Genomic DNA, 144,179 nt, shown 5'->3' with positions numbered 1-144,179 from the left:
TCTCGGGCCGACTCTTTTCTCTGTATATATCAATGATGTTGCTCTTGCTGCGGGCGATTCCCTGATCCACCTCTACGCAGACGACACCATTCTGTATACTTCCGGCCCGTCCTTGGACACTGTGCTATCTAACCTCCAAACAAGCTTCAATGCCATACAACACTCCTTCCGTGGCCTCCAACTGCTCTTAAACGCTAGTAAAATCAAATGCATGCTTTTCAACCGTTCGCTGCCTGCACCCGCACACCCGACTAGCATCACCACCCTGGATTGTTCCGACCTAGAATATGTGGACATCTGTAAGTACCTAGGTGTCAGGCTAGACTGTAAACTCTCCTTCCAGACTCATATCAAACATCTCCAATCTAAAATCAAATCTAGAGTCGGCTTTCTATTCCGCAAAAAAAAAGCCTCCTTCACTCACGCCGCCAAACTTACCCTAGTACAACTGACTATCCTACCGATCCTCGACTTCGGCGATGTCATCTACAAAATGGCTTCCAATACTCTACTCAGCAAACTGGATGCAGTTTATCACAGTGCCATCCGTTTTGTCACTAAAGCACCTTATACCACCCACCACTGCGACCTGTATGCTCTCGTCGGCTGGCCCTCGCTACATATTCGTCGCCAGACCCACTGGCTCCAGGTCATCTACAAGTCCATGCTAGGTAAAGCTCCACCTTATCTCAGTTCACTGGTCACGATGGCAACACCCACCTGTAGCACGCGCTCCAGCAGGTGTATCTCACTGATCATTCCTAAAGCCAACACCTCATTTGGCCGCCTTTCGCTCCAGTTCTCTGCTGCCTGTGACTGGAACGAATTGCAAAAATCGCTGAAGTTGGAGACTTATCTCCCTCACCAACTTCAAACATCTGCTATCTGAGCAGCTAACCGATCGCTGCAGCTGTACATAGTCTATGGGTAAATAGCCCACCCAATTTTGCATCCATCCAATGTGCAAAATTGATAGAGACATACCCCAAGCGACTTACAGCTGTAATCGCAGCAAAAGGTGGCGCTACAAAGTATTAACTTAAGGGGGCTGAATAATTTTGCACGCCCAATTTTTCAGTTTTTGATTTGTTAAAAAAGTTTGAAATATCCAATAAATGTCGTTCCACTTCATGATTGTGTCCCACTTGTTGTTGATTCTTCACAAAAAAATACAGTTTTATATCTTTATGTTTGAAGCCTGAAATGTGGCAAAAGGTCGCAAAGTTCAAGGGGGCCGAATACTTTCGCAAGGCACTGTAAAATAAAAATAAATTAAAAAATTAACAAGCATTCCAACAGCGACCCTAAGCGCACAGCCAAGACAACCCAGGAGTGGCTTCGGGACAAGTCTCTAAAGGTCCTTGAGAGCCCAGCCAGAGTCCAGACTTGAACCCGAAGGAACATCTCTGGAGAGTCCTGATAATAGCTGAGCAGCAATGCTCCCCATCCAACCTGACAGCTTGAGAGGATCTGCAGAGAAGAGTGAGAGAAACTCCCTAAATACAAGTGTGCCAGGCTTATAGCGTCACACCCAATAAGATTTAAGACTGTAATCGCTGCCAAAGGTGCTTCAACAAAGTGCTGAGTAAAGGGTCTGAATACTTATGTAAATGTCATGTTTCGATTTTTTTACTTAATAATACATTTGAAAACATTTCTGAAAACCTGTTTTTGCGTTGTCATTATGGGGTATTGTGTGTAGATTGATGAGAAAAACAACAACTATTTAATAAATTTTACAGTAAGGTTGTAAAATAACAAAATGTGGAAATAGTCAAGGGGTTTGAATACTTTGAGAATGCACTGTATATTGTGATTCTCACGATTCTGTATCTATTGTGTTTTAATACTGTGATTTTATTGCGTTTTGATGATCCAAACATATTGCTCACTATATGTCTGCTGCAGGGAAAAGAGAGAGCATGAAAACATTTGTTTTGATCAGTCAAATATTCATATAATATATAATATCGACCAAAGATAATATTGCGATATGTAACTGAATCCATTTTCCCCCATCACATGTACATCATCGACATTGCTATACATTTAGCACAGAGACATTGATATACATTTAGCACAGAGACATTGATATACATTTAGCACAGAGACATTGATATACATTTAGCACAGAGACATTGATATACATTGATATACATTTAGCACAGAGACATTGATATACATTTAGCACAGAGACAATGCTATGCATTTAGCACAGAGACAATGCTATGCATTTAGCACAGAGACAATGCTATGCATTTAGCACAGAGACAATGCTATGCATTTAGCACAGAGACAATGCTATGCATTTAGCACAGAGACATTGTTATACATTTAGCACAGAGACAATGCTATGCATTTAGCACAGAGACATTGTTATACGTCTAGCACAGACACATGGATATACATTTAGCACAGAGACATGGCTATACATTTAGCACAGACACATGGATATACATTTAGCACAGACACATTGACATTTAGCACAGAGATGTTGCTATACATTTAGCACAGACACATGGATATACATTTATCACAGAGACATTGCTATACATTTAGCATTGCACATAGAAACGGCAGAGATACTGTATGAAATGAAAAACAGGAAAACACTAATCAACTCTAAAGACTACATAGCTGTAATAGGTCATATCCGTAGCCTCTCTTCCATGTGAGCCAGTGGGAAGCGTACCCCCTGTTTTCCCTGCTCTATCCTGGTCTGTTTCCCCTCTGGTGGTGGGGGAGTAAAGCTGGTTCATTCAGACAGGATTTGGCCCAGTTCTGTTTCCCTTCCTGCTGCAATACATAGGACTGAACTAAGTCCATGCTTCACCAGTCTTGGATCCTTCAAGCTTCAATATCAGTTTATCTTTCTCTCTGTCTACCTGTCTACGTTTTAATTGATTGTCAATGGGTCTTTATCTGGGTGGATGTATCACTCAGGCCTGTTCACATTAGCAGACACTGTCCATCTCTCTGCTATAGAGAAGAGCTTTTCATTTCCCCTCATCCAGTATGGATATGGCTTCCTGTGGACACCAGCCACAGCCTGCTGCACTCTGCTCAGTCACCCTCAGGACCTAGGATCAGTTAGAGACCTATAATGAAGGCATGTTGGACACAGGCTTAACTAAACACGGATCACCTAGTCAAATCAAATCACATTTATTTATAAAGCCCCTTTTACATCAGCCGACGTCACAAAGTCCTATACAGAAACCCAGCCTAAAACCCCAAACAGCAAGCAATGCAGATGTAGAAGCACTACAGACAAATGACTGCTGAGATCAGCCCTATTTCTCAGAGAGACAGAGAATGATGTCTAGGCGGAAGAAATTGAGGAGTTTCTCCAATGAGAGGAGAGGAGGGAATCTATGACTGGGTGGGTGATTCACAGAATTCCTTCTCTCCCAGAATCCTGTCCTACCCCACTCCCTCACTTACTGTGTCTAGATATATGAGATAAGATGCACACTCAGTGCTTCCTCTGAGCAGGGTAAAGTTCACTTTTGTGCTGAGTGTACATTCCCCGGCTGCTAGGCAAACTTCCTTTCCTTCCTCCCCTATATCCCTCCATCCCTATCTCTCACCCCTTGCCCCCATCCACTCCTGGGGGTCTATAGCCCTCCCTATCAGAAGTCCCAGTGCGGTGGATGGATGGGGACCTTTTTTCCATAGCTTGATACTGTAGTAGGCCAATTTTGCAGACACAGTGTTATTCAAATAACTCACACTTTCACAACATGAGATAACAACACCCTTTGGATAAGTGTAATTTACCCACTGTCCAAAGCAACAGAGCAGGACCGCATAGCATCAGACTGCATTGTGCCTCTTTTTCCTTCTCATGGTGTAGGGAGTCAACGGTACACCTAATCCGTCGACTGTTTGGACCAGGTTGATGACTGTGGTTTTGTTGGTGCTATTTTGTCATTATTTGTGTTTGTGTAACACTGACTGGATGTATTTTATGTCTGTCTGGGGTCTCATCTGGGACTAGTAGAGCTGGGGTGTAATCACTAATACAAACAATTTTGTGACAAAAACTAGCGTTTCTATTGGATAGGTTCAGCAAACAGAGGGACCTACCTACCAGAGGGACCTACCTGAGTCTGTCCAATAGAAATGCACATTTTTGTCGCAAAAGTAGCAAAACTCGTTTTGCAACTGTTTCTAGTAATGATTAAACCGCAGATACATCCTTTTTGCGTTGATAGTAATGTCTGTTTTTAGTACAGAGACACAAGCAAACTTACATGTGCGTGCACACTCACACACATTCATCCACGTTCAGCAGGCAAAGTTCTAAGTTGCAAATATTGTCATGACATTTTGGAAGTAGGGATCAACGTAGTATTACTGTAAAGTTGTTACCTAAACATGCCTCTATTCCTCAGAGGCCTTGGACCCATAGCCTATTGATCCTTACAGTTAAGTTTAAGATAAGGTATTGATCAATGAGTGTGGCCTCACTTAAAGTCCACAAAGAATGAGATAGGCCTACTACACACACACATGCACTCAGGCGTGCGCACACACAAACACGCACACACATACACGCAGTCTTACTCAACTAACCTTGTGGGGACACAAAATCCTATTTTCCCTAATCCCTAACTTTAACCCTTACGCTAACTCTAACTCTAACCCCCTAACCTAACCCTAACCTTAACCCTAACCCTTCTTTGTTGACTTCTGGTCCCCAGAGGCATAGATAAACACATCCACACAGTCACTCTTCAGTCTCAACCTTTCTGGATATTGAGCACATGGTTGCACACACATTATTCCATTTGTACAATCTCTTTAAGAAAAAAACAGGAAGCAGTATTCTGAGTCTTATTATCTACAATCTTTTTAAGAATTATCATTATAGCTGTACAGTGTAATATGTCTACCACCACATCTTTACTGTATTTAGAAGGAGCGGGCCCTGGAGCTGTTTACTGGCTGGGAACACACAAACCCAGTGGCCGGGAGCAGGGGGGGGGGGCACGGGGTGACGACATGGCATGGGGCCATGAGGAGATCATGTGACTGCCGGGGAAAGGTCAGTGTGGTGTGTTACCCACTGGTCACAGGGAAACAACATCACTGTGGGCCCCTAGTGGTCAAATACTGTAATGTTCTCAGTACAATGGAACCTCTTTGACTCACTGGACATTATGTTCTTGAAGTTGCATGTTCCATTCCAGAATCCACACTGTGTTGGATTGATGAACAGAGGCTGCAAACCAGAGGCTTTTGGCAGATCATGGCTTTTGATGGTTAGGCTACTCCTTGGTACCAATGCTGTCCAGAACCATGGCTTTAGATAAGTCTTGTCAGTTGTCATCATGTGGCATGTGTGTTAACAAAGTCCTGTTTTAGTGCATTTGGTCACTCCTGTTTGGTCACTCCTTTTTGGTCACCCGTGGGTCACCTCAGTATCACCCCTGTGCCATTGTGGCCTTCTGTGCCATTGTGGCCTTTTGTGTGTGACATCACCGGAGCGCTGGGATTTGTGTCAGCAGGCAGGGCAGGACCTGGGCTGATGGTTGGAGGTTGGGGCCGGTGCAGGGCAGTGTGGGACTGCTGATCAGGAGGGATGTGGAGGATTAGGGTCAGCTGGAGTAAGGAGCTCACAAAACATTCTACAGAAGTACTATAAGTACATTCATATGTTCGATTCACACACTCACAAAACCACATAACACCAACCCATGCTATTCCCAGTGACCCATGACTTTACTCACAAAACTCCCACAGAGAATCAGGATGAGGTTACTCCAAACCCAACACTCCCTCTCCCCTCTCCCCTCCCACCTTGACCCCCTCTCATCTCTCATCTCTCCCCTCCTAACCCTCTCCCCTCTCCTCCCTACTCTCCCACACATCTCCCCTCTCCTCTTCCCCTCTACTCCTCCTCTTCAGTCTTAGCTCTGTCGTTCCAGCTGCGTTACTGTCACAGTGTCATGGTGAGGTTACACCAAACCCAACACTCCTTCTCCTCTCTTCCCTCTCTCTCACCACTCTCCGCTCTCCTCCTCCTCCTCAGTCTTAGCTCTGTCGTTCCAGCTGTGTTACTGTCCCGTGAACACAGAGCATTATTCATACTAGCTAGGAGGGGGGAAGATGCTAATTGAAATTCCTGCCTTTTCCTCGGGGGTGGAGTTACAGCCTGCTGACAGTGTATTATGCCGGGCCTGTCACCTCGAAAGACCCAGTTGGAGCTGAGAAAAAAAAAAAACACGAGTAAAAATAAAAATATGAGGAGATATAAAGTGATGAGTGGAAGACAAAAGACTGAGAAAGACAAGGGAAGGAAAGGGAACAGTTGTTGCAGTACAGTACCACTCACCAGCTTCATAAGATTGATATAGCCTATTTTATGCTATACTATGCTACCGCAGTGTCTAGCTTGCTAAGGGACTGAGTTCTGTGTGTTTCTGCCGGCTAGCGTGGTGGTGGCATGCATGCTAATGTCTGTATAAATGAATTAAAGACTTTCTGAAAGTGACTGGGAAGAAATTTGTAGGAGACCCTCATTACTTCACTGCAATAGGTTTGGTTCAGTCGGATCAGGACAGGGACTGTGTTGTGTCCTAGCCATGGAAGAGTCAGTGCTCTTCAGCTAAAATAGACTAATAGACCCATATTCTCTGCATGAGAATGCAGGTTTATGCAGTAGCATCAGTCATACATTTAGAATCAGTTCTAGACAAGGTAATTCTGCCCCTGAACAGGCAGTTAACCCACTGTTCCTACGCCGCCATTGAAAATAAGAATTTGTTCTTAACTGACTTGCCTAGTTAAATAAAGGTACATTTAAAAATAAAATGTGACAATGATGTTCACAATACTGGAGTGGCATCGGTATCAGGATAACTCGTCTCCTTCCCAGGGATGGAGCTATGTATTGGAACTGTAGTGTCGACCCCTCTCCCTTCTGTCCACTCTCTCTGTCAAGTCGTATGTGTGGGAGTGTCATTGTTGACCTTGTGTTCCCTCTGCACCCTCTCTATCATAGATGGAACTGTGTCTGTGGTCAGAGTATGTGTGTCTATTTGTATTGTGGGTCCATGTAAGCTAACCTCTCTCTCCTCTCTCTCTACCAGGGATTGAGCTGTGCCTACCAGCCTGGCGTTTCTCCATGACCATGGTTGCCAGCTTCGTGGTGCTGGGCGGGCAGCTCCTGATGCCAGGGATGGCATACGTCTGTCGAGACTGGCAGGTTCTGCAGGCTGTCATCATCTGCCCGCTTCTCCTCATGCTGGCTTATATCTGGTGAGGACAACAGCTACTTTACTCCCATCTCTGGCAAAGTGCAAAACTGTTCTAGGACCAGGCTATACTTCAACACCTGCTACAATTTAGCAGCTCAGTGTTGATATATTTAGCTATTTATTATATGCATACAGGTGATCCCATTTAGATAGAAAATACTGATTTAATTCACTTGATTAGGTGCTACTCCCAATTATCTTACACTACAGTTCATGATTGGTTTCTGCTTTATGTTAATGTAGGTTCTATTTATCCAATGCTCATATTATGTTTGTTTTCTTCCTCTTTATTTCACCTTTATTTAACCAGGTAGGCAAGTTGAGAACAAGTTGTCATTTACAACTGCGACCTGGCCAAGATAAAGCAAAGCAGTTCGACACATACAACGACACAGAGTTACACATGGAGTAAAACAAACATACAGTCAATAATACAGTAGAAAAATAAGTCTATATACAATGTGAGCAAATGAGGTGTGATAAGGGAGGTAAAGGCAAAAAAGGCCATGGTGGCGAAATAAATACAATATAGCAAGTAAAACACTGTATGTATGAAATTAGTATGGGGCCAGCGGGACATGGGAGCACACGGAAGTGAAATATTATCTGTGTAGTTCCCCAGACACTGGAGGTTAATCAGATATGCATAGAATCAGAGGGAAGCTTCTTGGGTTTTTCCAGCTGTGTTTCCCTCTTATTTAGGGATACCTAATCTCCTATCATCTTTATAGCTTAAGAGCCTTCAAAGGACCTCTACTGTACATGTTAATACAGCTGGTCTTTTTAAAGCCTGGGTAATAAATAATAATGAATGAACCATCATTTACCCTGTATTCACACTGTATACCTGACTGCTGGGAAAGCTGCCAACAGATCAAGGGGAAGAAACCTATGGGTTTTTACTTCATCCTTGAGAATCACAGCTCTTGTCATTTTCATTCCTTTCAAATTGCACACGTTAACAAAGGACTTGATATCCACAAGTTATGAAAGCATTTTAAAGGCAGATTCAATCCGAGTTTCAATCCGCTAGAAAGCAATCATGGATATACACATACACACACATATGCACATGGCCACACACACTTTTCAGACTCAGGGATTCCCACAGAGCCTGAGGAGGAGAATGATGTATTGAGATTCCTATCAGCCTCTCGTTAAATCCCAGTGAAAAAAATAGGTACTAATTTCATTTTGATTCAGCGGTTCATATTTTATTGAGGAGAGAGTGTTCTGTCTTGTCTCCATGCAGGATCTTTCCCGAGTCTCTGCGGTGGCTGCTGGCCACTCAACAGTACGGCCGCTCCAAGTGGATCATGGGACACATCATCAAGAAGAACCAGGTCAACCCCGAGCTGGACACTGACCACATCCTTACAGGTAGAGATCACTATTGTAATTATTACTGTAATTAACACTATCTAATTAGCCCAAGTGTTTTGTCTTTGGTTTGGATTCATTTCTTTCCTCTGCTATGGGTTTAATGTTGTTATTTGGAAGTGAAATGTTTGTTGATCCCTGAAGTGAAAGGTTCTTCTTAGACAATATCTCTAGCAAGGACAGTTAGGATAGTCTCTAGTTCCTTTTCATTATTTTCACTATCTATTAACTTTGAATACTTTGAACAAAACTCTGGCTGTGTTTACACAGGCAGCCCAATTCAGATCTATTTTTTCACTAATTGGTCATTTAACCAATCAGATCAGCTCTGAAAAAGATATTGTGTGAAAACATCTGATGTAATTGGTCAAAGACAAATTAGTGGAAAAAATATCACAATTGGCCAGCCTGTGTAAACGCAGCCATAAGCATACAGTATAATAATGCCAATGTTAGATTCTCTCTGAGACAGAAAGGTCTGGTCAGGCTCAGTAGAGTGTAGGTCCCTGTTGTTCAGTCAACAGTCTATATGGATTATCTTGACTGACGAGGGAGATCCCCTTCCTTCCTCTCTGCCTGGTTACCATAGTAACAGCCCTCTCTCCTGGGGGTGGAGGTATATCTTCGGCAGGGTAGTAAACCTACACCGTGACATCATGGACCCGACCCTCCAGACCCTAATTCATTTTATTACCTGTGTTGGGGAGTAGTGAACTAGAAGTAGTTCAACTAGTAATGTAACTACATTTTGCAGTAGCTTGGTGGAACAAATTCTAATCCAGTAGTGTTTTCAGTAGTTACTTATAATCAGTTCTGCCTAATTCTCACTTCAAACATTGTGTTTAATAGGATAAATATACATTCAGTTAACATCTGACTCCAGAGTGATCTGTTCTTGCAATGTGTATTCTATGACATTTCAGATTTAGATAGGATAATTTATCACAAAGTAGTTTGGATGTTGTGAACTACTTTTTCTAAGTAACTTTAGTTAAGTAAACTATATTTTTCTTAAGGGTAGCTTTCTTCCAGTGTGAAGTATTGGTAGCTTGGTAAACTATATTTTCAGAGTCGTTTCCCCAACACGGTTTATTAGGGCCTTTAGAGGGAGCGGGGCAGAAGGAGAAAGGGAGAGGCATCGCTCATAGACAACAGATGGGACCAGGTCAATCCCTTTGACCTCTACCTTAGTGTCTGGATAATGGATAAGTATAGCCAGGCCAGATTCCTGCAGTTTGGACAAGAGATGACTGGATGCTTCTCATGAAATCAGTTTTAAAATGTCTGTAGCAAATTGAGTTACAAAAGCATGATGCATCATTCTGAGGACTAAGATGTCTAGTTTTTGGGAACGTGTCTTATTTTAAATACATTTTACATTTCCGCTTGAATTTTCTCCATTTTCACTGTAATCCTCGTTACCAAAATGTGTCCAGATACAATTATCGGGTCATAAAAATTTTTTGAGAAAAAAGTTTGTCCATAAATCATAAGAATGGTATACTAATTAAAATTTACATTAAACTATAATATATATTACGTACATACAGTGTCTGTGGACATCTCATTACCGTGACACTTTTTCAAGTTCCTGTAAAAGCTCAAAAAAAAGCTTCAGTTTTTAAATAAAGTTTTATTCACCAATGATGCATCATCTAGAGGATAAGTCCTGAGATGAGCACAAGTCAAGTTAATGTATTTGCTTATATGCCTTCAGAATGAGGTTCTTATTCTCAAACACCCCCTTTACTGCACTTGGCCTTCTCATTACCAAAAATGCTAAAGAGCTCAAATTGGGAAAAGTCTGATTTAATTTGATAATAGTTCTATAATTTCGGACCGTATCCCTACCACTCCACGAGATACTGAAGGCCCCTCGCCCGACGCATCGAATCCAGTATGGTGCAAATGGTGTATACCAGGGCCCCCTCGATGTCCAGAGGGGGCGGAGGAACCTCCCGCACCAGACTCCTGGAGCGGGCCAGCCATCACCGGCCTGAGGAGAGACACATGGAACAAGGGGTTAATACGGTAATCGGGGTGAAGCTGTAACCTATAACAAACCTTGTTCACTCTCCTCAGGACTTTAAATGGCCCCACAAACCACGGACCCAGCTTCCGGCAGGGCAGGCGGAGGGGCAGGTTTCAGGTCGAGAGCCAGTGTGAACACCGGGGCCTCACTGCGGTGACGGTCTGCGTTCTTTTTTTGGCGCAGTACAGCCCGCTGAAGGTGAACCACCGCAGGAGCCTCGGTCTCACTCTGATGCCAAGGCGCCAGAACCAGCTGGTACCGCAGTACGCACTGGAAGGGAGAGGGGTTAGTGGAGGAGTGGCGAAGCAAGTTCTGTGCCATCTCGGCCCAGGGCACGAACTCTGCCCACTCCCCTGGCTAGTCCTGGCAATAAGACCGCAGAAACCTGCCCACATCCTGGTTTACTCTCTCCACCTGCCCATTACTCTCTGGGTGAAACCCCGAAGTAAGGCTGATCGAGACCCCCAGACGTTCCATGAACGCCTTCCAGACCCTAGACGTGAACTGGGGACCTCGATCAGACACTATATCCTCAGGCACCCCGTAGTGCCGGAAGACGTGCGTAAACAAGGCCTCCGCAGTCTGTAGGGCCGTAGGGAGACTGGGCAGAGGGAGGAGACGATAGAACTTAGAGAACCGATCCACAACGACCGGGATTGCGGTGTTACCCCGTGAGGGGGGAGATCGGTAAGAAAACCCACCGACAGGTGCGACCAAGGCCGCTGTGGAATGGGTAAGGGGTGTAGCTTCCCTCTGGGCAGGTGCCTAGGAGCCTTACACTGGGCGCACACCAAGCAGGAGGAAACATAAACCATCACGTCCTTAGCTAAGGTAGGCCACCAGTACCTCCCGCTCAAACAGCGCTGTCTGACCGATCCCAGGATGACCAGAGGGTGACGTGTTGGCCCAATAGATCAACTGGTCACTGACAGCAGACGGGACGTACAGACACCCAGCAGGACACTGGACGGGAGCGGGCTCTGCACGTAACGCCTGCTCAATGTCTGCGTCCAGCTCCCACACTACCGGCGCCACCAAGCAGGAGGCTGGGAGTATGGGAGTGGGATCCATGGGCCGATCCTCTGTGTCATACAGCCGGGACAATGTGTCTGCCTTCACTCTGGGAGCCTGGTCTGTAGGAAAGGGTGAACACAAAATGGGTGAAAAACATGGCCCACCTTTCCTGGCGAGGGTTCAGTCTCCTCGCTGCCCGGATGTACTCCAGATTGCGGTGGTCAGTCCAAATGAGAAAAGGGTGTTTAACCCCCTCAAGCCAATGTCTCCACGCCCTCAGAGCCCTTACGACAGCCAACGGCTGAGCTTCTTCTAGAAGAAGGCACAGGGGCGGAGCTTCGGTGGCGTACCCGAGCACTGAGAGAGCACAGCTCCTATCCCAGCCTTGGACGCATCCACCTCCACTATGAACGCCAATGAGGGATCCGGATGGGCCAGCACAGGAGCCGAGGTAAACAGAGCCCTCAGGTGACCAAAAGCCCTGTCTGCCTCAGCCGACCACTGCAAACTCACCAGGCCCCCCTTCAGCAGTGACGTAATGGGAGCCGCTACCTGACCAAAACCCCAGATAAACCTCCGATAGTAATTGGCAAACCCAATAAACCGCTGCACCTCCTTTACCGTGGTGGGAGTCGGCCAAATACGCACAGCTACAATGCGGTCACTCTTCATCTCCACCCCTGAGTTGGAAATGCGGTACCCTAGGAAGGAGACGGACTGCTGGAAAACAGGCACTTCTCAGCCTTGACGTACAGGTCATGTTCCAACAATCGTCCAAGCACCCTGCGCACCAGGGACACATGCTCGGCGCGTGTAGCGGAGTATATCAGAATGTCATCAATATACACCTCTACACCCTGCCCGTGCACGTCCCTGGAAATCTCGTCTACAAAGGCTTGGAAGACTAATGGAGCATTCATCAACCCGTACGGCATGACGAGGTACTCATTATGCCCTGAGGTGGTACGGAATGCCATCTTCCACTCGTTTCCCTCCCGGATACGCACCAGGTTGTAAGCGCTCCTGAGATCTAGTTTGGTGAATAAGCGCACACCGTGCATTGACTCAATCGCTGTGGCGATGAGAGGTAGCGGGTAACTATACCTCACCATGATCTGATTTAGACCTCGATAGTCAATACACGGGTGCAGACCTCCATCCTTCTTCTTCACAAAAATGAAACTCGAGGAGGCGGGTGACGTGGAGGACCGAATGTACCCCTGACGCAGGGATTCGGAGACATATGTTTCCATAGCCACTGTCTCCGCTTGTGACAGAAGATACACGTGACTCCTGGGAAGTGCAGAGTCTACCAGGAGATTTATCACACAATCCCCTTGTCGATGGGGTGGTAATTGAGTCGCCTTCTTCTTAGAGAAGGCGAGAGCCAAATCGGCATATTCAGGGGGAATGCACACGGTGGTGGCGTGGTCTGGACTTTCCACCGTGGTAACACCAACAGAAACCCCTAAACACCTCCCTGTGCACTCTCACGACCACCCCGTGAGAGCCCTCTGTGGCCAAGAAACAGTGGGGTCATGACAAGCTAACCAGGGTAGGCACAGCACCACGGGAAACGCAGGAGAGTCTATGAGGAAGAGACTAATTCTCTCCTTGTGACCCCCCGGCGTCACCATACCCAGAGGAGCGGTGGCCTCCCTAATCAACCCTGACCCTCCCTAATCAACCCTGAAGGGCACAGCCACGGAAAGAATGGGGATTCCTAAACTATGGGCGAACGATCTATCAATAAAATTCCCAGACGCGCCTGAATTGACGAGCGTCTTATGCTGGGAATGCGGGGAAAACTCAGGAAGAGTGACATACAAAAACATATGTACAACAGAGGGCTCTGGGTGAGAATGGTGCCGTCTCATCTGGGGTGACGCCAGAGCGCCCCGCCTGCTGCCCTGGTACCCAGAGGAACCAACCCGGCACCAACCGTGCCCTCAGATGGTGCATGGAACCCCCTCCGGTCTCCCTGCACACCGCTCCTCCCAGCTCCATTGGTATTGGAGAGGGGGTGCGGGTGATGGAACCAACAGACCAGCTAGTCGAATGTGAGGGTGGTGTCTCTGCAGGCCAACTCCCGACTGACATCCTTGCACAGACTGCAGCGATAATGGTCAATCAGGGCCCTGTCGTTCCATCCCTCGCCGGCAGCCAGGGTCCGAAACTCCAGGGCGAACTCCTCGGCGCTCCTCGTCCCCTGCCTCAGATGGAAGAGGCATACACCCGCCTCTCAACCCTCGGGCGGGTGGTCGAAGTCTGTCTGGAAGCGGCGGGTGAACTCCTGAAACTGTTACAACGCCGCATCTCCCTCTCTCCACACGGCGTTGGCCCACTCCAGGGCTTTCCCGGTGAGGCACGAGACGAGGACGGACACCCTCTCACGGCCCCGAAGGAGCCGGGTGGACGGTTGCCAGGTATAAGTCTAGCTGCAACAGGAACCCCTGGCAGTTCGCAGCTGTCCCATCATATTCCTGGGGAAGGGAGAGACAAATCCCACTGGGACCAGGAGAACGGGGGACGAATATTGGAGACCCCGGTTGTGCTGATGGAGGTGCTGGTAGAACTCCTTGTTTCTCCCAGCGGTCCATTGTCTGAACAATGTGGTCCATGGCGGTGCCAAGACGGTGGAGCATTGCTGCGTGCTCCCGGACGCGCTCCTCCACCCCTATACCCGGGGTACCTGCTCCTGCTGACTCCATAAGTTGGTCCGGAATTCTGTAAGGGGTGCGTGCTGGCGACAGAGAAGTCAGGCGCAGGAGAGCAAAAACTGTGTTTACAACGGAGCAGCTTAATAACAAAAAAACACCGGAAATCAGAACAAACAATCAATGGGTACAAAACCCGTGGCACACCAGAATAAATGTGCACATGCACTTACAGTAAACAATTCCATCGCCCGAACGTCGCCCGAACAAGGAGCGGAACCAACTTCGGGAGAAGTCGTGACAATTTGTTTATTACATTTTTGTACTTTGACGGTAACGATACTTTTGAAAAAATGTTGGTCAAATGTACAATAAAAAACAATAATAAATACAAAATAGATAAGTACAGATCCTAATATCAGTGATTCAAGAGAACATTTTGTGAAAAATGACACTTGAGAATTGTTTGTTTCTTTGGACAGTTTCGTGAGAATGACTTAACTATGTTAACTAAATGTGTATAGTATAACCTCTGTCAACAACATTGTTGGGTCATTCTCACGAAACTGTCCAAAGAAACAAACCATTCTCAAGTGTCTAATAATACTGAATTTGTAATGTTTGAGTATCTCAGATAACATAAGAACAAGGCATAAGCCATGGCAAAATATGTATAATTTAAGGAAATTAGCTTCAAAACTGAAATGTCTCTCAGCTCCATGGCAGAATGTTTAGAATTGCAGAAAATTTGCTTTGAAGCTTCCATATTTCTCTCAGCCCCATTACAAAATGTGTAGATTTGCAGGAAACTAACTGTAAAACTGTAAAATGTTCTCTCTGTCCCATGTAATAAAAATAAAGAAACACCAACATAAAGTGTCTTAATTAGGTCATTGGGCCACCACGAGCCGTCAGAACAGCTTCAATGCGCCTTGTCATAGATTCTACAAGTGTCTGGAACCTATTGGCGGGATCTTCCATTAGAAATTCCATCATTTGGTGTTTTGATGGTGGTGGGAAACGCTGTCTCATTCAGTGAGCACTCGTGTCTAGTGGATGGAGGCATTGTCGACCTGGAAGAGACCACTCCCACAGGGAACGAAACGATTGGTGATCACTCAGAAGGTGATCACTCAGAATGGCTGTGTATTTATTGCCGTTTCCCTTGCCCTCTAAGGGTTGTGTGGATCTAAACCATGCCAGGAAAAGGCACCCGACACCATAGCAGAGCCGCCAGAAACCTCATTTACTCAAGTGTTTCCTTTATTTTGGCAGTTAACTGTAGCTGTGCCCTTTTACCTAGGAGGTCTTCTTGTCAGGTATGATATGGCAGAGGAAAATCATAACCATTTACAAATTCTTCTGTTACTGTGCTACTCAGAGTAACAGTGCGAATACATCGTAAAACAGAGTTGCTTAATGTGAAATCAACAATTTTCTTAGCCTCCAGAGATCCTTTAGAGCAGTGTGTGCTGATGAGAGAGTGTGTCTGTCAGCCGGGTCGTCCCATTCGTCCTCTCCTCTCCTGCACACACAGCTCTCTGTCCTCCTGTTGTCATCTGCATCTATGGGTGTAGCTAGCTAGAGCGTTCTTTGTCTCTGTAGTGGTAGAGCTATGCTCGTGTCATCTTTCCATGGTGCCCCTGGCTCTCTTAGCTGTAAACACTTCACAATAAAACCAGAAGCAGCCTCCGGGTGTTTGTCAAATCAAATTAAAGTTTATTCGTCACTTACCCAGTTTACTGCTGGTATAAACGGTGCAGCGAAATGCTTACTTGCGAGCTCCCTCGACAATGCAGTACAAATATGATGTATTGGGCCGTCCGCACCACCCTCTGTAGATGACCTGCGGTTGAGGGCAGTGCAGTTGTGTGTGTGTGTGTGTGTGTGTATGCGTGTGTGCGTTATGTAGCCTTGTAACATAACTAGCCCCTGAAAAGGGCCTCTCGTTTAAGAGCCAATCATAGATGAGGGATTATGGCTATGCTGCTAGGCCAGAGGATGACTTCAAAGCTCCATTATTTTATAGAGCGATAAACTTGGAATGTGCACGTGCATATGTGTGTGTACATGCAGAAAGTAGAGATTTGTTTCCATAGCAACCCATTATATTTCAAAACATCCGTGCTCCATGTCGTGATCCGTGCTTCGCTGGGGCGTTGTCCTCTTTCATTTATCCATTCATTCACTCGTCTTCTTTTCCCCTAGTCACCCACTCCTTCCCCCGTCATACCTGTCTCCTAACAGGAAGAGATAAGTCACATGATGAAATGTGTTGGTATGAATCACATAGTGTGCAGCTGAAATTGTCCTTCCCTCACCTACCCCCATCATGTGGAATTAGATGAAGCCCTGTGGTTGACTGTACAACCTAGTATAAAGCCCTTTGTTACTTATTTTCATTGTTTCAGAGCTGCAGAACTCTCTTCACAAGAAACCCAAAAAGACCTGTATCGTAAAGATGGTGGGGACAAGGAACCTGTGGAAAAACATTGTGGTCCTCTGTGTGAACTCGTAAGTATGTTCTTTGTGTCTCTGGCGGTGTGTGTCTGTGTGTGCGCGTGCATGTGTCCATGATGCAGCTGCCAGTAAGACGCCTCTGGGTGTTAAATGCAGTGGCCGGTGTTCCGTGATGATGGGACTATGGACCTGTCTGCTCGATGCAGCATCGACCTGCAGTGGCCCTCTGTGCTGTTGGCAGGCCTGTCCGTCCGTCCATCCGTGTCTCTGTCTGTCTGTGCTGTTAGCAGGCATGTATGTTTGTCCATCCAGCCATTCATCTGTCTATCTATCTGCCTTCAGAATAAAGATTCACCACTTCCCTCACTCACCAGTCATTATAGACAGGCTATTAGCTATTTCAGTGCCCTGACCAGTCTGTTGGTCTGCCTGTATGTCTGTGCTGTTAGCAGGTCTGTCTCGCTCTGTCCGTTCGTCCATCTGTTTGTCTGTCCATCTGTCTGTATGTCTGCCAGATGGCCTAAAGAATAAAGCTTCACCTTCTCACTCACCTATCCCAGTAATTTATAGACATGCAGACAGACACAGCCCTGGCTATTTCAGTGCACGGTGCCCCTGAATCTAGTCTGACCATGAATTTTACATGAGCTGTGTTCTTATGAGAGAACTGGAGATGAGCAGGAGAGGGTGTATGTGCGTGCTTTTGGCTTTGTTTCGGAGGAGACGAGAGGGGAGATTAATTTTCCTCCTCTTTCTTCTCCCTCACTCTGTCTGGACTCATGTCGTTTTTCTTTACCCTCTCTTCCCATATCCCTCTCTATCTTTCTGTCCTCTCTGTACACTCTTTCATCTCCTCACTCCTTTTTCCCTCTCTTGCACCATCTCCCCCCTTTCTCTCTTATCTTCATTCTCTCTCCTCCCTCTCTCTCACTCTATCCAGACTGACTGGCTATGGCATCCACCACTGCTTTGCCCGCAGTATGATGGACCACCACGAGACCCACGAGTCCACCATGTTCCACAACTTCTACGCTGACTACTACACCATGGCGGGCATCGCCGTGGCTTCATGCATGGCACTGTGCCCGGCGGTGGGCCTGATGGGGAGGAGGGGAGGCCTGCTCATGTTCATGATCATCACTGCGCTGGCATCATTGCTGCAGCTTGGCCTGCTCAACTGTGGGTAGCCTACAATGTTATACACATACTGTATAGTACACACGCTGTCACAAACTTGCTTGCACACACACACACACACAAATATACAAACACACAGGCATGCACATGCACAAACGCACACACACTCACACATACACTGCAAGCACTCACACACAAATTATCATACAGTCTGTGCATTCTAGCTGCTCACCTTAACCTCTACGGCACAAAGCCATACCAAGACCTCTACGGCACAAAGCCATACCAAGACCTCTACGGCACAAAGCCATACCAAGACCTCTACGGCACAAAGCCATACCTTGACCTCTACGGCACAAAGCCATACCTTGACCTCTACGGCACAAAGCCATACCTTGACCTCTACGGCACAAAGCCATACCTTGAACTCTACGGCACAAAGCCATACCTTGACCTCTACGGCACAAAGCCATACCTTGACCTCTACGGCACAAAGCCATACCAAGACCTCTACGGCACAAAGCCATACCTTGACCTCTACGGCACAAAGCCATACCAAGACCTCTACGGCACAAAGCCATACCTTGACCTCTACGGCACAAAGCCATACCAAGACCTCTACGGCACAAAGCCATACCTTGACCTCTACGGCACAAAGCCATACCTTGACCTCTACGGCACAAAGCCATACCTTGACCTCTACGGCACAAAGCCATACCTTGACCTCTACGGCACAAAGCCATACCTTGACCTCTACGGCACAAAGCCATACCTTGACCTCTACGGCACAGTTTCATTATATCTCGTTGTGAGAGTAGCACGAGCTATCTGAACTTAGATTACATGTTACACATTACATATCATGCCATGTCTCCCCGCTAAAATGTCTCACCGTCACTAGCCAGCTGGTATATGTGGATCGTATCTAGTTTTATTATGAATGTGAATAGGCAGAGGTGAAACAGCCTTTTTAGTTAGCTATAGTTGTCTTGGAGTGGGGTTTAAATGTAGGTCTATGTGATGTGGTGTTACTGTGTGACAAGGACAAATGATTGTCTGAAATCTGTCAGAGTATTTTTTTTTTAAAGAGTCACTTATACGTTGCGTGAACAAATGTTTAACCTACAACTACAGGTACACATCAAGGTCAAACACATACACACGGCGCGCGCACACAGCACACATCTTGTGTTGTTATTGCTGTGGTGTAACTAGTGTGTGTTTTGTGACTGGAAAATTCACTTGTGGTACTGCATGGCTGTGTCTTGTTTTTGTGTCGACTATGCTCTGTGTGATGTGTTAGATGATCATTTGATTCCATATTAACCTGTGTATGTTTCCCTGTCTCTCCCTTGGCTCCTGTAGTGCTGGGGAAATACAGTGTCCATCTGAATATAGGTACAGTACAACCATCGGTTTGTCTCCTATTCATTCTAGTGGGAACTCAGCCAATGTTTCCCTTGTTGCTGTTGCTCTGCCCTAGAATCTGAACTAATCAATACCCCATCATTCTGGCTCATAACTGTTTATCATGTTTACCGAATTATATTCAGCTTACTGGAAATACTTTAACTGCTTAATAAAGAACCAAGAAGGTCCTGGGCAGATGGGAGAATTCTGCAGTAAATTGATAACCAATTTACCATCCTAAATGTGGTTCAAGCTGTTAGAAACACATTATGATAGAAGCAATTGTCCTCAGCATGATTTGTTTGATATGATTAGACAAAGATTGGAGGAACTGACATCTATATGAGATTGAAGAACACTAAGAAAATGTCAGCATTATAAACCAACAGTACTAAAATCAGGGCTTTAAATGTTGCAATGAGTTTGTTGCACAATGCTGGTGGTTCCAGGCAAAGGTTGATTTTTCACCTCAACCTAAATACTGCGACTTTTCCTCACTCTCCCTTCCTCCCAATCACTCCCACTCTCTTTCTCACCCACTCTCTAAAAACACAAACTCATTGCAGAGTTCAGTCAGGTGGCGATAGCCCAAACCGTGACGTGCGTTTTCTGTTTGACAACTACGACCAGTGACAGTTCAGAGGCACCATGTGACTGGCTCAGTACGTCTGTAGGCATCAGTGAATAAGTAAAGATCTCAAGGACTAGCTAGCTGCGTTCTGTTTACTGCATAAATACACATTCAGATCCAGCTTGCTTGTCCTTCACAGTGAAACGCCACAACAGACACATGAAACCAGCAGTTGTACAACCTTAGAGGCTAGTACACATTATACCTGGTATGAAATACATTATGCCGTATCACCATCATTCATCTGAGCTGCTTTTCATCTTGCTTGGTCTTCCTGTATTCAAAAAAGAGTAACTTCTTCTTAATGATATTTTTCATTAGAGGTGGAATTACCAGTCTTCCTGCCTGTGTTCTACTCCCTGATCCTCCTTTGTCTCATTGACCCTAACGAACCTCTAGCCCTCTTCTTCCCCTGTGTATTTATCTCTCTTATGGTCTCTCCATTCTCTCTATCCCTAATCTTCCACCTGGAAGCAAACTGGGCCTGGCCTGTTGTCAGACAGCCAGAGGATTAGAGAGGAGCAGCAAACTGACCAGCCTCGGATGATCCTCTTTGGGCAACTTAAACATCTTAAATTTAGACACCAAACCGATCCGAGACCAGCCAGAGATGATGCAATTTAAACATGCCTCATATACTGTATACACGTCATGGGAATGATGTAACCATCTACATATGTTATTTATAAACCCATAGTTTTATGTCAAGATGGCAGGAAATGTGTTGTTGAAGTATTAGGATCATCCTTCAACAACACCCTGCTCTTAGGAGAAAGCATAGGTACTTTTCTAGCTCAGTGCAATGAGCATTCTCTTAAGAGAGTCATTCATCTATCAAGGTTAGATATAGAATTTTCCTTTGAGCTTATCTCACCTTTCTACATTAGAATGTATTCTCTCTGTATATTGGCTGGATAATGGTTATGTTTGTTTGCTTTCTAAGCAGAGTGCTCATATACACTAATCTCACTTTAATAATTTAGGCTGATTTTAATAATTTAGGCTGAATCGTGTTTAATGGCTGACTTGTGTTTTGTCTTCTTTCTGTGCAGAGAGCTCGGATACACTTAATAAGAACTTCTCCATCGCCTTTTCCATCATCGGCATGTTCTCCTCCCACGCTGTCAGCAACCTGAGCATCTTCTTCTGCGCTGAGATCACCCCCACCGTCATCAGGTGAGCCCACCCACACACTGGGACAGGACCACTGGAGCGTACCACTGAGGGGGGTTGAGGGATAGAATTCAGAGGGGCTGTGAGGATATGTTCAGGCCAGGGTTGAGGAGAAACATTGTTTTAGGCCTCATGGGAATTGAAAACAGGGTTTCATTTTATTCCCCTTTTATTCAGAGATGGCTTGAGTAAAATGTCTGGTTCAGTTTATAACATTTTACAGAACATTCACTCTGTCAAGCAATGTAAATATACTGTCTATAAATCTGGAATTGAAGAAAGATTGAAGAAGAAAATACCCTGTGTTTTATGATGCTCATTATCCAAATATAACATAGTCTTAGTCTTTTGATCGCAATAGAGAGGTTAATGACTTAAGGTTGCTCTGACCTGCTAGGATATCACCAGGATATTACAACCCTGCTGTTAGCACAGCACTCCCACCATTTCAAAATATTGTGTGATCATGGACCTCTACTTACATGCCCCCATCTATAACATAGTAAGGGTGTAGTTCTACATATTGTTTTGAATTAGCCTTTCCCTCTCTGTACAAACTACGACACAGCTTTGGATCTCATGATGCTGTGTTGTATTATGTAAGGTATGGTGCACTGTACTGCCTCGAGTGACTGCGGAGCACCACCTGGTGGCCAGTCACAGACCAGAAAGAATTGGCAGGATTCTCTTACAAATCAAATCAAATTTTATTTGTCACATGCACCGATTACAACGGGTGTAGTCTATACCGTGAAATGCTTGGTTACGAGCCCTTCCCAACAATGCAGAGTGAAAAACTAAACAAATACAAGTAATAGTAACACATGAATGAAGCTATATCCAGGGAGTATCGGTACCAGATCAATGTGCAGGGATATGAGGTAATTGAGGTAGATATTTACATGAATGCAGTGTAAAGTGACTAATAATTGTAATAATAAGAGTAAAATAAAGAACAGAGTAGCAGCAGAAAGTATTCACACCCTGTGAGTTGTTCCACATTTTGTTGTGTTACAGCCTTAATTCAACATTTATTAGATTGAGATTTTGTGTCACTGGCCTACGCAAAATAATACCCCATAATGTCAAAGTGGAATAATGATTTTAGACATTTTTACAAATAAATTACAAATGAAAAGCTGAAATGTCTTGAGTCAATAAATGTTCAACCCGTTTGTTATGGCAAGCCTACATAAGAGTGAAAATGTGCTTAAAACTTCTTAAGGCTAGGGGGCAGTATTTTGACGTCCGGATGAAAAGCGTGCCCAAAGTAAACTGCCTGCTACTCAGGCCCAGAAGCTAGGATTTGCATATTGTTGGTATTGGATTTGGATAGGAAGCACTCTGAAGTTTCTAAAACTGTTTGAATAATGTCTGTGAGTATAACAGAACTGTTTTGGCAGGCGAAACTCTGAGCACAATCCATCCAGGGAAAAAATGTTTTGAGGTCAATGTGTTTTCTATTAGTTTTCTATGGGAAGCTATTTTTAATAGGAATTTGCTTGCAGTTCCTATGGCTTCCACAAGATGTCAACAGTCTTTAGAAATTCGTTGATGTTTTTCTTTTGAGAAATTAAGAAGTAGCCCTGTTATTTCCATGTGTCACTCAGAGGGACTCAAGTCTTTTGGCGCGCACGACCTGGAATGTGCTTCACTTTGTTTTTGTCCGGTATTGAACACAGTTTATCCCGTCTTAAATTTGATTGATTATTTACGTTTTAGGATACCTAAAGTTGGATTAGGAAAGTTGTTTTAAATGTTTGGACCAAGTTTACAGGTAACTTATTAGATACTTCGTAGGCATGTTGGGCAAGTTGAAACCAGTGTATTTCTGAATGGACATTTTGGGGATATAAATCAAAATCAAATCAAATCAAATTTATTTATATAGCCCTTCGTACATCAGCTGATATCTCAAAGTGCTGTACAGAAACCCAGCCTAAAACCCCAAACAGCAAGCAATGCAGGTGTAAAGAAGACATTTATCAAACAAAAGGACCATTTGTGATGTTTCTGGAACATTTTGGCGTGCCAACATAAGAAGATCTTCAAAGGTAAGGCATGAATTATGTCGTTATTTCTGATTTTTGTGTCGCACCTGGCTGGTTGAAATAGGATTTTCTTGTGTTTGTATGCGGGGTGCTGTCCTCAGATAATCGCATGGTCTGCTTTCGCCGTAAAGCCTTTTTGAAATCTGACACTGTGGCTGGATTAACAAGAAGTTAAGCTGTATTTTGATGTATAACACTTGTATGTTTAATGAATTCTTATTATGAGTATTTCTGTTTTTGAATTTTGCGCTGCAATTTCACTGGATGTTGTCAAATCAATCCCGTTAATGGTATCCGAGCTGGAATGGGGGTGAAGGGATCCCTAGGAGGTTTTTTAACAAGTCGCATAATATGTTTCATGGACTCTGTGTGCAATAATAGTGTTTAACATGATTTTTGAATGACTACCTTGTATTTTTACCACACACATACAATTATCTGTAAGGTCTCTTAATCGAGCAGTGAATTCCAAACACAGATTCAACCACAAAGACCAGGAAGGTTTTCCAATGCCTCGCAAAGAAGGGTACCTATTGGTAGATGAGTAAAAACATCCGACATTGAATATCCCACATCAAAGATAGACGTCCTTCCTAACTCAGTTGCCGGAGAGGAAGGAAACCGCTCAGGGATTTCATCACGAGGCCAATGGTGACTTTAAAAAAGTTGAACACTAGAACCGCGATAGGCCAATGGCCACTGAAGTTTGATTTTGTAAATAAATCAAATCTGCCCCAAAACATTGCTATGTCCTGCCCATTTCCTTAACTTTTCCTAAATGTTTGTATTATATCAGAATTTTAAAAACACAAAAGTATTTAGAGCCCTTTTACTTTTTTCCCACACTTTTTCCTAACTTAACCCACCAAGACAATGTGCTGTAGGGTGTTGGTACCCAGCCAGGCACTAATGCGTCTCTCTCTCTCCTCATGGAATGAATGACAAATGGATGGGCAATACGTGTGTACCATACTTCACAATTGATTTGAAATTAGGCCTAACTGAATGATAAGGAGGGTGAAGAGGTTGATTTCATTTAGAAAGACACTAGTGTAATGATGAGTTTGTGTTATGCCGCGCGCCTTGATACCATTCTCTTTTAAGTTGTACTTTAAAAAAAATAAGCTGTAAAGGAAAACTAAAACATGCTACATGTTACAGTAGGCCTTTCAAATAATGCAAAACATTTCATTGACTCTATACAGCAAGCAAATCATGCCATCCCCCACTGAATGAATGACCATTGGATGGATGGAATTACTTCACAATCAAATTTAAATTAGGCCTAACTGAATGATGAGGGTGAAGATGTTGATTTTATTTAGAACAACAATAGTGTAATGATGAGTTTGTGTAATAAGAATTAGTCTATAGACAAGATTAAATTGACAAGTGACAATATTAGGCCTATCAATTGTCAAATTGTACAAGCAGAGAGGGGTGTAACTTGTAATTTACAAATGCATGGAAAGGAGCATCACTTTTTCAAATCCTCCTTCAGAATCACATGCAGGTAAAACATATTCATTTCTATATAATATCAGGAAGAGCATATTCTGCAGTTTCTATTACACTTACCTTTGTCAAATAACTATCATAATTCAAGAGGTGCAGCTCTATTTCCAAATGTTACTTTTTCCAAGAATATCCGTACATGACCACTAGTGCAGCAGCAATGCTCTGTCTACTAAGTAAAAACTAGTAACCTAATCATCTTCAAATTAAAATATGAAATTTATCCTTTACAATTGTTCATGTACTGGTGCTTTTGTTTAGGAATACAGCAAATGATTTCACCTGTGCAATCATTGGTTATAGTATTATCTTTTTTGTTCTACTTTGTCAAAATAAGCTTTAACTGGACTTTATTAATTACTCCTGTATAACTGTATTACTAATTGAATCTACAGATAAAGTTGATCAAATGGATTAAACTGTAATGATTTTATTGTAAGGGAAATGAAAATAGGCTGGGGGTCTTGTGTTTTTTCTGGACTTTGAAGAATTATACAAACAATTTCTAGCTTTTCCACAAATATGTCTTAATGCAATTAATCCTTTACAATAGTTGATGTACTATTTATCAAGGGTTGGTGCTTATGTTTTTGCACCTTGTGGGTTGATATGGATTTGATGCGTAGATGAGAGAGATGTTGTGCAAGGTTCATAGTCCAGAGCTTCCGGCGACGGTTCATAGTCCGGAGCTTCCGGCGACGGTTCATAGTCCGGAGCTTCCGGCGACGGTTCATAGTCCGGAGCTTCCGGCGACGGTTCATAGTCCGGAGCTTCCGGCGACGGTTCATAGTCCGGAGCTTCCGGCGACGGTCCCCAGTCCGGAGCTTCCGGCGACGGTCCCCAGTCCACCTGGGAGACACACCAAACATGTGGAAGAAGGTGCTCTGGTCAGATGAAACCAAAATTGAACTTTTTGGCAACAATGCAAAACGTTATGTTTGGCGTAAAAGCAACACAGCTCATCACCCTGAACACACCATCCCCACTGTCAAACATGGTGGTGGCAGCATCATGGTTTAGGCCTGCTTTTCTTCAGCAGGGACAGGGAAGATGGTTAAAATTGATGGGAAGATGGATGGAGGCAAATACAGGACCATTCTGGAAGAAAACCTGATGGAGTCTGCAAAAGACCTGAGACTGGGACGGAGATTTGTCTTCCAACAAGACAATGATCCAAAACATAAAGCAAAATCTACATATCCAGGTGTTAGAATGGCCAAGTCAAAGTCCAGACCTGAATCCAATCAAGAATCTGTGGAAAGAACTGAAAACTGCTGTTCACAAATGCTCTCCATCCAACCTCACTGAGCTCGAGCTGTTTTGCAAGGAGGAATGGGAAAAAATTTCGGTCTCTCGATGTGCAAAACTGATAGAGACATACCCCAAGCGACTTACAGCTGTAATCGCAGCAAAAGGTGGCGCTACAAAGTATTAACTTAAGGGGGCTGAATAATTTTGCACGCCCAATTTTTCAGTTTTTGATTTGTTAAAAAAGTTTGAAATATCCAATAAATGTCGTTCCACTTCATGATTGTGTCCCACTTGTTGTTGATTCTTCACAAAAAAATACAGTTTTATATCTTTATGTTTGAAGCCTGAAATGTGGCAAAAGGTCGCAAAGTTCAAGGGGGCCGAATACTTTCGCAAGGCACTGTAAATATGTGGAACTCAACATCCACTGCGCCATGGTCTGTCTCTCCACAAGTACGTGACAGCACAGAAAAAATCTAAGGAAAACCTGGTTCAGTCTGCTTTCCAACAGACACTGGAAGACAAATTCACCTTTCCGCAGGACAATAACCTAAAACACAAGGCCAAATATACACTAGAGTTGTTTACTAGGGCAACATTGAATGTTCCTGAGTGGCGTAGTTACAGTTTTGACTTAAATCGAATTGAAAATCTATGGCAAGACTTGAATCTGCCACTCTATCAATGATCAACAACTAATTTGACAGACTTAAAAAAATTTAAATAATAATAATAATGTGCAAATATCGTACAATCCAGGTGTGCATAGCTCTTAGGGACTTACCCAGAAAGACTCACAGCTGTATTCGCTGCCAAAGGTGATTGTAACATATTGACTCTGGGGGGGTGAATTCTTATGTAAATTAGATCTTAGTATTTCATTTAATACATTTGCGAAAATTTATAAAAACATGTTTTCACATTGTCATTATGGGATATTGTATGTAGATGTGTGAGACAAAAAAATACATTTGATCCATTTTGAATTCAGGCTGTAACAACAAAATGTAGAATAAGACATATAGGTATGAATACTTTCTGAAGGCACTGCATAATGAGTGCAAAAGTGTGTGTGTGTGTGTGTGTGTGGTGTCGGTGTGTGTGTGTGTGTTGTGTCGGTATGTGCGTTTGTGTGTGTGTGTGTGTTATACACTGTATGTGTGTTTGTATGTAATGTATGTGAACGTGTGTGGGTTTTGTGTCAGTGTAGTGTGAGTTTGTATATAGTGTGTATGTATAGTCTTGTGAGTGTGCATAGAGTAAGTGCAAGATAGGGTCAGCGTAGGTAGACCAGGTAACCATTTCAGTAATTATTTTATTAAATGCGGCAATAATGCCATGCAAACCTGGGAAGCTTTGTGTTCACATTGCCCTAAAAAAGGGAACCGAAACCATTGCCCTAAAAAAGGGAACCGAAACCGTGTATTTCAAACTAACCGAATTCAGACTACTTCTCAAGATGGTCTCATTTCGGTTCGCTTTGGGGGCTCTTTTGATAGGTCTCAGTTCCTTTTGGAGTGTTCACACTGCACAGAAAAATTAAGTGAACTGCACTGAGTTCACAAAAATGGTCTGAAAGGTGCCAAGTGTGAAAACACCCATACTCACATCGACCATGTAGAGCGAGATCACACAGTCATCCGTAACAGGGGCTTTCAAGCAAGACTCAGTGTTGTATTTCTCGAAGTGAGCATAAAAGGCATTTAGCTCGTTTGATAGTTCTGCATCACTGGGCATCTCATGGCTGGGTTTCCCTTCATAATCTGTTATCGTCTGCAAAACCTGCCACATAAGACGAGCGTCGGAGTTGGTGTCCTTTTGCATGTTTGATATTGCGTCGGAGGTCGCAGCAGGCTTTGTTGTATGTGTCCATGTCCGTGTCCCGCTCCTTGTAAGGAGTAGCTCTAGCCTTTAGCCCAGCGCAGATATTGCCTGTAATCAATGTTTTTGTTTTGGTTACGTTCGTATTGCTACTGTGGGGACGACGTCGTCTATGCTGCACTTATTGATGAAGCCTGTGACTGATGTGGTAAACTCCTCAATGGTATCGGATTAATCATGGTATTGCAGCACTCTCTGCGGTTGTGACCTTAAAATGGCTGATAGGATATGTCAATAACACAATACTCACCAAGTGTGTCTTCGTAAGGAAATTAGTCTAGTAAGGGCTTGAATGTGCCATTGAATGTGAACATAGAGAACCTTGAAATTGAATAAATTCAGACAGTAACTAAGCACTGGAAATAGCAGAGGTTGCAGGGCACACCCTTTCTAAAGAATGGATCAGGTTTAAAGACAGTGGGGCGGTTTTGGAATCGGAAGTAGTCACGTGCTTCAGATATGGTGACTTCCTAGCTGACGTTCCATGTCTCACTTTGTAGGGGTGGTGGTCTGTATCGCCTCAAATGTATATGAGAGCTGCCTAGGAGAGTAGGGGGCAAGGGTGGGTGTGAGATTTGGTGTAGATGTGTAGATTTCAGAAGTGATGGCTGACATGATGTTCCTTGTCTCTCTCTCCGTAGGGGTGGTGGTTTAGGCCTGGTACTAGCCAGCGCTGGCTTCGGCATGCTGACCGCCCCCATCATGGAGCTGCACAATCAGAAGGGCTACTTCCTCCACCACATCATCTTCGCCTGCTGCACCCTCATCTGCATCATCTGCATTCTCCTCCTCCCCGAGACGCGCTACCAGCCCCTGCCCGAGACCCTGGCCGACGGGGAGTGTTACACCCGCCAACCCCTGATGCCCCTCAAGAAGCCTGGCGAACAGCGCCTCCTCCTGGCCCAGTCAGAGAGCAGCAGGGACTACACCCGGGTCCACGACACACCACTGCACGAGGCGGCCGCCACCACCGTCTTCACCATGGACTCCACGGCATCCTCCGCTGTTGACCTCACGGCACCGTCGTTTATAGTTATTTTGCCGCCCCCCGCTACAGAGTTGACGTCATTCCAGCCTGAGCCTGATCCTGATACTGTGCCCCTGGTTAAGCAAGACCTCAATGGGAAGTCCGTTACGCCCCCATCTGGTACTCCCATGGCGGCCCTAGATAAGGCAGGCGTTTTACTGCCTAGTAAAGAGCACCTGTTATCTTCCAAACCTAGAAATAGTGCTCTCACTCCCTCCAATTCCCTTCTGAAGTCCACTGAAGATTCTACTGATATACCCCTAATTGAGATTCTACTGATATACCCCTCAGCCCCCTCCCCTACTAAGGACGTTACCACTGCCACTGATACAGAAGACCTTCCTACCTCCATCTTGGTCAACACCATTTCCCCTGTTATTGAAACACATCCTATCTCTTCATTGGACTCAACCACTCCACCAGTACTTGATTCATCCTCTACCTCCACCCCTCCCCCTGTCATAAAAAACACCCCTACATTGGACTCTACCATTCCCCCTGTCATAGAAACTCCTTGTACCTTGGGCTCTACCACTCATCCTGTAATTGTCCCTATCCCCCCTTCAACACCCTCCCCTACTGTCATCAATGACATTGTTCCCCTTCCCCCCATGGTCGACCGTACCACTCCTATTGATTCTACTGACCCCATCACCACAGATTCGATCATTCCCATTCTAATAGACTCTGTAGATGACAAACTCCCCCCTCCTCCTACCCATAATTCAGACTGTACCATTCCCCCTGTCACAGACTCTGTCCATACTCCAGAGTTGGACTCTTCATGTGTTAAGGATGTTGTTGTCTCTCCCTCTTCCCTTGTCGTAGCTCATTCCCCTGTTCATTACCCCACCCCCCTATCACCACCACTGCCACCCATTGACTCAGTTCATATCCCAACAACAGTGGACTCTTCCACTCCCCCTGTCATAGACACTGTTCACCCCCTCACTGTGGACTCTACCACTCTCCCCATCACAGACATTGTTCAACCCCTTACATTGGACTCTACAACTCTGTTTTTCATAGACTCACTTCTCCCCAACATAACAGACTCTGAGACCACAGAGGCGGCCCCTGCTTCCACAATATTGGACTGCACCATCTCCTCCCCAATAGACTCCGGTATCCTCCCCGTAATGGATTGTGCCATCTCAGAAAACAGCGCTGTCAACGGGGTGGTGTCTTCATGATCCAAGGCTCCACCTGTGGAACAAGGAGGTGGGCCCCTCCCTCATGGAGGAAGAAGCCCTAGACACCCATGTCACATGACGGGGGTCACTAACTGGTCTGTCAGGCCTCAGACATTTCAGCTGCTCTGTCGGGAGACTGCCAGTGATAGACAGGAGGGTAACAGCTTGAGCTTGGGCCAAGTTTTTTTGTGTCATACATCTTTCTAGGAACAGCCAGAGAACAGGACAGGGTTGTGGTGACAGTGATGGGTGGTTAGGGACAGTTCGAAATTTACTGGGAGGGTAATGTGTTTTTTACCCCTGGGTTTACATTCACCCTATTTGCAGGTTTTACTATATGATTTATTCCATCATCTGCTTGCATGCACCTCCCCTACATCAAGATGTTTTGGAGGTTCCATTATGCACTGCACTTCTCCACATACTAACTATACCACAGGCCAATATAGTCTACCAGTCTAACTGTCTATCCTGCCCTCTATCCACCTTTCAAAGTGACAATAGTGGTAGGTGGACAGTTTGTCCAGATCTGCAATAACTAGCGATCATACCACACATAATATCATTCAAAGCTGCACCAATAAGTGTAGAGACCAGGTGCATCATTGCGCATGAAAGAACAGTGAAGACATGAGACAAAAAATCTCCCCTATACTGTAAATCTTGTTTTAGGGACTATACAATTATTCTACCTAGACTAGCCTAGAACACATCATTGCTTTCAAGTCAATACATTTTACTCTAGGCTGTGAACTGCAGTGAAAATGTCATTTGAATAATATTTCATTCCATTCATTCCATTTGGCTCAATTGTTGGTCTGCTCTTGAACAAGGGTCTCCAACAGGTCCAGTAGATCGCAGCCCACCTATGAGTAGCTCGCAACCCACCTATGAGTAGCTCGCAACCCACCTATGAGTAGCTCGCAACCCACCTATGAGTAGCTCGCAACCCACCTATGAGTAGCTCGCAGCCCACCTATGAGTAGCTCGCAGCCCACCTATGAGTAGCTCGCAACCCACCTATGAGTAGCTCGCAGCCCACCTATGAGTAGCTCGCAGCCCACCTATGAGTAGCTCGCAGCCCACCTACGAGTAGCTCGCCAAATAATTCTGAAAGTACATGCAATATTCACATGGCCCACTGCAAACTGTCATAAACTAATCTCTCAAGTATCAGACACCGCAGCTTCCCAGCTACTATCTAATAAATGCAACGTTGGCATTATCCCACCCCTGGTTAGCCACTAAAGGCCTAAAAAGCCAAACGTAAAACAATATCTGCCAATTAATTTTCCAGCAATATTGCCCCGGTCTGTCTGTGTGATGCAGGCGTTTGTCTATCACTTCATGTGGAGCCAGTTGATGTGATAATTGTCTTGTGGGTTTCCCCAAAGCCTTCTCAATCAAATGTTGACTGCAAAGTCATGAGTAAGTATATCATTTGTGTCTAAACTGAACAAAAATATAAATGCAACATGCAACCATTTCAAAGATTTGACTGAGTTTACAGTTCATATAAGAAAATCAGTCAATTTAAACAAATTCATTAGGCCCTAATCTATGGATTTCACATGAATGGGAATACAGATATGCATCTGTTGGTCACAGATTTTTTTTAAATAAAATAAATTAAAGTAGGGGCGTGTATCAGAGAACTAGTCAATAGCTGGTGTGACCACCATTTACCTCACACATCTCCTTCACATAGAGTTGATCAGGGTGTTGATTGTGGCCTGTGGAATATTGTGCAAGGTTACTGGATATTGCCGGGAACTGTAACACGCTGTCGTACGCTTCAATCCAGAGAATCCCAAACATGCTCAGTGAGTGACATGTCTGGTGAGTAGGCAGGCCATGGAAGAACTGGGACATTATCAGCTTCCAGGAATTGTGCACAGATCCTTGCGACATGGGCCATACATTATCATGCTGAAACATGATGTGATGGCGGCGGATGAATGGCACCACAATGGGCCTCAGGATCTCGTCACGGTATCTCTGTGCATTCAAATTGCCATTGATAAAATGCAATTGTATTTGTTATCCGTAGCTTATGCCTGCCCATACCATAACCCACCTCCACCATGGGGCACTCAGTTGTAAGGCCTCTTGGACGTACAGCCAAATTCTCTGAAATGATGTTGGAAGTGGCTTATGGTAGAGAAATTAACATTCAATTGTCTGGTAACAGGTCTGGTGGAAATTCCTGCGGTCGGTATGCCAATTGCTCGTTCCCTCAAAACTTGAGACATCTGTAGCATTGTGTTGTGTGACAAAGCTGCACATTTTAGAGTGGCCTTTTATTATCCCCAGCACAAGGTGCACCTGTGTAATGATCTTGCTGTTTAATCAGCTCCTTGATATGCCACACCTGTCAGGTCGATAGATTATCTTTGCAAATGAGAAATGCTCACTTACAGGGAAGTAAACAAATTTGTGCATTAGAGAAATAAGCTTTTTTTGTATGGAAAATGTCTTGGATCTTTTATTTTAGCTCATGAAACATGGAAACAACATTTTTTTGCGTTCATAAACTTCATAAACTTTGTCATGAAATAAGTAGCAGCAGTACAGAACCATCGCTAGACCGGCACATTAGACGGCACATTCCTCACTTGTGGAATTAAGGGCCAGATGTGGAACTAAAGGGGAATTACACTCAAAGATCAATTTATTCGTTTTTTCCAGACCTAAAAATATATATATATATTCTGATGTGATTTTAAGCATTGACATGGAGTCAGAACATCCAATTTTGTTGTTTCTTAATGAACTATCATTGTAATTTTGAGTTTTAAATTGTTTTAATCTAAACCCACAATTTATTTTTTACTGAGAACTTAATTTGGCAAAATATTCAATATATTTTAAAAATGTATTATTAATTTTTTTTAATTAAAATGATTTTATGAGGGCCCCCTTTTTAGAGTTGTTCATTAACCATTGTTTTTACCAGGTATATTCACAGAAAAAAAATATATTGTACACTAAGGACCTGGCGATGAATTGCAGGGGAGAGGAGAAAAGGAAGAATGTGCGTATTTGAAAGCTTGAAAAAATGTGTAACTCTAGACGCATTACATTTTCAAGCTTTTCATGCTAGAAAAGGTTGGAGACCCCTGGTCTAGAAATACACAGTAGCAGGCCATTCTGGCATTATTTTAAGTTCTGATACTGAGATGCGCTGTCTGTTACGGATCCTCATTCTCCTAAGTCGTGCTATAATAATGTGGCCACATATGCTCCCAACAGGCCCAGTTGTTCAGGAAAGCGTCATGCGTGCTCTGCCTCCGAGCAGCTATTCCTTGCGCACCTAGAACCTAACACTTCAATATTCAATATAGCCAAAATATTTGTAATTTAACTTTTGGATGACCTTTTATGTGTGGCATAAACACAACCAGTCACAATATTTGAATTAGATTAAGCTACTTCAAAAGTCTCCTGTAGGCTACATGCGTACATTTGTCCAACATTTTATTCAGGCATTCAAGCTGTCCAGATTATGGTGTTGAAAACGCAAACCATGATGTTGAAGCAGCCAAAGTCCATATAATTTGCTTATTGGTTGTTGTCCATTGGCACAGAGACCTGTTGTTTGAAAATTTGTTGCATATATTTGATATAATTATAAACTGGGTGGTTGGAGCCCTGAATGCTGATTGGCTGAAAGTCGTGGTATATCAGACTGTATACCATGGGTATGACAAGGAAAAATATTTATCTAATTACGCTGGTAACCAGTTTATAATAGCAATAAGGCAGCTCAGGGTTTGTGTTATATGGCCAATATATCGTGGCTAATGGCTGTATTGAGGCATTCCGCATTGCGTTGTGCATAAGAATAGCCCTTAGCCGTGGTATTTTGGCCATATACCACACCCCCTCGAGCATTATTGCTTAAATATGGCATCAACATTTTGAAAATCTGATTTCCACCTAGCTGATCATTGTCTGTAGCTTGCTCTGATTGTGGTGTAGGTCTAATGAAACAGGCCGGGAACGTTAGCTCTGTCCATGGTGGTCGGCGAACTCTCAACCTTCTGGCCCGTAGCCCTACGTTGCATCGACTGTGCCACAAAAGCATGATGAAGTGGAAAAGTCACATTTATAGACACAGGGTCACTATAGTTATTGTTATTTGTGGTCACAAACATTATTTAGAGTTAATTCTATGAGGGGGGACGGTGTGCAATTATTTTTTACAATACAAGGGGAGTGTTGTGTGAAAATATTTTTTACTTTGAGGATGGGGGGGTGCCATTTTTTTAGTACACCTCAAATGTTGAACTGTCCCTTACTCAGCCACAGTCTGAAACTGTCCGTAATTATGACGTCGTCAGCGTGTGACGTTGTTGGGGAAATCCTGAATGTCATTTTAGACTGAGAGACTACCAGCCAAAACTCCATTTAGAATCCTTTATCCCAAAGGTTAGTTGGAGATTCCATAAATACCACAAAAAAACATTTGACTGTACATTTGCCTCAACTGCAGACTTAGATGTATGTCCAATGTGTTTGATGATGTACATTTGCCTTATCATGTAGAAAAATACTTCAAGAATACAAAGCAGAATTTTGAATGTCAACAGTGTCAGATTTCTCCTAATTGTTCTTGTTGTCGCTGAAATTAGTACTCAGAAACCAATTGGAATCTGTGTAGGGAAAAGAGCAATTTGCCAAACATGAAAAACCAAAAGTAAATTTTGCTGCCCGAATGAACTGCCAATCGAAGGGCAATAAAGACAAGTATTGGAGGTATTTTGATGTATTAGACAATGAGTTAAAATCAAAAGTGAAACATGTCAAGACTCCAGTCCTTGTAATACAGGCATGTGTGTATGAAAGGTTAGAGAGAAGGAGAGAATGACTTGAACTGAAGAGGCATGCTCCAAAGTTAAAAAAGACAATAGACTGTTTATGTCTGAAATGACAGTAGAAAAGGAGAGCTTTTACCGGTGATGTGATTTAAGTGAGTGGTCAGTTGTTCCTGTAGGGCTATGTTGTGATTATTGACGGTGTGGTCCTGAAAGTGAAACATTATTTTTTTTTTTAACTATTTCCCTGTTTCATGGGACTGAAGCGTCATCTTTTTATTTTTCCACTCTTTTCATAAATGAAATGAATTGTACTGTATGCAATGGATCTTGTAAACGTGATATTGTAGATAAAATTGCATACTTAATGTTGTTGTGCTACTGATGTTGAGCTTGATTACAAACAGAAAAAAGATTTCCACTATAATCTCAAGGGGCGTGTCCTTAGTGTATACAGCTAGCCGGCACTGTCACCATTATTTGTGTGAATGTAAGTGGCACTTTATCCTTTGCTATGGGGACAGAGCATGTAAACAAAAATGTGAACTTTTCCACGAAACAAAGAAGTGGTGTTCAAATGTTACCTAAAAAGGAACAAGAGCCATCGCTCTGAAATGGAAACATGAATGACAAAAGTATTTTGTCAAATATATCTGTCATTGCCACCATCTTGTGTGTATTGTGTATGTGTCATTTGCATATTTGTTGTAGTAAAAATATTTTTGGTGTATTCCCTAGAAAAATATACTTGAAAATATTTTCATTTCACCAAAGTATGCAAAATTTTTATTTTTGTGATATTGACTAAAATTCTGCTACATTTTGAAATGTAGGCTTACCCCTCTCTGTTTTTGTTGGATTTTTACTTCAAAATATTAACAATCATTAACATTAAGTACTTATTTCATTGTAATCAATACAGACATGATAGAGAAATGCTGTGATCTCTTGACTGTAAAAAACAACAAACATCTTTGATTATTTTTATTAAAATTGTGATGAGGAGCTTTCTTCTTCTTTTTAAAACCCAAATGGCTAGTGTCAACATCATGCTTTACCAACATCTGTTATTGACTGACTGTTGACAATAGTACATACCCGACAAACAAAATGGTGGCTATCAGTTCACTAATAAGGCTACTACATCCAATGGTGCAGAGATCTGTGTCAATTGGCCACTGTTTACAAATACAACATCACTAATTTATTGTAAAGCTTCTTTTCAAATCTCATTGATTGATGTCAAATGCCATGGAGTCCACATTCTTATATAGTGTGTTTATTACTATGTATTTAACCAGGAAAATACAATGGCTTTGGAGGTGTCCAAAGTGTTGTGTATGATGCAATAGCAGCCAAAATTATCACTCTACTGTACACTAATCATACAGTAGTCATCGCAACACATACTGTCATGTATTTCTATGGATGTAAAAAATAACTATGATAATACTAAACGTGTAACAACAAACTTTATGTTAATTCTCTGGTTATTTCCTGGTAAGTAAGCATGCTGTTAAAGAAGATAATTTTCTTGTGAGATTAATTCCTAATACTACACCCTGTTCACAAGACTCAAGCATGATGCAGAAAGGATATGTGAAACAAGTTAAACTTCAGTACACCCCTATATGGGCCTATTCACTTCTTTAATCTCCAATACACCCTAGGCCTCAAAGCACAATGTATCCTGGTGTCCTGCCAACTCAGAGTAGTTAACTCAGGAGTAAAGTCTCCCCTAGTTACAGATCTAGGATCAGCTTCCCCTCCCCTGATCCTAAACTTAACCATTGATTGGGAAAATGCTAAACTGACCCAAGATCAGTGTCTAGGAGCAACTTCACCCCAGTCCGATTAGCTTGTTTGGCTTGCAGTGATGTGAGGAGGCTGCTGTTGTGAACAGTCTGTCTGAGCACTCTTATCACTTCAATAACAGACTCAACATGTTGTATATGTACAATACAATACACTTACTTTACTGTACATTCTGTCACTGTACTGTCTATTCACACTGGAACAACAAAATAGCTCAATCTTACAGATGTTAAAGAGGATATTGTCTGCAGCTGTACAGTAGTTCTCATCCCCCATTTCCTGAAATGCAACCTCACCATATCATTGGTTAGCTGAGACACACATGCACTGACACACACAGGAACAAATGGTGTAACCTCACATGTAAAATTTGATTTTTAATTTGCATTCTGGTCATTTAGCAGATTCTCTTATCTTCAAATGTCACAATACAACACATTGCAACCTTACATTACAGTCTCAGATTTCATATGTAATAGCAAAGTCAGCACAAGGCGCTAGTGTATGGTAAGAGTTGGGTGATGGCTTGGAGAGTGGCTATAGTTAAACAGAGAAAGTAAATAGACCATATAAGACATTCAGGTAAAGATGATTTTCTCTAGGTTCATAGGTTGTTCATAGGTTGTGCCATCATACAGTGGTTTGGAAAGGGTTTTCAACTGAACAAATCAGGTTTTCAACTGATCTTCACTCATCCTACATGCAACCAAACATCTATATTGGTGAAATGAAAAAGAACCCTAATATGGCACAGAGTTTCTGTTGGTGCAAGATTTGAATGAATGTAAAAATGACAGACTACCAGTTTAATTTTTATTTGGGGATTTTGAATAATGCACTTGTATATAAGCCAAGTGACGTTGTAATAAACTTCACTATTTATTGATGAATGTTGTATTCCTGGGTCTTTGTTGAGTGAATTGTTCTTCAGACTATTTTCAAGCCACCTCTTGATACTGAATCTTGAGGTGTTTGAGTTGTCCCTTGTTTTACCAGTTGATGTCCTCTCTATCCCAAGATCATGCCATGGGCATAAAGTGTGTTGATGCTATATGTTGAGGATCAGTTTTCAATATGTCACTTGCTTATTGAATTGAGGCTGTGCTAGACAGTCATTCCATAAATGTGGTTTAGTATTTCGTATTTTTATTGATCTTTAAATTATAAGACCATTCTACTCAACCAACTATTAACCCACTGATGCTGCCAATATATTTCTCTGCTTGGAAAACTCTGATTTTAACCACTTCCTGTTGTATGATGTCATACAATACCTCAATACCCTGTACACATGCTCCTAGGGGTAAACTACTCCCCTCTCTACTAAACAAGTGATCAATAAAAACGAGTATGTCTGTCTTGAGAATGGCATTGACAACATTGTGGATGATGTAGTTGCAGAGCTCCAAACGGACCTCTATTGGACATAATGTACACTGAAACGGATGCAGGAAGGCAAGCTAGAAGGTGGGCACGATGCCTAGCTTACATTAAACAAGGGGATATTTATGAACTATCAAGTTGCATTTCCTTAACTTGGCAAATAATAACAATGCGCCATGTTTTAGATGAAAAGTGATGCAGCAGCATCCTCAACCAGTCCACTGGCCCACTGCATCAAACGTTGACCGCTGATAGGCTGGTGCGCGAGATTGGGATGCAGCGCCGGTGTGACGTCAGCATCAACATGATGACTCTCCCTGAGCTCACTGCTCGCCCCAGTAATGTAAAAACTGCTGAGAGGCGACACATGCAGGGGTAGCAAAGAGGTTGAGGACATCGGTGTTAGCTGAGACAAAAGGCTGCTGTTTGCTTGCACCCACAAGGAATCATCATGAGGGAGATTGTTCATATCCAGGCCGGGCAATGTGGAAACCAGATTGGTGCCAAAGTAGGTGGCATGTTTATATTTGTATACTGACGCTGTGGTTGTTATAGAGCAATAACTATTTTGTTAGGTGTTTGAAATGTTGAGACCTGCATGCTTTTTTCGCCCATGTAACTTTATTTAAAATAGGGCTATGTCGCACTGCATTTTCCAAGACATCAAATTCCCAAATACCCATCCAGTATTTTGGTATAATATTTTTGGCCTAATGTGTTATGGAAAGTAGTATTTAATTTATTTATAAATATTACATGCTATTCGATTGATATGGGTGTGGTCCTATGGACTTGGACTAGGAGGCAAAGTGTCTGCAGTGGTGTCGCGCATCTGGGCCGATGAGTCATGCTATCACCATAGGGATAGGGCTACGCACGAATACCGTTCGGTATTTTTCAATGCGTCTTGAACAGGTCATAGCCAGAGCACAGAAAATATTTATCTCTTAGTTCAAACCTTTAAACATCAGTTGCAGTACCTACATCTCTGTCCCATTCACAGTTCTGGGAGGTCATAAGTGACGAACACGGCATCGACCCCACCGGAAGTTACCAAGGTGACAGTGACCTGCAGCTGGAGAGGATAAACGTGTACTACAATGAAGCATCGGGTATATATACACATCTATTTGTCTAGACTGTGCATGAAGTAATCTCTGCGTGCATCTGAACATGTGTTTAAAGAAAATAATAAACCATAAGCACACTGTAATATCACTTGGCTTTCCCCCAAATTAAAACAAAAGTAAATCAATAGTCCCTGGTGATAAAAACTGCAGACCTCATTGGATTTGCAAAGCCATGCTTTGTAGAGCTAATCCAAACTGAGTATGTGACATTGTAACCATAATATCTGTCTGGGTGCAGTGGGCCCTGTGGCAGGGCAGGGGAAATGAGGACAGCAGCAGGTACCTGCCAATCTCTCTCCCTCCCTCCATCCCTCTCTGGCAGGGCAGGGGAAATGAGGACAGCAGAAGGTACCTGCCAATCTCCCTCCCTCCCTCCCTTCCTCCCTCGTTATTTCTCTCCCTGTATCACATCTTTCTCTCTATCTCTCTCCTGCATCATTTATCCCTCTCTTTCTATCTTTCCCTCTATCCTCTCTCCCTCTATCTCACTATATTACATTCAATGGAATTTATTGGCATGGGAAACGTATGTTAACATTGCCAAAGCAAGTGACAAACCAACCAGGCTGCAGAACCTAGGCCCTATGAGGCCAACATGTCCTGTGGTTAGCTCTGGTCATATTCCCAGTGTGTGCAAATGCTAAGCAGTATTGATCCCTCTTATTTCACAGTTGTCAGGCGTAAATTGAGCTTGCATGTGTGTGAGCAACTCTGCCATCCATTATTGTATATGCATTGTGCATTCATCGATAAAAAGTTTCCTAAAATAACAAGGCACTAATTCATAGAGAGATGTGTGTAGCAGCACGTTAACCCTCATACTACCAACATATTTCATATACATGGATTACCAACTAGGGTCATTGTCCCCAAGAGTAATCTATTGGAAAAATCAACCTTCATAGAAAATGTCAAATGAATTCTTATCAAAATATAATTAGACATGTAAATAATGTTATCTGAAATTAAATTAAAATAACTAAACAGATGGTTATATTTGCAAAATTACAGTTAATTTACATATTCTGGAAAACAAAAATATAACATTTTCCCATAAATAATGTGCAGCTTTTTTCCAAACTACAAAGTACTAAAAAGCAGATTGACCATCATTTGATTGTAGTATCTTTTAGTTTTTAGACTTTTGGTACTAAATACTAATTTTGTCAAATTTATGTGGCAAAAAACGACTGCCATTTAAAGGGCAGTACAACAACATTTAAATATACTTAATTGTATTCACAAAAAGTTATTAATCCATTGATCCTGAGTGACAATGACCAAAAACATGGCTTAGTTTTCTTTATGTACTTACCCCACAGCCAGAATTAGCATTGCTGCTAGTGAAACAATGGGAGTGGCAGAGCCTATTTTTTTTTTTACCTTTATGGCAGGATGCTTACAAATCCTCAATGTCACTTCAAAACCAATGTTATAGCAACCCAAATACCACATAAAGATGCACATACAGTACCAGTCAAAGTTTAGACATACCTACTCATTCAAGGGTTTTTCTTTATTTCGAATATTTTCTACATAGTCGAATAATAGTGAAGACATCAAAACTATGAAATAACACATATGGAATCATGTAGTAACCAAAAAAGTGTTAAGCAAATCTAAATATATTTTATATTTGAGATTCTTCAAAGTAGCCACCATTTGCCTTGATGACAGCTTTGCACACTCTTGGCATTCTCTCAAAGAGCTTTATGAGGAATGATTTCTAATTGTCTTGAAGGAGAACTTGTCTCATGCACGTCGTCTTGAAAATGACCGGACCAAGGTGCAGCGTGGTGAGTGTGCATTTTCCTTTATTTTTAAATGTTGCCAACAAAACAATAAACAACAAAAACAAATGTGAAGCTCCGTAAGGCTATACATGCACAAACGGAGACAACTACCCACAAATACAAAAGGAAAAAAGGCTGCCTAAGTATGATTCCCAATCAGAGGCAACGATAGACAACTGTCTCTGATTGAGAACCATGCCCAGCCAAAACATAGAAACAGAAAACATAGAAATAAATAAACTAGACTGCCCACCCTACTCATACCCTGGCCTACCCAAAATAGAGAATAAAAGCCTCTCTATGGCCAGGGCGTGACATGTTGGCTGCTTTTTCTTCACTCTGCGGTCCAACTCATCCCAAACCATCTAAATTGGGTTGAGGTCGGGTGATTGTGAAGGCCAGGTCATATCATGCAGCGTCTCACAAAGGCACGATGGTTGAAACCAAACAACTCAAATTCACATTCATCAGACCAAAGGACACATTTCCACCGGTCTTATGTCCATTGCTCATGATTCTTGCCCCAAGCAAGTTTTTTCTTCTTATTGGTGTCATTTAGTAGTGGTTTCTTTGCAGCAATTCGACCATGAAGGCCTGATTCACGCAGTCTCCTCTGAACAGTTGATGTTGAGATGTGTCTGTTACTTGAAATCTGTGAAGCATTTATTTGGGCTACAACCTGAGGTGCAGTTAACTCTAATGAACTTATCCTCTGCAGCAGAGGTAACTCTGGGTCTTCCTTTCCTGTGGCAGTCCGCATGAGAGCCAGTTTCATCATAGCGCTTGATGGTTTTTGTGACTGCACTTGAAGAAACTTCTTAAAATTTTTCAGATTGTCTTAAAGTAACGATGGACTGTAATTTCTCTTTGCTTATTTGAGCTGTTCTTGCCATAATATGGACTTGGTCTTTTACCAAATAGGGCTATCTTCTGTATACCAACCCTACCTTGTCACAACACTACTAATTGGCTCAAACACGTGAAGAAGGAAAGAAATTCCACAAATTGACTTTAAACAAGCCACACCTGTTAATTGAAAGCCATTGAAATCAACCTCATGAAGCTGGTTGAGAGAATGCCAAGAGTGTGCAAAGCTGTCATCAAAGGCAAAGGGTTGCTACTTTGAAAAATCTCAAATATAAAATATATATATATATATTTTTTGGTTACTACAGTTAAAGTCGGGAGTTTACATACACTTAGTTTGGAGTCATTAAAACTAGTTTTTCAACAACTCCACAAATGTCTTGTTAACAAACTATAATTTTTGCAAGTCGATTAGGACATCTACTTTGTGCATGACACAAGTCATTTTTCCAACAATTGTTTACAGATTATTTCACTTATAATTCACTGTATCACAATTCCAGTGTGTCAGAAGTTTACATAAACAGCTTGGAAAATCCCTGAAAATGATGTCATGTCTTTAGAAACTTCCGATAGGGTAATTGTCGTAATTTGAGTCAATTGAAGGTGTACCTTTGGATGTATTTCAAGGCCTACCTTCAAACTCTTGTTACGGCAAATGAGTGAAGAGGTGTGGAGTCAGGCGCAGAGAGCAAAAGATGTGGGAAAAACACGCTTTAATGTCCAGGAAAAATAACATGAACAAAAGTAGGAAAACAAATGATCAGAAATAATAACGGACAGCGTGAAACCCGGAAATGCAAACAAAATACACTCAAACACAGAACAGACGAAACAAGCCCGCACGAAACAGAAGCGGGCTGAACAAACTTATATAACCCCACCCTAACAACCAAACAAGAAACAGGTGATACCAATCAGACAAAACCAAAGGAACACAGAACAACGGATCGGTGATAGCTAGTAGACCGGCGACGATGACCGCCGAGCGCCACCCGAACAAGAAGGGGAGTCACCTTCGGTAATATTTGTGACAACTCTTTGCTTAACATCATGGAAAAATCAAAAGAAATCAGCCAAGACCTCAGAAAAATAATTGTAGACTTCCACAAGTCTGGTTCATCATTGGGAGCAGATTACAAATGCCTGAAGGTATCTTGTTCATCTGTACAAACAATAGTATGCACGTTTAAACACTATGGGACTATGCAGTCGTCATACTACTCAGGAAGGAGAATTGTTCTGTCTCATAGAGATGAACGTACTGCAAAAAAGTATTGCAAAAAGTGCAATTCAATCCCACAACTACAGCAAAGGACCTTGTGAAGATGTTAGAGGAAACAGGTCCAAAAGTATCTATATCCACAGTAAAATGAGTCCTATATTGACATAACCTGAAAGGCCGCTCAGCAAGGAAGAAAGCACTGCTCAAAAACCGCCATAAAAAGCCAGACTACAGTTTGCAACTGCACATGAGGACAAAGATTGTACTTTTTGGAGAAATGTCCTCTGGTCTGATGAAACAAAAATAGAACTGTTTGGCTATAATGACCATTGTTATGTTTGGAGGAAAAAGGGGGAGGATTGCAAGCTGAGAACACCATCCCAACCGTGAAGAACAGGGGTGGCAGCATTATGTTGTGTGGGGGGGGCTTTGCTGCAGGAGAGACTGGTGCACTTCACAAAATAAATGGCATCATGAGGGAGGAAAATTATGTAGATATATTGAAGCAACATCTCAAGACATCAGTCAGGAAGTTAAAGCTTGGTCTCAAATAGGTCTTTCAAATGGACAATAACCCCAAGCATACTTCCAAAGTTGTGGAAAAATGGCTTAAGGACAACAAAGTCAAGGTATTGGAGTGGCCATCACAAAGCCCTGACCTCAATCCCATAGAACATTTGTGGGCAGAACTGAAAAAGCATGTGCGAGCAAGGAGGCCTACCAACCTGACTCAGTTACACCAGCTCTGTCAGGAGGAATGGGCCAAAATTCACCCAACTTATTCTTGGAAGCTTTTTGAAGGCTACCCAAAACGTTTGACCCAAGTTAATCAATTTAAAGGCAATGCTACCAAATACTAATTGAGTGTATGTAAACTTCTGATCCACAAACCCGCAAATCACTAGCCTCAACGTCAACAGTGAAGAGGCGACTCCGGGATGCTGGCCTTCTAGGCAGAGTAGAAAAGAAAAAAGCCATATCTCAGACTGGCCAGTAAAAAGAAAAGATTAAGATAGGCAAAAGAACAAAGACACTGGACAGAGGAACTCTGTCTAGAAGGCCAGCATCCCGGAGTTGCCTCTTCACTGTTGATGTTGAGACTGGTGTTTTGTGAGTACTATTTAATGAAGCTTCCAGCTGAGGACTGGTGAGGCATCTGTTTCTCAAACTAGACACTCTAATGTACATGTTCTCTTGCTCCCTTGTGCACCGGGGCCTCCCACTCCTCTTTCTATTCTGGTCTGGGAGATTTCATCTTGGTCTGAATCAATTCTGCACAGCACATTTTATTCCCCCTCCCTACTCTGGACTGGAGCTAGGAAGTTCTCTGTGCTGCAAGGTGCTGTAGTCTGCAAATGAGGCTAAGTGAGAGAGCGAGACAGAGAGTGAGAGAGAGAAAGAGAATCAGAGGCAGTCTGTGCTTTGCTCTGTTTAATAAGCTGTGCGGGAGAGCATGGTCAGGGGATGCCTAGTATTTGCCCTCTGTTTCCTTTGTAGAAAAAGGCAAACCGTTTGTATAAACACACAGTCTCTATTTCCATAGTCCCAAATGCAAGTGGGGAGCAAGATATTTCCTTTGAACAGTTTGGGTAAATTATCTCAGAATCAATGTTTACTGTGTAGGTTGTGCCCTCTGATGTGGCTTCACCATGCTATCTCACCCAGGGTAGTAAACGGTTTGGAGTAAACTGTTTCCGTTGTGCAACGAAATCTGACTAATGAATACACCCCTGATGTCCCTGCCTCTCCTCCCCCCACAGGTAACAAGTTTGTCCCCCGGGCCATCCTGGTGGATCTGGAGCCAGGCACCATGGACTCTGTACGCTCCGGGCCCTTCGGCCAGCTCTTCAGACCAGACAACTTTGTCTTTGGTGAGTAGTGGTTATCATCTAGCCGTATTCCATATCTAATTCCATGTCTTTTTGTGTTATCTCGCCTAGCCTGGTCCCAGATCTGTCTGTGCTGTCTTGTCCAATTGGTCATCATCATGTCTTCATCAGCTCTTCCATCTTTGACCCAAAGCATGTAATGTCTGTGACAGCATTCACTGTCATGTCCTTTGAAGCAAAGCTTAGTTTACCTTTCACATAGATGTACAGTGTGTTCTCTGTGCAACGTTTGCAGTTGTGTCAGGCAGAGACAGCCAGAATGGCGACTCAGCAGAATGCAGTCCATACAGCTACTGCTGCAGTGCTAATCAGGATGGGGATATTGAGCTAAAAAAAAATCCACCCCAGAACACCTTACCTATTATACTGAAAATATTATAGTAGGCTTACACTCACATCAGTACAATTAGATTAAAACAATACTTTTATTTTGGAATGGAATTTTCTCTTTCACTGGAAATGAATAAATAATGTACACAATGCATATGCCTGTTACTGGTGACTTGCTTTTCATTCTCCTAGATGTATGGCTAGATGTTTAGTAGCACAAAGATGTTATGTCTCTAACCCAGGTTTTTCATGGGTCTTTCAGGTCAGAGTGGAGCTGGTAACAACTGGGCTAAAGGCCACTACACAGAGGGAGCAGAGCTGGTAGACTCTGTCCTGGACGTAGTCAGGAAGGAGTCTGAGAACTGTGACTGCCTCCAGGGCTTCCAGCTCACCCACTCCCTGGGAGGGGGCACTGGCTCTGGCATGGGCACCCTGCTCATCAGCAAGATCCGCGAGGAGTACCCTGACCGCATCATGAACACCTTCAGCGTCATGCCCTCACCCAAGGTGTCCGACACGGTGGTGGAGCCCTACAATGCCACCCTGTCAGTCCACCAGCTGGTGGAGAACACTGATGAGACCTTCAGCATAGACAACGAGGCTCTCTATGACATCTGCTTTCGTACCCTCAAACTCACCACACCCACCTACGGAGACCTCAACCACTTGGTGTCGGCCACCATGAGCGGGGTCACCACCTGCTTGCGCTTCCCCGGTCAGCTCAATGCCGACCTCCGCAAACTAGCCGTCAACATGGTGCCCTTCCCCCGCCTCCACTTCTTCATGCCCGGCTTTGCCCCTCTGACCAGCAGGGGGAGCCAGCAGTACCGTGCCCTCTCCGTGCCCGAGCTGACCCAGCAGATGTTTGACGCCAAAAACATGATGGCCGCCTGCGACCCTCGCCACGGCCGCTACCTCACTGTTGCTGCCATCTTCCGCGGGCGCATGTCCATGAAGGAAGTGGACGAGCAGATGTTGAGCGTGCAGAACAAGAACAGCAGCTACTTCGTAGAGTGGATCCCCAACAACGTGAAGACGGCCGTCTGCGACATCCCGCCCCGCGGCCTCAAGATGTCCGCCACCTTCATCGGCAACAGCACGGCCATCCAGGAGCTGTTTAGAAGGATCTCTGAGCAGTTCACTGCCATGTTCCGCCGTAAGGCCTTCCTTCACTGGTACACCGGAGAGGGTATGGACGAGATGGAGTTCACTGAGGCTGAGAGCAACATGAATGATCTGGTGTCTGAGTACCAGCAGTACCAGGACGCCACTGCTGACGAAGTGGGCGAGTACGAGGAAGACGAGTTGGAGGATGCGGATCAGGATGTCCAGCAGCACCATGATGTCCGCCACTGAGGGATGCCGTAGAAGCAGCACAGCAGTCTATGTTATATCCACCAGTCACTTTAAATGATCAATAGGTATGGAAGGATAGAGGGGCAGAATGAGTTATTGTCGCGTCAAGATACTGTATATTGTAGCTGTTTAGCCTAAAGACTACTATTATTGCATTTCATTGTTCTTCAAATATGTCTCGAAGACCATAAGTGAAACACAACAATTATGTGAGTATTATAAATGTCATTGGTTTTCCAATTGATGCTGTGTCAATGTCAGTAAAAACAACATCGTTACACTATCGAAACCGAGTTTTGTAACATTTACCTCAGAATGCATTTTCTGTCGCAAAATAAAATGGTCCTGTCCTATGAATATCACTCTCGTTAGCCTTCTTTTCATGGGAATGCTCATTGTATTCAGCAGATGAGATACAATGAACAATACAGACTTTTCATGAGGTAATGAAGATAAATAGATACAATAAGAAAAATATATGTTTTCTGGTTTTAATGCAAGGTAAGCATGAAATGTGAGTCATCTTGACTATTGGTTTGTTTTCTCTGTCTGTCTGGGACAGGAGGCACTTTTTTTGATTGAAAGACCTAGATTATTTTTTATTCCTCCTCATCATGATCTGTCAGATAGCAAATCTGATTTAGGGCTGGCCAGACATGGTGACTATCCGTTCATCGGGTTTAATGTGTGGGGACGTAGGATACTCTCTTCCAATGGCAGAATTTTTTGCTAATAATGCAAATCTTTGAACATGCAAACCTAATAGGATCTTTACATATTGGTTCATCACAATATTACACACCTTTATTCCACCTGCTCAATTTGCTTGATATCATTTACATAAAGGTCCTCTGGCACGGCTCAAGAGTTTCCGCTTTGTTAGAGGTACAGTAAATCGGTTGTCTTTTTCATTGCTCTGTGGTCCATAAATACTTGAAGACTCTGAAGTTGTTCTATTTTGGCAGCAGCCATCTAAAAAGGCAGACCAGGCAGAATGTTGTTAGTATAATGTTATCCACCTCTTGGCAAATTCAGACACAACTGGGGGAAAGATGCTCTTGTCAATTGAAAGATCGTGTGGTTACCTAGGAGGACGTAGCAGAGACAGATACATTAGAAACCTGTTCCAGGTACATCAAAAGTGACATTGTTATATATGCAGGTGTGTCCCCAGAGTAACTATAATCTGTCTGAATTTACTCAGACTATAAATGCCGCAACCCCAGTGTTGATTATGCACATTACAACCTTTTGCCTCTTACCATCAGTCTCCTGTCTTTTACATCAGACCATAGGAGTAATACTGTATGCGTCACTTGTCTGTCATATTAGCTTAGAATAGAACATCTGAGATCAGGTCACCTATCTGGCACATTATGTGAGGTCTTGTCATGCCCTGACCATAGAAAGTCCTTATTTTCTATGGTAGAGTAGGTCAGGGTGTGACTAAGGGTTTAGTCTAGATTATATTTTCTATGTTGGTGTTTTGGTATGATTCCCAATTAGAGGCAGCTGGCTATCGTTGTCTCTTTGGGGATCATACTTAAGTAGCATTTCTTTACACCTGTGTGTTATGGGATATGGTTTTGAGTTAGTGCACGTAGCATTCTCTGTAGTCACGGTTCGTTATTAGTTTATTGTTTATTTGTTTTAGTCTTTACTAAGTTTCACTTTCTTTAATAAATTATGTGGAACTCAACATACGCTGCACCATGGTCCGTCTATACAAATGAACGTGACAGAATATTCCATCAACAAAGGAACAAGCAGCATGCCCAGGAGGAGGAAGTATCCTGGACTTGGGAAGAGATTCTTGATGGGAAGGGATCCTGGACTTGGGAAGAAATCCTGGCAGGACAGGATCGCCTACCATGGCAGGAGACGCAAGGAGAGAAGGGAGAACAGCGACGACTCCAGGGTTCGCGGCCACGACGCAAGCCCAAGAAGCAGCCTCAAAAAAAAAAATTGGGGGTACACACTTGGTGTTCGGCGAAGTTGAGGGGTGAGTCAGAGACCGTTGAGGAGTTATTGGATAAATTGGAGGAGAGTGAACGGAGGGGAGAGTTAGAGACCTTCGAGGAGTTGTTGGATAAATTGGAGGAGAGTGAAGTGAGAGAGCTGTTGGTTTGGCGTAGTATGCACGGCATTCGCCCTAAGGAGCGTGTTAGCCGCCCGATGCCACCTGAGTCAACTCCCCGTACTCGTCCTGAGAAGTGTGTTAAAGTACCGGTACAATTGATGCCGGCTATACGCACCAGGTCTCCAGTGCGCTTTCACAGCCCAGTACGTCCTGTGCCAGCTCCTCGCACTTACCGGGCGAGGTGTGTCATCGAACCGGTACCATTGATGCCAGCTATATGCACCAGGTCTCCAGTACGTCTCCACAGCCCGGTTCGTCCTGTGCCTGCTCCTCGCACTCTCCCTCAAGTGCATGTCCCCAGTCCAGTACATCCTGTGCCTGCTCCTCGCACTCTCCCTCAAGTGTGCCTTCCCAGTCCGGTACAACCTGTGCCTGCTCCTCGCACTCTCCCTGAAGTGCGTGTTCCCAGTCCGGTACGTCCTGTGCCTGCTCCTCGCACTCTCCCTCAAGTGCGCCTTCCCAGTCCGGTACGTCCTGTGCCTGCTCCTCGCACTCGCACTAAAGTGCGTGTCACCAGTCTGGCGCCACCTGTCCCGGCTCCATGCACTAGGCCTCCAGTGCGACTTCCCAGTCCAGTACGTCCTGTGCCTGCTCCTCGCGCTCGCCCTGAGGTGCTTGTCACCAGCCCTGTACCACCAGTGCTGGCCCCACGCACAAGGCTTCCTGCAACGATCCCCAGTCCAGAGCTTCCGGCGACAGTTCCCAGTCCAGAGCTCCTCGTGACAATTCCCAGTCCAGAGCTTACGGCGACAGTTCCCATTCCAGAGCTTCCGGCGACAGTTCCCAGTCCAGAGCTTCCGGCGACAGTTCCCAGTCCAGAGCTTCCGGCGACAGTTCCCAGTCCAGAGCTTACGGTGACAGTTCCCAGTCCAGAGCTTACGGCGACAGTTCCCAGTCCAGAGCTTCCGGCGTAACCTCTGGCGACGGTCCGGGAACCTCCGGCGACGGTCCACGGTCCGGAACCACCTGAGACGGTCCACGGTCCGGAACCACCTGAGACGGTCCACGGTCCGGAACCTCCTGAGATGGTCCACGGTCTGGAACCTCCTGCGACAGTCAACAGTCCGGAACCTCCAGCTCCATGGCCGGAACCTTCCCCTGCGCCGATGTCCGGTCTGAGCACGGCGTCCAGTTTAGCTACAAGGCCAGAGTCTTCTTCTGCGTTGGTGCCCAGTCCCGGCACAGCGTCCAGGCCCGCTCCATGGCGGGAGCCTACCCCTGCGCCGATGTCCAGTCCAATCACGGAGTCCAGTCCAGCTCCATGGCAGGAGCCTTCCTCTGCGCCGATGCCCAGTCCAGACACGGCGTCCAGTCCAGCTCCATGGCAGGAGTCTTCCCCTGCACCGATGTCCAGTCCAAACACGGCGTCCAGTCCTGCTCCATGGCAGGAGTCTTCCTCTAAGCCGATGCCCAGTCCAGACATGGCGTCCAGTCAGGCTCCATGGCAGGAGTCTTCCCCTGCGCCGATACCCAGTCCAAACACGGCATCCAGTGCAGCTCCATGGCAGGAGCCTTTCTCTGCACCGATGCCCAGTCCGGACACGGCATCCAGTCCCGCTCCATGGCAGGAGTCTTCTGCACCTAGGTCCAGTCCAGGCACAGTATTCAGCCTGGGTCCATGGCTGGATCTGCGGGATGAGCGGGTTCTACGCCCCGCACCAGAGCCACCACTGACACTAGACACCCTCCCCCCTAACCCTCCCTTCTTGTTTCAGGTTTTGCGGTCGGAGTCTGCACCTTTTGGGGGGGAGGCACGTCCTGACCATAGAAAGCCTTTATTTTCTATGGTAGAGTAGCATTCTACGTAGCATTCCCTGTAGTCACGGTTCGTTATTCGTTTATTGTTTATTTGTTTTTGTCTTTGCTGAGTTTCACTTTCTTTAATAAATTATGTGGAACTCAACATACGCTGCAGCTTGGTCCGTCAATACAAACGAACATGACAGGTCTCCTGCCTATATCACCAATTTTCATATAACACTGTACTGCATTATTCACATGTATGTTAGCATATGCCATGGTATTATACAGTTTATTAGGTACACCCATCTAGTACCGGGTCGGACCCCCTTTGTCTCCAGAACAGCCTGAATTCTTCAGGGTATTCTACAAGGTGTCGGAAACATACCACAGGGATGTTGGTCCATGCTAACGGGATGGCATCGCACAGTTGCTGCAGACTGGACAGCGGTAGATTCATGCAGCGAACAGCCCGTTCCATCTCATCCCAAACCTGCTCTACTGGGTTGAGATCTGCAGACTGCGCAGGCCACTCTCCTTCAAATTCTCTTATCAACAAGCTATTTTTGTCCACAGGACTGCCACTGACTGGATATGTTTTGTTTGTCGCACCCTTATTGATAAACTCTAGACACTGTCGTGCGTGAAAAACTGGATCCGGTGTGCCTGGACTCGATGATCATACCACGCTCAAAGTTGTTTAGGTGACTTGTTTTTACCCATTCTAATGTTCAATCAAACAGCAACTGAATGCCCCAGTGCCTGTCAGCCTGATTTTTCTATTTTAATCGCCTTAAACATTGAGTTAGGAATAACTCATTTCAAAATAAGCCATTGTCACCATCAATCGTGAATGATAATTCTTCACATTTTAACTAGTGAAATATCCAAACTGTGTCCGCATGCCAATAGTTTGATCTGAAGCAGTTTCTTGAGAATATGCATTTAGATATTCTTCAATTACTGTTTCGTGAGCGAATTAGAGCAGATGGTTTTAATAAACCTTTAACCTGTCTCGTTTTTTTTACATATAAACATGTATCCTGCCTAGTGACGCACACTGTAGCGTTCTGGCCACATGAGAAAATAAATGCTACTATTCAGTTTCAACTCCTAAAATCTCACTAGAAAAGAGGTGTTTTTGGTGTAACAGTAACGTTATAAGCCTAATATGCTGTGGTAGTATAGTCAGTTCTGTTGTGTAAAATACTCATTCATCATTATGTGATCTTGTGGGACAATGATTCAGCTTCAGAAATCATTTTCCAGATTTTTTTGTTACCAGATCTGTGTATTCTCAAATTGAAAGCGCGCTCCAGCAGCACTACACCCCTGCCCATTGCAAACAGCAGCAGTTTAGACAGAAGCCCCCTCCCCCAACTTCTCATTACATTGTTGTGAATTAAGAGTCCAGCACCATATCACAGTAGCAATCCAGCTTGTTTTAACATCCTTATGGAATCAAATACTCCTTTAACATTTCTCTGGTACTTCATCTGTGATAATATTGTTCCTGACAGACATCAGTGATCAACTCTGAAAATCAATAGATTTCCCAATTAATTCTGTGAGTGGGTGGTGGGAGGTGAGTCAGTGTGTCGTTTGAAAACTGGTTAACACTTGTAAAGTCCTCTTTGGTAGAGCCATCTTTATTATTTTATTGGTTGAGCAGTGATAACATCTGAACTACAGTATGTAAAGATGTCAAGGTGTGATAAGAGTGATACTATAAAACAGGATTTTCCAGTCTCAATCTCCAGAAGAACCACTGAAACACTACAGGAGTGAGATTCTAAGAAAGAAATTGCATGAATGTCACGCCCTGACCTTAGTATTCTGTGTATTCGTTAGTATTTTGGTGATGCCAGGGTTTGACATGTGGATTTATGTGGTTTGTTTTTTCTGGGGTTGTTTGTAGGTATGGGATTGTGGTTAGAGTAGTACTCTAGGTAAGTCTATGGTTGCCTAGAGTGGTTCTCAATCAGAGGCAGGTGTTTATCGTTGTCTCTGATTGGGAACCATATTTAGGCAGCCATATTCTTTGAGTGTTTTGTAGGTGATTGTTCCTGTCTCTGTGTTTGTTCCACCAGATAGGGCTGTTTCGGTTTTTTCACATTTCTTGTTTTGTAGATTGTTCATCTTTATTAAAGATGTTTACAAGTAACCATGCTGTGTTTTGGTCCGCCTCTCTTTCCCCAGAAGAAAACCGTTACAATGAAACCATAACACATGACTAACTGAATGTGTATGGTATATGTTCAAGTTTATTATTCTCTCAAAATCAGAAAACATTAAATCAAACTTTTTAGCTCACAATGAAGGACAGGCATACTGCAGGCAGATGCCATATCTCATGACGCATACAGTATAATATATTAGACATGAAAGCTTGCAGCCAGGTCAACATCAATCTCAAACTTTAATGCAGGGGTGTCTAACATAACGCCTGCGAGTTCTTTGAGTAAAAAAAACAACAATAAATATATATATATAATTTGTGGGGGGATACAAACTATTGATAACACAGTATGTTATCAATATACATTAAAATGACTAAAACCAAATTGAAACTGTGTAGAATTGATAATGGACCTACATTCATACAGAAACGTGACTGTGTCCAGCTCGCTAATAATCACTGAAATGAAAGACAGTCAGGGAGTATTGAAAATTCCCCAAACTATGGATAGAGAAAAAAAATAAACATTTTCACGGCGAGAAATATAATACATTTTAAATGCAGCCACCTGAACCTCGTTGAATAGTGAATGTGGCCCCAGGGGCAAAACACATTTGACACCCCTGCTTTAATGCATATCAGTGCATAATAAGCCAAGCCCATGGTAAAAATCTTACATAATCTCTATTTTTAGCTCGAATGTTGAGATGAACAAAAATATAGGCATCATTTAATGTACATTTTCCCAAAATTATATTACCTATGCATCAATAACTTGAATATCATGGGATAAATTAATGCATATGAGACCCAACAGAAAAACAATACACTCTTTGGCTTAAAATGTAAAATATAAGAGAAAAATAGGGTCTTTTTGACGGGTCCCACACTTCTCTGGTACAATATTTTTGTATGTCCCGCTTGGAAACCTTGACCTACTGAACTATGAATTACATCAAGAATTGACAATCCCAGTAAAAAAAGCTTTATCAAAGATAGACACATTTCCTAACCTGAACAATTAATATATCACCCACCACAACATTTGAATGTTTAGAAAAATATTTCACTCCTTTCAAATACTGATTCGATTCCATGATTTCATTATTTTTATTCAATTTCTTCCTCTGTAATCAAGTATCTTCAACTCAATCATTAATTCACAATGTATCAATGAATCATATTTAGGATTATATACCATATGGTAATCGTGATAATAAAAACTAAAAGTGTTATAAAAGAGTTGTTAGCAAACAATGGGTAGAATTCCTGTATTTCAGACCAGCAGAGAGCACCAGTACCTCTATCTCTCTATCTCTTTCTCTCTCCCTAGAAATCACCTTTAAACCCACAGTGTACAGTATGTTATCAAGCTGATGTGAAGTTGTTTTTCTACGCTATAGTACTGGTCTCAACGTATTTCTCAGTGACAGATATTTTCTTCTCTTGCACCACAGCTGTGTGGCTGCTGCTACAGGGTGCAGCTGTGGGCGTGGTGGTGACTTTGACAGCAGTAGCAGAGGCCTCGTTTGACCCTGCCGTGCCACACAGGGAGCTGGAGCTCAACGAGGAAGCATCACCCTGACCTCTCACTTCTACACTATGACATTTGACCTCTAACCCCTGGCCTCTCTGCAGCATGATGACCTGGGCAGCCCCTAAGCCTGCGCTGCACCCTGCTGCCGAGGCTGACCCAGACCCGCTCTCAACAACCAGCACTTTCCTGGACCCGGACAGGCTTCCCTGTGAGAAGTTTCCTCCTGGCGATAGATGACCTTTTCCGATCATGGTCTGGTCTGCCCCCTGTAGAAACTGGCCTCCCCGTGTAATGGTTTGGCTCGTCTCTGTAATAATGTGACCTCCCCCCAAAATAGTGTGGCCCGCTCCCTGTAAGACCTGGCTTGCCCCCATTACAACATGACCTTGTCCTTCCCCACTACCACCTGCTCCTACCTGCCTCTCCAGTAAAATCATGCCCTGAGAACCATGGAGCCCTCCTACCTGCACCACCCCCTGACCCATCACTACCCCCACCTGGCTTACCGCCTGCTGGGCACGGACATAACCACCTCCCCCTCTCTGCTCCACCAGCACCAACTGGGGCTGGGGCTCCACCATGTACATGGTGGGGGCAGCAGCGTCGTACATAGGGGGCTGCTGGATGAAGAGGGTCTTATTGGGCATCACCTTGTTCTCCTGAACCTTGTGGATGGTGGCTGATCCTTGGGCCCGAGTAACCAGGTTCTCCTGTAGGGGTGTGGAGGAGGTGGAGGTGGTGGATGAGGTGTTCAGGGTATTGACATTGAGAGCTGTGTCTCTATTGACCTCTGTGTGGGTGGATGTGGTAGGCCTAGGTCTAGGGGATGACACAGACATGTTGACAGTCTCCGCCTCCATAGCTATTGACCCCTGGCAGATCTTGGCCAGGGTCTTGAACTTGGGCCCCAGGTCGTTGAGGAAGTCCAGGTCGTCATCGGCCCCCAGGAGGCTGCAGCAGCCAACAGAGCCTACCGGTGACCCCTGACCTTCGTAGTCGTAGATCAGTAGGTCATCTCTCTGTTGGTCATTCTGCGCAGCATGATTGGCCTTCTGCAAAGGTCATATGATAGGAACAGATACAGTATATTGACAAATTTATCAAAATGGCTACAATAACGCTGCCCTCAACTCCTATGTTAAAGGAGTAATCCAAGAAATGTACTTTCACCAACTCTGTATAATCTCAATACTAATGCATACACACTTTTACTAGTCTTCAAACAATCATGATCTAAGATACTCACTGCAGAGTAGTACTCCTCTAGGTCTCCCTCGGAGAGAGCGACCCCGTCATAAGCTCCAGCTCCATATCTGGAGAAGTGTTCATGTCCAGTCATGGTTCCTCCACCCACGCCGTAGCTCACCTTCACTCTGCCGCTGGGCTGGTGGGAGCCATGGGAATGGTTGTGCTCCCATGTGCTTATTGCGGACGGGGTGAAGCCGTCCCCGAACACTCCTCCTGCTGATCCTCCTGCAGCCCCTGCATTTCTCATTAATCCCATTCCCCCCCCGTTGTTTGCCAAGTCAACAACTTTGATGGAGCCATCTATCGCCACAGGAATTTGCAGGAGTGGAATTTCCTGTGAGGGGGAATGAGTGGGCCAAATTTCAACTTGGAAATGGATCATAATAAATGTACAGTACCAGTCAAAAGTTTGGACACACCTACTCATTCAAGGGTTTTTCTTTATTTTTACTATTTTCTACATTGTAGAATAATAGTGAAGACATCAAAACTATGAAATAACGCATATGGAATAATTTACTAACCCAAAAGTGTTAAACAAATAAAAACATATTTTATACTTGAGATTCTTCAAAGGAGCCACCCTTTGCCTTGATGACAGCTTTGCACACTCTTGGCATTCTCGCAACCAACTACACCTGGAATGCTTTTTCAACTGTCTAGAAGGCGTTCCTACATATGCTGAGCACTTGTTGCCTGCTTTTCCTTCACTCTGTGGTCCAACTCATCCCAAACCATCTCAATTGGGTTTCAGGTCGGATGATTGTGGAGGCCAGGTCATCTGATGCAGCACTCCATCACTATCCTTCTTGGTCAAATAGCCCTTACGCAGCCTGGAGGTGTGTTGGGTCATTGGCCTGTTGAAAAATGATGCGTATCGCTGCAGAATGTTGTGGTAGCCATGCTGGTTAAGTGTGCCTTGAATTCTAAATAAATCACAGACAGTGTCACCAGCACCACACCCCCACACCATCACACCTCCTCCTCCATGCTTGCAATCTGAGGTGCAGTAAACTCTAATGAACTTATCCTCTGCAGCAGAGGTAACTCTGGGTCTTCCTTTCCTGTGGACAGTTCCATCATAGCGCTTGATGTTTTTTGCGACTGCACTTGCAGGAACTTTCAAAGTTCTTAACATTTTCTGGATTTTCTCAAAGTAATGATGGACTGTCGTTTCTCATTGCTTATTTGAGCAGTTCTTGCCATAATATGGACTTGGTCTTTTACCAAATAGGGCTATCTTCTGTATACCAATCCTACCTTGTCACAACCCAAATGATTGGCTCAAATGCATTAAGAAGGAAATAAATTCCACAAGTTAACTTTTAACAAGGCACCCCTGTTAATTGAAATGCATTCCATGTGACTACCTCATGAAGCTGGTTGAGAGAATGCCAAGAGTGTGCAAAGCTGTCAAGGCAAAGGGTTGCTAAATTGAAGAAACTCAAATATAAAATATTATTGATTTATTTCACACTTTTTCTGATTGAATACCCGAAACATACAATACACTTGCAGTGAAGCCGCTCAACAACTACACCATACCGGTCATCCAACAGACTCCCATTCAGAGTGACACACAGAAGCATCCAGGGTCAATGCCCTCCTCAAGGACACGTTGACAGATCTCCCACCAAGCCAAAAACGTGAACCCGCACCTGCACAGCATCAGCCTCAGGCAAACCGGCATTAGTTGTAAAAACACTGCCCCTCAGTGTCATTCAAACATACTTTTAATTATGCTTTATTTAGACTTTTTTTTCTTTGACTATTATTCTATCTCCTGCACAGCAACTCGACTCCCACTTGTCTCCAATTCCACATCCCAACCCTCAGCTTCCTCAGCCCATCCCATCTATCTCTGCTGGCCACCCTCTTCGGGTTTCTACGCAACACATAACTTTCAACTATGCTGTTATGTTTAACGTTAATCTATATAATCGAATAGAATCCACAGATTGTGGAGGTGAAGATAAATGCCTTTACTAAGAGTATTAGTATAATAGTAATTGACTAACCCGGTCTCTCCAGATCTCCTAAAAGTACTATTTCTAGGGTAAATTTTAGATCAATGCTATGCATTTTCAACCATTCCTGAACCTAAGACCAGAAACAGGCTACCTGAGATCAATACAAAAATAAATGGTCTATTGATTCTGTATCCTCACAACAAAATTTGCAGAGCTTCGATGATTGTATGCCCCAAATATTCAACATTTTGTTGGTGGCAAGAATTCTATATAATAATTTTAGCTGAAAAGCACAGTCTTGAATCTCAGACACCATGGAATCGGTACATCAAAAATCTCTTCCCAACTATTTTGCAATCTGTATGGCACTGGTGTCAACATCCTGGTCCTAAAATGAAACTGGTATACTTTCCTATTTATGCTATTTTTAGTCCTCTGACAGTTTTGATCCTTTATATTGGACAGACAGACCGATTCCCTACCTCCTCCTACTGCCACCTGCCATTTTTGGGGTAATGATGTAATCAATTGGTTGTACTCTTGGATTGAGCAGACCTTCCCGTACAATTCTGAACTTTATGAATGACATAACTCTACCATTCCAATGTACAATATCATTAACCTTTTATAACTAGGGGGCGCTATTTTAATTTTTTGGATGAAAAACGTTCCTGTTTTAAACAAGAAATTTTGTCACGAAAAGATGCTCGACTATGCATATAATTGACAGCTTTGGAAAGAAAACACTCTGACGTTTCCAAAACTGCAAAGATATTGTCTGTGAGTGCCACAGAACTGATGTTACAGAAAAAACCCAGATAAAAATCCAATCAGGAAGTGCCGCATTTTTTGAAACCACCTCATGGCAATGACTCCTTATATGGCTGTGGAGGTGCAAGGAGTCAGCTTACGTTTTCCATGTTTTCCCCAAGGTGTATGCAGCATTGTGACGTATTTGTAGGCATATCATTGGAAGATTGACCATAAGAGACTACATCTACCAGTTGGTCGCTTGGTGTCCTCCGTCGCAATTATTGCGTAATCTCCAGCTGCAGTATTTTTCCGTTTGCCTCTGATGAGAAACCCACTGCCACGAATGATTTATCATCGAATAGATATGTGAAAAACACCTTGACGATTGATTCTAAACAACGTTTGCCATGTTTCTGTCGATATTATGGAGCTAATTTGGAAAAAAGTTTGGCGTTGTAAGTGACTGCATTTTCCGGTCTTTTTCTTAGCCAAACGTCATGAACAAAACGGAGCTATTTCGTCTACACAAATAATATTTTTGGAAAAAATGAACATTTGCTATCTAACTAAGAGTCTCGTCATTGAAAACATCCGAAGTTCTTCAAAGGTAAATGATTTTATTTGAATGCTTTTCTTGTTTTTGTGAAAATGTTGCCTGCTGAATGCTAGGCTTAATGCTATGCTAGGCTATCAATACTCTTACACAAATGCTTGTGTAGCTTTGGTTGAAAAGCATATTTTGAACATCTGAGATGACAGTGTTGTTAACAAAAGGCTAAGCTTGTGTTTCAATATATTTATTTCATTTCATTTGTGATTTTCATGAATAGGAAACGTTGCGTTATGGTAATGAGCTTGAGGCTATGATTACGCTCCCGGATACGGGTTTGGAGTCGCAAGAAGTTAAAAGAACAAAATACCCATTTCAAACATCTTTCCCATAAATACAGGTATTTTTATCAACCAGCACATTTGAGTTCAGTCATAATATTTGTTGTAATATTTGTTCTATCTTTTCTTGCTTCAATGCTTGTTTGAAAAAGAGAGATACTTTGAAAAAAGTACAATTTTCAATTAATTGAAAATGAGACTTGGCAATTTGCACAAAGGCAAAAAAAAGGCATTTTTTTAACAATGGGTGAGCTTTTCTTAGTAATCTACTTGAGAACCATTTAGGGTTCAAGTAAAACATTTGAATAAGTGAAGCTTTTAGAGAGAAGTTTAGTGCTTTTATATTTAATATTCTCAACCCACCCAATTCATATTCATTATATAGATAGGCACGTTTTTATTTTGTCTGGTTTAGCATCCCAGATAAAGCAAAGTATTTTTTGCTCATATGATTTGAAAAACGAATCATCGGGAGTAGGCAGCGCCATAAGTAAGTGAGTAAACTGAGATATGACTAAGGAGTTAATCAGGCCATTTTTTCCATAAATAGACAGGTATTTACCTCTCCATGGTTGCAGGTTCTTGTCTATTTGTACAAGGTTTCTATTGAAATTCATTGTGGAGAGCTTATTTACATCTTTTGTGATATGAATACCAAGTATGTCTACTTCACCATCAGCCCATTTTATAGGTAAACTGCAGGGTAAATGTAAAAGTGGTATTTTTTAAAGCTCCAATAGGTAATATTGTACACTTATCATAATTAGGTTTTAGTACAGAAAAGTTATCTAGATCTTCAATAAGACAATGCAGGGATCTAGCTTGCAGACTTAATATAAAACTTGAGTCATCGGCATACATGGACACCTTTGTTTTTAAGCCTTGGATTTCTAATCCTCTCATGTTGTTATTGGATCTGATTTTAATAGCTAGCATTTCGATGGCCATAACGAATAGATATGGTTACAGTGGACCCTTGGTGACAGTGGACCCAAGGGTCACATATGGTGACCCTTGTTAACTCTGCTTGACAATTCAAAACTCTCTGAGAAGTAGAAGATCTGATCGCATTCTGTCTCCTATTAAAACTTTTTAACCTTTGATGCAAGAGAGAAAGAAAGTAGTCAAGACAACCAGCTTGATTAAGTCTCCTCCATTTTTATTATTCTTTTAATTTAACCTTTATTTAACTAGGCAAATCACTTAGAAACAAATTATTATTGACAATGACGGCCTACACCGGCCAAACCCGGACAATGCTGGGCCAATTGTGCGCCACCCTATGGGACTCCCAATCACGGCCGGATAGGTTGCAGCATGTACAGTTGAAGTCGGAAGTTTACATACACCTTAGCCAAATACATTTAACTTCTTATGGCTGGGGGGCAGTATTGAGTAGCTTGGATGAATAAGGTGCCCAGAGTAAACTGCCTGCTACTCAGGCCCAGAAGCTAGGATATGCATGGTATTAGTAGATTTGGATGGAAAACACTCTGAAGTTTTTAAAACTGTTTGAATGATGTCTGTGAGTATAACATAATTCATATGGCAGGCAAAAACCTGAGAAAAAATCCAACCAGGAAGTGGGAAATCTGAGGTTTGTAGTTGTTCAACTCTTTGCCTATCCAAGATACAGTGTAAATTTGGCCTGACTGCACTTCCTATGGCTTCCACTAGATGTCAACTTTCTTTAGAACCTTGTTTGAGGCTTCTACTGTAAAGTGGGGTGAATGAGAGCTGTTTCAACCAGAGGTCTGGTAGAAGGCCATGAGCTCAGTCAGGCGAACGCCCGTGAGAGGTAGCTGCGTTCCATTGCATTTCTAAAGAAAAAGGAATTCTCCCGTTGATAAAACCATCCTAAAGATGGATTCTATACATCGTTTGACATGTTTCTATGAACTGTAATGGAACTTTTTGACTTTTCGTCTGGCCTGCGTGTCGTGAATATTGATTTGTGAACTAAACGTGCAAACAAAAAGGAGGTATTTGGACATAAATGATGGACTTTATCGAACAAAACAAACATTTATTGTGGAACTGGGATTCCTGGGAGTGCATTCTGATGAAGATCATCAAAGGTAAGTGAGTATTTATAATGCTGTTTCTGACTTCTGTTGACTCCACAACATGGCGGGTATCTGTATGACAGTTTTAGAAACACTCTGAAGTTTCTAAAACTGTTTGAATGATGTCTGTGAGTATAACAGAACTCATATGGCAGGCAAAAACCTGTGAAAAAATCCATCCAATACTAATAATATGCATATCTTAGCTTCTGGGCCTGAGTAGCAGGTAGTTTACTCTGGGCACCTTTTTCATCCAAGCTACTCAATACTGCCCCCCAGCCATAAGAAGTTTAACAAGAAATGTGTGGAGTGGTTGAAAAATGAATTTTAATGACTCCAACCTAAGTGTATGTAAACTTCTGACTTCAACTGTATATCTCACTAGGTCGGGTTTTTTAGTCTCCGAATATCTACTATTTCTAATGTGTCCATAATATTTGTGATTTCCTTAAGGGCACTTGTTGTAACTCCCATCCCGTGAATGGGATCGTTGTCATCATCTGACACTAATTAGCATGACGTGTAACAGGTTAAAGGAAATATTCATAGCCTGTTATACATTAAAAAGTATTAGTAAGTTCATAGTATGTGAGGATCTTAAAACATCTAAGGTTAAGAAGATGCATTCAGTATTAGTTGATAGAGATTGATAACATTCATATAATTTTGTTAAAGTTAAAATCTGTCAAAGGGTACGAATTGTGAGAGTAATGTGTAAACGTTATATTGATTACTTTATTTTGTGGTGCCTAAAAGTGTTCATCTGTCATCTACGAAATGCTCTTAATCTATGAGCCGGAGATCGATTGCTCTGGTCTCCACCCATATTCCTGGGGAAAATCGCGGTCTTTTCTCATTGAACTAAACGTTGAATTGAGAATACAACACCGTATCACTCTCGTGATTATTTCTCCCCTGTTTTCAGGTACTTTATTGATGATAAAAATAGTAATTTAAATGTTATAACTCACTAACATGTCAAGAGTGTTTAAGGTGTGTCTTAGTAACGTCTTGAGGAAGTTAGAGTTAAGTTTGAAGAGAGTAATATTAGCCCTGCTCGGTTGAAGTGAAGAATAGCATCGTACTGAGAGTAGCTGCCATTTTATGTCGATTGTGAATGAACATGTACGTTGTTAATAAGATATTTTGCTGTGTTATTTGTATAATGGGTTTTCTGTTGTTTTGTAATGTGTTACTTTTGTGAAATGATTGAACTAAACGTTGAATTGAGAATACAACACCGTATCACTCTCGTGATTATTTCTCCCCTGTTTTCAGGGGCGTAACAGACGCAACAGACATAAATATTACTAGAAAATATTCCTATTCATGAAAATCACAAGTGAAATATATTGAAACATCGCCTTTTGTTAATCACCCTGTCATCTCAGATTTTCAAAATATGCTTTACAGCCAAAGCAAGACAAGCATTTGTGTAAGTTTATCGATAGCATAGCATTATGTCCAGCTAGCAGCAGGTAACTTGGTCACGAAAATCAGAAAAGCAATCAAATTAAATCGTTTACCTTAGATGAGCTTCGGATGTTTTCACTCACGAGACTCCCAGTTTGTTAGCAAATGTTCCTTTTTTCCAAAAATATTATTATTGTAGGCGAAATAACTCCATTTGGTCTTCACATTTGGCTGAGAAATCGACCGGAAATTGCGGTCACGACAATGCCGACATATTTGTCACAACAAATATTCCAAATTAGCTCCATAATATCGACAGAAACATGGCAAACATTGTTTATAATCAATCCTCAAGGTGTTTTTCAAATATCTATTCGATAATATATCCACCGGGACAATTGGTTTTTCAGTAGGAGCGAGAGGGAAAATGGCTACCTCTGTATTTTACGCAAGAATCATTCTGAGAGCCATCAGGTGACCACTTGCGCAATGTAGCCGCTTATGCTTATTCTTCAACATAAAGGCATGAAACTATGTCACAATGCTGTAGAAAAAGTAATCTGGCTGATAGCCCATTCACTGCTCAATAGGGACGTATCGGAACGCAGAGCATTCAAAACATTAGTCACTTCCGGATTGGATTTTTCTCAGGCTTTCGCCTGCAATATCAGTTCTGTTATACTCACAGACAATATTTTTACAGTTTTGGAAACATTAGAGTGTTTTCTATCCTAAGCTGTCAATTATATGCATATTCTAGCATCTTGTCCTGACAAAATATCCCGTTTACTTTGGGAACGTTATTTTTCCAAAAATGAAAATACTGCCCCCTAATCACAACAGAGAGTGAATACCTTTACGGTCCATTGAGGTACTTAACACTGTGTTATAGTCTCCTACCATTATAATTTGATCATTTGTTGCCTGTAAGTTCAATAAATTTGTATAAATGTTTTCGATGAGGTATGGATCATCCTGATTTGGACCATATAGAATAATGAGCCAAATCTCTTTTTCGTCCACATTCATATTCAAAAAGATCCACCTTCCTTGCGAATCATTCCTGACTATTTGCACATTCAGATCGAAGTTGTTGTTAATTAATATCATCACACCTTTTGAGTTCATTTGTCCATGACAGAAACATTTTTCACCACCCCATTCCTTTTTCCACGCAACTTCATCTAAGGATGTAGAGCGAGTTTCCTGTCTACAGTATATGTTATATTCCTTTTCTTTTAGCCGCATAAAGACTGACCTTTTTAAAATCTGCTAAACAATTACAATTATAACTGGCTATACTTATTTCACCCCTTACCTTAACTAGATACTATTCTCAGTCTAAATTGACCATAATTAGTGCTTGTAAATTTACTGCCATCAGAGGTATTATGACGGTCAAAATTAGCTTTCAAATGACTGATATTTAGAGTTCAAGAAATAGGTTCTAGCAATATTTGTTTTATTCCCTTGCCTGTTTGCCTGTGAGCCAATACCACAGATGTTAGAAAATTGAGACAAGATATTACGTGTGTAGTAAATCTGAGTAGGATGATGTGTATATTGGATGGATTGTGATTTAGTGAGAGTGTGTACGATGTCTGTATAAGAGTAAAACTATAATATGTAATGTCCAGATAAATAATATGCCAATTTGCATGGTTGAGTGTCTATGTGTGTAACATGTAGTGCGTATAGCCTTAATGTTCATGATGATAATTGTTATCCATATCGTATCACCGTCATAGTTACCTTTAACACCATTGAAAAACACATCACAGCATTTCCATAGCAATTTACATTTCACATGATCATGAAAGAGACCTTGCGTTACTCTAGAGACGACTTCACTACAGTACAAATGTATTCCGTACAATATGTTATTATTCCCCAATGTCCCTATTCTAATATCTTCCCCTTGTTTGTTGTAAACATATATAAACGTGTAGACAAATACATAAAAAAGATAGACAAACAATAAACATATTACATTTTAAAACAGTTCTCGACAATAGAGAAGAGAAAAGAGATAAAAAGAGTGAGAGAAGAGAGCGAGAGCAGATGTGTGTGTATGTATAAGTCTGTATGTGTAAGCGAGCATGTAATTGAGTACGTGTGTGTTCATATCCACTTCATATCCACTTCATTTTTACAGTTCCCATACTTTCTTTTTTTCGTAACCTGAAGTCCCTGTAGAATTTAGTACAGCCATTGTGTTATGAAGCTGTCTCAGAATAGCTGTCCATCTATAAAGAGTTTGTCCACAATGAGAAAGGCACGCATACCCTTCTCCCTATGTTGCCTTTGTACCCGGATACAGTCTCTTACGACATTCGTTTATCTCCCTTGGTCACTGAGACTGAATTTGGTCCCTTTAAGCTCCCTGCCTCTGCTTTTGATCAGCTCCTTTTGTTGGTATTGTTCAAATTTTGCGATGATCGGTCGGGGACCCTTGGTCTTGTCTCTCCGAGCTCCAAGTCTGTGCACTCGGTGGAAAGCCACCTTGTTTACAGTTTCTATAGGAAGTTTCAATGGGAATTGCCTGAATTCTCTGATCGCGCCCTCTGGATTATTGGATGTGTCCTCAGGAATCCCATAAAAAAATAGATTTTCACGCATGCTACGACTTTGTATGTCTAGTAGCGACTCCTTCATCACCCTGTTTTCCCTGAGTAGACAATCCATGTTGGAATCGTGGATTTTTACCTTGGCTGTGAGTGCCTTGTTTTCTCCTTGGAGCGTGAGAATTTCACTCTGGCTAAACTCCCCCTCAGCCCTGCTACCTCCTCACACAACTTTTCCAGTGTAGCATGGATTCCAGCCAGAGCACTTGCCTTGACTTCAACGGTAAGTAAATCGTCCGTGTCTGTAGATTAATCTGTTTTACATTTTTTTGTCGGGTTAAAGTTATTTTGTGAGGGAGTATGTTGTTCCTCCATAGTGTAAAGCTTTTGGCACTTTACTGCAACCAGTTGATTTACGAAAAGAGTCTTTCCCACGATGACGACAGGTGTCTGTAGTACAGCCACCTAGCACTCGCGGAATCCACACAAAAAATGGAACACAAACTTGCAGTCCCAGTCGTAAAGGCTAACCGCGTCATGGAATCCTTAGCAACAAAACTTTAGTTCTGATTAAAATCGATTTAATGAAAATGTTTTAATATAAACAACAAACCGAGTGTAGACAGTACAATGTTCTGTTGCGCTCTCTGATGCCGTATCTGATGACATATCTGTATACCAATACAGCCAACTGATTGGCTGAAATGCATTAAGAAGGAAAGAAATTCCACAAATTAGCTTTTAACAAGGCACACCTGTTAATTTAAATGCATTCCAGGTGATTACCTCATGAAGCTGGTTGAGAGAATGCCAAGAGTGTGCAAAGCTGTCATCAAAGCAAAGGGATGCTACTTTGAAGAATCTCAAATATAAAATATATTTTGATTTGTTTAAAACTTTTTTGGTTACTACATGATTCCATGTGTTATTTAATCATTTTGATGTCTTCACTGTTATTCTACAATGTAGAAATGAGTAAAAAAGAAGGAAAAACCCTTGAATGAGTAGGTGTGTCCAAACCTTTGACTGATACTGTATGTCCAAAGATCATTCTTATTTACAACCTCTACTACAGACACCAGTTTGATGTCATCCACTGGCAGTGCCATCATGTATAAAATACCTTGTCTTCTCCTTGTCCCTCGGTGTGATATGGAATCAGGTGTTCTTTAGTGTCAAATGGCATGGCCTTAAAGTCACCTATAGAGGCCACTCCTCCACACAGACAGAACAGCAGCAGGAGGGGCACCACTGTAAACACACATTCCAAATTTCAACTAATGTTCACAAAACACAAAGCCCAAGACATGCTGTTAGGTGAGAGGTCTGAATGCCTTGGGACAAAGGGTTGTAGACATAACCCATCAATAGCTATGTTTACATTACCGTGTCCAGTGATTTGTTGTCAACATTTCGAAAGTTTGAATAGAAAATTGACGCGACAATTGCATGCTATTGTGTGTTTCCATTTAACTATCTTGAGTCAATAAAAACAGCTAAACGTAATGACGTCACACCTAAAATTTATACTCTTAGAAAAAAAGGTGCTATCTAGAACCTCAAAGGGTTCTTCAGCTGCCATAGGATATCCCTTTGACGAACCCTTTTTGGTTCCAGGTAAAAACCCTATATGTAGAACCCTTTACAAAGATGGTTCTACAATTCTACAAGGAACCCAAAAGAGTTCTACCTGGAACCAAAAGGGTTATCGTATGGGGACAGCTGAAGAACCTATTTTGAACCCTTTTTTGTAAGAGTGTACAGTGTAGAATAAAAAAAACTGGTGTTTCCATTTTCCATTTAGGCAAATTGCACATTAGGCCTAATAAATTGGTGAAGGTAGCTTATGCCCTCTATCTGTTTCATGTCTCAGGTAGCCCGCGAAAGCCAGAATGAACAGAATACAATCATTGACAAAAATGTGCTATATTCAAACAACGATCCTGTGCATGGTCCGTGCCATGGTGAAACTTGCACTCCTGTAAATCTGAAATAATTGGATGGTGAAACTTTCTAGCCAATCATAAAAGCAAGGTGAAGCAATTCATACATTCTTGAAAGTCAGGACAATCCTTGTCCTGCAAAGAAAACATAATTTTCATAGTTGAAAAAAATGGCTGAAGCAAGAACTATGCTTTCAGAAAGAAATGTGGAGTGGAGTTTTATAGAAGCGTGATGACATCACGTGCCTTCAAAATGATTCAACAATCATAATTTACTCAAAAAACACTGTTTCCATCATCATTTGTTGCAGTAAAGAAAGCAGGACAAAATAAAAAACCACCCCTGTAGAAAAGATACAAATGTTGTTGATCTTTAGAAAATGTCTCCTACATGTACAGTATATCTGCCATTTCCATTACACACGTCAACATATATTATTTTGTGACATTGCTTTTGTCGAATAAACCTGGGTCAATGTAAACCTGCCTAGTGACTTGTCTTGCCCAACTTACTAATCACTCAAAACATGTTGAAATACGTTAGTCAGCAGCATTATGAAGCAGTCTCTCCTCCCTAGATCTTTATCAAGTAGGCAGTTTGAGGAAGCCAACAGAGGATGAAGTTAACAGAGGGCCTACTCACGCAGTAACAGCAGGAGGCCCAGAAGGAGCAGCAGGATGGCAGATGCTCCTAATGTGACGTCCTTACCCATCTCCCAGGCGAAGCAGACCTTATTGACCTGATCACAGGTGCACACATCCACGTTCAGAACCTGGATGTCAGCACAGGCCTTCCCCTGCTGGTCACTGATCTCCATAGCAACCTTGTACTGACCTGGCCACATGTGGGCATTGTCTCGTAAAATGGCAGTGGTAGCTAAAATAAATATGAGAGAGACAAAACAAATATGAATTATACAAATCTAGACATCAAATCTATCAACCAATTCCATTCAAACACACCACAATATGTAATTTAAGTTCAGTTTAAAACACCTTCTATCAGGATCAACAAAATAAAAGCAAAACACCCCTTGATTAAGCTTGTCATACTGTCTATCTGATTACTAAACCCCAAAGTCCCAGATTAGTTATGTTACCATTGAGGTGCTCCACTGTCCACTTCTGTTTGCTGTCCCCCTGAATCACTCTGAACTTGAAGGGAGCTCCGTTGGGGAAGGTGTCCCCATCCACAGCCTTGACATACACAGTGGTGTCCCCCAGACACATGGTCGTAGTCGTAGCTGTCAGTATGGGACAGTGGTCGTTAAAGTCCTCCACCTGGATAGCTATTGTCCCTGTGGCCGTTTTGGATGGCAGATCTGTACACCAAAAGAAAATACAGAATTACGTACAGACTTGACTTATTCTCTTTTAGCTCCAAGTGGAGCAAAGGTCCTAGAGTGCATCTTCAGTCGCCAATGTTCTGGACAGATTTCTTGACTTCTTGATATCTTACAGAATGGCATGAGGACAAATTGATTATAGTATGGGTACTTGCCGGTTGTGATGGCTATTATCTTGGCGTAGTATGTTCCATTGACCAGGTATTTGGACTCCCGATCAGGCACTTTGTTCAGCTTGATCTCTGCTGTCTTTTCATCAATGATCAGCCAGTTGTCTACATCGGATTTTTTGGCATACCTGAGTAAATGATAATGACAAGAGCACACAATTAGGATCAACTCAATGATCCTTTAGTAAGACGGAGATTAACATAACATAAAATCACATTACATAATATTCACTCTGATAAAACAATATGAAAACATCTGGGACCTCACCTAACATTGGTAGCAGTCAGTAGTGTGTCACTGTCGATGGCTGCGTAGGTAGTGATGACCTTGTTAATGGTGACTGTGGTGGAGTCCTCAGAGATGGTCACCACTTTAACCATTGGCTGGAATTTGGGGCCCTCTTTCTGGTTGATCACATTTATCTTGATGGGGTAGGGCTTACCACCGCCCGTCATACCCCCGCCTGCAACCCCTCCTCCTCCTATCCCTCCACTCGTAGAAGAGGAGCCAAAGTAGTACACTGCTTTGTTGGAAACACTTATGACAAGGTTGAGCACTTTCAGCTCCTCATAGTCCAGTGCCTTTAGATTCAAACAGCAGGGATAAACAGTAGAATGAGTCCAGTGATACAAACAATGTTGTAATATTATGAGAATTGGGAAGACTAGTAGTTACAAGACACTGAGGCTGGAATTACATTTAAAAGAAAATGTTTCGAAATGCTTTCGATTAAATTCAAGCCTGAGTCAATCTTCAATCATAGCCCATACCTTGGTTATCATAATAATGCCTTCGTTGGTCTTGGAGTCGGTAGTGATAGTGAAGTAGCCGGCTTCGTTGCCTGTGATGATGGTGAACACAGCCAGCCAGTTCTCAGTGTACATCAGGTCCAGATCAGTGGCTTTGATCCTCAGCACCTCCACATTGACCGTGTTCTCCAACACACTCCCCTCGTACTGAAAACACACATTCATACATCAAAAGTTCATACATCCCCAGCAACATATTGCTTATTTGCCAGCAGCATACCACCCTGCATACCACTACTGGCTTGCTTCTGAAGCTAAGCAGGGTTGGTACTGAGACCAGATGCTGCTGGAAGTGGTGTTGGAGGGCCAGTAGGAGGCACTATTTTCTCTGGTCTAAAAAAATATCCCAATGCCCCAGGGCAGTGATTGGGGACACTGCCCTGTGTAGGGTGCCGCCGTCTTTCGGGTGAGATGTTAAACGGGTGTCCTGACTCTGAGGTCATTAAAGATCTCATGGCACTTATCGTAAGAGTAGGGGTGTTAACCCCGGTGTCATGGCTAAATTCCCAATCTGGCCCTCAAACCATCACGGTCACCTAATAATCGCCAGTTTAAAATTGGCTCATTCATCCCCCTCCTCTCCCCTGTAACTATTCCCCAGGTGGTTGCTGCAAATGAGAATGTGTTCTCAGTCAACTTACCTGGTAAAATAACAAATAAATAAAAAATTAAATATTGCAGTGAATTTCGGGTGTCCAGCAACTGTCAAGCCAACACATTAACCATTGCGCCAAGAGATCTGAACTTCTCAACGAGGCTGCTAGGTGTTGGGTTATGGTTGCTACAACATAATAAATATAAAAACACTATTATACTGATTGGGTTATTGTCGCTTCAATATAAATATAATATAACCTATAACAAGGTTGAGAGGTTGAGATCTTACATATTCTTTCTCCAGGGTGGGGATGTTGTCGTTGATGTCCAGGATTTTAATCACCACCTGTCCTGTTCCTGAGTTTCCACCCATTGCTCCGTTCATGTCTGAGCCTTTTACAGTCAGGGTGTAGGTGTCTTGGGTCTAGACAACCAAGAAATATAATAGAGCTTATAGTTAGTTACTTATTGTTGTAGATATCAACATTACTGGCTGTGAAAGTGTCAATGCATACAATGCATACAGTGCTGTGGTCACTTTTGTGAGCAGGCCTTTCTAATCCACCTGGCCTGGGTATCCTGGAATGATATTGAACTCATCCCGTCGATGATGCCTGGTCGATCTTTAAAAGTAACTTCCTCACCATCTTAAATAAGCATGCTCCTTTCAAAAAATGTAGAACTAAACAGATATAGCCCTTGGTTCACTCCAGACCTGACGGCCATTGACCAGCACAAAAACATCCTGTGGCGGACTGCAATAAGCATCGAATAGTCCACTCGATATGCAACTGTTCAGGGAAGTCAGGAACCAATACACGCAGTCAGTCAGCAAAGCAAAGGCTAGCTTTTTCAAACAGAAATTTGCATCCTGTATCTCTATCTCCAAAAAGTTTTGGGACACTGTCAAGTCCATGAAGAACAAGAGCACCTCATCCCAGCTGCCCACTGCACTGAGGCTAGGTAACACGGTCACCACCGATAAATCCATGATAATCGAAAATTTCAAGAAGCATTTCTCTACGGCTGGCCATGCTTTCCTCCTGGCTACGAGCCTCCCCAGCTTCTCCTTCACCCAAATCCAGATAGCTGATGTTCTGAAAGAGCTGCAAAACCTGGACCCGTACAAATCAGTTGGGCTAGACAATCTGGACCCTCTCTTTCTAAAACTATCTGCCGCCATTGTTGCAACCCCTATTACCAGTCTGCTCAACCTCTCTTTCGTGTTGTCCGAGATCCCTAAAGATTGGAAAGCTGCCGCGGTCATCCCCCTCTTCAAAGGGGGTGACACTCCAGACCTAAATGCCTATAGACCTATATCCATCCTGCCCTGCCTCTCTAAAGTCTCCGAAAGCCTAGTTAATAAACAGATCAATGACCATTTAAAATCCCACCGTACCGTCTCCGCTGTGCAATCCGGTTTCCAAGCAGGTCACAGGTGCACCTCAGCCACGCTCAAGGTACTAAACGATATCATAACCGCCATCGATAAAAGACAGGACTGTGCAGCCGTGTTCAAATACCTGGCCAAGGCTTTCGACTCTGTCAATCACTTATTGGCAGACTCAATAGCTTTGGTTTCTCAAATGACTGCCTCGTCTGGTTCACCAACTACTTTGCAGACAGAGTTCAGTGTGTTAAATCGGAGGGCCTGTTGACCGGACCTCTGACAGTCTCTATGGGGGTAGCACAGGATTCAATTCTCAGACCGACTCTTTTCTCTGTATATATCAATGATGTCGCTCTTGCTGCGGGTGATTCCCTGATCCACCTCTATGCAGACGACACCATTATGTATACTTCTGGCCCTTCTTTGGACACTGTGTTAACTAACCACCAAACGAGCTTCAATGCCATACAACACTCCTTCCGTGGCATCCAAATGCTCTTAAACGCTAGTAAAACCAAATGCATGCTTTTCAACCGTTCGCTGCCTGCTCCCGCGCGCCTGACTAGCATCACTACCCTGGACGGTTCTGACCTAGAATATGTGGACAACTACAAATACCTAGGTGTCTGGCTAGACTGTAAACTCTCCTTCCAGATTCATATTAAACATCTCCAATACAAAATCAAATCTAGAATCCTTCACTCACGCTGCCAAACTTACCCTAGTAAAACTGACTATCCTACCGATCCTTGATTTTGGCGATGTCATCTACAAAATAGCTTCCAATACTCTACTCAGAAAACTGGATGCAGTCTATCACAGTGTCATCCGTTTTGTTACCAAAGCCCCTTATACCACCCACCACTGCGACCTGTATGCTCTAGTCGGCTGGCCCTCGCTACATATTCGTCGCCAGACCCACTGGCTCCAGGTCATCTATAAGTCCATGCTAGGTAAAGCTCCGCCTTAGCTCACTGGTCATGATAACAACACCCACCCGCAGCATGCGCTCCAGCAGGTATATCTCACTGGTCATCCCCAAAGCCAACACCTCCTTTGGCCTCCTTTCCTTCCAGTTCTCTGCTGCCAATGACTGGAACGAATTGAAAAAATCACTGAAGCTGGAGACTTATGTCTCCCTCACTAACTTTAAACATCAGCTATCTGAGCAGCTAACCGATCGCTGCAGCTGTACATAGTCCATCTGTAAATAACCCACCCAATCTACCTACCTCATCCCACACTGTTTTTATTTACTTTCTGCTCTTTTGCACACCAGTATCTCTACTTGCACATCATCATCTGCTCATTTATCACTCCAGTGTTAATCTGCTAAATTGTAATTACTTCGCTACCATGGCCTATTTATTGTCTACCTCCTCACGCCATTTGCACACACTGTATATAGACTTTCTTTTTTCTATTGTGTTATTGAATGTACACTTGTTTATTCCATGTGCAACTGTGTGTTGTTGTTTGTGTCGCACTGCTTTGCCTTATCTTGGCCAGGTCGCAGTTGTGAATGAGAACTTGTTCTCAACTAGCTTACCTGGTTAAATAAAGGTGAAATAAGAATAAATAAAAACATGCACAGTACACTGTATAATAGTATACCAAGGTATCTCTCTCACCTCTCTGTCCAGCGTAGTCTGGCGAACCATGATCTCTCCAGTCTGGTAGTTGATGGCGAACATGCTATCTGAAGAACTCTTCTGCACTATGCTATAGTAAATCTGAGAGTGTAGCGTGTTCACTTCATCTGCATCTGTGGCTAAAACTTTCATGACAACGGTTTCTGGAATTGACGAAGGGAAGAGTTACTTGTGCAGTACACCAGTACTACTACTGTACTATTACTATTACCACTACTACTATTACCACTACCACCACTACCACCACTACCACTACTACTACATATGTAGGATCTTAATATGAGCCTGTTTGCTACAGCAGGAAAATAATCCTGCAGCAAAAGGAAATGTGAATTATTATGTGGATTTGATGCACATTTTTTCATTAGGTCATTAGGTCAAATAGAGTCTGACATTTCAAAGTGGAAATTACAAACTTTAGAAGCCTATTTAAAACACAAATACACTAAACATTTGAATTTGCTGTGAAGATAAAAATCTCAGCAACCAAAGTGATCAAATTAAGATCCCACATCTGTACTACTACGACGCCGATGACTACTACTACTATTACTGTATCACTACTGTGACTATTTCACTGATAACACTGGTAATAACACTACTACTACAACAGCTACAGCTTGAACCATTACCACTACTCTGGCTACTAATTCTCATCAAGTTTGATAGAAACATTTAAAATAATTGGAACATGCCTGCAGCACTGGACTCATTAACGGATCCAGATTGGCCAAAGACGAACACTGGTTGGCAGTCATTCTGGTCCTCAACGGAAATACGCAGGTCAATGTCCTTCTCTGCTCTGCTTCCATTGCTGTATGTCGCTACTCCAAGTAACTAAAAGAGAGACCATGTTAGAACATCAGACATTCATTAATATCTTACATCTTGAGCACAAGCATTCCATTCCTTGGATTAGGTTTTACTGGGTAGCTTACGTGGTAGGAAGGTATCTTCTCTCTGTCCAGAATTCCATTGATTCTGACCAGGCCTGTATTTGGGTTGACAGTGAATAGGTTCCTGGGGTTTTGGTCTGCACCGATCCCAGTCAGTGAGTAAGTCACCTTTGACATGTAGTGCTCATCAGAGCGAATCTGTCAAAAACACACATACCAATCAGTCTTGAGAGTAAAATACTATTATTATTGTAATAGTGTTGATATAATAATAAGCATCGGTGAATAGCTAGGATAATACCACAAAAGCCTTTCTTTTTTTTTACGGAACCTATTTTTGGAGTATAGCCGAAATGTCAAATGTACATCTGGAGATGTAGCTGAACACATGCTTTCATATCAAGGTATACTGTAGGTATGAAACTATTGATAGATGAATGGCATGTTTGTGTTGTAGAAGAGAGATACAGGCAGAATGTGTTGTTGAAAGACTTGTTATTTTACGCTGCTACTCTCTGTTTATTATCTATGAATAGTGACTTTAATAACTCTACCTACATGTACATATTACCTCAATTACCTCGACCAACCGGTGCCCCCGCACATTAACTCTGTACAGGTACCCCCTGTATATAGCCTCACTATTGTAATTTTACTGCTGCTCTTTAATTATTTGTTACTTTTATTTCTTATTGTTTACTTATCTATTTTTTGTATTTTTTATGTTTACTTAGCAGGTATTTTTCTTAAAACAGCATTGTTGGTTAAGCATTTCACTACACCTGTTGATTTCAGCGCATGTGACAAATAACATTTCATTTTATTTTGATTTGTTTTGTTTTTAGACTAAACCATTGCTCAGTGACTGTAAGTATGACCGCACATTGGGCTGTATCTCTGAGCAGCTTGTTCCTAACACAGAAATCACAAACATAACGATTACACAGGTATTCCTTCACTTTAGAGTCCAACATCTAGCTGACACAGATATACTGTATGCAACCAACCTGATCAGTAGAAAGTAAGACAACATTCAGCAGTTCTTTGGTTCAAAGTACGGACATCGACAAACTTTCAAAGTGCTAATGTTGACTAAACGCTAAAGCCCTCTATCTTCATGGATCTTATTATGCATGATTCATTCTAGACAGACAACTGACTTATCCGATGTGTGGCCTAAAGAGCTATGCCATGCTCAGACTTTTTCATGTCTCATGGTTGTCAGAAACATCTGAATCACTCCATGAGTTAGAGTAAGATGTATAGGAGCAGATCATACCTTTGAGATGTACTCTTGGCTGGTGTAATCTACATTCTCCTTCAACCTCTTAGGAGGAATGATCCATTCTCTCTTCTGTCTTCTCAGCTTCAGCCCACCGCCTTCTGCTGCCACCACACATAAAAACTGCAGAAAATACAAAAGAAAAAAACCCAGCATTATAATATTGACTCACTACGAAGGCCTATGGGTTTTATGCTAACGTGATAATAACACTGTAATAACACTGCATTGCTCCTAAATAACTCACAACTGCAGACTACAAGTTGCTCAATAACCTATACATTGAGTGTACTAAACATTAGTATGTGTAAGGTCCCTCATTCGAGCAGTGGATTTCAAACACAGATTCAACCACAAAGTCCAGGGAGGTTTTCCAATGCCTTGCAAAAAAGCAGACGTTGAATATCCCTTTGAGTATGGTGAAGCTATTAATGAACTGTTAGATGGTGTACCAATACGCCCAGTCACTTCAAAGATACAGGCATCCGTTCTAACTCAGTTGCCAGCCAGGAAGGAAACCACTCAGGGATTTCAATGAGGCCAATGGTGACTTTAAAACATTTCGAGTTTAATGGCTGTGATAGGAGAAAACTGAGGATGGATCAACAACACTGTAGTTACTCCACAATACTAACCTAAATGACAGGGTGAAAAGAAGGAAGCCTGTACAGATAAAAATATTCCAAAACATGCATCCTGTTTGCAATGAGGCACTAAGGTGAAACAAAACAAAATATGGCAAAACAATTAACTTTATGTCCTGAATACAAAACGTTATGTTTGGGGATAATCCAACACAACACATCACTTAGTACCACTCTTCACTCTTCGTACCACTCTTTCAGGCATGCTGGTGGCTGCATCATGTTATGGGTATGCCATCGGCAAGGACTAGGAAGCTTTTTTAGGATAAAAATAAATGGAATAGAGCTAACCACAGGCAAAGTCCTATAGGAAAACCAAGTACAGTCGGCTTTCCAACAGACACTGGGAGACAAATTCACCTTTCAGCAGGACAATAACCAAAAACACAAGGCCAAATATGCACTAGAGTTGCTTATGAAGACGACATTGAATGTTCCTGAGTGGCCCAGTTACAGTTTCGACTTAAATCAGCTTGAAAATATATGGCAAGACTTGAAAATTGCTATCTAGCAATAATCAACAAACAACTTGACAGAGCTTGAAGAATTTTATAAAGAATAATGTGAAAATATTGTACAATATTACCCAGAAAGACTCACAGCTGTAATCACAGCCAAAGGTGATTTTAACATGTATTGACTCAGGGTGTAAATACCTGTGTAAATGACAGTTCAATAAAATTGCAAAAATGTCTAAAAACATGTTTTCACTTTGTCATTATGCGTTATTGTGTGTTGATGGGTGAGATTTAATAAATAGATTTAATCCATTTTGAATTCACAACAAAATTTGGAATTAGTATGAATACTTTCTGAAGGCCTAACGTGTAGTTTCTTGCCAAGGCAAATTATAATTGCATGTTTATGCCAATTCATAATCAAAGACATATGACAGGCATACTTATAACTGAAAAGTATATAGCTTTAAGCTATGCATAGTTTTCGTTCACTGTAACAACGACAGGAAGCTGTATTCAGTTTATGATAAAATCGTTATCGTCTGTATGCAGAAGACCCAATGAAAATGTTGAACAAATCAATTTCACAACATTTAAACTAAGAGAAAGTTGTGATAGTGATATCAGTGTCGATTGTTGCTGTTGATAGATATCATATTCAGTGACATTCTAAAATCGGAGCGAAGTTTTTCACCAGCTGTTCTTTCACTGACATTGACCAGATGTGTTCAGACTTTCTCTAGGCAAATGACCACTGGGCACCATTACGCAGCTAAACTGTTTTTGTTCTCAATCTCATGTTGTCCGTAGTCGGTGTTGCACGCGAAATATGAACGGGAGAGTAATAAAATAGCGACAATATGAAGTAAATGTTCTCTTCAAATAAGTGAAGGTTACAATCCTAAAAAGAAAACTGTTTTTTTCCGACATTGTCATTGAGATGCTCACATCTAGGCTGCCTGAGAAGTGTCGCACCTAAAAAAAAACAGTGCCGTTATTGCTCGTGTAGCCTATACCTAATTACCAGCATTACCACGCTGCAATATGAAAAATAAGAAGTTTTACTCACCGTTAGTATGAACGGCAATAATAAAACAGTGGCTGTGGCTACACGGGCCATTGGAATGATTGTTGACTTAGCTAAAATGCTCCCCTGTTGAAGTGTAGCCTAATCCTTAAATCTGCTGCTCAGTATTTTCTGTTGTAGCCTACATCAACTTCGGCCTTTTCGAAATGGTAAACTCTTTATTCTTTGATTATACAGACTGCAATAGGCGGCGTCTCTCAACTAGTTTCACAATAGCATCGCTCATAGGCTGATTACAGAAAGGGCGAGGCAAAAGTTGAAGCTTGGTTCATCACACATAGATGGAATATTTGTGCACAGCTCACATACAGTAGATTGAGTATTTGTGCACAGCTCTGACCGGGAAAGCTATTATTATTGTGTGACAATATAGAATGGATATCACCTATGAAAACAAATTGGTTTATTTATCACAATTGGTCACCAATATATGTTGCCTTCCAAAATGGTCCAAGAAGTGAATGTATTGCATTTAATCATTCAAACTCTCTAAAATATGTGGACTTGATCTTGAATCCAGTGCTCTCTCACTCATGTGTTAAACTTCACCTCAGGACTGTCACATTCCCAAACTGCCTTCAGCTGGGAAGGACAAGGACAACACTCACAGAATAAGGAAGGTGTGTTGGGTCATTGTCCTGTTGAAAAACAAATGATAGTCCCACTAAGCGCAAACCAGATGATGGCAAATCGATGCAGAATGCTGTGGTAGCCATGCTGGTTAAGTGTGCCTTGAATTCTAAATAAATCACCAACAGTGTCACCAGCAAAGCACCCCCACTCCATCCCTCCTCCTCCTCAATGCTTCATGTTGAGAACCACACATGCAGAGATCATACACTCAGCTACTCTGCGTCTTACAAAGACATGGAGGTTGGAACCAAAAATCTCACATTTGGACTCATCAGACCAAAGGACAGATTTCCACTGGTCTAAATTCCATTGCTCGTGTTCCTTGGCCCAAGCAAGTCTCTTCTTATTATTGGTGTCCTTTAGTAGTGGTTTCTTCTCAACAATTCAACCATGAAGGCCTGATTCATGAAGGCTCCTCTGAACAGATGGTTGCGATGTGTCTGTTACTTGAACTCTGTGAAGCATTAATTTGGGCTGCAATCTGAGGTGCAGTTAACTCTAATGAACTTATCCTCTACAGCAGAGGTAACTCTGGGTCTTCCTTTCCTGTGGCGATCCTCATGAGAGCCAGTTTCATCACAGCGCTTGATGGTTTTTGTGACTGCACTTGAAGAAACTTTAAAAGTTCTTTACATTTCCTAGATTGACTGACCTTCATGTCCTAAAGTAATTATACGCTATCGTTTCTCTTTTCTTTTACTTTTCTTAGGGGGTGATCAGCTTTACTACTGCGGGTAGATTGCTTCCATCAATGTAATTGTCTGCATCATTTCCATTCCCCCACATATTGTTTGTTAAATACAGTGGGGCAAAAAAGTATTTAGTCAGCCACCAATTGTGCAAGTTCTCCCACTTAAAAAGATGAGAGAGGCCTGTAATTTTCATCATGGGTACACTTCAACTATGACAGACAAAATTAGGGGAGAAAATACAGAAAATCACATTGTAGGATTTTAAATGAATTTATTTGCAAATTATGGTGGAAAATAAGTATTTGGTCACCTACAAACAAGCAAGATTTCTGGCTCTCACAGGCCTGTAACTTCTTTTTTAAGAGGCTCCTCTGTCCTCCACTCGTTACCTGTATTAATGGCACCTGTTTGAACTTGTTATCAGTATAAAAGACACCTGTCCACAACCTCAAACAGTCACACTCCAAACTCCACTATGGCCAAGACCAAAGAGCTGTCAAAGGACACCAGAAACAAAATTGTAGACCCAGCTTGGTTTGAAGAAATCAACTGTGGGAGCAATTCTTAGGAAATGGAAGACATACAAGACCAATGATAATCTCCCTCGATCTGGGGCTCCACGCAAGATCTCACAAAATGATCACGAGAACGGTGAGCAAAAATCCCAGAACCACACGGGGGGACCTAGTGAATGACCTGCAGAGAGCTGGGACCAAAGTAACAAAGCCTACCATCAGTAACACACTACGCCGCCAGGGACTCAAATCCTGCAGTGCCAGACGTGTCCCCCTGCTTAAGCCAGTACAGGTCCAGGCCTGTCTGAAGTTTGCTAGAGAGCATTTGAATGATCCAGAAGAAGATTGGGAGAATGTCATATGGTCAGATGAAACCAAAATATAACTTTTTGGTAAAAACTCAACTCGTCGTGTTTGGAGGACAAAGAATGCCGAGTTGCATCCAAAGAACACCATACCTACTGTGAAGCATGGGGGTGGAAACATCATGCTTTGGGGCTGTTTTTCTGCAAAGGGACCAGGACAACTGATCCGTGTAAAGGAAAGAATGAATGGAGCCATGTATCATGAAATTTTGAGTGAAAACCTCCTTCCATCAGCAAGGGCATTGAAGATGAAACGTGGCTGGGTCCTTCAACATGACAATGATCCCAAACACACCGCCCGGGCAACGAAGGAGTGGCTTCGCAAGAAGCATTTCAAGGTCCTGGAGTGGCCTAGCCAGTCTTCAGATCTCAACCCCATAGAAAATCTTTGGAGGGAGTTGAAAGTCTGTGTTGCCCAGCAACAGCCCCAAAACATCACTGCTCTAGAGGAGATCTGCATGGAGGAATGGGCCAAAATACCAGCAACAGTGTGTGAAAACCTTGTGAAGACTTACAGAAAATGTTTGACCTTTGTCATTGCCAACAAAGGGTATATAACAAAGTATTGAGATACACTTTTGTTATTGACCAAATACTTATTTTCCACCATAATTTGCAAATAAATTAATAAAAATTCCTACAATGTGATTTTCTGGATTTTTTTTCTCATTTTGTCTGTCATAGTTGAAGTGTACCCATGATGAAAATTACAGGCCTCTCATCTTTTTAAGTGGGAGAACTTGCACAATTGGTGGCTGACTAAATACTTTTTTGCCCCACTATATATATACATCTACAGTTGGAGTCAGAAGTTTGCATACACTTAGGTTGGAGTCATTAAAACTCGTTTTTCAACCACTCCACAAATTTCTTGTGAACAAACTATAGTTTTGGCAAGTCAGTTAGGACATCTACTTTGTGCATGACACAATTCATTTTTCCAAAAATTGTTTACAGACAGATTATTTCACTTATAATTCACTGTATCACAATTCCAGTGGGTCAGAAGTTTACATACAATAAGTTGACTGTGCCTTTAAGCAGCTTGGAAAATTCCAGAAAATTATGTCATGGCTTTTGAAGCTTCTGATAGACAAATTGACATAATTTGAGTCAATTGGAGGAGTACCTGTGGATGTATTTTAAGGCCTACCTTCAAACTCAGTGCCTCTTTCCTTGACATAAAGGGAAAATCAAAAGAAATCAGCCAAGACCTCAGAAAAAGAACTGTAGACCTCCACAAGTCTGGTTCATCCTTGGGAGCAATTTCCAAGTGCCTGAAGGAAGAAGCCACTGCTCCAAAACCACCAAAAAAAAGCCATACTATGATTTGAAACTGCACAAGGGGACAAAGATCGTACTTTTTTGAGAAATGTCCTCTGGTCTGATGAAACAAAAATAGAACTGTTTGGCCATAATGACCATCGTTATGTTTGGAAGAAAAAGGGAAAAAGGGGGAGGCTTGCAAGCTGAAGAACACCATCCCAACTGTGAAGCACGGGGATGTCAGCATCATGTTGAGGGGGTGCTTTGCTGCAGGAGGGTCTGGTGCACTTTACAAAATAGATGGCATCATGAGGGAGGAAGATTATCTGGATATATGGAAGCAACATCTCAAGACATCAGTCAGGAAGTTAAAACTTGGTCACAAATGAGTCTTCCAAATGGACAATGACCCCAAGCATACTTCCAAAGTTGTTGCAAAATGGCTTAAGAACAACAAAGTTAAGGTATTGGAGTGGCCATCACAAAGCCCTGACCTCAATCCTATAGAACATTTGTGGGCAGAACTGAAAAAGCATGTGCGAGCATGGAGGCCTACAAACCTGATTCAGTTACACCAGCTCTGTCAGGCGGAATGGGCCAACATTCACCCAACTTATTGTGGGAAGCTTGTGGAAGGTTACCCAAAACGTTTGAACCAAGTTAAACAATTTAAAGGCAATGCTACCAAATACTAATATTGTGTATGTAAACTTCTGACCCACTGGGAATATGATGAAAGAAATAAAAGCTGAAATAAATCATTCTCTCTACTGTTATTCTGACATTTCACATTCTTAAAATAAAGTGTTGATCCTAACTGACTTAAGACAGGGAATTTTTACTAGGATTAAATGTCAGGAATTGTGAACAACTGAGTTTAAATTTATTTGGCTAAGGTGTATGTAAACTTCTGACTTCAACTGTACATACATACATCCATACACACACACACATATATATACTGTATGCATGTATATATATACACTGCTCAAAATAATTAAGGAAACAATTAAACAACACAATGTAACTCCAAGTCAATTACACTTCTGTGAAATCAAACTGTCCACTTAGGAAGCAACACTGATTGACAATAAATTTCACATGCTGTTGTGCAAATGGAATAGACAACAGGTGGAAATTATAGGCAAATAGTGAGACACACCCAATAAAGGAGTGGTTCTGCAGGTGGTGACCAGACCACTTCTCAGTTCCTATGCTTCCTGGCTGATGTTTTGGTCACTTTTGAATGCTGGCGGTGCTTTCACTCTAGTGGTAGCATGAGACGGAGTCTACAACCCACACAAGTGGCTCAGGTAGTGCAGCTCATCCAGGATGGCACATCAATGAGAGCTGTGGCAAGAAGGTTTGCTGTGTCTGTCAGCGTAGTGTCCAGAGCATGGAGGTGCTACCAGGAGACAGGCCAGTACATCAGGAGATGTGGAGGAGGCCGTAGGAGGGCAACAACCCAGCAGCAGGACCGCTACCCCCACCTTTGTGCAAGCAGGAGGAGCACTGCCAGAGCCCTGCAAAATGACCTCCAGCAGGCCACAAATGTGCATGTGTCTGCTCTAACGGTCAGAAACAGACTCCACGAGGGTGGTATGAGGGCCCGACGTCCACAGGTGGGGGTTGGGCTTACAGCCCAACACCGTGCAGTACGTTTGGCATTTGCCAGAAAACACCAAGATTGGCAAATTCGCCACTGGCGCCCTGTGCCCTTCACAGATGAAAGCAGGTTCACACTGAGCACATGTGACAGACGTGACAGTCTGGAGACGCCGTGGAGAACGTTCTGCTGCCTGCAACATCCTCCAGCATGACCGGTTTGGCGGTGGGTCAGTCATGGTGTGGGGTAGCATCCGCCAACTCCTGGACAGTCTGTGGTGCAACGTGGCGTTGGTGGATGGAGCGAGACATGATGTCCCAGATGTGCTCAATTGGATTCAGGTCTGGGGAACGGGCGGGCCAGTCCATAGCATCAATGCCTTCCTCTTACAGGAACTGCTGATACACTCCAGCCACATGAGGTCTAGCATTGTCTTGCATTAGGATGAACCCAGGGCCAACCGCACCAGCATATGGTCTCACAAGGGGTCTGAGGATCTCATCTCGGTACCTGATGAAAGTCAGGCTACCTCTGGCGAGCACATATGCTGGTGCGGTTGGCCCTGGGTTCGGAGAATGAGAGATGAGGGGCGGCATTGGGCGCACATCGATATATAGCCTAATATGCAACTAATTCTGAAAGACTGAGAAATAAAGACATTGTATGACCCTCCCCTGGACTAGATTTAAAAATACTAAACCCTCCCCTTGACTGAAATTGAAAAAGCATGACCCTTCCCCATTTCCTCCAGGTAACCATTCTGTACATTTTGATCCATCTCTAATAATGAAAGTATCAATAAATTATATACATATTAACACTGTAACAATGGTAAAAGTCCATTTGGGTGAGGGCAGGGTAAATGGGTCGGGGAGGACAGGGGCAGCAGGTAGCTAACTAGTGGTGGCTATTCAGCAGCTTGAAGAAGCTCTCGGCCAGTCTTCCAGTTTTTGCCATGACGCTCCTGTACTGCACGTGTCGGAAAAGGGGAGAACAGGCTATGGCTCAGGTGGCTGGAGTCCCTGATTGTCTTCTTGACGTTCCTGCAACACCTGGTGTTGTAGGTGTTCCGGAGGGCAGGCAGTGTGCACCAAATGGTGTGTTCTGCTGAGCGTACCTGGAGGCGAAAGAAACATACACCTGTTTAGGCGAGGTTCTGGCCAACGGAGTAGAACACTTGAAAAAGAACAGGAGAGCCGCATACTCCAGGAGCTCAGATGCAAAAATGTAATAACCTAATAATCAATGGCTGAGCATACCACCATCTGTAACACCTAGTGGTCATCAACGGTGGAGTTGCCTTACCAGGCTGTGATGCAGACAGAATGCTCTCGATGGTGCTCCTCTAGAACACTGTGAAGGCCCTCGGTGATAAACCAAATTTCTTCAGCATCCTGATGTTGAAGAGTCGCTGTCGTAACTTGTTCACTATGGTGTCCGTGTGGTTTGGCCATTTCAGATCCTCTGAGATATGTACTCCAAGTAACTTGAAGTTTTTGACCATCTCCACGTCGGCTCCATTGATGAGGATGGGGGCGTTCCCAGGCTGGTTCCTCCTGAAATCCACAATTAGCTCCTTTGTTTTGCTGATGTTGAGGGAGAGGTTGTTTACCTAGCACAACGCCGTCAGAGTGCCTACCTCCTCCCTGTAGGCTGTCGCATTGTTGTTGGTAATCAGGTCCACTACTGTCATGTTGCCAGCGAATTTGATGATGAAGTTGGAACTGTGTGAGGCCTCGCAGTCATGGGTATACAGGGAGTACAGGAGGTGACTGAGGACGCACCCTTGTGGGGCCCCAGTGTAGAAAATCAGTGTTTAGGAGGTACTGTTGCATACCTGCGGCCCGTCTGGATGTCCAGGCCCCAATTGAATGAGCTTTGTGGTGAGCTCAGAGGGCACAATGGTATTGAAGGCTGAGCTGTAGTCGATGAACAGTATCCTCACATACGCATTTCATTTGTCCAGATGGGTGAGGGCAGTGTGCAGTGCAATGGCGATTGTGACGTCAGTGGATCTGTCAGGGCGGTAGGCGATTTGGAGAGGGTCGAGTGTGTCTGGGAGGGAGGAGGTGATATGGAACATTGAAAGGTAAATTGAAATGTTGTGGCTTGATGTTGGAAGAAATATAAATCATAAATCTAGGTGATAACCACAACTAAATATTTGAAATATTCAGGGCAAATAAAACTAAGACTTGTAAATCATTAGAAGAAAAAATATGATAAGGCCTGTTCTTCTATTGGGTCATGTTTGTAAAATTGACTGTGTAATTAAAGGAACAGTTTTATGTGAATGAGAGAGTTAGGGAGGTAACATCAAAGCATCTCATCAAATTCTTCTGGAAAGTCTCCAAAATTGTCCAGTATGAAGAATAATCCTACCTGAACCTTTTCACACTATGTTCATGCACATGTTTGTCTTCCAGATCTGGTTAAGGATGGTTGTTTTCTACTTAAAAGAACACTCCCACAGGAAATTGTGTGTGTGTGTGTGTGTGTGTGTGTGTGTGTGTGTGTGTGTGTGATCCCACCTGAGGCCAGGACACCAGGTGTGTCCAGTGACATGGTTCTCTCTCGCTCTCTAACTTAATAAACGCCCTGGACTGCCTCACCACACCTTGTTTGGCACAGAACAGGTTTTAGCAGCATTTCTCTCTGGATAGAGAAGAGCAGATAACATCACTATGGAAACGGCCATAAGTGAGACGTGTAATGACTGCATTAGCCAATCAGATAGCACTGGGGGGGTTTGTGTTTTGTTTGTTGATGTGTCTAAGGACTAGAATTAACGTCTTTATGTGACAAAGTCAACTATGTAGTGATATTGCACATAACCTGGGGGTTTGTCAAAATGAAAGTGTTATTGACTGTACAACAATCAATTGGCCTCAGACCAAATCCCAATACTGACAGTGCAGTAGTTTGTTAGCTCTCCTGTCAAAGACGTAATCATCATTATGAATAGTGTCTACGTTGACAATGACTGACATCACTGTAACCCCTTATGAACTTTAAAGTAAAATGATTCACCATAGCTACAGGCCTGTGCAGTGCTAGAGGGTGGTGTATTGTGGTTGTGTTAAAACTCATGCAGGTGTCAACAAGCATGTATTGGACACACCTATGTACAGTAAGCTCTAAATTACTTGATCAGTAAATGGATGACTAGTGTGGGAGAAAGAAGAGATAGTGTTTGTGTAGCAACACAGAAATTCAACAACAGACTTAATTGTTCATCACTGGGGCCGGGCTCCCTGCCATCCAGGACCTCTATATCAGGCTTTCATTTATTGTACAACATTAAAGACTGAAATGAATTGTAGAAAGGCCACAGACCAAAGTTCTTTGACTTAAAAATCCTGATACTGACAGTGCAGCAGTTTGTTAGCTCTTCTGTCTAAGACGTAATCATAATTATGAATAGTGTCTACGTTTTCTAGGCTTCTAATGCAACTTCTCTCACCCAGACAATGAATCATCCTCACACTTAATGGCAGTGCCCCTCCCTCTCACTCACTGGCTTCAACCCAGCTTGAGCTGGGAAGGGGAGAGGGTGTTTGGGTGGGTGGGGTGAGGGACAATGGTAGCTTAGGAAAGGAGTGTGAGAGTTGGGGAGGCGGGGGTAGAAGGAGGGGGAGATGTGGGTGGCTGAGGGAGGCAACGGGTGAAGGGTGCAGTGTGTGTGTGAGTGAGAAAATATTATTTCTCTTGGATTGACAGAGCCACACCCTCATCTGTCAACAACAATTCTACTGAAGTTGCAAAGACCTGAGGTATTGTTTTGTGTTTACATTGAACTCAGAGCATCAACAGACGGTAGAAAGAATTCCCAACAGTTGATAAGATATACAGGTACATAAAAAGTATGTGGCTTGATGTTGGAAGAACACATAAATCATACATCTAGGCGATAACCACGACTAAATATTTGAAATATTCAGGGCAAATAAAACTAAGACTTGTAAATCATTAGCAGAAAAAATATGAACCCAATTTGTGATTTGGCTATGCCCATAAATGTAATTGCTTTAAATGATAAGACCTGTTCTTCTATTGGGTCATGTTTGTAAAAATTGACTGTGTAATTAAAAGGACTGTTTTATGTGAATGAGAGAGTTAGGGAGGTAACATCAGAGCATCTCATCAAATTCTTCTGGAATGTCTCCAAAATTGTCCCGTATGAAGGATAACCCTACCTTAACTTTCTCACGTTATGTTCTTCATGCACATGTTCGTCTTCCAGATCTGGTTAAGGATGGGTGTTTTCTACATAAAAAGAACACTCCCACAGGAAATTACTATCACAGGTAAGATATATTAATATATATTGTGATATATTGTGTTAACAATAACTGACATCACTATAACCCCTTGTGAATTTCAAAGTAAAATGATTCACCATCACTACAGGCCTGTGCAGTGCCAGAGGGCGGTGTATTGATGCTGTGTTAACTCTTGCAGGTGTCAACTAGCATGTACAGTACCAGTCAAAAGTATAGACACAGCTACTCATTCAAGTTTTTCTTAATTTATTACAACTATGTTCTACACTGTAGAATAATAGTGAAGACATCAAAACTATGAAATAACACATATAGAATCATGTAGTAACCAATAAAAATGTTAAACAAATCAAAATATATTTTATATTTGAGATTCTTCAAAGTAGCCACCCTTTTCCTTGATGACAACTTTGCACACTCTTGGCATTCTCTCAGTCAGCTTCAGCTGGAATACTTTTCCAACAGTCTTGAAGGAGTTCCTGTGATGTGGTGTGGTTGGACCCAGGTGCAGAGAAGAGACCAGACGAGGAATCAATGCTTTAAGGATAAACATAATACTTTACTAAGAAACAGTGGCCACAGGATCACAGTACACTTGAAAAAAACAGTAAGCTCTAAATGACTTCATCAGTAAATAGTTGACTAGTGTGGGTGAAAGAAGAGATTGCTATTGTTAATCACTGAGGCCGAGCTCCCTGCCATCCAGGACCTCTATATAAGGCGGTATCAGAGGAAGGCCTGAAAAACGGCCAAAGACTCCAGCCACCCAAGTCATAGACTGTTCACTCTGCTACCGTCCGGCAAACGGTAACCGGAGCATCGGCTCTTGGACAAACAGACTCTGAGAAAGCTTCTACCCCCAAGCGATAGGACTGCTAAATAGTCAATTCAGACGCGTTTCTTTTTATGCTCTTTACTTGTCAGTGTTCCAAACATAACATTATTTGTCTTTTTACCTAATCATGCAAACGCCATCCGATATAGTTCATAGCAAGCAGTGCTTTGGGTTAGTCAGATGTTATTAAATATAACAGAATAGATGAACTGGAATGACATTCCATCTCACAAGATGGTGGGCCAATAAGAACTAACTGAAAGTCACACCCTCAATAAGCCAACGATATGACTGCATTGAAGCATAATGTCACTTTGCTTCTATGGCTATATGCACCATGCCAGTGCCTATTTTATTTGTTCATTTAGCGAAAAAGACAGCTCATAATCCAGTGCCCTTATTACAGTCAACACACCTATATTTTGCTAAATTGTGTGTCAGCCTCATGGCAAAATGTGTATAATAGCATGAGATTTGCTACAAAACTGCACATTTTTCTCTTTGCCCCATGGCACATTTCTGCAGGCCCACCCACCAACAAATTTCTGGCTATGCCACTGAGCTAATTATTGGTTACCTGGACTATATATAGTACATGTATATATATCCACTGTGTATTTCTGTTTTCGGAATATTTAGATAAAGCTTGGAATAAAAGACTACTTATAATTAAATTGTAAAAATATTTAGCTTCTATGTGGTAAATGGCACGTGTGTATATAGATTGTGTATAGGCTTGTCTCCCATACGAATCTTCTCTTCGTGACAGACAGGGTTCAAATGCCTTCGGTTTCTTTTTCTCTGTATTTATTTATCTGTATATGTTATGTTATGTTATATTATGTACGTATGTATACCGTCTGTACGTTTGTTTGTATGTATATATTTTTTTACTGCTCTAGGGATAGAATTATTGTTTGGATAACCTTAATTACTATTATGTATTGATTTTTACCTTATATTTTCTCACCCTTTATGCAATGTGCAATGCAGAGAACACCGGAAGAAGAATTAGCATTTAATTACCAAAGTGAATTATTGTAATGTTTGTTTATGTGTCAATTAATCCCATAAGTGATGGGTTGCCAATTGGCAATTTGACACAATCTTTAAAAATTCCTTCTATATATATATATATATATATATATATATATATATATATATATATATATATATATATATATACACACACACACACACACACACACACACACACACACACACACACACACACACACACACACACACACACACACACACACACACTATACTGTATGCACACACATTCTACACTGACACTGTAACGGCATTCATTAGAAGAAGGTGAAGACCAAGGTGCAGCGTGGTACATGTTCATATTATTTATTCTGACTGAACACTGAATACAAAATAACAAAAAGAATAGCCGAAACAGTTCTGACAGGTGCAACAAACACTCAACAGAAAATTACCACCCACAACTAACAGTGGGAAAACAGGCTACCTAAGTATGGTTCTCAATCAGAGACAACGAAAGAAAGCTGTCCCTGATTGAGAACCATACCAGGCCAAACACATAGAAATACACAACCTAGACATACAAACATAGAATGCCAACCCACATCACACCCTGACTAAACTAAAAATAGAAACATACAAAGCAATCTACGGTCAGGGCGTGACAGACACTCTCACACAAACCCCCACACATTCACATACACTACCTACACATACCGACAACACAAACACACATACACTCATCACATGCTGTTGCTATTCTGTTCTTTATTTTACTCTTATTATTATCTATCCTGATGCCTAGTCACTTTACCCTGCCTTCATGTACATATCTACGTCAAATACCTCGTACCCCTGCACATTGATCTGGTACTGGTACTCCCTGTATATAGCTCCCCATTGATCTGGTACTGGTACTCCCTGTATATAGCTCCACATTGATCTGGTACTGGTACTCCCTGTATATAGCTCCACATTGATCTGGTACTGGTATGCCCTGTATATAGCTCCACATTGATCTGGTACTGGTATGCCCTGTATATAGCTCCACATTGATCTGGTACTGGTATGCCCTGTATATAGCTCCACATTGATCTGGTACTGGTACTCACTGTATATAGCTCCACATTGATCTGGTACTGGTACTCACTGTATATAGCTCCACATTGATCTGGTACTGGTATGCCCTGTATATAGCTCCACATTGATCTGGTACTGGTATGCCCTGTATATAGCTCCACATTGATCTGGTACTGGTACTCACTGTATATAGCTCCACATTGATCTGGTACTGGTATGCCCTGTATATAGCTCCACATTGATCTGGTACTGGTACTCACTGTATATAGCTCCACATTGATCTGGTACTGGTACTCACTGTATATAGCTCCACATTGATCTGGTACTGGTATGCCCTGTATATAGCTCCACATTGATCTGGTACTGGTACTCCCTGTATATAGCTCCACATTGATCTGGTACTGGTACTCACTGTATATAGCTCCACATTGATCTGGTACTGGTACTCACTGTATATAGCTCCACATTGATCTGGTACTGGTATGCCCTGTATATAGCTCCACATTGATCTGGTACTGGTACTCCCTGTATATAGCTCCACATTGATCTGGTACTGGTACTCCCTGTATAGCTCCATTCTTATGTACTTTATTCTTCTTGTGTTACTATTTTTATTCCATTTTTTTAACCACATCGTTGGGAAGGGCTCATAAGCAAGCATTTCACGGTTAAGTGTACACCAGTTGTGTTCGACGCATGTGACAAATACAATTTGATTTGATTTGTGAGTATGAGGTTGATTTGTTTTTGTCTTTACTGATATTAACGTTTGCACACAGTGAATAATCCTTTATGCTTTGCACAAACAGCATTGCTGGACTAGCCCCTATAAAAGTGCATCACTTTCACTTGGAGACTGACAGAAGAGAGAGAGTGGAGAGGACATTGTTTTAGGGGCATTTCCAGTGTGTGTGTATCTGGTTTGCATTATGGTGTTATATTCTCCCCGAAGGCCTCTCATTATGTCTACACCCATGTCCCAGACCCACAGAGAAAACAAATATTTCACTGCAAGTGTGCTTGTTGTCTGCTCTTCTCCTGTTCGGATTCTGTGTGTGGATTCTGAATGCAGTCTAATATTAAACAAACCAAGAACAGCAATGCTCAATGGAGTGTGATACTCTAATGTTGGCCCATCACTGGGAAATTCAAACATCTGATGTATGCTCTAAAATGTTAGTGAAAATGTAATAGAGGCAATTAGGTTTGCCATAATCTCTCTCGCTCTCTGAACTCACTCCTGACTCAGAATGCTCAGTCTTATCAGCAGTTTATAGTGATAGCATGAGCTCAACTGTCTGGTACACAGAACCCAGCCTCCCCCACTTCAGGCCCTATCCAAACCACATTCCTGTGGGGTTAGGGAGGAGCCCATAATGCTCTCTTAATCACCATGCTTGAATAAACTGCATGCAGAAAGAGGGGCAGAGAGAGTTGATGTACCTTCTGGTACATGATCAGGAAAGGTTTTAAATGGGCCTAACAGAATATTTGAAAGGCCTTGCCGGTCCGTCCGAGTGCACTCAAATGTCCTACTATTCATAATAATGACACAGAATACAGTGCATTCGGAAAGTATTCAGACTCCTTGACTTTTTCCACATTTTGTTACGTTACAGACTTATTCTATATTGATCAAATCCCCCCCCCCCATCAATCTACACACACAATACCCCATAGCGACAAACGCAAAAACTTTTTTAGAAAATGTTTCAAATTTATTTAAAAGAATGCTTCACTATAAGGATGGTGCCAGGTTTCCTCCAGATGTGACGCTTGGCATTCAGGCCAAAGAGTTCAATCTTGGTTTCATCAGACCAGATAATCTTGTTTCTCATGGTCTGAGAGTCTTTAGGTGCCTTTTGGCAAACTCCAAGCGGGCTGTTATGTGCCTTTTACTGAGGAGTGGCTTCCATCTGGCAACTCTACCATAAAGGCCTGCAGAAATGTTTTGGTACCCTTCCCCAGATCTGTGACTTGACACAATCCTGTTTCGGAGCTCTATGGACAATTCCTTAGACCTCATGGCTTGGTTTTTGCTCTGACGTGCACTGTAAACTGTGGGACCTTATAGAGATTGTGTGTGTGTCACGTATACTCCCTCTCCGGCCTCTAGGTCATCAGGATGCTGATTATCCTGCACATCTGTCACCATCGTCAAGCGCACGAGCACCTCATGACACTCACCTGGACTCCATCACTTCCTTGATTATCTTCCAGATATATGTCACCTTTCCTCAGGTGTTATTGACTCTGTTTTCATGTCAGTGTGTTGTTTGTTTGTTGTTTTGTTTATTTATTAATTAATTAAAATACTCACTCCCTGTACTTGCTTCCCGACTCTTAGCGCACTCATTACACTGTGCCTTTCCAAATCATGTCCAATCAATTGAATTTACCACAGGTGGACTCCAAGTTGCAGAAGCATCTCAAGGATGATCAATGGAAACAGGATGCACCTGAGCTCAATTTCGAGTCTCATAGCAAAGGGTCTGAATAATTACGTAAATAAAATATTTCTGTTTTATATTTTTAAATGTGTCATTATTGGGTATTGTGTGTAGATTGCTGAGAATTATTTTATTTAATACATTTTAGAACAATGTGGATAAAGTCAAAGGGCCTGAATATTTTCTGAAGGCACTGTATTCCCTGAACACGGATCAAGTTTATTTATTGTGGCTTTCAGCAGTTCAATCCATCATCATTGAGATTATGCAATGATAGAAATAGAGAGAGTTTACTCTTGAAATACATGACACGTTCCTATCTTAATTTCCCTGGAACAGAATGGAGTTATAAAGTACTTTGCATGATAACTGCACTAAGGATTAAATTAACATTACAAAATAGCTGTATGTGTCTACTTGCTTTAATTTTTTTAGATATAGAAAAAACAGAAACAATTATTTCAATTTTAAATCCATTGCATGGGACAGTTGATAGTTGAGAAAAAAAGCCAAGAGGACATTCCATTGTTTTCAGACAACAACCCATTACCGATACAATGCTTCCCCCTATTGGTAACATTTGTTCTCTGTGATTTCTTTCGAAATAACCAATTTGCTTAGCGTGCATGGCTCACACCAAACCACAAGCTTTGAGCAGCTGATCACATGTTAAATCACACATCTGTACTGTTATTTTCACAGACTGAAAGAGGGTGGAGTACTAGACGAGGAATGCGTCCCGTCGTCGAGGTAGCCAATTGAGTAATCGCGGGCGGGGTACTTTTTCATAAATGAAACCGTCATTCCGATCCCTGCAATGGAAGACGCATACGGACACAATTCGGTTACTGTTGATTGGTGTAAGGATATTCCACCCTCTAATCCTCGCCCTTGACAGAAACACTTATACTTCTTGTTCCTGCGTGTGGTTTCGTCACTATAGTCTTGATGTTTCGAATGGTAGTAACAAAAATGGAACGGAACTTAAATGTCAATTTATGCATCTTTTTGGTAAGTACATATGAAATGAAAGTTTTTCTGTAATTTTGACATTTGATTTGGATTTGTCAACTTCCTTCGAGTCTATGAATGTAATTGAATTGGCAAACGTAACATTTATTTTGTGCAGTTGTGTAATATTAGACTGTATATCACTGGCAAGGTGCGGCTTGTTGATACATCTACCTATGCAGACTATGTTCTTGAAAATGTAAATGTCTCATTCTTTTGGTTCCAATAATAGACAATACAAATAATTGCAGTACGATATTTGTAACACAACTATCGTATCATATGCACGTTGTTAGAATGAACAATATCACTCTCATGTGTTAACTCCAGATCATCTCATGTGTGGACTCCTGCTTTATCCCCGGCTCCATACAAGCAGCAGTACCTCAGACAGTACCAGTTGGGCATGTTATTTCAAAAGGTAACTAAACATTCACAAATACTCCAGTCCTGTCAAACGTTGTATGTAATTGATACTGAATGAAACAATCAATATAGTCATACACTTTTTATAACCAGTTGACATCCTTAATCATCTTTAATCATAATCATAATCTTGTTTAGGATAATTCATGTTGTTTTTAGTAATTGTACAGTTCATAACATTTCTTTCTCTCTCATTGTTCAGTTGATGTCGACAACTGTGACACCAAGACCTTGCATTTTACCTCTTGTGACCCGGACTTCACAGTACAGGCAGATGGAACTATAGTAACAGTCCACATCACTATCGTACCAGCCAATGGCAGGACATTCTCAGTGCAGTTTCAGGACCCCGATGGTCAGAAGAAAAACATGGATGTTTACCTTGTCCAGAACTCTAGAAAAGTAAGGTGGATTCCACATGGGCTTAGAGTAAAAGATGTTGAAGATGCTAGTCCTATACTTTTTAAATAAGTACTGTATTATGTTTGTAGTGTCGTGACTTTTTGCATGTTTCAGGTGTTGAAAGATGGTCTACTAAAGCGCTCCAAAAGACGTTGGAGCCCTCTGCCCTTCAACATCATAGAAAACGACGTCCCTCCATTTCCAAAGGAAGTTGATCTGGTAATGTCCTTAAAATAAGTTACAACTTCCATTACTTTCAGCACATTCTGTCTATTTGAATATGGACAATAAACCGAAGCTTTGTCCATATTTCATGTAATGTAGTCATAACACACTCCTACATGGGCAACATCCAAATGATCCTCTACCTGTGCTTTCAATTCTCCTTACCCATGATCCACTTTATTTCTCACTCTTTCTCACTTGTGGCTAAGGCACATTCTGTACCTGTATGCTCCACGCCCTCACCAGATGGTACACACCCATACACACCCAACCACATACATGTATACACAGGGTTAGTGGGCATGGTTAATCTATTAATACAATATCCCAATGGATGTTGTGTGAGTATTCACTTTTTCAAAGAAAATAATACAGGCCTTTTTTAACAATGAAAAGGCTTTGTCTGAATTAAATCAAATGAGCCATGTGACATTGCTACACACAAGTGTATAACATGACATTTGACATTCTTCATTTAATAAAGCAACACACTTTTGAATGTAGTTTTTATGACTTGCGCCCCATAACAAATACATACCAGTAGTCTACACACGTTTCACACATGTAGCTTGCTGTTATTGTCCAGCAATTCAAGGGGCAGAGGCTCCATGTAGGCCTAGCAGGTGAAGTGGGATATTTCTAATCAATGCAAAATGGAATTAAAAATGTCTGAATGAAGTAACCTTAATGAGAAGAAGTAGACTACAATGAGCAACCAACAGCTAGGCTGTTTAATCCGAATGGAGTTGTTGTAGACAAGAAACTGTGCAGAAGGGAGTTGTGCTTCAAATATAGCAGTTCTGAAACATCTTTAATTGAGCCTCTCATTCTACTTAATTGCCGGCCTCAACACGTTATGGAGATAGATTAAATTACTGTATAGGAAGCTCTGGGGACAGGTTGTCTGGATATTGGAAAGACAATACATTGGCAAATGCAAACAGATTATCACCATTAGCAGACAACAGTTCTTGAGGGCTTGAACAAAAAAAGTCTGTCTGTGATTTCGTACATGCTGATTGAATTACGTGGTTGCAATATCAAAATATATTATGACACCAGGGGAGTCTTTCAAGTTGGATTTATTTGTATTTCATTTCATTTGAATATTGCAGCCCATTTGTGTAGGCTATTAGTCAGACAAACCCACTAAATTCAACATTAACTAGTGGCTGAATTTATCCTCAAGTAGACTACTTTTTTCCTCATTGTTTGGCTATTTGATGTGTATTTTTTTAAAGTTCTAAATAGCAGCTAAATACAGTATATAGCTATAGATAGTACACTGCATAATGAAACAATATAGTAAGCTAGTGTTCTGAGTGTGGACTGACTGTATGTAAGGCCTATTATTTGGCATTAATAGACGCAGAACTTTCTATCAAAGGAGAGAGCGTGAGGGCGGCTCATGTCATGCAGGTTCAGGTAGCCTATACAGGACAGTTGTATATTCTAAAAATCAATTGGTATTTGATTAGTATTGTAAGGGAATTCTGCCCTACGTTATACAAGAGACCACAGGAAACTTCTTTGATCAGAGGTTAGTTTGCAAGCCGAATTGCAACCCGGAATATAATTACAGGTAATTACAGGTTTCTATATTTTTTATAATAAAACCCCACACAGTGGGACCTGATTTCTCACTGCCGTCTGTAAAAACCACTATGTCTCTGGGTTTTTCTATGTTTGTGGCCTTCCTCTTTTGTACCACGGGAGGAGGCCCTTCTTCCGTTTCTTGGTTTGATACAAACTATATTTCACCATTTGTCCCAACTAGTTGTGGTTACTTCCCTCAACTAGTTGTGCCCACATTTTGTTAAGTTAATTGTCCTTTATTATTATGTCCTGGCCTTGGGCTAGGGCCATTATTTTATTCCAATATATTTCCAACAGCGCCATTTTGGCTCCTTCCATGTCATATTTTTGTATGGGGCCTTTAAGAGGTTTGTTAAAACACTTAATAGTCCTTTCAGATTCTTCATTAGAGGTTAGTAGGTTACCGTCTTTAAACTGCTGTATTTTTATTTCACCTAGCTTTTCTATTATTTGAATAATATTTTTCTCTGGTAAGTCCGTTTCTGTTCTGACCCTCTCTATTTAGTCTGGAACATTTACAGGTTTAAAATGGTTGATTATTTTCATATCTTTTTGTTGTCCTTCTGGAAATTTTACCCTGAGGGTACCCACTGGTTCTCCTGGATTATTAGTCATACTGCGGTCTGCCCCGGTATCTATAAGAAAAGTCTTGCCCACTATCGGTACTTTTAAGTTTCTTTCCAGGGTTCCCATTAACCAGTTTGCACTTTTTCATTTTCTACCAGGATTCGCCTCATTCCACTTAGCATAATCTTCTCTCCTTTGAGTTTTTTCCTCCTGTGTGAGGGCTCCAAAGGCCGCTACGTCCAGGGAGGCTGGTTTTTGGGGGGCCCCCGGTTTTAACACCTGATGGTCCTGCTGCCGTATTGTCACGTGGTTTGGGGTCTTTCTTTTGCTAGGTAGTTTTACCTCCATCCTTTTGGGGTGTTTTGGGTTTATGTTGGAAGGCCGGTTTACTCTGAGCCCGTGGCCCTGCTTGGGTTTGCTGCTGGGGTTGCTGCCTTGCCCTATCTCTTCTCCCTGGTTTAGTGGGTACCCCTGCGTCTCCTGAGGTGTCCACTCTTTGCACTGCGGCTGTCTTTTTTCTTTGACTAGCCTTTTCTAGGTTAGCCTCTCTTTGCATTATTTGCGTCTATGTAAAATCCCATTCCCCTACTCCTGTGTCGATGTCTAACTGACCTGATAAATTTGCACATGGATCCTGGACGAGCCCCCACTCTTTCACTGGTGCTCTTAGACTGACAATCCTTCAATATAGTTATGTCTATGTTTAACTTCCTCTTTTAACAACTACTGCTTTAATGGCTGTGGTTTAAAACCGGCCTTTTTCGCTTCCGCATCTGCTTCTTGTTGCCGCAGCTAATACTGTCAGTACCAGATATGGTTTCTGCTTCCACATTTTGACTGACTGTCTCACTGTCTCCCTGTTTGCACTAATGAATTTTATAGAACTCAACATTTCTATGTAGTAATCTATAAAATAATTATATAGTTCAGCTTAATTAACCCAATACTCTCAATGATCCTGGATCACAACAGATGCCATATACCCTTGTCATCTTTCTACTATTTAAAGACAAACCTTCAAATGATTAGATAAAGCCAAAACCCTGCTAAACATAGCATATGTTTTCTGTACTAGTGAAATCTCTCCTTCAGGAGTCCACTGTATTTCATCTAACAATAACCTGGGTTAATCTTAAATCAGTCTCATCAATAATTGTACATATGTTGCATAGTATGGGATCCATAGTATGGGATCCATCCAGTAATTTACCATCCCTAGGAACTGCAACATATTTATTTTCATAATTAAATGTAATGCTTATAAAATCACTCTTTTTCTACCTTCATCTTTTTTCCTTCTTTACCTTGAGGTTTTGTATAAGATTTCCTATTTACTTATAAACTCTATAGTACTTTTCTTATTTCCTCATTTACCCGGAGGAGTTTGTATAAGATTTCCTATTTACTTATAAACTCTATAGTACTTTTCTTATTTCCTCATTTACCCGGAGGAGTTTGTATAAGATTTCCTATTTAGTTATAAACTCTATAGTACTTTTCTTATTTCCTCATTTACCTTTAGGTTTTGTATAAGATTTCCTATTTAGTTATAAACTCTATAGTACTTTTCTTATTTCCTCATCCTCAAGGATTTTCTTGGTAGGTTCTCTATCTGTATATATATGATATTATCGAGCCCCACGTTGGGCGCCAAGTGTTGCGGTAGGGGATTTTGCTTTAGGACCATTAAGGTACTCCGTTGAGAGTGACACAAGTCGTCTCACTCAAGTTCGTATGTCACCCGGCTAACAGGTGACTCACAGGCCCGCCGGACTGGCCTGGTTACGTATCCTGCCCTTTTATTCAGAGATTAGCTGTTGTGGTGCCGTCAGGCGTGTTTCGGAATCTTAGATAATATCAATCAGACTTAAGAGTATTTACCTTTTATAGAGTGGACTCTTCACCTCGCCATTACTCTTATAGGGTTCCCAATCAGTAGACTCTTCACCTCGACATTGCTGTCAATGACACTGACTCTACTCCAGCCACTTTAATCATGGGAATTGATGGGAAATGATGTAAATATATCACTAGCCACTTTAAACAATGCTACCTTATATAATGTTACTTACCCTACATTATTCATCTCATATGCATACGTAGATACTGTACTCTATATCATCGACTGCATCCTTATGTAATACATGTATCACTAGCCACTTTAACTATGCCACTTGGTTTACATACTTATCTCATATGTATATACTGTACTCAATATCATCTACTGTATCTTGCCTATGCTGCTCTGTACCATCACTCATTCATATATCCTTATGTACATATTCTTTATCCCCTTACACTGTGTATGACAGTAGTTTTTTTTTTTTTTTTTTGGAATTGTTAGTTAGATTACTTGCTCGTTATTACTGCATTGTCGGAACTAGAAGCACAAGCATTTCGCTACACTCGCATTAACATCTGCTAACCATGTGTATGTGACAAATAAAATTTGATTTGATTTGATTTGATTTGATTTGATTTGCTCTTATAGGGTTCCCAATCTGTAGACTCTTCAACTCGCCATTACTCTTATAGGGTTCCCAATCAGTAGACTCTTCAACTCGCCATTACTCTTATAGGGTTCCCAATCAGTAGACTCTTCAACCCGCCATTGCTCTTATAGGGTTCCCAATCAGTAGACTCTTCAACTCGCCATTACTCTTATAGGGTTCCCAATCAGTAGACTCTTCAACCCGCCATTACTCTTATAGGGTTCCCAATCAGTAGACTCTTCAACCCGCCATTACTCTTATAGGGTTCCCAATCAGTAGACTCTTCAACCTGCCATTACTCTTATAGGGTTCCCAATCAGTAGACTCTTCAACCTGCCATTGCTCTTATAGGGTTCCCAATCAGTAGACTCTTCAACCCGCCATTACTCTTATAGGGTTCCCAATCAGTAGACTCTTCAACCTGCCATTACTCTTATAGGGTTCCCAATCAGTAGACTCTTCAACCCGCCATTACTCTTATAGGGTTCCCAATCAGTAGACTCTTCAACCTGCCATTACTCTTATAGGGTTCCCAATCAGTAGACTCTCAACCCGCCATTGCTCTTATAGGGTTCCCAATCAGTAGACTCCTCAACCTGCCATTGCTCTTATAGGGTTCCCAATCAGTAGACTCTTCAACCCGCCATTGCTCTTATAGGGTTCCCAATCAGTAGACTCCTCAACCCGCCATTGCTCTTATAGGGTTCCCAATCAGTAGACTCCTCAACCCGCCATTACTCTTATAGGGTTCCCAATCAGTAGACTCTTCACCTCGACATTGCTCTTATAGGGTTCCCAATCAGTAGACTCTTCACCTCGCCATTGCTCTTATAGGGTTCCCAATCAGTAGACTCTTCAACCTGCCATTACTCTTATAGGGTTCCCAATCAGTAGACTCATCAACCCGCCATTGCTCTTATAGGGTTCCCAATCAGTAGACTCTTCAACCCGCCATTACTCTTATAGGGTTCCCAATCAGTAGACTCTTCAACCCGCCATTACTCTTATAGGGTTCCCAATCACTCTAGTATCTAGACAAACAATTTACGATTTAATGCCTACACCCGTCGGTTAATACTGCTTGAATATTAATACAGAGTAACTTTGCTTTTTACTATATACATGAGTTGGCTGTCCAATCCTTTAAATTGTCTTTTGTGTAGAAACTAGACTTGTTCCCCTAAAACAGGAGTGTCAGAGACGTTCTCTCCCCTAGGGTTTTGGGTCTAGTTTCTACTTTTTATTCAATATTTGCAAGTCACACAGTTGTACACGTTATTACAGTTTCCTCTTTGTCCTTAATCTATAACATCAACAATCATCAAAACACTTACTACTATTAATGCCTTATATATATGTACTACAACAAGCAGTTAATTACCTTAGCGCTGGTTGACCTGGTTGGTCCCCAAAGAGTATGTTCTTCCACTCACAATTTCTCCAGAGGCTTATCCAATCACTTAGTACAACCTCTAGTAGGAGAAACAGATACAATGATTTACTGATTAGTGAAGAGAACAGTTCGAGACAAAAAAAACTTATAACACCACTGTTGCTATTCACCCACCTCGGTTGGGAGGTGGATTTATTCAGCACGAGGAGTGTGGAGGGTAGTTGTCTCAGTATGTCTCGTTCAGAAATCAGAAGTCGAGATACATTTGTTCTAGAGTATGAAAGTCAGATATGACCTTTTAGGTTGATGATAGTTGAAGTATCACGAGCTGTCTGTCGGTGATAAGTCAAGTAGCACTATCATGCCCTCTTAAGGAAGGCACTCTCCTTATATACTCTTCTCGGGACCAGGTCAGCTTTAGCGCTGAGTCATATTCTAACCTTGTGGCGAGCTATTTGTAAAGGGTTAGTTTGTCATGTTACTCTGAAACATTACTAATGACAGATGCATCCTCTATCCCCAACTCTTGCATCAGTTTAACCCATTCAAATTCTACTGCTAGTCTAGCTCTTCCTCGTTCCGTCGATGGCCCCAATGTGCAAATAGTTAAATTACAAAAGGGAAAATAAATAAACATAAATATGGGTAGTATTTTCAATGGTGTTTGCTCTTCACTGGTTGCCCTTTTCTTGTGGCAACAGGTCATAAATCTTGCTGCTGTGATGAGTCACTGTGGTATTTCACCCAGTAGATATGGGAGTTCATCAATATTGGGTTTGTTTTCAAATTCTGTGTGGATCTGTGTAATCTGAGGGAAATATGGGTCTCTAATATTGTCATACATTTGGCACGTGCTTAGGAAGTGCAGCTCAGTTTCCACCTCATTTTGTGGGCAGTGTGCACATAGCCTGTCTTCTCTCGAGAGCCAGGTCTGCCTATGGCGGCCTTTCTCAATAGCAAGGCTATGCTCACTGAGTCTGTACATAGTCAAAGCTTTCCTTTAGTTTGGGTCAGTCACAGTGGTCAAGTATTCTGCCACTATGTACTCTCTGTTTAGGGCAAAATAGCATTCTAGTTTGCTTAGTTTTTATGTTAATTCTTTCCAATGTGTCAAGTAATTATCTTTTTGTTTTCTCATGATTTGGTTGGGTGTATTGCTGTCCTGGGGCTCTGTGGGGTCTGTTTGTGTTTCTGAAAATAGCCCCAGGACCAGCTTGCTTAGGTGATGGATTATTTATGGAAGATTTGGGAATCGCTTCCTTTTAGGTGGTTGTAGAATTTAACGTCTCTTTTCTGGATTTTGATCATTAGCGGGTATCAGCCTAATTCTGCTCTGAATGCATTATTTGGTGTTTTATGTTGTACACAGAGGATATTTTTGCAGAATTCTGCATGCAGAGTCTCAATTTGGTGTTTATCTCATTTTGTGAATTCTTGGTTGGTGAGCGGACCCTAGACCTCACAACCATAAAGGGCAATGTGTTCTATAACTGATTCAAGTATTTTTAACCAGATCCTAATTGGTATGTCAAATTTTATGTTCATTTTGATGGCAAGGCCCTTCTTGCCTTGTCCCTCAGCTCATTCACAGCTTTGTTGAAGTTACCTGTGGCGCTGATGTTTAGACCAAGGTATGTCTTTTTTTTGTGTGCTCTAGGGCAACGGTGTCTAGATGGAATCAGACGCTCATGCCAAATTGAGTCAAAGGTTTTTAAATCAACAAAGCATGAGAAGACTTTGCCTTTGTTTTTGTTTGTTTATTTGTCAATTAAGGTGTCTGTCGTACAGTAATTTGGTAAAAAGCCAATTTGACATTTTCTCAGTACATTGTTTTTACTGAGGAAATGTATGAGTCTGCCATTAATGATAATGCAGAGGATTTCCCCAAAGTTCCTGTTGACGCATATCCCACAGTAGTTATTGGGGTCAAATTTGTCTCCACTTTTGTGGATTTTTTTGTGGATTGGGGTGATCAGTCTTTGGTTCCAAATATTGGGGAAGATGCCAGAGCTAAAAATGATGTTAAAGCCAATTAGGCCGTCATTGTAAGTAAGAATTTGTTTTTAACTGACTTGCCTAGTTAAATAAAGGTTAAATACATTTAAAAAAATGTTGTCTGGATATTTTATACTTTCATTGAGGATACCATCAACACCACAGGCCTTTTGGGTTGGAGGGTTTGTTTTTTGTCCTTTAGTTCATTCAATGTAATTGGAGAATTCAGTGGGTTCTGGTAGTCTTTAATAGCTGATTCTATGGTTTGTATTTGATCATGTATATGTTGTTGCTGTTTGTTCTGTGTTATAGGGACAAAAAGATTGGAGATGTGGTTTACCCATACATCAGCGTTTTGGATAGATAACTCTTCGTGTTGTTGTTTATTTAGTGTTTTTCTATTTTTCCAGAAGTGGTTAGAGTCTATGGATTCTTCAATTACATTGAGCTGATTTCTGACGTGCTGTTCATTCCTTATCCGTAGTGTATTTCTGTATTGTTTTAGTGATTCACCATAGTGAAGGCGTTGTTACGGCTTTCTTCCGTCGAAGGAGAGTCAGACCAAAATGCAGCGTGGTTAGTTCGATACATGTTTAATGAAAGAATAAACACGACAAATACAAAAACAAGAAACGGAACGTGAAAACCTATACAGCCTATCTAGTGAATACAAACACACTGAGACAGGAACAATCACCCACAAAACCCACAGTGAAACCCGGGCTACCTAAATATGGTTCCCAATCAGAGACAACGAGAATTACCTGACTCTGATTGAGAACCGCCTCAGGCAGCCATAGACTCTCCTAAACAACCCTACTAAGCCACAATCCCAAAACCTACGAAAAACCCCTATACATAAACACAACAAAAAAATAAACCCATGTCACACCCTGGCCTGACCAAATAAATAAGAAAAACACAAAATACTAAGACCAGGGCGTGACAGGCGTAGACTCAGGTTTTCTGTGTCTCTACATTTTGCAAAACAGAAATGGTCATACCCGCCTAGCAAGTAAAAGGTCTAAAGCATTATAATTGTTGACTAAGTTCTGTGTCAAAAGACCGATTACTGGCAAAATATTAGAATTGGGCTGCCTGTGTAAACACTAGGGATGGGTTTTAGAAATATTTTCACTATTCAAATAATATCATGATTTTTGGAGAGGATATAGAAATACATGTGTGCTTTCTGTGAAACCTTTGAGAAAAGTTATTCTAAACAGCACTTGTTTGCTTCGCGATTCGGAAGAGCTGCAGCAGGGCGTGGGAAGGGCTGTGGTCAATGTGTGTGAGATGGGAGGTAGGAAGATCAGACCTATGCCCCTCCTGCCCACCCCATACCCCCCACTCCTGCCAAAAGGGCCTCGACATGGAAGTCACACATACGCCCAGGCTGTGATCAGGCAAACAGGCCCAACCCCCCCCCACTCTTACACTAGCCCAAGCCAATGACATGTACCAGATGCTCAGCAGGCTCTGCTCACACTTACGGGTCTGAGGCCAAACCATACGACTAACAATAATGGCAAATGGTGTGATAAAGATTGCAAAAACCAAGAAAAGAAATTGAGAAACATATCCAACCAAAAACACATCATTACTGTACAATTTTCTAACCCGAATTATATGATTATCCCACTGCTTTTGAAGCTTGACCCCAGATAATATTTGATTGTTTTCTGGTCTAGGTTGCATCTGATTCTTCTGCCGCATACAAGGTGTACTACACCCTCAGTGGGCCTGGTGTGACAGAGGACCCTGTGGGTGTGTTTAGTGTGGTAAAGGAAACTGGGATGCTGAAGGTCCACAGAGCTGTTGACCGCGAGGTTACCCCTCAGTTTATAGTGAGTAGTAGACAACAATTATTGCTTTATTGGTTTATTATTTAATAATTGATTATCTATGATGATAAAACATGACATCTCTTTTTTCAGTTTCAAGCCAGAGTGTTTGACAGATACACCAACCAGGAGACAGACTTACCATTACCCATCACAGTGAATGTAGAAGATGTGAATGACAATGCACCAACTTTCACTGGACAACTGCAGTTTACTGTGCTGGAACAAAGCAACACAGGTGAGAAACATACAGCTGAAGTAAGAAATACCTTTAGCCTCTGTAATACAGTACATAGAAAATATGTTTATATGCCATATGTTTCACGAATTTTGCCATATGTTTCATGAATTAGTACATTTACAGATACATTTGTCACACATCCAGACATTCATTTGAAACTGGAACTTGTGGATATGAACTAATAGCCTGTGTGTTGTGATGTGTTCCATTGCAGGTACCGTTGTGGGGAAGGTGAATGCCATAGACAAAGACGAGCCTGGTACAGACCACACTAAGATCAGGTACTCCCTCCTCTCTGGGACCAACCTGTTCTACATCAACCCAGAGACAGGAGTCATCAGCACCAAAACAGACACTCTTGACAGAGAGGTGAGAGTTAGTCTCCTCTTCGTACTTTCAAAATATCTCACTTAGTTTTCCAGGGTTCCACATTGGTGACCACTGCTATCATTGTTTGAATTATTCATGTTTTAATATACACTGAGTGCACAGAACATTAGGAACACTTGCTCTGTCCCTGACATAGACTGACCAGGTGAATCCAGGTGAAAGCTACGATCCCTTGTTGAAGTCACCTGTTAAATCCACTTCAATCAGTGTAGATAAAGATGAGGAGACAGGTTAAAGAAGAATTGTTAAGCCTTGAGACAATTGAGACATGGATTGCGTGTATGTGCCATTCAGAGGGTGAATGAGCAAAGACAAAATATTTCAGTGCCTTTGAACAGGGTATGGTAGTAGGTGCCAGGTTCACCCGTTTGAGTGTGTCAAGAACAGCAACAGGGTTGGATGTTTCAACAGTTTCCCGTGTGTATCAAGAATGTTCCACCACCCAAAGGACATCCAGTCGACTTGACACAAATGTGGGAAGCTTTGGAGTCAACATGGACCAGAATCCCTGTGGAACACTTTCAATACCTTGTAGAGTCCATGCCCCAACGAATTGAGGCTGTTCTGAAGGCAAAATAGGTGCAACTCAACATTGGGAAGGTGCTCCTAATGTTTTGTGCACTCATTGTATATTTGAACTAAATGTATATTTGGGGATTTTGTTTTTCAGGTGAACGACAAACATTCAGTGACAGTGGACATCAGAGACATGAATGGCGCTCTGAATGGTCTATCAAACACGGCTACAGCCACAATCGTTGTGGGAGATATCAACGACAACCCTCCCACTTTTAAAAAGACATCTGTAAGGAAAAAATAATAATCTTGAATATTTTTTTTTTTTACAGTAATGACAATTTTATATCGCAGTTTATTTGGCAGCAAAACAATAGTTATGGTGAAAATGTGCTATATTTTGTTTGCTATAGAGTATGGATATTCAATATACCTCAGTCAGATAATTGAACATGCTGCTTTCCTCTTGCAGTATAATGTGAGTGTTATGGAGAACCAAGAGAAAGGCCTCATCCTCAGAATCCCTATTGAAGACAAGGACTTAATTAACACACCAAACTGGAACTCTGAGTTCATCATCACCAAGGGGAACGAAAATGGGAACTTCAGGATGGAAAGAGACCCAAAAACAAATGAAGGACTAATTTACCTAACAAAGGTGAGTTGGTACTCACAATTAACCTATATTTTTGATCTGATCTTGACTTTCATAATTATTTTTAAAATAAGGCAAATTATCCCATAACATAAAGAGAGTCAAAATCTTGAAACAAAATACTTATTTACTCTTATTTACTCTTGTACAATTACAATGTCATTGATGGCTGATAATCCAATAATAATGCAATAAAATGACACTCCTTGTCTTCGCTGTGTCACCAGCCTCTAGACTACGAGAAGACCAAGAACCTAAAGCTGGATGTGATGGCCCGTAACCAGGCTGAGCTGAGTGGGACCAATGCCAAGTGGGTGTCCATCCCTGTGGATGTCACAGTGGGGGACGTGGACGAGGGACCAGAGTTCACTGCCCCCATCGTACGATTTACTGTCCAGGAGAATACTCCAAACGACACCCTGATCGGAACATACACTGCTGTAGACCCAGAGACCAAGAGCAGCGCTGGCATCAAGTAAGATCTTAGTTTACCTCAATGTCATACTTTATTAGCCTGGTTCCAGATCTGTTTGTGCTGTCTTGCCATATGACCATAGGAGATGGCATATTGTCTGACCATATTGATAATGGTCATAGTAATAATATGATGTTTCAATAGAAAATAGAGGTACTGTGAAATTGTTTATTTTTAATTTTTAATTTAACATTTATTTAACCAGGTAAGCTAGTTGAGAACAAGTTCTCATTTGCAACTGCGACCTGGCCAAAATAAAGCAGTTCGACACATACAACAACACAGAGTTACACATGGAATGAACAAGACATACAGTCAATAATACAGTAGAAAAAAATAAAACAAAGTCTATATACAGTGAGTGCAAATAAGGTCAAATAAGGGAGTTAGGCAATAAATAGGCCATGGTTGCGAAGTAATAACAATATGGCAATTAAACACTGGAATGGTAGATGTGCAAAAGATGGATGTGCAAGTAGAGATACTGTGGTGCAAAAGGAGCAAAATAAATAAATCAAGTATGGGAATGAGGTAGATAGATGGGCTGTATACAGATGGGCTATGAACATGTGCAGTGATCTGTGAGCTGCTCTGACAGCTGGTTCTTAAAGCTAGTGAGGGAGATGGGAATCTCCAGCTTCAGTGATTTTTGCAGTTCGCTCCAGTCAGTGGCAGCAGAGAACTGGAAGGAAAGGCGACCAAAGGAGGAATTGGCTTTGGGGGTGACTAGTGAGATATACCTGCTGGAGCGCGTGCTACGAGTGGGTGCTGCTATGGTGACCAGCGAGCTGAGATAAGGTGGGGCTTTACCTAGCAGAGACTTGTAGATAACCTGTAGCCAGTGGGTTTGGCGACGAGTATGAAGCGAGGGCCAGCCAACGAGAGCGTATAGGTCGCAGTGGTGAGTAGTGTATGGGGCTTTGGTGGCAAAATGGATGGCACTGTGATAGACTACATCCAGTTTGCTGAGTAGAGTGTTGGAGGATATTTTATAGATGACATCATCGAAGTCAAGGATCGATAGGATGGTCAGTTTTACGCGGGTATGTTTGGCAGCATGAGTGAAGGAAGCTTTGTTGCGAAATAGGAAGCCGATTCTAGATTTAATTTTTGATTGGAGATGCTTAATGTGAGTCTGGAAGGAGAGTTTACAGTCTAGCCAGACACCTAGGTATTTGTAGTTATCCACGTATTCTAAGTCAGAGCCGTCCAGAGTAGTGATGCTGGATGGGCGGGTGGGCCGGTGCAGGCAATGATCAGTTGGATAGCATGCATTTAGTTTTATTTGCGTTTAAGAGCAGTTGGAGGCCACGGAAGGAGAGTTGTATGGCATTGAAGCTCATCTGGAGATTAGTTAACACAGTGTCCAATGAAGGGCCAGAAGTATACAAAATGGTGTCATCTGTGTAGAGGTGGATCAGAGAATCACCAGCAGCAAGAGCGACATCATTGATGTATACAGAGAAGAGAGTCGGCCCGAAAATTGAACCCTGTGGCACCCCCATAGAGACTGCCAGAGGTCCGGACAACAGGCCCTCAGATTTGACACACTGAGCTCTATCAGAGAAGGAAGTAGTTGGTGAACCAGGCGAGGCAATCATTTGAGAAACCAAGGCTGTTGAGTCTGCCAATAAGAATGTGGAGATTTACAGAAACAAAAGCCTTGGCCAGGTCGATGAATACAGCTGCACAGTAATGTCTCTTATCGATGGCGGTTATGATATCGTTAAGGACCTTGAGCGTGGCTGAGGTGCACCCATGACCAGCTCGGAAACCAGATTGCATAGCGGAGAAGGTACGATGTGATTCAAAATGGTCAGTAATCTTTTCGTTAACTTGGCTTTCGAAGACCTTAGAGATGCAGGGTAGGATAGATATAGGTCTGTAGCAGTTTGGGTCTAGAGTATCTCCCCCTTTGAAGAGGTGGATGACCGTGGCAGCTTTCCAATCTTTGGGAATCTCAGACAATACAAAAGATACGTTGAACAGGCTAGTAATAGGGGTTGCAACAATTTTGGCAGATCATTTTTAGAAAGAGAGGGTCCAGATTGTCTGGCCTGGCTGATTTGTAGGGGTCCAGATTTTTCAGCTCTTTCAAAATATCAGCTATCTGGATATGGGCTTGCGCGGGTTGCTGTGGTGGGTGCCGGGCAGTTGACCGGGGTAGGGGTAGCCAGGTGGAAAGCATGGCCAGCCGTAGAGAAATGCTTATTGAAATTCTCAATTATAGTGGATTTGTCGGTTGTAACAGTGTTTCCTAGCCTCAGAGCAGTGGGTAGCTGGGAGGAGGTGCTCTTATTCTCCATGGACTTTACAGTATCCCAGAACTTTTTTGAGTTTGTACTGCAGGATGCAAATTTCTGTTTAAAAAATCTAGCCTTAGCTTTCCTAACTGCCTGTGTATATTGGTTCCTAACTTCCCTGAAAAGTTGCATATCACGGGGGCTATTCGATGCTAATGCAGAACACCACAGGAGGTTTTTGTGCTGGTCAAGGGGAGACAGGTCTGGAGTGAACCAAGGGCTATATCTATTCCTGGTTCTACATTTTTTGAATGGGGCATGCCTATATAAGATGGTGAGGAAGGCACTTTTAAAGAATAACCAGGCATCCTCTTCTGTCGGGATGAGGTGAGAGACTTGTTTCTGAAAAGGTTAATTTTTAGAAGTTGAAGCTTAAATTGTTTGGGTACAGACCTGGATAGTAAGACAGAACTCTGCAGGTTATCTTTGCAGTAAATTGCAACACTTCCCCCTTTGGCAGTTCTATCTTGTCGGAAAATGTTATAGTTAGGAATGGAAATGTCAAGGTTTTTGGTGGTTTTCCTAAGCCAGGATTCAGACACGGCTAGGACATCCGGATTGGTGGAGTGTGCTAGGGCAGTGATTAAAACAAACTTAGGGAGGAGGCTTCTAATGTTAACATTCATGAAAATATGGTATGCCATATTTTTTTTCTCTCTCCAGCACTTGATGGCAGAATTGCACCATGATGCTCATGAATGCTTTAATACCGTCTTCTCTCTCTCTGTTCCCTCTCAGGTATTACAAGGTCTCAGACCCGGCTTCATGGATCAATGTCGATGAAAGCACTGGACAGCTGAAGATCGCCAACACAATCGACAGGGAGTCCCACTTCGTAGTGGATGGTGTTTACAACGTCACTATGAAAGCTGTGGATGCCAGTAAGTAGATGTTGTTACACATTGTCTTGCATGTGTATTTATTCAATTTCTGTGTAGTCAAATATGCATCACTATTTGTATGATCTTAACTCATCTATTGCTTTAAAAACTTTGGGCCTGGTAGCATAAAACATCTTAAGTGTTTCCTTTAAGGATTTACCCTTACCTGAGGGAATTGTTTAAAGGCGTTGCAGAGAGCCCCTCAAGTGTTTTCCTTTAGTAAGGGCATACTTAAGGCATTTTACCCCAGAGTTTCTAAACCCAGAGGCGCACCATCACGAGACTTCCGGTAACGCTTGCAAAACAGACTAAACAGACCAGGCCGGAGATTGGGCTTTGAGATGTCAATGAGTGAAATGAAAAATTCTTCCTTAGTTGTTAATTTTCTCTATCTAAAGGCACAACCTAGATTCGAGCCAGTGTCTTAAGTAGTTGAACATGTTATTACTCCAACCTCATGAGTGGCAAACTGACACGCTTTCATTTGAGTCAAAAACAACTTTATATCGAAGGAATGCCTTTGCTGTGACTGCCTGCACATGCGCAGTTCGGTGCGAGACGACCGTTAGACCCGCCGAAGTGTTTCTGAGCATGAGGTTAAATAGCCAACGTCGCCATTACATCGCCTACATGTGTGATCGGGGGATTTCTGGGTTTACAGTAGTTTGAAAGCATGTATGGCAGAATAAGTCTATGGTTACCATGGAGACGACCATCACTGGCTGAATGTCTCGTCAAAGAGATCACGTTTATTTTAAGAGAACGCAAAATAGAACTACATTCAAGACAGGAGAAACAAATTGATTCAGAAGATAATAAAACATGTTTCTTGTAGATTTATTCTCAACTTGTTTCTATTACTTTCTAGCATGTCAAGCTAACTTACAGAGTACGTAGCTGGCTACAGTGCCTTCAGATATTATTCATACCCCTTGACATATTCCACATTTTGTTGTGTTAGACTGATTTTAAAAATATATTTAAAAAAAATGCTCACCCATCTACACACAATACCGCATAATGACAAAGTGAAAACATGTTTTGGAAATATTTGCTAATTTATAGAAAATTACATCTCTAATTTACATAAGTATTCACACCCATGAGTCAGTACAGGTTAGAATCACCTTTGGCAGCGATTACAGCTGTGAGTCTTTCTGGGTAAGCCTTTAAGAGCTTTGCACACCTGGATTATACAATATTTGCACATTATTATTTTTTAATTTCAAGTTCTGTCAAGGTGGTTGTTGGTCATTGCTAGACAGACATTTTCAAGTCTTGCCATAGATCTTCATGCTGATTTAAGACAGAAAACAACTACCCACAAACACAGGTGGGAACAGGCTACCAAAGTATGGTTCTCAATCAGAGACAACGAAAGACAGCTGCCTCTAATTGGGAACCATACCAGGCCAAACACAGAAATACAAAACATAGAACAAAACATAGAATGCCCACCCCAACTCACACCCTGACCAAACCAAAATAGAGACATAAAAAAGGAACTAAGGTCAGGTCGTGACAGGAGGCTTGGCTTGAAGCGCTGGGCATCTTGTTATGACATGCATTATCTGAATTAGGCCCACAGAATGGAACTTTGAATGTCTTTCATCTTCCGAGAGTTGGCTTTATGTTGGTCAAAGCGCGTGTGTGTGTAGAGCAGCACCAGAACCCTAACCCTAACCCTTCAAATCAAAACACATCTTACCTTTTTGTAGGTAATAAATCCAATGTTAAACGTGATCACGATAGTATCCTCAGCTAGCATTGAAAAAGTTCATCAGCGCCCGGAGAACAGTGGAGTTAACTGCCTTGCTCAGGGGCAAAACGACAGAGTTTTAGCTCGGGGATTTGATCCAGACACCTTTCGGTTACTTGCCCAACACTCCTAACCACCTGCCTATTAACCGGTTTGACTAGATTGAATGATGCTTACTGTACATATCCATAGTTAATGAAGCACATATGGGTCCTGATGGGCACCCTTTTCCCCTTAATTTAAGGGGAAAATAACTTAAAATGTGTTATGCAACCGGCCCCAGGGACCTAGTTATATCCTCCCAGCTAATAGCATGCTAATCCTGCATTTGCTTTCTCTCACTGCCTCTATCACTGTAACATGTATTAACACTCTATAACAAGGAAGAGACAAAGCATCATAATTATAGCTAACAACACCACTGTGCCCTATTCCATTTCCTCAAGGCCTCCTTTTACTGACATGTTGATATGGGAGTGTGTTTGCACAACTTGAATTACACCACAGAGGATGAGAAGGTTGTCGTCGTCTTTACGCCTTGACTGATGTTATCTAATACATAACACATTCTGGTGTTAGCTTCAACCACCCCCTCCACTCTCGCCAATGTTCGATTTATGTTCACACACAACACAATAACTCTTTGTGTGTTGTTTAAGAGACAGGATGATGAGTATAATAGTCCATCTGTAACACCTGGAGTGATCACGTCATTGAGGTCCATGACATTGTGTTACTCGGTTCTATTCCAGATGTGCTGATGATGTTTTTTTTGGTCATATGCTATCTACTGGCCCTTATCTCTGTTTTGCATTTATAACAGGGAGCGACTGGGAAAATATCAGTACTGTGTGCCATCTGTAACTGAACTTTCAAGTTTTCCCATTTATTGCCATGTGTGATAGTGAATAGATTGGAAATCTGACTCACTCAAGCTCTCACAATAAAAATCAGCAAGAAGGCATTGTGTTATCTTGTTTCTTACATATGTCTCCTTTCTCCTAGGTCGGAAGACAGGTACAGGGACGGTGATTATTCAAGTGGAAGACATGAACGACCACGTCCCAGACATCCTCTCTAAAGACCTGGTGTTGTGTGAGAAGGATGGGGGAGAGATGGGCTCTGTGTTGGTGGTAGCAGAAGACAAGGACCAAGCTCCCTTCTCCGCCCCCTTCATCTTCAAACTGGGAGAGAAGCATGATGACAAATGGGCTGTGAAGCCACTTAACAGTATGAAAATGATTCCTACCAGCTGACTCCATTGCATCTCTATATTAATTGATGTCTTGCAAATGTGATTGAAACAGTGATGCAGTTATTTAATGGGAAGAAGTCCATAAATTTACAATTTCTAAATTATAATGACTAGTCAGTGTCATATATTCTTGAATACAACTTTAAAACCAAAATACTCTCTAGAGATGCAACCTCAACAGAGCCACGTTGCACAGCACCTGTTAACTGACATTCTGACATTAACTGACATTTTTTCTTAGAGCCAGGAGTTTTAGTCCTTATAGTATAATCTCACCTGGAAATCTAGTACACAAACTCCTGTTCCTAACAACAGTGTATTTCCTCCTCAGGCACTGCAGTGATGTTGGCGCAAACTAAGGAGCTCCCCACCGGCCTATACACTGTCCCCCTGATGGTGGGGGACCTGCAGGGCTTTGGAAGTACCCAGACTGTGACGGTCCGGATCTGCCGCTGCAGGAACGGAGCGTGTCTGGCCCAACAGAACTCCACATCTTTGGGGGTGTGGGGCATCCTGGCCATGTTGCTCGGTCTGGCTTTGCTACTTCTACTCTGTGAGTCTCCACTGGGCTATTATGGACATTCATATTATTCATGTTGCCCTGACAGGTTGGTGTCAAAGCAAATAATAAGATAGGACAACATATAAAACTGATGAGAGATTAGAAATTGAATGGTGAAGTCTTAAATAGCTGACATCAGCTAGTATGGCTGTATTCCTTAACAAATCACTCGTGCGTCTTGTCCATCTGACAGCCTTGTTGTTGCAGTGCCACTCACACACTTTCTTGTTGGTTCTTTATCGCAGGTTTCCTTTGTGCATTCGTGTGTGTGACGAAGAATGAGAAAATGGAGCTGGAGGATATGGGAGACAGTGGTGGTATCCTGCTGACGTCTAACATTGAGGCCCTAGGGGATGCAGTGGTAAGGCTGTGAGATTGAAAGTATTACAAACACATTTCTCATGGTCATGAAATCAAAGCAGATTTCAGATCCTTGTTTGTATTCATATGTTTTTTATGTCTCCTCTTTAGGATTCAAATCTCATCATTGTTCCAAAGTCTGGGATTGACCATTCAGTGAAGGGATCCATGATTGACATGGGGTGGGCTGGAGCTAAGAACTTGGGTAAGATGGGAGGAGACCTGGGCACTCAACAGCAGTCCGGCAGCAGCGTCATTGTGACCGATATGCAGAACGGCTTCTCTGACCGATACAACGGCAGTCAATACGGTGGACAAAATGGCGGTGGACAATATGGTGTAGATCAATATGGTGGCGGACAATATGCCAGTGGCAATATGACTTTTGACAACACACGTTTCATGAAGTTCAACTGGCAAACCAACGGGCTGTTTCTACAACAGGTAAAACAACTCAAACAATGTCAATGTGTTTACTGTAGTCTGAGTAAACACCGTAAATGGATAATATCGTCATGATCACATTTTCTGCCTTTTCTCTAAGGTTTAATATAGTTCTTACTATTGGTGAAAGCCTAGACAATTCTGATGTATAATGTTGGCTTACTTATTGGCTAAACCCTTGGCTTCTGTGTCAGCTTTCAAGTATCTCGTCTGGTTGGTGAAAGGTTTGTCTGTTCTCAGTGTAATATCCTGTGGAAGGAAGTAATATCACCTACTCTAATATCTTCCTCCCCCCTTCGGGCTAGTCCTTGTCTGCTCCCTATGGACTAATAACAACATTCATTCTCCTCTCCCCACCTCATCTTTTACCCTGTCTGCTACCATGTCCATCTTGTCTCGTATCATGTTTACCTGGTCTACCTTTTCTTTGCAGAAGTTGGCTTACCTAGGGACGGAAGAGGAGGGACGGTACGCCGATGACATCATCCACGCGTACGGCTTCGAGGGGGTGGGGTCTCCGGCTGGCTCGGTGGGATGCTGCAGTGACCAAGTCAACCAGGAAGACCTGGACTTCCTGAACACACTGGGGCCAAAGTTCAAGGTGTTAGCTGAGGTCTGCACTAAAAAATGAACCAGGAAGATCTATTGAAATATTGTTTTTACTACAGAAAGTGTTCTCTCGTGTTTGTTTTTTGTTGATAATTATGAATTATCAGAGGGTTGGCATGCTATTATTATCAAGGGTGATACAAAACATTGAGTCAGTCATCACACTGAATTGCTCAAACTGTTTGTTGGTTAGAGCCTTTTTGCACTGGAAAGTACTATGTATTGTAAATAGTGTACATTTAGTGATTTAAGTGCCAAAGATAAGATTTTTTTTTTGTAAATTGTGGTAAAAGTTTCAGTGTTGTAGAATCAAAAGTTTGTTTATGAGATGCTGTAAAAACAGTACTTGAATGTTAGATTAGATGAGATTTTTCTAATTACCTATGAACTGAATGGGGTACAAACATTACTAAATAAAGTCTATATTTCTCTTTCAATGTTGGATAACCTGAATAATTATGCCTTGCACTTATTGTCCTAGCTATATTTTGTACCATTGTACGTTCTGTACAAGTCAACACATGATAATGAAATAAGTAGAGTGAATATGACCATCTAAAGCAGACTGTATGTAATCCAATCATTTTTTCAAGACTGTTTGTGTGAGATTCTAAATGGCATTTCTCATCACATTTTAGCCATCAAAGATTAAAACTGCCTTGTCGATTAGGCTACATTGGGGCTTCCATGTTGAATTTGTCACACAATTCAATTGTCCGTCCAATTCATTTTATTCTTATGGTTGATTGGTGGCAGAAAAAGCCTTGTGTTTAGACTAGAATAGAATGTTCTGGGTACTTCTGTTTACAGTAGAAGGTGCTTCTGTTTTGAATATAAAGTTCCGGGTGCTTCCGTTTAGAATAGGAAGTTATTGGTGCTTCTGTTTAGAATAGAAGATTAAAATAAATAAAAATTAGGATACATGTGAAATATTTAAGGCCAAATATAACAGTACCAGTCAAAAGTTTGGACACCAACTCATTCAAGGTTTTTTTTCTTAATTTTTTGTAACTATTTTCTACATTGTAGAATAATAGTGAAGACATCAAAACTATGAAATAACACATGGAATCATGTAGTAACCATAAAAGTGTTAAACAAATTCTTCAAAGTAACCACCCTTTTGCCTTGACAGCTTTGCACACTCTTAGCATTCTCTCAACCAGCTTTATGAGGATTGCTTTTCCTACAGTCTTGATTGAGTTCCCACATATGCTGAGCACTTGTTGGCTGCTGTTCCTTCACTCTGCGGTCCAACTCATCCCAAACCATCTCAATTGGTCTAAGGTCGGGTGATTGTGGAGGCCAGGTCAACTGATGCAGCACTCCATCACTCTCCATTGTCAAATTGCACTTACACAGCCTGGAGTGTGTTTTGGGTCATTTTCCTGTAGAAAAACAAATGACAGTCCCACTAAGCGCAAACCAGATGGGATGCCGTATCGCTGCAGAATTCTGTGGTAGCCATGCTGGACAATGACTCAAAACAGTGCCTTGAATTCTAAATAAATTACTGACAGCGTCACCAGAAAAGCACCCCCACACCTCCTCCTCCATGCTTCACAGTGGGAATCACACATGTGGAGATCATCCATTCAGCTACTCTGTGTCTCACAAAGATACAGCGGTTGGAACCAAAAATCTCAAATTGGACTCATCAGACCAAAGGACAGATTTCCACTGCTCTAATGTACATTGCTTGTGTTTCTTGCCCCAAGCAAGTCTCTTCTTCTTATTAATGTCCTTTAGTAGTGGTTTCTTTACAGTAATTTGACCATGAAGGCCTGATTCACGTAGTCTCCTCTGAACAGTTCATGTTGAGATGTGTCTGTTACTTGAACTCTGTGAAGCATTTATTTGGACAGCAATTTGAGGTGCAGTTAACTCTAATGAACGTATCCTCTGCAGCAGAGGTAACTCTGGGTCTTTCTTTCTTGTGGCTGTCCTCATAAGAGCCAGTTTCATCACAGCGCTTGATGGTTTTTCCGACTGCACTTCAAGAAACTTTCAAAGTTCTTGAAATGTTCCAGAATGCCTGACCTTCATGTCTTAAAGTAATGACGGACTGTTGTTTCTCTTTGCATTTTTGAGCTGTTCTTGCCATAATATGGACTTGTTCTTTTACCAAATAGGGCTATCTTCTGTATACCACCACTACCTTGCCACAACACAACCGATTGGCTCAAACGCATTAAGAAGGAAAGAAATTACACAAATTAACAAGGCACACCTGCTAATTGAAATGCATTCCAGGTGACTACCCCATGAAGCTTAAGGTGGTTACTTTTAAGATTCGACATTTGTTTAACACATTTTTGGTTACTACATGATTCCATATGTGTTATTTCATAGTTTTGATGTTCTTATATAATGTAGAAAATAGTAAAAATAAAGAAAAACCCTTGAATCAGTCGGTGTGTCCAAATTTTTGACTGGTACTGAATATTTTGCTTAAATACGTTTCAACATATATTAAGGAATGTATTTAAAATGTACACTTTTTGATTTTATTGATCAGTGTAGACGAACAGGAGTAGACAGGTTAAATAAGGATTTTTTTACATTGAATGTGTATATGTCCCATTCAGAGGGTGAATGGGCAAGACAAAATATTTAAATACCTTTGAACGGGGTACTGTAGTAGGTGATAGGCAGACCGGTGTGAGTGTGTCAAGAACTGCAACACTGCTGAGTTTTTCACTCTCAACAGTATTCATGTACAGTTGAAGTTGGAAGTTTACATACATCGTAGCCAAATAAACTGAGTTTAAATGTTTCACAATTCCTGACATTTAATCCTAGTAGAAATTCCCTGTCTCAGGTCAGTTAAGATGACCACTTTATTTTAAGAATTTGAAATGTCAGAATTATAGTATTGAGAATGATTTATTTCAGCTTTTATTTCTTTCATCACATTCCCAGTGGGTCAGAAGTTTACATACACTCAATTAGTATTTGGTAGCATTGCCTTTAAATTGTTCAACTTGGGTCAAACGTTTCGGGTAGCCTTCCACAAGCTTCCTACAATAAGTTGGGTGAATTTTGGCCCATTCCTCCTGACAGAGCTGGTGTAACTGAGTCAGGTTTGTAGGCCTCCTTGCTCACACACTTTTTCAGTTCTGCCCAAAAATCTTCTGTAGGATTGAGGTCAGTGCTTTGTGATGTCCACTCCAATACCTTGACTTTGGTGTCCTTAAGCCATTTTGCCACAACTTTGGAAGTATGCTTGTGGTCATTTGGAAGACCCATTTGCGTCCAAGCTTTAACTTCCTGACTGATGTCTTGAGATGTTGCTTCAATATATCCACATCAATATATCCACATAATCTTCCCCCCTCATGATGCCATCTATTTTGTGAAGTGCATCAGTCCCTCCTGCAGCAAAGCAACTCCACAACATGATGCTGCCACCCCCGAAGCTTCACGGTTGGAATGGTGTTTCCACCAAACATAACGATGGTCATTATGACCAAACAGTTCTATTTTTTTTTCATCAGACCAGAGGACAGTTCTCCAAAAAGTACAATCTTTGTCCCCATGTGCAGTTGCAAACCATAGTCTGGCTTTTTTTAATTGAGGTTTTGGAGCAGTGGCTTCTTCCTTGCTGAGCGGCCTTTCAGGCTATGTCAATATAGGACTCGTTTTACTGTGGATATAGATAAATTGTACCCATTTCCTCCAGCATCTTCACAAGGTCCTTTGATGTTGTTCTGGGATTGATTTACACTTTTCGCACCAAAGTACATTCATTTCTAGGAGACAGAACGCTTTTCCCTCCTAAGCGGTATGACGGCTGCGTGGTCCCATGGTCCCATACATATGTACGTGGTACCGTCAGGCGTTTGGAAATTTCTCCCAAGGATGAACCAGACTTGTGGAGGTCTACAATTTATTTTCTGAGGTCTTGGCTGATTTCTTTTGATTTTCCCAAAATGTCAGCCTCTCAGAAGCTTCTAAAGCCATGACTTCATTTTCAGGAATTTTCCAATCTTTTTAAAGGCACAGTAAACTTAGTGTATGTAAACTTCTAACCTACTGGAATTGTGATACAGTGAAATAAGTGAAATAATCTGTATGTAAACAATTGTTGGGAAAATTACTTGTGTCATGCACAAAGTAGATGTCCTAACCGACTTGCCAAAACTCTACTTTGTTAATAACAAGAAATTTGTGAAGTGGTTGAAAAATTAGTTTTAATGACTCCAACCTAAGTGTATGTAAACTTCCGACTTTAACTGTATGCATCAAGAATGGTCATCCAGTCCACTTGAAACAGCTGTGGGAACATTGGAGTCAACATGGGCCAGCATCCCTGTGGAATGCTTTTGACACCTTGTAGAGTCCATGTCTCGACGAATTGAGGCTGTTCTGAGGGTAAAAGGGGTTGCAATAAATGTATGGCATGTACTGTAGTGACTCCTTGTATAATACCACCCATATTGAATTTAAAAGCATGTTATATGAAATGAAGTGCCCTTTAATATGTCTATTAACTCTCACTTTCAGATGGTGAAACTATTCCTTTTTACATTTAAATGCTAAACCTTTTAATGGGTTAAGAATAAAACGTTAACCCTGTTACCCATAGGCAGACATGCTAGACATGTTTTAACAATATAAAACATTTTGTGACTCTTGCATTTAATTGCCCCTCCCTGTTGCACACAACAAACTTCCACACCCCTGTCACAAGGGGATTGATGACGCATTCACATTCTAGTCGGAACAAGGAAACTCTGACATTTCCGGCTTGCTAATTGGTTGTAGCTATACACTCGCCACTTTCAATCAGTTAAGAGTTTTCTGGTTTCGACTAGCACGTGAACGTGGTATAATTCATGGCTGATTTAACTAGTAATTACCAGTTGGAAGGCCGTTTAAGTGGATTTTTCCCAGATGTGGTAAATTTCCACTTCCCACTTGGTTGTGAACACACCATAACACCTTTAACCATCCACTGTATAGCTGTATAATACCACTCATTGGAATTGGAAGCACAAGAACAAGACCTACACTTGACATATTTTGATGTGTATGATGTATAGTTTTTGTTTAAATCGATAAAAACTAAAGTTAAAAATAATAAAAATAGCCTAGTGCCACCTGATCATTATTATTTTTCAATATTTAATTAAGCTGAAGAGAGGCACTTACAATAGTCTTTTTTCCCTCTTGAGATGGGAAACGGGTTTTGTTTGAAGTTGAACATGTGCTCTTTACCACAGAATAGTAAAATTAGGTGAAATCAAAAGGTTTTCTTTTACTCACCATCACAATTTTAACGATATCACTGCCAAGTTTTGGCTTGATGCCCCCCCAAAACAATATCTCCATTGATCAATATGTAAAGAGTACTTTAAGAAGCCAAATTAGGAACCATTTTGGCCACCCTGTAGAATGTCATAGCTATGCATTTCTGGAATATTGCTTGGCATTACATGCAATTGAGCAAACAGGGAGGGGTTAGAACTGAGAAACATACATGATACATCTCTGTATGTTCCTAGGTTAACCTCTCCCTGTTCATACAATCAGCCTCAGGCTTAATTCCACAGTATGACTGACTAACTGTCAGACACATATCATCAACACCTCTTTAATCCCATGTCTATCAGCATCTGTCTCATCAGAAACATATATTCTAAACAGAAGCACCCAGAAACTTATCTTCCTAGGATAGAACCAGACAGACAACCTGTGAGTCTATGTGTAGTCATAACGACGTGTGATTGATTGATTCAAAAGAAGTGTCATAATAAACTTTGATCTTATTTGAAATATAGTGTGTTTACCAGAGACAATGTGAAGAACAACCTGTTAGGATATAGGCCAAGGACTAGATAAAGTGTATTTTTACCTGGAGATTTTCCTTATTGTAGGCAACTTCTTTCACTACCTGTTTACTACACTACCTTAAATCACTCATATGGCCTCATATGACTACTTAAGTAGATGGGTGGGGCTTAGGCTTAAGAGGGTGTGAACAATGCTGAATGGGCACAGAAAAAAAAGAGCTCTTGAGCAAGTGTGAAATATTTTCATTTGGGATTTTCTGGTACTTGTCTACAAGATGGAATAACACGTTTATCCTGTTTCAAATGAGCATAACTTTCCCATGTTTCCCACAACTGCAGTGTATGATATAAAGTTATGAGTCTGTACTTTTATATAATGTACTAAAAAACAATTTTGGAAATGGTACATGAGACTCAAATGGGAAATGTATGCACATGTGTTCTTATTATTCATTTGGAATTGGGTTTCCAAACTGACCCATTTTTTAACTAATCGTGTTGCCTATTTTGTACATTTTTGCTAATATGACTTTTAACATAAATCATATAAAACACACCTATTTACTGTAAACCCTTCATTTTCTGGAGAGAGAGAGAGAGATAGAGATAGAGAGAGAGAGAGAGAGAGAGAGAGAGAGAGAGAGAGAGAGAGAGAGAGAGAGAGAGAGAGAAAGATGATTAGCTTGTAACTATTGTTTCTCATGCCTGGATACAGCTAGTAGATTATTAAAAGGGTTTGGTTCATTGTACAGTAGAGTACAAATAAGCCAAGTCTTGCACAATAACTGTGATATCATGAGGTAACTAAGGATGCTTTATTCACCCTTGAACAAATATTGAGCTCCACCATCTGGCAACAGAGTGATATTACATATCTGACAATGTTTAGTGTCTGTCAAAGGTTACCGTCTCAATCATTGACGACTGCATTCTTTCTATTCTATTTCTATTCTGTTTAGAGCCAGTTTGCGCTGTTCTATGAAGGGAGTAGTACACAGCGTTGTACAAGATCTTTAGTTTCTTGGCAATTTCTCGCATGGAATAGTCTTCATTTCTCAGAACAAGAATAGACTGACAGGTTTTAGAAGAAAGTATTTTGTTTATGGCCATTTTAAGCCTATAATCGAACCCACAAACGCTGATGCTCCAGATACTCAACTAGTTTAAAGAAGTACAGTTTTATTGCTTCTTTAATCAGAACAACAGTTTTCAGCTGTGCTAACATAATTGCAAATGGGTTTTCTAATGTTCAATTAGCCTTTTAAAATGATACATTTGGATTAGCTAACACAACGTGCCATTGGAACACAGGAATGATGGTTGCTGATAATGGGCCTCTGTACGCCTACAGTATGTAGATATTCCATAAAAAATCTGCCGTTTCCAGCTGCAATAGTCATTTACAACATTAACAATGTCTACACTGTATTTCCTTGGAGATAAAGATCATCAAGGACAACAACCACCCGAGCTCTGCCTGTTCTCTCCGCTATCATCCAGAAGGCGAGGTCAGTACAGGTGCATCAAAGCAGGGACCGAGAGACTGAAAAACAGTTTCTATCTCAAGGCCATCAGCCGATTTAAAAGCCACCACTAACATTGAGTGGCTGCTGCCAACATACTGACTCAACTCCAGCTTACTTTAATAATGGAAATGGATGGAAATTGATATAAAAAAATTATCACTTGCCACTTTAAACAATGCCACTTAATATAATGTTTACATACCCTACATCACTCATCTCATATGTATATGTATATACTGTACTCTATACAATCTACTGCATCTTGCCATCTTTATGTAATACATGTATTACTAGCCACTTTAAACTATGCCACTTTTATGTTTACATACCCTACATTACTCATCTCATATGTATATACTGTACTCGATACCATCTACTGCATCTTGCCTATGCCGTTCTGTACCATCACTCATTCATATATCTTTATGCACATATTCTTTATCCCTTTACACTTGTGTGTATAAAGTAGTAGTTGTGGAATTGTTAGGTTACTCGTTGGTTATTACTGCATTGTCGGAACTAGAAGCACAAACATTTCGCTACACTCGCATTAACATCTGCTAACCATGTGTATGTGACAAATACAATTTGATTTGATTTGATTTCGGATCAATTTTATATTATTTTAATGGACAAAAATTCTTTCAAAAACAAGGACATTTCTAAGTGACCCCAAACTTTTCAAAGGTAGTGTACATATGATGATCTGAAAGTGTAACACAAATATAGTCAACCCTACTAATAGAAAGTGATTCCCTTACCATAACTGTTTTGACAAAGGCCCATTTTTAATGGGAGGTTTCAATTTAACAGTGATTCAAATCATTATACAGCCTAGGCATATTTGAAGAAAGTAGTACTATGTTTGAATGAAATGTTTCAGCATAGGAAATATTAAGTTATCAATTCTCAATTTGATTGGAATTACTCTTACATCCTCATGTCTTTGAGATATATAATTAGAAGGTCCAGATTGGAACATCTGTCAAGTCATATTGGGTGATGAATTTCAAAGATGGCAGTGGACAGTAAAAAGGGAATGGAAATTAATGGAAAATTATGAACAAGTCCTTTACAATGATCAAACAGTGAAATGTGTTAAAAATACAACAATGTTATCTGGTAAGATTACAATTACTGTCATAATTATGAGAGGATTATGAAATAAAACGGAGTCTTTCTTTCATGTGAAAGAGCCTTGCTAGAGAGTTGTGAGAAGAGCAGTCACATCAATGATTTCTGCTTTAATTCCCACAGGAGCCAATTAGTTGTATCTTGAAAAGTTACTTGACTCTTTTTTTTATCCACAAAAATGACAAGTTCTTCTGTGTTAAGAAATAATATAAATGAGCAGTTGACCCAAATGCAATAAGAAAGCATTCTAAGTACAGACTTACAAATAACTTATCCACAGCAGAATGTTTTTATGCTCCCTAGTTATATTAAAACTGTGCTTAGATAAGACAATGATTGACCGAAAACATTGTATTATTAAATACCATAATCAGTTCTTATTGTATTTATTTTAAATACGTGTTTTCTTCTTCAAATTATGTGCCTGGGAAGCATTGTCCAAGTAAGCATTCTCTTCCTATTTGTACACAGAACCACTTCGTACACCACTTTGTTGCACACTGAAACTGAGGGGCCAAACTGAAGGGCCATTGCACACTGAAACTGAGGGGCCAAACTGAAGGGCCATTGCACACTGATGAAACTGAGGGGCCAAACTGAAGGGCCATTACACACTGAAACTGAGGGGCCAAACTGAAGGGCCATTGCACACTGAAACTGAGGGGCCAAACTGAAGGGCCATTACACACTGAAACTGAGGGGCCAAACTGAAGGGCCATTACACACTGAAACTGAGGGGCCATATGTGCCCCCTCAAAACGTTTTTTGTACAGGACAACAGTCAAAATGTGAGTTGTTTTTGTCCGCTTTGTATAACTGACACCAGTGACTGAAGTGGATACATTAATTTCCAATGACCCCAACAGCATGTGAACCTCTGGAAGCCTTATTGTCAGGGTTACCTGGTAACAACAGTTATATACACCCGGCTTGTGTAAAATGTACCACCTCAGGTCAAAATGGCTGCCTCATAGATGAGTGGTTGAAGCGAGGCAAGCAGACTCTGTCAGGAAGACTAAGAAAGATGCTTCAGTTGATCGTTCCCTGCAGTGTTTTATTACACTACAACCTTTAGAACACAGTAGGTGGCAAACTTTCCTTATGGCTGAGGCAATCCAAACATTTAAGGACACATGGATATTTATAGGCTATAGATAGGCCACATAAGATGTATGACGGAAATACTTAAGCAGCGATTGAAATAGGTTTAGGGCGTTCCTTTAAGGAGCATGAAGTGCAACCTTCAGCGAAGGCAATGCCATTGATGCATAAATTAATATAACACGTTGTCCGCTCTTATCACCGCTTGAACCACCGCTTCCAGTCAGTTCTGTAAAGACGCAATTAACTCTAAAGTGACAGCGTGAAATTAATTTATTGCTTGTAATTTGTTTTCTGCATACTCTGAAAACAATCTAGGTTCGTTGTCGTCCTCCAAGAGAGACTCTGAGGGCACTTGGCTGCCGCTTCTCAGCAGTAGTGGTGCGTGGGTAAAATCACTGGGGAAGCCAGGGAAAAAAAGCCATATTACAACCTGTGTTGTGATAATTGCGTTGTTTGCTTTATAACCTGTTAGTTCATATGCCTTGCGACCGTGATATATAGGCCTAAAGGCCAAGTCAATAAGAAGACAATGTGGCAGAATAAATTCAACCACACCTTTGTTTCATCACAAAATAGGACAGCAACCTCTATCCGGTGAAGTCCACAAAGCATATTGCATGTATCAAACAGTTACATGACCTACAGCATGGTCAAGCAAGTTAATGTTTCCGACATTTTTGAACTAATAAACAACTATTGATTTAGAACCACAGAGTTACCGCAAGTCGCATAGAAAACAGTAGCTTGACTCCACTATTCCAGCATTATTGCAAATCACCTATGGTTAGTCTAACACAGTGACAAGTAAAAGATACCTAAAACAATTTATTCCAGTCAAAGTGAGCTAAATATGATGTGGCTGACGATGGTTGCGATTTGTGTTTGTGTGTGTGTGTGCGTGCGTTTGTTCAAGTAGAAAAAACATGACTCACCCTACTTGTAGAGAAATGCCATCCTCCTCTCTTTCATGTTGACGAAACAGTCTATGACTGTCATACAGTACACACTTATATTTTTTGTTGTCCTAGACTACCTGGCTAAAATACTTGCTCTCTAGCCTAATTTCCTTTCATGGGCAACGTTAGCAAGTTAACATTAGCCTTCTACATCTAGATACATATTGAACTTCCATCCTTTCAGTACAGGGGCGCAATGTATAAATGTATGATTGGATCAGAATCACCGTTATAATCATTGGCCAGTATGGAGAATGAAGTTAAACCAAATCCCTATCTCCATCCATGGCTAATTTAGGAAAGAGACCATTTCAGCCCGTTAACTAGCCACCAAAGGACAACAACACAACAAGATGCAACAATTCAAGTTGTTTCTGTCAATTCCGTATTTCAATGTATGCGATGTGATGGGAGTGAAGCCAAATCCAAACTGGCTTCCCTTGACATGAGCCAGGACCATTCACAGTTGAGCTCACTCAGTTTAGCTGATTGGATATACATTTTTTTTTTATTATCAAGGGAGGCCAAATTCTCGGTGGCTTCCCTTGCAATCAATGCTACGGGCGGCAACAATGTCATACTTTTTATGACCAGACATCATCAGATACAGTAGATGGCCTACACAGACAGAGGGGCGCTGTTTTGTTCTCTCGGATGCTTTCTCCGGTGAGATACAATCAGCCTCTTGCGAATTGAAGGAATATTATGAAAACACAGAGAGAAAAAATATTTTTTGGAATTTATTTTAATTTTATTTTTTTGGTCAATTGTTTGTGGAAGCCTGGCTTCCCTTGGCATCCATGAATAACACGCCACTGCATCTCAGTCCACCATGGAGTGACTGCTTTCAACTTACAGGAGGAGAATCTCAATTGCATTCCTTCTCAAAAACCATTAGATGAGAAAGCCAGAGGTCTCTACCATTTGACCTTCTCCTACCATGAATTTTGAAAAGGAGGCGAGGAATGAGGAGTATGCAATTGAGAATCTCCCACAATGCACTGCAGGAGCTCTCCCTGTGACCTCTTAACCCTCTGGTGGCTTTGACCTAGCCTGACACTCACACTAAATTATTCCGCTGCTCTGTCGTTCCCTACCAGAGCGGGAGAGGTGAGAGGTTTCACTCTGTCCAAAATAAGCCTAATGCGTTTCAATGGGCTTCTTTTGGACCTAAACTTGTGGCCTGCCTTCCCACATTTGGTACAATAACTCCCATTGTTAGGGTGGAGACATTTCGTCATTATGTACAGATATCTGTCGCTACGTACTTTAGTCTGAGACTACCATCATTGAAGTAATTTGTGGTGAAGTCAAAATGAGGGGTGTTGTACAAAACAAAGTCATCAGCGATTGGATCGTCTCTAACCAATCAGAGTATCAAAGCCAATGGCCCGGAATGTATTCAAAGATAGGCCTACAGTACCATACACTTCAGTATTGCTGTTTTTGTTGTGTCTGTGAAGTAGGGTTTTTTGGAATACAGCATTACTTGTACAAGTTGTAGCCAAATCAATGTATCAAATCTAAAGTATCCAAATATCAAAGTGAATTAGACACTATTGACATTTTATCCATGATTCATGAGCATAACTTTTTACTCAGTATCCACATTAGTATATGCTTTGACTTGAGAGGATTTAAGAAGAAAAGTCCCATGTTGCAACTTGCCTGACCTGAATTATGCACTTAAAAACTATTTTTAGTTCACCGTTTCGGACATAATATGAAGGACCTGGGGCCTCATCTATAATTTTTGTGTACATTTTACACTAAATATCTACATGCACTATTTCTGAAAAGACTGTACACAAAGAAATATTGGGATTCATAAACTTGGCGCACACCGTACATTTGCATGTTTCCCGTTATAAATCAGACCTGTCGTACATGTTTCCCGTTAGAAATCAGACCTGTCGTGCATGTTTCCCGTTATAAATCAGACCTGTCGTACATGTTTCCCGTTATAAATCAGACCTGTCGTGCATGTTTCCCATTATAAATCAGACCTGTCGCACATGTTTCCCGTTATAAATCAGATCTGTTGTGCATGTTTCCCATTATAAATCAGACCTGTCGTACATGTTTCCCATTATAAATCAGACCTGTCGTACATGTTTCCCATTATAAATCAGACCTGTCGTACATGTTTCCCATTATAAATCAGACCTGTCGTACATGTTTCCCATTATAAATCAGACCTGTCGTACATGTTTCCCGTTATAAATCAGACCTGTCGTACATGTTTCCCATTATAAATCAGACCTGTCGTACATGTTTCCCATTATAAATCAGACCTGTCGTACATGTTTCGCGTGAACAAGCATTATAACTCCGCCTGAAAAATCCCTATCATTCACCTTTTATGATGACAATATTTTACCAGTTACAGTTCAAGTAAGGAAATCAGTCAATTGAAATAAATTCATTAAGCCCTAATCTATGGATTGCATACTCCCGAGTAGTGCAGCATTCTAAGGGACTACATCTCAGGGCTATGGTCGTCACCACAGACCCTGGTTCGATTCCTGGCTGTATCACAACCAGCTGTGATTGGGAGTCCCATAGGGAGGCGCACAATTGGCCCAGCGTCGTCTGGGTTAGGGTTTGGTCAGGGTAGGCCATCATTGTAAATAAGAATTTGTTCTTAACTGACTTGCCTAGTTAAATAAAAAAATATTGGGCAGGGGTGCAGCCATGGGGGCTGGGAGGGCATAGGCCCACCCACTGGGGAGGCAGATCCAGCCAATCAGAATTTGTTTTTCCCACAAAAGGGCTTTATTACATATAGAAATACGCATCAGAATGATAAATGGGACCAATGGTAGCCTATCTGAACTTGTTGTAGGCCTATAGGCTATTTTGTGAATATTAAGCCATCACAGTCAGAAAAGGTGAGGAGTTTATTCTGCAATGATAAGGGAAATAAAATAATTGTAAATAGATTTCTAATTATTATAAATCAATTTTCGTTATTTTCACAAACAGCAAATGATTGCATCTTGTTATTATATTTAACTACCTGATTTTTAATGAATAAGTCATTATATAGACCTATTCCCCATTGCACAAAGCTAATTTTGCCTTCTTGCAATGCAAAACTCCAACCACTAGAAATTGTGGTTGCGGTCCAAACACTTAAAAAGACACGCTCGTCTACTTACCCTCGCCTTATGCCCTTGGGGAAATCCCTGTCGCCATCTTGGAGGGCGGTCCAAATTATTAACCAAGCAAGGGAAGTTTGCAACGTAAGCCCATCAACCCTCGATTTTAGACGGCTTTGCGAGTGTACAATTATGTTTACTCCGGGGCCTGAAACTCCCCATAATTCAATTCACAACGATTGTACATCCGCTAAGAAAAGTCTTTGAAAACTTAAAAACAACATGAATGGAGAAGTCAACATACAAGTTGTAGTGTATTAGCACTTATTACTTATTTATATAATAAGAAAGACTCCGAATACAAGGAAGTGAACTGGAGCTTCACATTTACTAAACAGAGATAGAATAACAGAACAACAGTGCCATGACCAAGGGTGCTCCATTCTTAAAGAGGGAATCAGTCATTAACAGAACATAACATTCCTTCTCTTATAAAATCAGAATTACTTTTACCAAACCACAACCACCACATTTATCAGAAATGGTAGTTATTTGGTAGACTTTAACAGTCTTAGTTTTTTTAAAGTGCAGTCTGTCTGGTGGACGGTGCCTTCGTTCTGGGTAGTGCCTTGGATTATCTGGAGGCTCCTGAACATCCTCAGTGTGTACTGACTCCATTATAGCTTCTACTACAGCAGCACCTTAATCCACACGTTCCCTTCTTTCAGCCTGGGGTCTCTTTATTGCCCCACCGTCCTCTACAGTTCCCTGTGTGTCACTCTCAGGAGCTCTCTGTGCCTGTTCTCTCTACTGCCCCACCGTTCTCTACAGTTCCCTGTGTGTCACTCTCAGGAGCTCTGTGCCTGTTCTCTCTACTGCCCCACCGTCCTCTACAGTTCCCTGTGTGTCACTCTCAGGATCTCTCTGTGCCTGTTCTCTCTACTGCCCCACCGTCCTCTACAGTTCCCTGTGTGTCACTCTCAGGATCTCTGTACCTGTTCTCTCTACTGCCCCACCGTCCTCTACAGTTCCCTGTGTGTCACTCTCAGGATCTCTCTGTGCCTGTTCTCTCTACTGCCCCACCGTCCTCTACAGTTCCCTGTGTGTCACTCTCAGGAGCTCTCTGTGCCTGTTCTCTCTACTGCCCCACCGTCCTCTACAGTTCCTGTGTGTGTCACTCTCAGGAGCTCTCTGTCCCTGTTCTCTCTACTGCCCCACCGTCCTCTACAGTTCCCTGTGTGTCACTCTCAGGAGCTCTCTGTGCCTGTTCTCTCTACTGCCCCACCGTCCTCTACAGTTCCCTGTGTGTCACTCTCAGGAGCTCTGTGCCTGTTCTCTCTACTGCCCCACCGTCCTCTACAGTTCCCTGTTTGGCTTCCCTGTGTGTCACTCTCAGGATCTCTGTGCCTGTTCTCTCTACTGCCCCTCCATCCTCTACAGTTCCCTGTGTGTCACTCTCAGGATCTCTGTCCCTGTTCTCTCTACTGCCCCTCCATCCTCTACAGTTCCCTGTGTGTCACTCTCAGGATCTCTCTGTGCCTGTTCTCTCTACTGCCCCACCGTCCTCTACAGTTCCCTGTGTGTCACTCTCAGGGTCTCTGTGCCTGTTCTCTCTACTGCCCCACCGTCCTCTACAGTTCCCTGTGTGTCACTCTCAGGATCTCTCTACTGCCCCACCGTCCTCTACAGTTCCCTGTGTGTCACTCTCAGGAGCTCTCTGTCCCTGTTCTCTCTACTGCCCCACCGTCCTCTACAGTTCCCTGTGTGTCACTCTCAGGGTCTCTGTGCCTGTTCTCTCTACTGCCCCTCCATCCTCTACAGTTCCCTGTGTGTCACTCTCAGGAGCTCTCTGTGCCTGTTCTCTCTACTGCCCCACCGTTCTCTACAGTTCCCTGTGTGTCACTCAGGATCTCTCTGTGCCTGTTCTCTCTACTGCCCCTCCATCCTCTACAGTTCCCTGTGTGTCACTCTCAGGGTCTCTGTGCCTGTTGTCTCTACTGCCCCACCGTCCTCTACAGTTCCCTGTTTGGCTTCCCTGTGTGTCACTCTCAGGATCTCTCTGTGCCTGTTCTCTCTACTGCCCCACCGTCCTCTACAGTTCCCTGTGTGTCACTCTCAGGATCTCTGTCCCTGTTCTCTCTCGATTGTTGTGCTGTTTTCCGTGGAATGCATTTGGTTAATGTGACGCCGCCACATTATGTCTGGGCTCACTTGAACCTGGTAAGTTCTGGGTCCCGTTTCTGTGTGTACGGTCCCTCTTGCCCATTTCCCTCCCCTTCTGTAGTCTCGCACCATCACTTCCTGTCCTGTTTGGAGATGGCGTTCCCAGCTACTGGAGAGCATCTTGGCTTGTTTGTTCAGCACTTCATTACGCCTGTTTGATTTCATGATGTCCAGCTGTGTGTGGAGAGGCCTCCCAAACATCAGTGCGGCTGGGCTTTCATTTGACGTGGCATGTGGGGTGTTTCGGTAGGAGGCTAGGAACTTGGCCAGTTTTGTTTGCGAAGACCCTTCGTCTCAGGTTACTGCACAGAGTCCTTGCTTTATGGGTTGCACAAAGCGTTCTGCCAGCCCATTGGTGGCAGGGTGGTATAGAGCTGAGGTTGAGTGTTTCATTCCGTTTACTGACATGAATATTGTAAACTCATCACTTACAAAAGCTTGTGCGTTGTCACTCACCAGCTGCAGTGTGCAAACGTTGTTCTGAGACACTATCGTCTGAGCTGAGGTGGAGGAGCCAGTGCAAAACACCTCTGGCCATTTGGAATGGGCATCAACTATAACCAGAAACATGTGCTTTTCAAAGGGACCAGCGTAGTCCACATGAATTCTCTGCAATGGCTCTGTGGGCCATTCCCATGGGTGGACTGGGACAGGAGCAGGCCTGTGATGGGTTTCCAAACATCCACTACAGTTCTTCACCATATTTTCTATCTGTTGATCCAAACCAGGCTACCAAAAGTGTCTCCTTGCAAGAAGCTTCATTTTGACAATTCCAACATGACCTTCATGTAGTTCCTGCAAAACTTGATGTTGGAATTTCTGGGGTATCATGACTCTCATTCCCCACATCAAACATCCTTGGTACGTTGTAATTTTGTTTCTCCGCTGGAAATATGGAGTCAGCTCCTTTCTGCCTGTAGCTGGCCATCCTGACCTGGTGTAAGTGTACACTTTTGACAAGGTCACATCTTTCCTTGTCTCCCGTTTGATAACTGTGCATGTAACAGGTAGTGCTTCGAGCTGAGCGGTATGGAAAGTGTCAACTGCATCCACACTCCTTTGTCTTTCTCTTGTACACGGCAGTCTGGATAATCCATCTGTACTTCTGTGGAGGGACGATGGCTTAAACTCAATGTCATACATATGACTGGCAAGGAACAGGGCATATCGCTGTAACCTGGCTGCTGTCATCGCCAGAATGCCTTTATTTGGACTGAAAGTGGAAAGCAACGGCTGGTGATCTGTAACCAGTGTGAAACACTGCCATATAGGTATGGGTGGAATTTCTTGCCGCCCCACACTAGTGCCAGTGCTTCTTTGTCGATTTGTGAGTAGTTTTTCTCTGCATCATTCAATGTTCGTGACGCAAATGCAACTGGCCTCTCTGACCCATCTTTCCGTGTGTGTGAAAGGACGGCCCCTAAGCCTTAAGGGGACGCATCACAAGCCAACTTCACTGGCAGTTCGGGGTCATAATGCATCAGGACCTGTTCAGATGTGATGAGCCGTTTTGCCTCAAGAAATGCATTTTCACACTGTTCTGTCCACCGCCATGTATTATTCTTTTCCAGGAGATGATTGAGAGGCTGGAGTACTGCTGAATGGTTTGAGAGGAGTCTTCTGCAGTAATTGATCAGTTCTTTGAAAGATCTCACTTCTGTGATATTTTGGGGTCGTGGTGCCTGTACCACTGCAAATGATTTTGTTCTGTCTTTTGTGCAATCCATTGCGGTCGATTTAATTTCATGTCCACAGAAGACAATCTTGTCTTGAAAGAACTCACACTTCTGTAAGTTTGCCTGTAACCCATACTCTTTCAGTCTTATCAGGACCAGGTTAGCCAGGTGCTCTTTGTCTGTGCATCCTGTTATGATTATGTCATCCAGGATACACTGGGTTCCTGGGATTCCTTGCAAAAGCTGGTCAATAGTTCATTGCTAAATGGCTGGCGCCAATGCAATGCCAAAAACCAGGTGGTTATACCTGTATAGACCTTTGTGTGTGTTTATTGTCAGGTACTGTTTGGAGCTCTCTTCAACCAATAGCTGCAGGTAAGCATGTTTCAGGTTGATTTTACTGAAGTGTTTCCCACCACCTAGTGCAGTAAAGATGTCATCCAGACGTGGCATGGGGTATTGGTCCACATGCACACATTCTAACAGACCTGTCTTTCTTTACAATAAGAACAATGGGTGTGGCCCATTCGCTTCTGTCAACTTTCTCACTCTGACCTGCAATGCCCCCATTGGGCTCAATCTCTCTCCTGAGTATGTCTTCAGCAACACATTTGTATTCTTCACCTTGGTAGCCTTGAAGTGCTCATTGTAAACAGTCGTGGAAATTATAAACACTGCAGATCCTGTGTCCAGCTCCACTTTGAGGGGTTTGCCTTCATTTTCTGGTGTCACCCATATTATGCTAATGCTGGGAGAAGTCACTGTGTTCACCTATATTGTACCAATTATTCATCTGAATCACTGCCACTGTTCTCTGTTAGTGCATTCACAGACCCTGTCACTTTCTCAGTTTTCCTATTGTAACTGAATTTTGCTCTCATGCTCTTTGAAACGGCAGTCCTCTGCTCTGTGACCATCTCTATCACGCCTGTTGCATTTTTTGGCCACGTGAAAACTTGTGCAGGGAAGTTGGTGATAGGTCACTATTTATTTTACTTTGCAACTCAATTGCATATTTGGTCGAGATTTCCATAGCTACAGCAATTTCAACTGCCTTTGCAAAAGTGAGATCTGACAAATCAATACATAAAGCACATGAGGGAACACAAGCATACATAGATTACAAACAATGGACAATTGTTAGGGGGTACAATATCACATTACAATTACACAAGGACCTTAAGGGACATGCATATACTTACAATTCTAACAGCTTTTTTGTTAGTAGAGCATTTAACCGTCTTAAAATACAGTTCAATTTCTTTTTGTAGGGTACGAAAATGTGGTTTTCTGTTTGTAAATTTACATTTGTGTATATGAAATTTGGCCAAAAGAATAATGAAATTAATTACATAAAAATGATTCCTCTTATTTCTATTGTATGTAAAGAATCCAAACAGTACATCTCTCCACAATAGTGTAAAATCTTCATAAATGTGTTCAATTATAAACCTACTGATGTCTTGCCACAGTTTTCTTACATGCATACAATGCCAAAAAAGATGCACAACTGTTTCTGGGTGGTCATTACAAAAGGAGCAATTTGAGTTGATGTTTTCCTTAAACTTCTTCATATAGTGGTTGGCAGGATAATATTTATGAATAATTTTAAAGGAAACTTCCTTAATTTTGTTAACAAGTAGGTATGTGTGTGGCAACATCCAAACTTTTTTTCCAACAGATATTATCAATAAATCCATTCCAATAAGGCATGACATAAGGTATAGATACAACATCCTGCTGAAACAAGGATCGTATCGCTCTGTTGTTGAATGGACCAAAAGAGAAACAAATCTTTCCTACTGATGAGTCAACAGGGTCAATAGGAGGTAGGCTCTGAGGGTCAGGTCTTGACATGTTCCTGAATAACATCGCAACACCTGAGGGAATGGCATCTAAAACAATTGCAAAATCTTTAGGTGTTACAGGGACCTTGTAAAGTGATAAGAATTCTTTATAACTGAGTAAAAGACCCTCTGCATTTACCAGTTGGCTCACCAATAGGATATTATTTCTGAACCAATATTCTAAAAACAGAGAGGTATTTTTATACAATATATCCCGATTATTCCATATATAATATCTGTGTGGAGAAAAATTGTGTTTATAAATTAAGGACCATGACAAGAAAACCTGCCGATGAAAAGCAGAAAGTTTCACTGGAACTTTGTCAATATTATAATTGCAAAACAACATGAAGTTAAGGCCACCAAAAGTAGAGAAGACATGATGAAGAATAAAATTCCAGATAGAAGTGGGTCTTCTTAGGAATTGTTTTATCCAATTGATCTTGAAAGTATTATTTAAAGTAGTAAAATCCAGAAAATTCAGTCCACCATTCTCATAAGTGTTCATTACAACAGTTTTCCTAATGTAATGGGTACGGTTTCTCCAAAGAAAGTTGAAAAGCATCTGGTCTATCTCCTTGCTTATTTTACGGTCAAGATATAAAGATAGAGCACCATATGTTAGTCTAGAGATACCTTCAGCCTTGGTTCCTCCCTCGCCCCTTGCCCTGCAAGTGTATACTTATCAGACGTCATAATACGTCACCAGAAGTGTCCACTTAATTTGAGGGCTGAGGGGATAGGGTGTGTCTTTTAAGTGAAAAGTTTGCAGAAGGATAAGGTTTGCAGATAAAGTTTGCAGAAGGATAAGCACATTCTCAGGTCAAGTTCAGTCTTTATAAATGTCAACTTTTGTTTGAAAAATTATGCACGCATGTTTTGGGGGCATATTTTGAGCATATGCAACGTTTAAAACATGCGTGCGCCTATACGATTAGACAATATTGTTTCAAAATTCGTGGGCAGTGCAGCATGTTTAGTTTCGGAAAAAGTAAATGCAAAACATTTAAACGATCTGTTTACAGGTCCACAACAATTTGCAATTGTTTTTGACATTCAAAGACGGTCAGACACAGCAGGTCACAAGGAAACATTCTGACAACACCTCCAAATACATTTGATCAAGTTTAAAATGGCTATTTCCTTTAGCTAGCCTACTGTCTTGGCTTAATTCTAATACTTTCCAAAACAATAAATAAGGTCGTTATTGTAGGCATAAAAGGTGAATGATGGTGCTTATTCATGCGGAGTTATAATGCTCGTTCACACGCGCACATATTTATGTCATGTCTGATTTACAAGGCAAACATGCGTATGTATGGCGTGTGCCAAGTTTATAAATCTCAATGTTTTTGTGTGTGTTCAGTCTTTTTAGAAATGACACACGCAGATATTTAATAAAACATGTGCGCAATGTTTATAAATGACGCCCTTGACCATGAGGCTGTTGGAAATGTCTCATTACGTTGCAATTTCACATTTCATTTTCACAACCACTAGGTGGCAGTCTTACCTTTTATGTCTTGTTCATTCTGCTCTATGTGGATAGTTAGAGGCCTATCTGGAAGGTAACTGATGATTCCAGTCAACAGTCTTGCTGGTACTTGCTGTCAGAATGGAAGCTAACAGAACCTGGAATCCATTCATTTAGGCTGATTCCAGAATCACAACAGTGTGATGTCATATAATTAATACAATCTGACACAACTAGTTATGACAGGTGTCACATTATATTTATGTCATGCCAGTGTAGACCTAACAGTATGTAGGCTTAATGTGTTCCTCGCTGTTGTTCAGTGTCACTGCCATACCACTGATAGGCTGATTGGCTACATCCACCTACATAGTAATAATGTACACTGAACAAAAATATAAACACAACATGTACTATAGTGTTGGTCCCATCTTTCATGATCTGAAATTAAAAATCCCAGACATTTTCCAGATACACAAAAAAAATATTTCTCTCAAATTTTGTGCACAAATTGGTTTACATCTCTGTTAGTGAGAATTTCTCCTTTGATAAGACAATCCATCGACTTGACAGGTGTGGCAAATTACATTTTTTTCGAACTGCTTACACACGTTTTCAAAACTGTCTCCTTTTTCAAAACTCTACACACAATTCCCAAAACTGCACACACAAAATGCAAAATGTCTCACATCTCCTTCAAAATGTAACACTGCATTCAAAATGCAATAAACACATGTCAGAATGAAGCACTTGCATCAAATGGCACACACTGCTTTCATAATAGTACATTTTTGGATATACCATGTAAACACTGTTGTTCTACAGTGAAAGTAATCTGCTGAGAGGGGTAACAAGTAAACACCAATGCAAACATCAATGCAATGTAGAAACAGAAAATATTTATTAGGCCAAACATTACTGTTGTATGCAGTAGCATACAACAAAACCATAAACATATGTAAACCAAAAGTATATTCTTTAGAATTTTTTATTTTATTTTTTTATTTCACCTTTAATTAACCAGGTAGGCTAGTTGAGAACAAGTTCTCATTTGCAACTGCGACCTGGCCAAGATAAAGCATAGCAGTGTGAACAGACAACACAGAGTTACACATGGAGTAAACAATTAACAAGTCAATAACACAGTAGAAAAAAAGGGAGTCTATATACATTGTGTGCAAAAGGCATGAGGAGGTAGGCGAATAATTACAATTTTGCAGATTAACACTGGAGTGATAAATGATCAGATGGTCATGTACAGGTAGAGATATTGGTGTGCAAAAGAGCAGAAAAGTAAATAAATAAAAACAGTATGGGGATGAGGTAGGTAAAAATGGGTGGGCTATTTACCGATAGACTATGTACAGCTGCAGCGATCGGTTAGCTGCTCAGATAGCAGATGTTTGAAGTTGGTGGGGAGATAAAAGTCTCCAACTTCAGCGATTTTTGCAATTCGTTCCAGTCACAGGCAGCAGAGAACTGGAACGAAAGGCGGCCAAATGAGGTGTTGGCTTTAGGGATGATCAGTGAGATACACCTGCTGGAGCGCGTGCTACGGGTGGGTGTTGCCATCGTGACCAGTGAACTGAGATAAGGCGGAGATTTACCTAGCATGGACTTGTAGATGACCTGGAGCCAGTGGGTCTGGCGACGAATATGTAGCGAGGGCCAGCCGACTAGAGCATACAGGTCGCAGTGGTGGGTGGTATAAGGTGCTTTAGTGACAAAACGGATGGCACTGTGATAAACTGCATCCAGTTTGCTGAGTAGAGTGTTGGAAGCAATTTTGTAGATGACATCGCCGAAGTCGAGGATCGGTAGGATAGTCAGTTTTACTAGGGTAAGTTTGGCGGCGTGAGTGAAGGAGGCTTTGTTGCGGAATAGAAAGCCGACTCTAGATTTGATTTTCGATTGGAGATGTTTGATATGAGTCTGGAAGGAGAGTTTACAGTCTAGCCAGACACCTAGGTACTTATAGATGTCCACATATTCAAGGTCGGAACCATCCAGGGTGGTGATGCTAGTCAGGCGTGCGGGTGCAGGCAGCGAACGGTTGAAAAGCGTGCATTTGGTTTTACTAGCGTTTAAGAGCAGTTGGAGGCCACGGAAGGAGTGTTGTATGGCATTGAAGCTCGTTTGGAGGTTAGATAGCACAGTGTCCAAGGACGGGCCGGAAGTATATAGAATGGTGTCATCTGCGTAGAGGTGGATCAGGGAATCGCCCGCAGCAAGAGCAACATCATTGATATATACAGAGAAAAGAGTCGGCCCGAGAATTGAACCCTGTGGCACCCCCATAGAGGCTGCCAGAGGACCGGACAGCATGCCCTCCGATTTGACACACTGAACTCTGTCTGCAAAGTAGTTGGTGAACCAGGCAAGGCAGTCATCAGAAAAACCGAGGCTACTGAGTCTGCCGATAAGAATATGGTGATTGACAGAGTCGAAAGCCTTGGCAAGGTCGATGAAGACGGCTGCACAATACTGTCTTTTATCGATGGCGGTTATGATATTGTGTAGTACCTTGAGCGTGGCTGAGGTGCACCTGTGACCGGCTCGGAAACCAGATTGCACAGCGGAGAAGGTACGGTGGGATTCGAGATGGTCAGTGACCTGTTTGTTGACTTGGCTTTCGAAGACCTTAGATAGGCAGGGCAGGATGGATATAGGTCTGTAACAGTTTGGGTCCAGGGTGTCTCCCCCTTTGAAGAGGGGGATGACTGCAGCAGCTTTCCAGTCCTTGGGGATCTCAGACGATATGAAAGTGAGGTTGAACAGGCTGGTAATAGGGGTTGCGACAATGGCGGCGGATAGTTTCAGAAATAGAGGGTCCAGATTGCCAAGCCCAGCTGATTTGTACGGGTCCAGGTTTTGCAGCTCTTTCAGAACATCTGCTATCTGTATTTGGGTAAAGGAGAACCTGGAGAGGCTTGGGCGAGTAGCTGCGGGGGGGCGGAGCTGTTGGCCGAGGTTGGAGTAGCCAGGCGGAAGGCATGACCAGCCGTTGAGAAATGCTTGTTGAAGTTTTCGATAATCATGGATTTATCGGTGGTGACCATGTTACCTAGCCTCAGTGTAGTGGGCAGCTGGGAGGAGGTGCTCTTGTTCTCCATGGACTTCACAGTGTCCCAGAACTTTTTGGAGTTGGAGCTACAGGATGCACATTTCTGCCTGAAGAAGCTGGCCTTAGCTTTCCTGACTGACTGCGTGTATACAGAATACAGTAAAGAACACAATTGTGTGTGTGGGGTCCCGGGCGGGCAGTTCAGGAATTGGTAGGGGGGGGGGCAGTCACCAGTGCTAAGCTATGCTTCATCTCTTCTCCGGCCTGGGTCTGACCACAATACTTCGTCCACATCACAAGATACGTTTTCTCTTGCCAAACATCGAGGGAAGTATCTCCTAGCATGGCGTATCCAACCTTGGACAGAGGCAACCTCTATGTCCCCACATGTGTCCTCCATCGCCTGGAGATGCGGCATGCGGGCATAGGGTTGGCGATCATACACTTTCCAGCGTCAGGCTGAGAAGAATTCCTCTATGGGATTTAGAAAAGCTGAATACGGGGGAAGGTACAAAACTACAAATTGTGGCTGGGTGGCAAACCAGTTTTGGTCCAGAACAGCCTGGCGAAAACTAACATTGTCCCATTAAACCACAAATCTAGCAGGCTCCTGATCTGGATCAGGGACAAGCATTGTGTAAATTGCATCCAGAAAAGTGAGCATATGACCGGTGTTGTACGGACCCAGTGTGGCATTGTGATGGAGGACCCCGTTTTGAGTGATGGCAGTACACATAGTTATATTACCCCCACGCTGTCCAGGGACATTGGTAATTGCCCTCTGTCCTATTACATTTCTTCCGCGGCGCCTGGTTTTGGTGAGGTTGAAGCCAACCTCATCCACATAAATAAATTAATGGCGAATTACATGGGCATCCAGCTCCAATACTCTCTGTAACAGACAAAAGGATATACAGATGAGTAAAAATGGTATGTTTGAAGTACTGGAAGTAGTGTTGCATACATACCTCTACAAAGTCATGTCGCATATTCTTGACTCTGTCAGAGTTTCTCTCAAATGACACCTTTTAAAGTTGTTTCATCGTCACTCGGTGCCGTTGGAGGATGCGTTGTATGGTCGACAGGCGTACAGCATTGATGTTGTTAAATATGGTGTCATTATTCAAGATATGCTCTCTTATCTCTCAAATCCTAATTACATTGTTGGCCAAAACCATATTTATAATTGCAGTCTCTTGTACATCTGTAAACAAGTGTCCTCGTCCTCCATGATGTCTTTGCCTTTCCACTCTGTACAGAATTCAAGCACAGTATGTGTTCAGCATAAGAACTGTAAACAATGTACAAAAAAAAATAGTACAGCATGATAACCAACCTCATTCATTCAATGCAGTGCAGTAAATGGATGGCTTAGAGTTACAAATGTTAATTCAAAACTATGCAGTCATACGTATTTTACAGTACATTACTGTAATGCTAAAATAGTCATTAGATAGTTGCATACCTGTTCTCATTTCTGAAGGTTCGAATTATGGACGCCACTGTAAATCGACTCAAGTTGGGCTGGACTCTCAGTCCAGCCTCTCTCATGGTCAAACCGTATGTGTTGATCACACTTCCTGTTATTTTGTGTTTTAACAAGTGTTGCCCTAATCTCATAAGAAATGGCTCTCCTTCCTTCTCTTCTTTCCCAACACAATGCGTTTTTTTGAGAAAATTTGGCAGTGTTACAAGATAATAAAATGTTAATTACTCTACCATAAGCCGCATCCAGAGTCGTTTTAGAAAATTTGGCAGTACATCGAACCGGCCACACAAACGCAGACAACGTGTATGGCATCGGGTGGGCGAGTGGTTTGCTGATGTCAACATTGTGAACAGAGTGCCCCATGGTGGTGGTAGATTTATGGTATGGGTAGTCCTAAGCTTCGGAGAAAGAACACATTAGCATTTTATCAATGGCAATTTGAATGCACAGAGATACTGTGAAAAGATCCTGAGGCCCATTGCCGTGCCATTCATCTGACGCCAACACCTCATGTTTCAGCATGATAATTCACATCCCCATGTCGCAAGGATCTCTACACAATTCCTGGAAGCTGAAAATGTCACAGTTCTTCAATGGCCTGTGTACTCACCAGACATGTCACTCGTTGAGCATGTTTTGGATGTACATTGACATGTACAACAGCGTGTTCCAGTTCCCACCAATATACAGCCACTGAAGAGGAATACGCCACAATCAACAGCCTGATCAACTCTTATGTGAAGGAGCTGTGTCGCACTGCATGAAGTAAATGGTGGTCACACCAGATACTGACTGGTTTTCTGATCCACGCCTCTACCTTTTTTTTAAGGTATCCGTGACCAACAGATGCATATCTGTATTCCCAGTCGTGAAATCCATAGATTAGGGCCTAATGCATTTATTTCAATTCACTGATTTCCTTATATAAACTGTAACTCAAGTAAAATGTTTGAAATTGTTGCATTTTGCGTTTATATTTATGTTCAGTATATATCCTTTAGTTAGAGAAGAAATATTTCTAGGTCTTATTCCTATGGCGATGCTGAGCTGTTAATGTACATGGCAGAGTAATAGTGAATAGGGATGATTTATGAGCATTTAACCCTGGCAATAATTAATGAAGTAACGCAATGGAAGGTAGAGGGAACAAAGAAATCACAACAATAGTCCTTTTTCTTTCTCTTATTTCTTCAGAGATTAATGAATAGGTGAAGGAGGAAGGAGCATACTGTATGTGTTCGTCTTTTCCCCACAGCAGTCGTGATTGTAGTGCCTATGTAGCAGAAATATATACTGTATGTACAGTAAAGTCAGTGTACTGGAATGGCATTTCTTTAAAAAAACCAAGGACACTAGATATGTCATATACTCATGATTGAAGAATGACATTGTTTTGAAGATAATTGTAGGGTAGAAAGAGAAAAAAACATACTAGGTACTCACTGCTCGTTATCTTATTAAGACATTTTTCTCAGCCATTGTATATGATGTAGCTAATCAATTTGTATGGGAGATTTAATATGATAGAGCAAGTGTATGACTAATGTGATATGCCTAAGCATAATACAATAGCCTCATCTGATCTATGCTCACCATTTTGGAAAATATAACCTTCATTATTTGCACATTATTTGTGCAAGAGTATAATTTCCCTGTTTAATGATTTGTTTGGGCCATTGTGTTTCTTCCAGGGTTACAGTCACTATCAACCACAATCATTTTATACATCCAGCTGACAAGTTAATTAGATAAATCAATTTAGCAGCTAAAAGCCCCAGAGAGGAATCTGTGTCTTAATTAGTCAACATGATACAGGAAATACAGTCAACACATAAAAAAATGTAAGCCAACTGTATTAGCTCTCAACAACAACAAACACGATTCAGGAAATACAGTCAAAACATTACCACATGTAGGCCTACTGTATACACTAGCACGACTTTCGAAGTCTCCACCCCCGTAAACAGAAACTCTGCAGGTTTCAGGCAAGTCTGTGGTCCAAATGTCCTCTCCCCTTCTGTAATTCAAAAGATGCAAGCTCCTGCGAAATCTTGATTTGTTCAAATGATCAGTAACCAAAAATCAGTATTCCGGATTTTGACAGATGCTACTACCATTTACAGTTGAAGTCGGAAGTTTACATACACTTAGGTTGGAGTCACTCCATTCTTGTTAACAAACTATAGTTTTGGCAAGTCGGTTAGGACATCTACCTTTTGCATGACACAAGAAATGTTTCCAACAATTGTTTACAGACAGATAAATTCACTGTATCACAATTCCAGTAGGTCAGAAGTTTACATACACTAAGTTGACTGTTCCTTTAAACAAGTTTGAAAATTCCCAAAAATGATGTCATGGCTTTAGAAGCTTCTAATAGGCTAATTGACATCATTAGAGTCAATTGGAGGTGTACCTGTGGATGTATTTCAAGGCCTACCTTCAAACTCAGTGCCTCTTTGCTTGACGTCATGGGATAATCAAAAGAAATCAGCCAAGGACTCAGAAAGAAATTGTTGACCTTCACAAGTCTGGTTCATCCTTGGGAGAAATTTCCAAGCGCTTGAAAGTACCACGTTCATCTGTACAAACAATAGTAAGCAAGTATAAACACCATAGGACCACACAGCCGTCATACCTCTCAGGAAGGAAAAGCGTTCTGTTTCCTAGAGATGAATGTACTTTGGTGAGAAAAGTGCAAATCAATCCCAGAACAACAGCATAGGACTTTGTGAAGATGCTGGAGGAAACAGGTACAAAAGTATCTATATCCACAGTAAAACGAGCCCTATATCGACATAACCTGAGAGGCCGCTCAGCAAGGAAGAAGCCACTGCTCCAAAACCGCCATAACAAACCCAGACTACAGTATGCAACTGCACAAGGGGACAAAGATTGTACTTTTTGGAGAAATGTCCTCTGGTGTGATGAATCAAAAATGGAACTGTTTGGCCATAATGACCATCATTATGTTTGGAGGAAAAGGGGGAGGCTTGCAAGCTGAAGAACACCATCCCAACCGTGAAGCACGGGGGTGGCAGCATCATGTTGTGGGGTTACTTTGCTGCAGGAGGGTCTGGTACACTTCACAAAATAGATGACATCATGAGGTGGGAAAATTATGTGGATATATTGAAGCAAAACCTCAAGACATCAGTCAGGAAGTTAAAGCTTGGTATTCCAAATGGAGAATGCATATTTTCAAAGTTGTGGCAAAAAGGCTTAACTTCTTGGTGACTAGTATTGAGTAGCTTAATTGAATAAGGTGCCCAGAGAAAACTGCCTGCTACTCAGCCATATAAGCTATAATATGCATATAATTAGTATATTTGGATAGAAAACACTCTGAAGTTTCTAAAACTGTTTGAATGATGTCTGTGAGTATAACGGAACTCATATGGCAGGCGAAAACCTGAGAAAAATCCAACCAGGAAGTGGGAAATCTGAGGTTTGTAGTTTTCAACTCATTGCCATTCCTTTATACAGTGTCTGTGGGGTGATCTTGCACTTCCTGAGGCTTCCACTAGATGTCAACAGTCTTTAGAACCTTGTTTTATGCATCTACTGTGAAGGGGGCTGAATGAGAGGGGATTGAGCCAGGTGTCTGGCAGATTACCAGGAGCTCGTGACGTGCGGTCAAGTGAAAGTTAGCTTGAGTTCCATTGCTTTTCTACAGACAAAGGAATTCTCCGGTTGGAACATTATTGAAGATATATGATAGAAACATCCTAAAGTTTGATTCTATACTTCATTTGACATGTTTCTACGACTTATAATAAAACTTTTTGGACTTTTCGTCTTACCTTTCGGCTGGACTTGCACGCGCGTTTGGATTTGTTTACCAAAAGCCCTAACAAAAGGAGGTATTTGGACATAAATTATGAACTTTATCGAACAAATCAAACATTTACTGTGGAACTGGTATTCCTGGGAGTGCATTCTGATGAACATCATCAAAGGTAAGTGAATATTTATAATGCTATTTCTGACTAATGTTGACTCCACAACATGACGGATATCTCTTTGGTTGTTTTGGTCTCTGAGCACCGTACTCAGATTATTGCAAGGTATGCTTTTCCGTAAAGTTTAAAAAAAAATCTGACACAGCGGTTGCGTTAAGGAGAAGTTTATCTAAAGTTCCATGTATAATAGTTGTATCTTTTTATCAATGTTTATTATGAGTATTTCTGTAAATTGATGTGGCTCTCTG

The 144,179-nt window shown here is 41.9% G+C and overlaps 4 protein-coding genes across 5 annotated transcripts in view; 3 read left to right on the top strand and 1 right to left on the bottom strand.

Moving 5' to 3' along the window:
- The window catches only part of LOC112260573 (solute carrier family 22 member 23), a 73,690-nt gene extending 41,687 nt beyond the window's left edge, over window positions 1-32,003 (top strand). Inside the window, exons 4-10 of the mRNA XM_024435797.2 lie at window positions 7,098-7,266; window positions 8,518-8,645; window positions 16,760-16,862; window positions 17,749-17,987; window positions 19,311-19,343; window positions 21,039-21,162; window positions 28,499-32,003. Coding sequence (XP_024291565.1) covers window positions 7,098-7,266; window positions 8,518-8,645; window positions 16,760-16,862; window positions 17,749-17,987; window positions 19,311-19,343; window positions 21,039-21,162; window positions 28,499-30,077 — 2,375 coding nt within the window. The 3' untranslated portion in view covers window positions 30,078-32,003. The remainder of the gene's footprint in view (window positions 1-7,097; window positions 7,267-8,517; window positions 8,646-16,759; window positions 16,863-17,748; window positions 17,988-19,310; window positions 19,344-21,038; window positions 21,163-28,498) is intronic.
- A 6,412-nt stretch (window positions 32,004-38,415) lies between these two features.
- On the top strand, window positions 38,416-47,039 carry LOC112260572 (tubulin beta-2A chain). 2 transcript variants are annotated; one of them, XM_024435796.2, is made up of 4 exons: window positions 38,416-38,600; window positions 39,096-39,204; window positions 44,868-44,978; window positions 45,589-47,039. In XM_024435796.2, the coding sequence occupies exons 1-4, from the start codon at window positions 38,544-38,546 to the stop codon at window positions 46,680-46,682; spliced, it is 1,371 nt and encodes a 456-aa protein (XP_024291564.1). In that variant the 5' UTR covers window positions 38,416-38,543; the 3' UTR covers window positions 46,683-47,039. The 2 variants fall into 2 exon arrangements, with proteins under 2 accessions (XP_024291564.1, XP_042184757.1); XM_042328823.1 differs by lacking the exon at window positions 38,416-38,600 and adding an exon at window positions 39,461-39,570.
- A 5,767-nt stretch (window positions 47,040-52,806) lies between these two features.
- On the bottom strand, window positions 52,807-77,673 carry LOC112260571 (cadherin-4). Its single transcript, XM_024435795.2, has 14 exons — window positions 77,441-77,673; window positions 75,267-75,392; window positions 74,030-74,185; window positions 73,787-73,928; window positions 73,071-73,234; window positions 70,339-70,473; window positions 69,414-69,599; window positions 68,911-69,224; window positions 68,628-68,770; window positions 68,227-68,448; window positions 67,770-68,003; window positions 66,307-66,434; window positions 55,525-55,860; window positions 52,807-55,330 (listed from the first exon to the last, which is right to left on the bottom strand). The coding sequence occupies exons 1-14, from the start codon at window positions 77,489-77,491 to the stop codon at window positions 54,134-54,136; spliced, it is 3,534 nt and encodes a 1,177-aa protein (XP_024291563.1). The 5' UTR covers window positions 77,492-77,673; the 3' UTR covers window positions 52,807-54,133.
- A 15,238-nt stretch (window positions 77,674-92,911) lies between these two features.
- LOC112260569 (desmocollin-3) lies at window positions 92,912-115,256 on the top strand. The gene is made up of 16 exons (XM_024435794.2): window positions 92,912-93,190; window positions 93,521-93,611; window positions 93,819-94,018; window positions 94,133-94,237; window positions 103,978-104,133; window positions 104,224-104,368; window positions 104,586-104,740; window positions 105,432-105,566; window positions 105,750-105,935; window positions 106,160-106,407; window positions 109,449-109,591; window positions 112,356-112,580; window positions 112,937-113,158; window positions 113,413-113,528; window positions 113,639-113,971; window positions 114,405-115,256. Exons 1-16 carry the CDS (start codon window positions 93,128-93,130, stop codon window positions 114,600-114,602), a joined length of 2,721 nt encoding a protein of 906 aa, XP_024291562.1. The 5' UTR covers window positions 92,912-93,127; the 3' UTR covers window positions 114,603-115,256.
- Window positions 115,257-144,179: the final 28,923 nt, after the last annotated feature.

Source organism: Oncorhynchus tshawytscha, linkage group LG10 (genome assembly GCF_018296145.1).
Source record: "Oncorhynchus tshawytscha isolate Ot180627B linkage group LG10, Otsh_v2.0, whole genome shotgun sequence".
NCBI classification, from domain to species: domain Eukaryota; kingdom Metazoa; phylum Chordata; class Actinopteri; order Salmoniformes; family Salmonidae; genus Oncorhynchus; species Oncorhynchus tshawytscha.
Note: the sequence above shows the minus strand (reverse complement) of the source record. Positions and strands in the feature narration are given on the sequence as shown.

Bases quoted from the DNA above. Each gene is read 5' to 3' on its own strand.
- LOC112260571 (XM_024435795.2), bottom strand. From the start codon at position 77,491: ATGGCCCGTGTAGCCACAGCCACTGTTTTATTATTGCCGTTCATACTA. The intron at 73,235-73,786 runs GCATGTTCCAAT...CGTCAATTCCAG, and splicing joins TAATGAGTCCAGTGCTGCAG to AAACCGTTGTCATGAAAGTT. The intron at 68,449-68,627 runs GCAAGTACCCAT...TTTGGTGTACAG, and splicing joins GATAATAGCCATCACAACCG to ATCTGCCATCCAAAACGGCC.
- LOC112260572 (XM_024435796.2), top strand. From the start codon at position 38,544: ATGAGGGAGATTGTTCATATCCAGGCCGGGCAATGTGGAAACCAGATT. The intron at 38,601-39,095 runs GTAGGTGGCATG...TCCCATTCACAG, and splicing joins GAAACCAGATTGGTGCCAAA to TTCTGGGAGGTCATAAGTGA. The intron at 39,205-44,867 runs GTATATATACAC...CTCCCCCCACAG, and splicing joins GTACTACAATGAAGCATCGG to GTAACAAGTTTGTCCCCCGG.
- LOC112260569 (XM_024435794.2), top strand. From the start codon at position 93,128: ATGTTTCGAATGGTAGTAACAAAAATGGAACGGAACTTAAATGTCAAT. The intron at 105,936-106,159 runs GTGAGTTGGTAC...CTGTGTCACCAG, and splicing joins GACTAATTTACCTAACAAAG to CCTCTAGACTACGAGAAGAC. The intron at 106,408-109,448 runs GTAAGATCTTAG...GTTCCCTCTCAG, and splicing joins AAGAGCAGCGCTGGCATCAA to GTATTACAAGGTCTCAGACC.